This window comes from Myxine glutinosa, chromosome 1 (genome assembly GCF_964187855.1).
Source record: "Myxine glutinosa chromosome 1, kmMyxGlut1.1, whole genome shotgun sequence".
Taxonomy (NCBI): domain Eukaryota; kingdom Metazoa; phylum Chordata; class Myxini; order Myxiniformes; family Myxinidae; genus Myxine; species Myxine glutinosa.
The window spans coordinates 409,159,061-409,303,239 of NC_136261.1; the positions used below are offsets into that span (position 1 = coordinate 409,159,061).

The 144,179-nt window shown below is 44.1% G+C and overlaps 1 protein-coding gene across 1 annotated transcript; it reads right to left on the minus strand.

Moving 5' to 3' along the window:
- Nucleotides 1-69,443: 69,443 nt before the first annotated feature.
- HDHD5 (haloacid dehalogenase like hydrolase domain containing 5) lies at nt 69,444-121,095 on the minus strand. Its single transcript, XM_068103497.2, has 9 exons — nt 120,853-121,095; nt 113,466-113,678; nt 113,196-113,308; nt 101,862-101,955; nt 101,630-101,663; nt 92,154-92,328; nt 89,799-89,987; nt 75,032-75,299; nt 69,444-74,898 (listed from the first exon to the last, which is right to left on the minus strand). The coding sequence occupies exons 1-9, from the start codon at nt 120,970-120,972 to the stop codon at nt 74,740-74,742; spliced, it is 1,365 nt and encodes a 454-aa protein (XP_067959598.2). The 5' UTR covers nt 120,973-121,095; the 3' UTR covers nt 69,444-74,739.
- Nucleotides 121,096-144,179: the final 23,084 nt, after the last annotated feature.

Sequence of the window (144,179 nt, forward strand, 5' to 3'; positions counted from 1 at the left end):
AAACTGGCCCTCCAGGTGCGCGGGAATTCTGGGGGGGGGCGCGTGTGGCGGACACGGAAGCTCACTTGCGTGGTGACATCACTCCGCGCACCAAGTGGGCGGCGGCCACGCCGAGGGGTAGGCATGGCCTCAGGATACACCGGGCGCGCAGCCCGGAGCGCGCCAGTGTTACAGTGAGCTCTTGAATAAAGACTCTTACAAATTACCGCGTTGTCCGCTTCCTCCTTGTTTACAAGCAGCGCGCGTAACACCGCGCTTTAATGGTATCTTTCAGTGTATATGGGCAGACTAAACTAATGCCGTTTATATTTGATTGTATGTTTCAGGGTCTATGGACTGACTAAACTAGTGTAGTTTATGTTTGATGGTATCTTTCAGGGTCTATGGGCAGACTAAACTAATGCAGTTTATATTTGATGGTATCTTTCAGGGTCTATGGGCAGACTAAACTAATGCCATTTATATTTGATTGTATCTTTCAGGGTCTATAGACTGACTAATCTCGTGCGGTTTACAGTCACGTGAAAAAGTAAGTACACCCCATGTAAAGTTTTGACTTTTTCAACATATTTCAACATACAGCTATTTGATCTTCATTTCAACAATATTGAGAGATAAAGGTGATATAATATAACAAATATCATGAAACATTTACATTTTGTAGTCCATTGTATAATTTAAATAAACATAAATGGAAATTTCGCATGAGGAAAAATTAAGTACACCCTTGGCTCTAACAGGTGGTATTGCCCCCTTTGGCAGAAACAACCTCAAGTAGGCGTTTCTTATAACTGTCTACAAGCCTCTGACATCGACTGGGAGAAATATTTGCCCACTCCTCCATGCAGAATTCTTTCAGCTGTGCGATGTTTGAGGGGTTTCTTGCATGCACAGCTCGTTTCAAATCCCCCCACAACATATCGATGGGATTTAGATCCGGGCTTTGACTTGGCCATTCCAGAACCCTACATTTCTTTCTTTTCAGCCATTCCTTGGTGGATTTACTCGTATGTTTAGGGTCATTGTCATGTTGCAAGGTCCACCTTCGGTTGAGCTTAAACTCTCCGACAGATGGCCTCACATTATCCTCAAGCACCCTCTGGTACAATGAAGAATTCATAGTGGATTCTATGATGGTGAGCTTCCCAGGCCCTGATGCAGCAAAGCTGCCCCAAACCATAATATTTCCACCATCATGCTTTACAGTTGGTATCAGGTTCTTGTGGTCAAATGCTGTCTTTGATTTTCGCCAAACATGTCTTCTGGTACTGTGGCCAAATAGCTCTACCTTTGACTCATCTGTCCAGAGCACATTGTTCCAGAAGTGCTGGTCTTTGCCTACGTGTTCATTGGCAAACTTTAGTCTTGCCATGATGTTCTTTCTGGACAGCAAAGGTTTCCTCCTGGCACACCTCCCATTTAGATAAAATTTGTGCAGCCTCTTTCTAATGGTAGACTCGTGCACTTTGACATCAACAGTGGCAAGAGCTACCTGTAGGTCCCGTGATGACATTCTGGGGTTCTTGGAGACTTATTTCAGCATATTGCGGTCTGCTCTCGGGCTGAACTTGCTGGGGCAGCCTGGCCTGAACAAGTTGGCAGTTGTTTGGAATCTTCTCCACTTGTAGATGATCTTCCGGACAGTCGAGTGATTGATTTCAAATTGTTTGGAGATCTTTTTAAATCCCTTCTCAGACTCGTAGGCATCAATAACCTTCTTTCTGAAGGCCTCAGAGAGCTCTTTTGATCAAGACATGGTGACGCTGCACACTTCAACAACAAAGAGCAAACCAAACTAAATGTCTGAGGTTTAAATAAGACAGATTCCTCCAAGATCCTCTCTAACGATGTTCTAATCATTTGCACCTGAGCTGGTGCACCTGATTCTAATTTTACGTATTTGAAGTAGTGATAAATGTCGGGGTGTAATTACTTTTTCCACATGCGAAATTTGCATTTATGTTTATTTAAATTATACAATGGACTACAAAATGTACATGTTTCATGATATTTGTTATATTATATCACCTTTATCTATCAGTATTGTTGAAATGAAGATCAAATAGCTGTATGTTGAAATATGTTGAAAAAGTCAAAATTTTACATGCGGTGTACTTACTTTTTCACGTGACTGTATATTCGATTGTACACTACTTGACCAAAAGTATGTGGACACCGGAACATCGAATATCTCATTCCAAAATCATGGGCATTAATATGGAGTTGGTCCCCCCCTTTGCAGCTATAACAGCCTCCACTCTTCTGGGAAGGCTTTCCACTGGATGTTGGAACATTGCTGCGGGGATTTGCTTCCATTCAGCCACAAGAGCATTAGTGAGGTCGGGCACTGATGTTGGGTGATTAGCCCTGGCTCACAGTCGGCGTTCCAATTCATCCCAAAGGTGTTTGATGGGTTTGAGGTCAGGGCTCTGTGCAGGCCAGGCAAGTTCTTCCACACCGATCTCGATAAACCATTTCTGTATGGACTTCGCTTCGTGCACGGGGGCATTGTCATGCTGAAACAGGAAAGAGCCTTCCCTAAACTGTTGCCACAAAGTTGGAAGCACACAATCATCTAGAATGTCATTGTATGCTGTAGCGTTAAGATTTCCCTTCACTGGAAATAAGCAGCCTAGCCCGAACCATGAAAAACAGCCCCAGACCATTATTCCTCCTCTAACAAACTTTACAGTTGGCACTCAGCATTCTGGCAGGTAGCATTCTCCTGGCATCCGTCAAACCCAGATTTGTCCATCGGACTGCCAGATGAAGCGTGATTCCTCACTCCAAAGAACGCGTTTCCACTGCCCCAGAGTCCAATGGCAGCGAGCTTTACACCACTCCAGCCAACGCTTGGTGATCTTAGGCTTGTGTGCGGTTGCTCGGCCATGGAAACCCATTTCATGAAGCTCCCGACAAACAGTTGTTGTGCTGACGTTGCTTCCAGAGGCAGTTTGGAACTCGGTTGTGAATGTTGCAACCGAGGACAGACGATTTTTACGCACTACTCGCTTCAGCACTCGGTGGTCCGGTTCTGTGAGCTTGTGTGGCCTACCACTTTGCGGCTGAGCTGTTGTTGCTCCGAGACGTTTCCACTTCTCAATAACAGCACTTACAGTTGTCCGGGGCAGCTCGAGCAGGGCAGAAATTTGACAAACTGGCTTGTTGGAAAGGTGGCATCCTATGACGGTGCCACGTTGAAAGTCACTGAGCTCTTCAGTATGGCCCATTCTACTGCCAATGTTTGTCTATGCAGATTGCATGGCTGTGTGCTTGATTATATAAACTTGTCAGCAATGGGTGTGGCTGAAATAGCCGAATCCACTCATTTGAATTGGTGTCTGCATACTTTTGATCATGTAGTGTATCGTTCAGGGTCCATGGACAGACTAAATCAGTGCGTGGAGTTTTTATTGAATTTACTGGAAAATTGAAGTAAGAATGAAGTCCAAATCTAAACGCAAATTTACGATAATAAAACAAATCTTGAATAAAGGGGCCAAAGCATAAATAAACTTTGGATTCCGACTAAATCGTTTTCATTTCGAGAAAGACCAGACAGCCCAAGTGTGTGGCTGGAATGGCATTCTGATGGCGAAAGCGGAAAAACAAACATCTACTTTGATAGCTCAACAAAACACCATTAATTATAATTACCAGAATATTACAAGCAAAACATTGTAAGCTTGTTTAACTTGAAAAGGACTTGGGATGTAGCAGGTCCTTTTCTGACGTCATAGTTTAGTTCCGGTTGCCTTTCCTTGTCAGCAGAGTCCCACTGGTTGAGAACACCTGCGGTTTATTTTCAAATTCAAAGACCGAAGCTAAAGTGAAACTCAGGGCTCCACGGGCCGGCTGTTTACAATTGGATTAGCTTTACCCTCGGTCGTTTAAGCGATTAATTGGGAGATGCTTTGTAAGACCTTTTCTTAACTTCCTTAACCCTGGCGTGCCCTCGTTAAGGTTCATATTTCACTCCCAAAACAATCACGAGATTGGACATGTACCAAGCGTCATCAGCACCACCACCCAGTAATCAAATTAAACCGTCCATCGGTCATCAGCACCACCACCCAGTCGTCAAATTATCATCCCTTGGTCATCAGCACCACCACCCAGTTATCAAATTAAACCATCCCACGGTCATCAGCACCACCACCCAGTCGTCCAATTAAACCATCCCTCGGTCATCAGCACCACCACCCAGGCCTCAAATTAAACCGTCCCTCGGTCATCAGCACCACCACCCAGTCATAAAATTAATCCATCCCTCGGTCATCAGCACCACCACCCATGCCTCAAATTAAACCGTCCCTCGGTCATCAGCACCACCACCCAGTCATAAAATTAATCCATCCCTCGGTCATCAGCACCACCACCCAGGCCTCAAATTAAACCGTCCCTCGGTCATCAGCACCACCACCGAGTTATCAAATTAAACCGTCCCTCGGTCATCAACACCACCACCCAGTCGTCGAAATTAAACCATCCCTCGGTCATCAGCACCACCACCCAGTAATCAAATTAAGCCGTCCCTCGGTCATCAGCACCACCACCCAGTCGTCCAATTAAACCATCCCTCGGTCATCAGCACCACCACCCAGTAATCAAATTAAACCGTCCCTCGGTCATCAGCACCACCACCCAGTCATCAAATGAAACCGTCCCTCGGTCATCAGCACCACCACCCAGTCGTCCAATTAAACCATCCCTTGGTCATCAGCACCACCACCCAGTAATCAAATTAAGCCGTCCCTCGGTCATTAGCACCACCACCCAGTCATCAAATTAAACCGTCCCTCGGTCATCAGCACCACCACCCAGTCGTCCAATTAAATCATCCCTTGGTCATCAGCACCACCACCCAGTCATCAAATTAATCCGTCATTCGGTCATCAGCACCACCACCCAGGTGTCCAATTAAACCATCCCTCGGTCATCAGCACCATCACCCAGTCGTCCAATTAAACCATCCCTTGGTCATCAGCACTACCACCCAGTCATAAAATTAATCCGTCCCTCGGTCATCAGCACCACCACCCAGTCATCAAATGAAACCGTCCCTCGGTCATCAGCACCACCACCGAGTAATCAAATTAAACCGTCCCTCGGGCATCAGCACCACCACCCAGTCGTCAAACTAAACCATCCCTTGGTCATCAGCACCACCACCCAGTCGTCCAATTAAACCATCCCTCGGTCATCAGCACCACCACCCAGTAATCAAATTAAGCCGTCCCTCGGTCATCAGCACCACCACCCAGTCATCAAATTAAACCGTCCCTCGGTCATCAGCACCACCACCCAGTCGTCCAATTAAACCATCCTTCGGTCATCAGCACCATCACCCGGTCGTCCAAATAAACCATCCCTTGGTCATCAGCACCACCACCCTGTCATCAAATTAATCCGTCATTCGGTCATCAGCACCACCACCCAGTTGTCGAATTAAACCGTCCCTCGGTCATCAGCACCACCACCGTCATAAAATTAATCCGTCCCTCGGTCATCAGCACCACCACCCAGTCATCAAATGAAACCGTCCCTCGGTCATCAGCACCACCACCGAGTAATCAAATTAAACCGTCCCTCGGGCATCAGCACCACCACCCAGTCGTCCAACTAAACCATCCCTCGGTCATCAGCACCACCACCCAGTCGTCCAATTAAACCATCTCTCGGTCATCAGCACCACCACCCAGTAATCAAATTAAGCCATCCCTCGGTCATCAGCACCACCACCCAGTCATCAAATTAAACCATCCCTTGGTCATCAGCACCACCACCCAGTCGTCCAATTAAACCATCACTCGGTCATCAGCACCACCACCCAGTAATCAAATTAAGCCGTCCCTCGGTCATCAGCACCACCACCCAGTCATCAAATTAAACCGTCCCTCGGTCATCAGCACCACCACCCAGTCGTCCAATTAAACCATCCTTCGGTCATCAGCACCATCACCCGGTCGTCCAAATAAACCATCCCTTGGTCATCAGTACCACCACCAAGGCATCAAATTAATCCGTCCCTCGGTCATCAGCACCACCACCCAGGCCTCAAATTAAACCGTCCCTCGGTCATCAGCACCACCACCGTCATAAAATTAATCCGTCCCTCGGTCATCAGCACCACCACCCAGTCATCAAATGAAACCGTCCCTCGGTCATCAGCACCACCACCGAGTAATCAAATTAAACCGTCCCTCGGGCATCAGCACCACCACCCAGTCGTCCAACTAAACCATCCCTCGGTCATCAGCACCACCACCCAGTCGTCCAATTAAACCATCTCTCGGTCATCAGCACCACCACCCAGTAATCAAATTAAGCCATCCCTCGGTCATCAGCACCACCACCCAGTCATCAAATTAAACCGTCCCTCGGTCATCAGCACCATCACCCAGTCGTCCAATTAAACCATCCCTTGGTCATCAGCACCACCACCCAGTCATCAAATTAATCCGTCATTTGGTCATCAGCACCACCACCCAGTTGTCCAATTAAACCATCCCTCGGTCATCAGTACCACCACCAAGTCATCAAATTAATCCGTCCCTCGGTCATCAGCACCACCACCCAGTTGTCTAATTAAACCATTCCTCGGTCATCAGCACCACCACCCAGTAATCAAATTAAACTGTCCCTCGGTCATCAGCACCACCACACAGTCATCAAATGAAACCGTCCCTCGGTCATCAGCACCATCACCCAGTTGTCCAATTAAACCATCCCTCGGTTATCAGCACCACCACCCAGTCGTCCAATTAAACCATCCCTTGGTCATCAGCACCACCACCCAGTAATCAAATTAAGCCGTCCCTCGGTCATCAGCACCACCACCCAGTCATCAAATGAAACCGTCCCTCGGTCATCAGCACCATCACCCAGTTGTCCAATTAAACCATCCCTCGGTTATCAGCACCACCACCCAGTCGTTCAATTATCATCCCTCGGTCATCAGCACCATCACCTAGTCGTCCAATTTATCATCCCTCGGTCATCAGCACCATCACCCTGTCATAATCGAAGCCATCCCTTCTAGTCAGTACCACCACACTCAAATGGACCAAGCCATCCGTTAGCAGAACAACCCCCAATTCAGAATGGCGATCCTCAATCAGAAGAGGTACGCATCATTACTTCCCATGTCCTCAGTTATACGGGGACTCTATTAGGATCAGCAATAAATGTACTGATGCCCATCTTTGGTACATGAGCGAGAACCCTGGAAGTGGAGTCTCCATACTACAAGCATCGTCTGAACTCAACATTGATATCCAGGAGGCCAAAGGTATAAAGTTGTCTCGTTCTCACATTTTGGAGAACTTCGCCCAACCATCTTTGTTATATATATGTGCGTATACTGACCATTAGCATGCCAACGTATACTTCGTGATGACGCTGATGACCTGTACCAGCCAACAATGCAGAGCTCCACCACGAAATTCTGGAACACTGCCGCCCCTTCACGACTGAGCCTCCACTTCCACGGAAGGAGGAATGGCGCAAATAACTACACCTCTGGTATCTGACTACATGTGAGTGACAGTGACACCGCACGAGAAATGGAATAAACCTGCAATCATTTTGGCCTTGTCACCGATTTTCCAGCCAAATCAGGCTGAATTGCACATGTATAGCATATATAGTGAAGCATTGGGTGCTGCCTACCAGCGGATTATGGTGGACTTGTTTACCTAATTAAAGGTATGATCCTGTAGTCTGTTTAAGGTTCTCCACTGGAGCTCATGGCGAATCCATGGCGGTTATACACCATGTGCATCTCCAGGATGGCCCCTCAGGATGTAGAGCTCCAGGATGGCTCCTCAAGATGTAGAGCTCCATGATGGCTCCTCAGGATGTAGAGCTCCAGGATGGCTCCTCAGGATGTAGAGCTCCAGGATGGCTCCTCAGGATGTAGAGCTCCAGGATGGCTCCTCAGGATGTAGAGCTCCAGGATGGCTCCTCAGGATGTAGAACTCCAGAATGGCTCCTCAGGATGTAGAGCTCCAGGAGGGCTCCTCAGGATGTAGAGCTCCAGGAGGGCTCCTCAGGATGTAGAGCTCCAGGATGGCTCCTCAGGATGTAGAGCTCCAGGATGGCTCCTCAGGATGTAGAGCTCCCGGATGGCTTCTCAGGATCTAGCGCTCCAGGATGGCTCCTCAGGATGTAGAGCTCCAGGATGGCTCCTCAGGCTGTAGAGCTCCAGGATGGCTCCTCAGGATGTAGAGCTCCAGGATGGCTCCTCAGGATGTAGAGCTCCAGGATGGCTCCTCAGGATGTAGAGCTCCAGGATGGCTCCTCAGGATGTAGAGCTCCAGAATGGCTCCTCAGGATGTAGAGCTCCAGGAGGGCTCCTCAGGATGTAGAGCTCCAGGAGGGCTCCTCAGGATGTAGAGCTCCAGGATGGCTCCTCAGGATGTAGAGCTCCAGGATGGCTCCTCAGGATGTAGAGCTCCCGGATGGCTTCTCAGGATCTAGCGCTCCAGGATGGCTCCTCAGGATGTAGAGCTCCAGGATGGCTCCTCAGGCTGTAGAGCTCCAGGATGGCTCCTCAGGATGTAGAGCTCCAGGATGTAGAGCTCCAGTATGGCTCCTCATGATGTGGAGCTCCAGGATGGCTCCTCAGGATGTATAGCTCCATGATGGCTCCTCAGGATGTAGAATTCCAGGATGGCTCCTCAGGATGTAGAGCTCAAGATGTAGAGCTCCAGGATGGCTCCTCAGGATGTAGAGCTCCACGATGGCTCCTCAGGATGTAGAGCTCCAGGATGGTCAAAATGTCCGCCCAGGGCTTGCTGCGTCATGGGATACCATGTGACTTCTACATAACGTGTATACCGTGTCTACCGTGTCATGCACCGGACGGCACTTTTAGTCGTATGCGTCTCCTCAGGGACTGAACCCATCATCAGGAAGCTTGAGGTACTAATATTTATTTATCCTAGCACTTGTACCAGATCACAAAATCGATTTTCCACGACAGCCGATTGATAGGAAAACAGTGAATCCATTTTGGAAGTGCGCTTGTATCATTTGCTACAATCGCCGGAGCCACGAACTTGGCTCGGTTGAGTGCACGGCGGGTTGTGGGGGATTAAACCCACTGGCCTCCATGAGATCGGACACGAAACGGGACGCTGCTGGAGAAACTCGATCCCCGAGGAATGTGGAAGCGAATTTGCAGCGAAAGAAGTTGTTGTTTGCAAACCGGCAGGTGTTCTGAGTGAGAGTGGCCATGATCCAAGGACTTATCCCCGACAACCGGATGGAGCGATCAGATGGTGTTGCCAACATGGCGACGCTCCTCCTAAAACGCCCTCCTCGCGCCGTCGTGCTCGACCTCCTCTGTGTTTTGTATTAAGGGCACGAGGCAAATTAACTAAGTGTCCTCTTGACCTTTTGAGACATCGATGATGAGGTGCCAAAACAGTCTTGACGTAAACGTTTCCTGTCATTTTGTCCTGTCGTGAAGAGGAGTATGTCGTCATACCACGTCCATTAAATACATCCCCTTTGTCAATGCCCTTCAAAAGGTCCTCCTTCTTTAAAAGGTCAAAAAATATTTTAACTGTAATTAATTAAATGCATCTCCTCCATCGATGATCTTCGATCAGGCTTTTAGTCCTCTTTGCACATCTGTGCTCCTCTTGTTGACTTCTACTCTTCCTTTTTAAGGTTGGAGTCTTCCTCGGAAGCATTTCAGCATCACTCACATAGTTGGTCTCTCCTTCCCTGCCAATGAAGACCGTTACTCTGTAATTACACTATATACCCATTATGTGGTCCCTCATCCATTCCCGTGATGTGGCCCTTTTTATAATCAGTTTGAGGGTTCTCATTCCCAAGATGGTCCTTTATATAATCGGTTTGAGGTCCCTCATTCCCATGATGTGTTCCTTTATATAATCGGTTTGAGGTCCCTCATTCCCATGATGTGTTCCTTTTTATAGTCAGTTTGAGGTACTCATCCATGATGTGGTCGGTTCTTTTTATAGTCAGTTTGAGGTTCTCATCCATGATGTGGTCGGTACTTTTTATAGTCAGTTTGAGGTCCCTCATCCATGATGTGGTCGGTACTTTTTATAGTCAGTTTGAGGTCCCTCATCCATGATGTGGTCGGTCCTTTGTATAGTCAGTTTGAGGTCCCTCATCCATGATGTGACTCCCCTTTTCTATGATGTGGTGGGTCCTTTTTATAGTCAGTTTGAAGGGTCTCATCTATGATGTGACCCCCCATTTCCATGATGTGGTCGGTCCTTTGTATAGTCAGTTTGAGGTCCTTCATCCATGATGTGACCCCCCATTTCCATGATGTGGTCGGTCCTTTTTATAGTCGATTTGAGGAGTCTCATCCATGATGTGATCCCCCATTTCCAGGATGTGGTCTGTCCTTTTTTTAGTCAGTTTGAGGTCCTTCATCCATGATGTGATTCCCCATTTCCATGATGTGGTCCTTTTTATAGTCAGTTTGAGGTCCCTCATTAAAATTATGTCCTTTTTATGGTCAGTTTGAGGTCCCTCATTAAAATTATTTCCTTTTTATGGTCAGTTTTAAGTCCATCATCTATGATGTGGTCCCTCATCCATTCCCGTGATGTGGCCCTTTTTATAATCAGTTTGAGGGTTTTATTCCCAAGATGGTCCTTTATATAATCGGTTTGAGGTCCCGCATTCCCATGATGTGTTACTTTTTAAAATAAGTTTGAGGTCCCTCATTCCCATGATGTGTTCCTTTTTATAGTCAGTTTGAGGTTCTCATCCATGATGTGGTCGGTACTTTTTATAGTCAGTTTGAGGTCCCTCATCCATGATGTGGTCGGTACTTTTTATAGTCAGTTTGAGGTTCTCATCCATGATGTGGTCGGTACTTTTTATAGTCAGTTTGAGGTTCTCATCCATGATGTGGTCGGTACTTTTTATAGTCAGTTTGAGGTCCCTCATCCATGATGTGACTCCCCATTTCCTCATTCTTCTCTGTCTCCTCATTCTTCTCCGTCTCTCTATCCGTCACTTATATGGAAGCAAATCCCAACCATGGTTAACATTCCGGACACAGGGTGTTTCAGCAAGACAACACCCTCGACCACGTACACATTGTTGATCTCCGGAGACCAATTGGCATGCCCTAAATTGACCCGACTCAATCGTCTAAATGGTTTGAGCATCCGCCTTGAGTCTGTGAGGTCAGGATTCGATCCCCATCCGGGTCATACCAAAGACCTTAAAAATGGTACGTGCTTGATAATCAGCATGTGAAAGGATAGAACACGGACAAACAACCATAGGTTGGGTGTTTGTCTTTTGGCTTCACCATCGGCCAAGACCTTCGAAGATGGAAAGCAACTGGTCAAGCCTCCCAACTCCACCAGGTATACAGGTGGATATGAGATCACATCATTCATTCCACGCTTCCTTTCCGCGCAAATACAGTTACCAAAGATATTTAATAATATATACATCGGATTACTTGTGCAGGGAAGTTTCTTGGACCTTCCAGCTTGGATTACATCAGCAGGCTCGAGAGCGATTATAATTTGGAACAAACAGACAAACAAGATGCTGTTTTACGCACCGTCGATGCGGAAGGATACATACACAGAGACGCCTGTGCTATGTACAGTACTAAACAGCTGGGACGGCGGAGAAACAATGAGCCGATTGTCGCCCCATTGCACGTATCGCGAGCCTGGGGTCCGAGTTCCGACGGCCAAGTCCCACTGGCAGCACCACGTGATCGAGGAAAACTTGGCCGCGTGGTACGGAGCAACACCCCGGAGATTAACGCGCGCAGAGCGCAAATCTGGCGAAAACCTGAATATTCCACGACCGTGCCAGGGGGAAGGGGGAAAATAAAGAGCAGAGAAATCAAATAAACCGCATGGGCACGAATTATGGGAACGAATTGAAACGTACGGAGTCATTATAATCAATCGAAGGGATATTTCATCACCGAGCGCTTAATGAACGTTGCATGTTTCCCGCGCATTTGATGCTAAAAGAAACACGTGCGCAGCCGCAAGAAATAGTTCCCAAAAGTTAATCCGAGGGATTACGGACCAAAAGCGCTCCACTCGCCTCTCCCTTTGTTGTATATGGCTCGTACCGAGGCCGGTGGGATTGCAGAATAAAACAACCCGGAAGGCCTAAAAAAAAAAAAGTACAAAAGTTTTTGCACAACCAAAGAGAATATGTCCAAGTGGAGGGAAGCCGCAATGCGAAAGGAACGGTTATTGCTCCAGCTCGTACAACGTGCGCTTCCCCAAAAACAACTCGAAGGAAAGGGCCCAGAGATGGCCCCAAAAAGTTTGGTTTAGCCACGCAGCTGCAATTAATTGCACGGTTTAAATTAAGCTCGTAATTCAGTCACGTGACCTGGAGTTGTTGGACCGAGGTCTCTGTTTCTTGCATCTTTTGACTTGATGCCCTATGCAGAAAATGGAGGTTGTGGACCCAAAATGTTTTCGATGATGGACGGTTCCCAGGTAGCTCAATGTGTGGATGGCCGTTGAATCAGGCATTTCGGTGCAGAGCAAGACCCTCTCGGAGGCACCCTTGCGCGCACATAATCCTCGCGCCATATTCCGCGTGCCATCTGCGATCCCGCAACGTGGCGCTCTAACTGTTTGTGACCGTTGTGTAAAGCTCGTGTACGCTCGTTAATGCGGCACGTTATCCATTTAACCGCCTCCGAGACGCCTCTCGCGGCCTGGGAATCGGAGGATCGGCGCAGGGCGCACATTACGCGGCGCTTCTCCCCGCACGGAGCGTCCCCGAAGGGCCCGGGCGCTTAAACAAAGCAGATACATATGGGATTTTAGGGGAACCGCGAACCCTCGGGCTTCGCTCACAACTCAAGGCATCAGCGCACAGGAATGTGTCGGACTCGGCGGCAGCTGCTGATGCCTGTGCCCTCCATGCTCCCCCCCCCGTGCCCCCCATGCCTTCCCGATGAGCACGGTACTACTGGTAGTGCGTACTATCGCTTTGAGTCCCACATAGTGTACGAGCACAACTTCCAAAACAGTATCGGCGTGCGTTTAACGGCACAACTATCAACAGGATTATCATCAGTCCATTTCAGGAAGGTCGGTCTCCGTAATCTCAGTTTGGGACATTGGCAAACTCACTGTGCCGGCCGAGTCCACGTTGGCGAGACGTTCGAGCAGGAATTTGTTCAGGGTGCTGGAAATGACTCACCTACTCTTCACGAAGGACACCGTGGGGTCTGCAACGTCCACCAACTAATATCAGGAAAAGGGACAGCCAGCTTAAGGTCCATCCGAGGGACGGCACACACATTGGTGAAACACCAGGCTGGGAGTTTATAGCTGGGTCAGGATTCGAACCCAGGCAGCAGGCTAGACAGCGTAGAGGTAGGTGTGCATACCAATGGCGTCTAGACTATCCTGGCAGCCCCATTAGCACGGATATACAAGGATAACTACCCATTAGAAAATCAGCATGAGTACTGGAACTATACCAACAAAGGGACGCCTACTATAAAAAAAAAAGTACCAGTACCTGCAGTCACATGAATACCACCTTGAATGATGGCACCTACAGTCACATGAATACCACCTTGAATGATGGCACCTGCAGTCACATGAATATCACCTTGAATGATGGCACCTGCAGTCACATGAATACCACCTTGAATGATGGCACCTGCAGTCACATGAATACCACCTTGAATGATGGCACCTGCAGTCATATGAATACCACCTTGAATGATGGCACCTGCAGTTACATGAATAACACCTTCAATGATAGCATCTGCAGTCACAGGAAAAACACCTTGAATGATGGCACCTGCAGTCACATGAATACGACTTTGAATGATGGCACCTGCAGTCACAGGAATAACGCCTTCAATGATGGCACCTACAGTCACATGAATAACACCTTGAATGATGGCACCTGCAGTCACATGAATAACACCTTGAATGATGGCACCTGCAGTCACAGGAATAACGCCTTGAATGATGGCACCTACAGTCACAGGAATAACACCATGAATGATATACATGTGACAAGGTGATACATGTGACAATGGCACCTGCAGTCACAGGAATAACCCCTTGAATGATGGCACCTGCAGTCACAGGAATAACACCTTGAATGATGGCACTTGCAGTCACATGAATACCACCTTGAATGATATAGTACCTTGGCGGTGCTCACGCATTGACATGTGTTGGTGGTGTTCACGTATTGAAAGATATTGGCGGTGCTCACGAATTGACATGTATTGGCGGTGCTCACACATTGAAAGATGTTGGCGGTGCTCACATATTGACATGTCTTTGTGGTTCTCACGCATTGAAATATATTGGCGGTTCTCACACATTGACATGGCTTGGCGGTGCTCACGAGTTGACGTGTTTGTGGTGTTCACTATTGAAGGTTCTTGGTGGTGCTCACATATTGACATGTGTAGGTGGTGTTCACGTATTGAAAGATATTGGCGGTGCTCACGAATTGACATGTCTTGCCGGTGCTCACACATTGAAAGATATTGGCGGTGCTCACATATTGACATGTCTTTGCGGTGCTCACACATTTAAATATATTGGCGGTTCTCACACATTGACATGTCTTGGCGGTGCTCACAAATTGACATGTGTTGGTGGTGTTCACGTATTGAAAGGTCTTGGCGGTGCTCACATATTGACATGTGTAGGTGGCGTTCACGAATTGAAAGATATTGGCGGTCTCACACATTGACATGTATTGGCCGCGCTCACGAATTGACATGTCTTTGCGGTGTTCATGCATTGAAAGATATTGGGGTTCTCACACATTGACATGTCTTTGCGGTGCTCACGCATTGAAAGATATTGGCGGTTCTCACACATTGACATGTCTTTGCGGTGCTCACGCATTGAAAGATATTGGCGGTTCTCACGAATTGTCATGTCTTTGCGGTGCTCACGCATTGAAAGATATTGGCGGTTCTCACACATTGACATGTATTGGCGGTGCTCACACATTGACATGTCTTGAGGGTGCTCACGCATTGACATGTGTTGGTGGTGTTCACGTATTGAAAGATATTGGCGGTGCTCACGAATTGGCATGTCTTTGCGGTGCTCACGCATTGAAAGATATTGGCGGTTCTCACACATTGACATGTATAGGCGGTGCTCACGAATTGACATGTATTTGCGGTGCTCACGCATTGAAAGATATTGGCGGTTCTCACATATTGACATGCCTTTGCGGTGCTCACGAATTGACATGTCTTTGCAGTGCTCACGCATTGAAAGATATTGGCGGTTCTCATATATTGACATGTCTTGGCGGTGCTCCCGCATTGAAAGGTATTGGCGGTGGTCACGAATTGACATCTCTTGGCGGTGCTCACACAGTGAAAGATATTGGCGGTGCTCACACATTGAAAGATATTGGCAGTGCTCACGAATCGACATGTCTTGGCGGTGCTCACGAATTGAGATGTCTTGGCGGTGCTAATGCATTGAAAGATATTGGCTGTGCTGACTGCAGACATAATGAAAGGTTTTGGTGCTTTGTGGTGCTGACTTTTTGGAAGGTCTTGGTGGTGCTGACATGTTGAAAGGTCTTGGTGGCGCTGACATATTGAAAGGTCTTGGTGGCGCTGACATTGTGAAAGGTCTTGCTAGTGTTGACATATTGAAAGGTGTTGGTGGTGCTGACATATTGAAATGAAATTGGTGGTGCTGACATTTTGAAACGTCTTGGTGGTACTGACATATTTAAAGGTCTTGGTGGTGCTGACAAATTGAAAGGTCTTGGTGGTGCTGACATATTGAAAGGTTTTGGTGGTGCTGACAAATTGAAAGGTCTTGGTGGTGCTGACATATTGAAAGGTCTTGGTGGCGCTGACATATTGAAAGGCCTTGCTGGTGCTGACATATTGAAAGGTCTTGGTGGTGCTGACATATTGAAAGGTCTTCGTGGTGCTGACATATTGAAAGGTCTTGGTGGCGCTGACATATTGAAAGGTCTAGGTGGCGCTGACATATTGAAAGGTCTTGGTGGTGCTGACATATTGAAAGGTCTTCGTGGTGCTGACATATTGAAAGGTCTTGGTGGAGCTGACATATTGAAAGGTCTTGGTGGCGCTGACATATTGAAAGGTCTCGGTGGCGCTGACATATTGAAAGGTCTTGGTGGTGCTGACATATTGAAAGGTCTTGGTGGTGCTGACATATTGAAAGGTCTTGGTGGCGCTGACATATTTAAAGGTCTTGCTGGTGCAGACATATTGAAAGGTCTTGGTGGCGCTGACATATTGAAAGGTCTAGGTGGTGCTGACATATTGAAATTAAATTGGTGGTGCTGACATATTGAAACGTCTTGGTGGCGCTGACATATTGAAAGGTCTTGGTGGTGCTGCATATTGAAAGGTCTTGGTGCTGACATATTGAAACGTCTTGGTGGCGCTGACATAGTGAAAGGTCTAGGTGGTGCTGACATATTGAAAGGTCTTGGTGGTGCTGACATATTGAAAGGTCTTGGTGGCGCTGACATATTGAAAGGTCTAGGTGGTGCTGACATATTGAAAGGTCTTGGTGGTGCTGACATATTGAAAGGTCTTGGTGGCGCTGACATATTGAAAGGTCTTGGTGGTGCTGCATATTGAAAGGTCTTGGTGCTGACATATTGAAACGTCTTGGTGGTGCTCACAGCCATGACCGCGCCAAGTGATCCCCGTGTCACGCCACATGCCATGAGACGGACGACTCGCAGTTGCGCGGAATTATGCACGAGGAGGAAGCGCCGAGCTCGGGATTGTTTTCGCGCGTAATTGCGGCGCGAGCGTGCTTTGAATCAAACGAACCAATGCAAATTGCTCGAGCACGTGACGTGCGCAGCATGCCGGCGAGTGTCGCACCGAGGTACATCGAAGTACGCCCAGGTTCACTGCATCTGCACAGGTACGAGGTGCTTCTACGTTACAAGTTTAAGGGGTCGCAACCATAAAGGGGTCTTGAACTTGTTGAGCACTCAACCGGCAGGATAGCCTCCTTAATACCTCCGATGGTTCCTGTGTACTTGTCGGTACTCTGCGCAGGGTCTTGGGAGATCTTTTCCAAGTCAAGGTACTCGGGACGTCACGTTTGTCCGAGCAAACCGTGCTATACCGGCACGATTGCGTCGATACCCGGTGCACAACTGTTACTATGACGTAACAATGGCGTCATCGCGCAAACTTACCTGTGTCAATGGATAATAGGATGTTTGGCATAAGTCGTGTAGACTGATGAAGTTGTGACGTAACCATGATGACGCAATCATTAGACGGTGTCGGACTTTGGTCACGTGACTGGCCCTGACACCTTTGATGAGCACTTTACCTGTTTGAAACCGATACGGCCTTGTTCACGGCACGATGCGCGATGCACTGCCAAGCAACCCGTGACCTCTCGATTTGGTTATAGGGGCGAATGTGGTCGGAATTATCCCACAAGTTTCCCCTAAAGAGTGAAGCCGGGAGGATCGCATGATATACAGCAATGCCTTATAGGTTCCTCTAGGTCTAGGAGGACACCTGGACATCTTGATCATGCTCCTGGATCCAATTATTGGATCCAAGGCTGTACCAATTGATAAATAGATTGATGAATTGAACGAATGATATATGAATACATGGATGACAGATTAATTGGCTCATGACTGTCTGGATGGATAGCTACATGAAGGAATTGAGAGTTGGAAGGAAGAATTGATAGAGTGATTGATTGATGGATGGATGAAAGGACCAACTGATGAACAAATCGATGGATAGATGAATTACATAACAGATGGACGGAGAGACTCATGGGTGTTTGGACTCGGTGATGGATGATTAGAGATTAATGAAGCTATAGTGTATATGGAAGGACAAACAGATTGATGATTGATTGATTGATTGATTGATTGATTGATTGATTGATTGATTGATGGATGAATAGCTCGATTGATAGATGACTAACGTTTGGATGGACGGACTGATGGATGTATAGAAGGGTGGGTTGACTTGTGGACTCATGGGTGGATCTCTTTGACGGTGCAGCCACATGCTGTAAACGTCAGGCCCCAAATCGCACTTGCAGCTGTCTGTCTGCCTTTGGAGAAGTCACTATTAGAGGATCACTATTAGAGGAGTCACTATAAGAGGGGTCACTATTAGAGGAGTCACTATTAGAGGATTCACTATAAGAGGGGTCACTATTAGAGGATTCACTATTAGAGGGGTCACTATTAGAGGATTCACTATTAGAGGGGTCACTATTAGAGGATTCACTATTAGAGGATTCACTATTAGAGGAGTCATTATTAGAGGAGTCATTATTAGAGGAGTCGCTATTAGAGGAGTCATTATTAGAGTCGCCATTATTAGAGTCGCCATTATTAGAGTCGCCGCTATTAGAGGAGTCGCTATTAGAGGAGTCGCTATTAGAGGAGTCGCTATTAGAGGAGTCGCTATTAGAGGAGTCGCTATTAGAGGAGTCGCTATTAGAGGAGTCGCTATTAGAGGAGTTGCTGTCGGAGTAGTCGCTGTCGGAGGAGTCACAATTACAGGAGTCATGTTCCTTTTAGAGGAGTCACAATTACAGGAGTCATGGTCGTTTTAGAGGAGTCACAATTGGAGGAGTCATGCTCCTATTAGAGGAGTCACTATTGGAGGTTTCACTATCAGAGGAAGTCATTCTCCCATGAGAGGAGTCACAATTAGAGGAGTCATGCTCCTATTAGAGGAGTCACTATTGGAGGATTCACTATAAGAGGAGTCATGCTCCCATGAGAAGAGTCACTATTAGAGGAGTCATGTTTTCATTAGAGCCACGATTAGAGGAGTCACATTTCCCATTAGAGGAGTCACAGTCCCCATTAGAGGAGTCACAGTCCCCATTAGAGGAGTCACAGTCCCCATTAGAGGAGTCACAGTTCCCATTAGAGGAGTCACAGTTCCCATTAGAGGAGTCACATTTCCCATTGGAGGAGTTACATTTCCCATTAGAGGAGTCACAGTTCCCATTGGAGGAGTCACAGTTCCCATTAGAGGAGTCACAGTTCCCATTAGAGGAGTCACAGTTCCCATTAGAGGAGTCACAGTTCCCATTAGAGGAGTCACAGTTCCCATTAGAGGAGTCACAGTTCCCATTAGAGGAGTCACAGTTCCCATTAGAGGAGTCACAGTTCCCATTAGAGGAGTCACAGTTCCCATTAGAGGAGTCACAGTTCCCATTAGAGGAGTCACAGTTCCCATTAGAGGAGTCACAGATCCCATTAGACGAGTCACAGTTCCCATTAGACGAGTCACAGTTCCCATTAGAGGAGTCACAGTTCCCATTAGAGCAGTTACATTTCCCATTATAGGAGTCACAGTTCCCATTAGAGGAGTCTAAGTTCCCATTAGAGGAGTCTAAGTTCCCATTAGAGGAGTCACATTTCCCATTAGAGGAGTCACATTTCCCATTAGAGGAGTCACATTTCCCATTAGAGGAGTCACAGTTCCCATTAGAGCAGTCACATTTCCCATTAGAGGAGTTACATTTCCCATTAGAGGAGTTACATTTCCCATTAGAGGAGTCACATTTCCCATTAGAGGAGTCACAGATCCCATTAGCGGAGTCAAAGTCCCCATTAGCGGAGTCAAAGTCCCCATTGGAGGAGTCACAGTCCCCATTGGAGGAGTCACAGTCCCCATTGGAGGAGTCACAGTCCCCATTGGAGGAGTCACAGTCCCCATTGGAGGAGTCACAGTCCCCATTGGAGGAGTCACAGTCCCCATTGGAGGAGTCACAGTCCCCATTGGAGGAGTCACAGTCCCCATTGGAGGAGTCACAGTCCCCATTGGAGGAGTCACAGTCCCCATCGGAGGAGTCGCAGTCCCCATCGGAGGAGTCGCAGTCCCCATCGGAGGAGTCGCAGTCCCCATCGGAGGAGTCGCAGTCCCCATCGGAGGAGTCGCAGTCCCCATCGGAGGAGTCGCAGTCCCCATCGGAGGAGTCGCAGCCCCCATCGGAGGAGTCGCAGCCCCCATCGGAGGAGTCGCAGCCCCCATCGGAGGAGTCGCAGCCCCCATCGGAGGAGTCGCAGCCCCCATCGGAGGAGTCGCAGCCCCCATCGGAGGAGTCGCAGCCCCCATCGGAGGAGTCGCAGCCCCCATCGGAGGAGTCGCAGCCCCCATCGGAGGAGTCGCAGCCCCCATCGGAGGAGTCGCAGCCCCCATCGGAGGAGTCGCAGCCCCCATCGGAGGAGTCGCAGCCCCCATCGGAGGAGTCGCAGCCCCCATCGGAGGGGTCGCAGCCCCCATCGGAGGGGTCGCAGCCCCCATCGGAGGGGTCGCAGCCCCCATCGGAGGGGTCGCAGCCCCCATCGGAGGGGTCGCAGTCCCCATCGGAGGGGTCGCAGTCCCCATCGGAGGGGTCGCAGTCCCCATCGGAGGGGTCGCAGTCCCCATCGGAGGGGTCGCAGTCCCCATCGGAGGGGTCGCAGTCCCCATCGGAGGAGTCGCAGTCCCCATCGGAGGAGTCGCAGTCCCCATCGGAGGAGTCGCAGTCCCCATCGGAGGAGTCGCAGTCCCCATCGGAGGAGTCGCAGTCCCCATCGGAGGAGTCGCAGTCCCCATCGGAGGAGTCGCAGTCCCCATCGGAGGAGTCGCAGTCCCCATCGGAGGAGTCGCAGTCCCCATCGGAGGAGTCGCAGTCCCCATCGGAGGAGTCACAGTCCCCATCGGAGGAGTCACAGTCCCCATCGGAGGAGTCACAGTCCCCATCAGAGGAGTCACAGTCCCCATCAGAGGAGTCACAGTCCCCATCAGAGGAGTCACAGTCCCCATCAGAGGAGTCACAGTCCCCATCAGAGGAGTCACAGTCCCCATCAGAGGAGTCACCGTTCCCATCAGAGGAGTCACAGTTCCCATCAGAGGAGTCACAGTTCCCATCAGAGGAGTCACAGTTCCCATTAGAGGAGTCACAGTCCTATTGAATGTGTCACTATTAGAGGAATCACAGTTCCTATTGAATGTGTCACTATTAGAGGAATCACAGGTCCCATTGAATGTGTTACTATTAGAGGAGTCACAGGACCAAATTGAATGTGTCACTATTAGAGGAGTCACAGGTCCCATTGAATGTGTCACTATTGGAGGAGTCACAGGTCCCATTGAATGTGTCACTATTAGAGGAGTCACAGGGCCCATTGAATGTGCCACTATTAGAGGAGTCACAGGTCCCATTAGAGTAATATATTGAAGGAATCACAGTTCCCATTCGATGAGTCACTATTAGCGGCGTCACAGTTCCCATTGGAGTAGACACGATGACAGGAATCATAGTCACCATTGGAGGAGACATTATTAGAGGAGTTACAGTTCCCATTGGAGGAGACAGTTCCCATTTGAGGAGTCATTATTGGAGAAGTCATGGCTTCCATTTGAGGAGACATTATTAGATGAGTTACAGTTCCCATTAGAGGAGTCACAATTGGAGAAATTATGGTTCCCATTTGAGGAGACATTATGAGAGGAATCACAGTCCCCATTTGAGGAGACATTATTAGAGGAATCACGGTTCCCATTTTTGCAGTCACAGTTGGAGAAATCACAGATTCCATTTGAGGAGACATTATTAGAGGCAGCACAGTTCCCATTTGAGGAGACATAATTAGAGGAATCATGGTTCCCATTTCAGGAGACATTATTAGAGGTGTTACATTTCCCATTTGAGGAGACATTATTGGAGGAGTTACAGTTCCCTTTCGAGGAGGCACAATTGGAGAAATCACGGTTCCCATTTAAGGAGACATTATTAGAGGAATCACATTTCCCTTTTGAGGAGACATTATTAGAGGAGTTAGAGTTCCCATTTGAGGAGTCACAATTGGAGAAATCACGATTCCTATTTGAGGAGACATTGTTAGAGGAATCACAGTTCCCATTTGAGGAGACATTATTGGAGGAGTTACAGTTCTCATTTGAGGAGAAATTATGAGAGGAATCATGGTTCCCATTTGAGGAGACATTATTCGAGGAATCACGGTTCCCATTTGAGGAGACATTACTAGAGGGGTTACATTTCCCATTTGTGGAGTCACAATTGGAGAAATACTGGTTCCCATTTGAGGTGACATTATAAGAGGAATCACAGTTCCCATTTGAGGAGACATTATTAGAGGAGCTACAGTTCCCATTAGTGGAGTCACAATTGGAGAAATCACGGTTTCCATTTGTGGAGACATTATTTGAGGCGTCACAGCTCCCATTAGAGGAGTCACAATTGGAGAAATCACGGTTCCCATTTGAGGAGACATTATTTGAGGCGTCACAGCTCCCATTAGAGGAGTCACAATTGGAGAAATCACGGTTCCCATTTGATGAGACATAATTGGAGGAATCATGGTTCCCCTTTGAGGAGACATTACTAGAGAGGTTACATTTCCCATTTGTGGAGTCACAATTGGAGAAATACTGGTTCCCATTTGAGGTGACATTATAAGAGGAATCACAGTTCCCATTTGAGGAGACATTATTAGAGGAGCTACAGTTCCCATTAGTGGAGTCATAATTGGAGAAATCACGGTTTTCATTTGAGGAAACATTATTGGAGGAATCACGGTTCCCATTTGAGGAGTCACAATTGGAGAAATCACGGTTTCCATTTGTGGAGACATTATTTGAGGCGTCACAGCTCCCATTAGAGGAGTCACAATTGGAGAAATCACGGTTCCCATTTGAGGAGACATAATTGGAGGAATCACGGTTCCCCTTTGAGGAGACATAATTGGAGAAATAATGGTTCCAATTTTAGGAGACATTATAAGAGGAATCACAGTTCCCATTTCAGGAGACATTTTTGGAGGAATCACGGTTCCCATTTGAGGAGTCACAATTGGAGAAATCACAGTTCCCATTTGAGGAGTCACCATTGGAGAAATCATGATTGCCATTTGAGGAGACATTATTTGAGGAATCACAGTTCCCATTAGAGGAGACATTATTAGAGGAATCACAGTTCCCATTTGAGGAGTCACAATTGGAGAAATCACGGGAGGAGACATTATTAGAGGAATCACGGTTCCCATTTGAGGAGACATTATTTGAGGAGTTAGAGTTCCCATTTGAGGAGACATTATTAGAGGAGTTACAGTTCCCATTTGAGGAGACATTATTCGAGGAATCATGGTTCCCATTTGAGGAGACATTATTAGAGTAATCATGGTTCCCATTTAATGAGCCACAATTGGAGAAATCACGGTTTCCATTTGTGGAGACATTATTTGAGGCGTCACAGCTTCCATTAGAGGAGTCACAATTGGAGAAATTATGGTTCCCATTTGAGGAGACATTATTAGAGGAATCACGGTTCCCATTTGAGGATACATTGTTGGAGGAATCATGGTTCCCATTTGAGGAGACATTATGAGAGGAATCACAGTTCCCATTTGAGGAGACATTATTAGAGGAATCACAGTTCCCATTTGAGGAGACATTATTCGAGGAATCACAGTTCCCACTTGAGGAGACATTATTAGAGGAGTTAGAGTTCCCATTTGAGGAGTCACCATTGGAGAAATCATGATTGCCATTTGAGGAGACATTATTTGAGGAATCACAGTTCCCATTTGAGGAGACATTATTAGAGGAATTACGGTTCCCATTTGAGGAGTCACAATTTAAGAAATCACGGTTTCCATTTGTGGAGCCGGTATGAGAGGAATCACAGTTCCCATTTGAGGAGACATTATTAGAGGAATTACGGTTCCCATTTGAGGAGTCACAATTTGAGAAATCACGTTTCCCATTTGAGGATAAATTATTAGAGGAATCACAGTTCCCACATTTGAGGAGACATTATTTGAGGATTAGCAGTTCCCATTGGAGGAGTCACTATGAGGGGAGTCACTATGGGAGGAATCACAGTCACTATTGGAGGAGTCATTATTAGAGGAATCACGGTTCCCATTTGAGGAGACATTATTAGAGGATTAGCAGTTCCCATTGGAGGAGTCACTATTAGGGGAGTCACTATGGGAGGAATCACAGTCACTATTGGAGGAGTCATTATTAGAGGAATCACGGTTCCCATTTGAGGAGACATTATTAGAGGATTAGCAGTTCCCATTGGAGGAGTCACTATTAGGGGAGTCACTATGGGAGGAATCACAGTCACTATTAGAGGAGTCATTATTAGAAGTCACATTTCCCATGGAGGTGTCACTACGAGAGGAATCAGTCACTATTAGAGGAGTCCTTATTAGTAGAGTCACATTTCCCATTGGAAGAGCCACAATTAGAGGAAACCGTTCCCATTAGAGGAGTGACTATGAGTGAGCCACCATGAGAGGAATCACAGTCACTCTTAGAGGAGTCATTATTAGAAGAGTCGCAGTTCCCATGGAGGGGCACTGCTCCCATTTGAGGAGTCACTATGAGAGGAATCAGTCACTATTAGAGGAGTCCTTATTAGAAGAGTCACAGTTCCCATTGGAGGAGTCACTGCTCCCATTTGAGGAGTCACTGCGAGAGGAATCATAGTCACCATTAGAGGTGTCATTATCAGAAGAGTCACAGTTCCCATTGGAGGAGTCACTGCTTTATTTGAGAAAATACCATGTGGCTCGAAGTCCTGGGAAGCTGAATCTGCATCCTTTGAGATACCATGAAGTGCATCACCTGTGCATGTAACTCGAAGGTACGTTGCTGCACTCTCCACCCCTGCCCCCCCATACTTTCCCATCAGATCCAATCTTCTGGGTGCGGTTGAGCGCTGCGTACAGCGGGTGTGCCTCGCGTGCTGTTGATTGCAGGAAATGGGTTCCTCGATCCCGACACTGGCCTGAAGGGCTCAGGAGGCTTTGACATGCACCGCACGCTCGGAAACAGCCATTTCAGGGGGAATTCCATATGAAAGAGAAAGAGTGCAGATGTTGAACCGGTACATGGCTGCGGTGCATGGATGAGTATTTAAGGAAATACATAGGTATGTACCTGTGCCATACAAACCCACTGTAAACGGAAAAGACAGGCTGCCATGCTAGCACTTGTTTTTCAGGAAATTGGAAAATGGGGTGCAAAGCTCGGTTACCACCATGCCTTGTGTGGGGAAATCGCTTTCGCTGAGTTACGCCTCTGTATGAGAGGGTTTAAGTTCTCAAAACACTGGTTGTTGTTTGGAGGATCCATGTTCAGAATTGAAGGCAGTGCCAACTGTAAGAAAGGATCAGGTCGACTTTTCGACTACCGAGTGGTCTTCATCCGGGACTGTGCAGGCATTGTGTGCCCAGTGTGAGTACCCTCCAAATTGGGAAGGGCCTCAACGTGACTTTGTGGTTGGTGTCACCTGATGCGAAATGGTGGCCTATATAAGGTGATGATGAAAACGACGTTCGGTCTCACCGTCTGCTGATTACAGTCACGTGAAGTCACATAAAGGCTGCACAGGGGTACAGGGAAGCTACAGTATAACATAGGTAGTGGTGCCTTCAATCTCTCCGTCAACTAGAGAGTCATAGAAAACATTACCCCACGCAGTGTGCGAGTATATATTTCAATCCTACAATCTCTTCTATAAGAAAGATGTCTGTGTGTGTCTGTGTGTGTGTGTGTGTGTGTGTGTGTGTGTGTGTGTGTGTGTGTGTGTGTGTGTGTGTGTGTGTGTGTGTGTGTGTGTGTGTGTGTGTGTGTGTATGTATGTGTTTGTTACCATTTTCTTCAGAAATGGCCAAACCAATCTTCGTCAAACTTTTAGAGGTTCATCAATGAGTTGTTAGAAAAAAGGGTTTTAGGAAAAAAAAATAGTTTTTTTAATTTTTGAAATAAAAAGTTTGGTTATTTTGGATTTTTATTTATATCGCTCCATAGTACCTAAGCATTTATAGCTATGTGAAAGGTGATATTAAATGATCCCCGACTCCATTGTTGGAGGGTGTAGGGAAGTGTTTTAGGCCCCCACAAAAATAGGAATTTTTTTTTGATTTCTTCAAAATTCCAACAGGAATATAACAGCACCGGGTGATGCCGGGTACTCCTGCTAGTATTAAATAAGGCAATTCTCTCTTTGTATGTGTGTATGTATATCTGAAAATCAAAAAAAAACACGGCTGGTCCATACTCCACCAAATTTAGCATGCATTCTCGTAGTTCTTGGGGTCAGAGGTCATGGGCACAAAAACATCCCTGTGGGTTGGAAGTTGGGGAGACGACTTGCTAATGCTCCTAGAGGGAGCAGGTGATTCTTGTTTAAATAGAATAATGATTGTCGTTAAAAAAATTCTGTAAGTTCAGCGCTATTGAAGCAGCCTTATACACCACCCTATTTAACTTGTCCAAATACAGTACTGCTAAATGGAAGGGTTTTGAAATTGTAAAGAAAGAGATTTGTGTTCTGCAGTGTTCAAGTGTATAATTCAATTTAAATAAAATGAAGATCGTAAAAGTCATGTAAATAAAACAATTCTGGAATTTCCCGCCGTTGGCGCAGTGTCTATTGCACCACCATATCTAACACATCGCATTAGTTTATTTGTGCTCCGTTGTTTGTGTCCTTTATGACATCCTTAAAAACAGGGCGTTTCCTGCTTGGAATGATTTTCAATTTCGTTTGACTGTTAGGCAGGTAGACAGAGTTAAAATATTATCTGTCTGCGCATGTGCGATCGGGATGAATTCAGAGACGAATTACTGTTAAACTACAGGTTTGTTTTTCTGATTCATGTTCAAAATGTAACGTTCAATTAAAATAACTTGTTCCTTGATCATAAACTGATATAGCAATTTCAAAAACGGAAGAGTATAAAAATTGCAATTTCAAATAGGTTAACCATAATTATTGTTGTGTTCCTGAATGCAAATCGGACTCATGGAAATATGCACGATATACGAGAAATATCCGTGGATGAGAGGTGTTGGGTTCCTACCATTTCCTGTTGGTACAAGCGAGCAGCGGCAGTGTATATAACACGCACACACGGACAGACGCTTTTCCTTTTAGCAATAGATGCAAAAATCTAATATTTCTCTTATGGCCATGGAACCAAAAGAGAAATATATTTATAATTGCCCTCACCGCTTCTGTAGGTTCCCTTCCCCATCCTAACATGATTTATAGTAATTATCATCATTTTTATCTTACTCTACGCATTAAAAAACCCCAGATACGTCCTTCCTGTCAGTAATCAGAAGCACCTGATCCGGATACGTAGTCCATTCTCGAGTAGTGATCCGTCGGGGGGCTTTGTATAGCACAAGGCCATCCACTCGGGCCTTGCGCAGAACCACATGGTCACGAGTTTGCAGTATGAGCGTGTGCCTGTTCGGCGAGCTGAGAACCTGGTCAAGTTCTCCAAGTCTTTCATTGTGTAGAGGCGCACAGCCCTTTCTCTCGTGTACTTTTCCAAGTATTTTCAGCTTATTCCAGAAGCTTCTTGAGCCTTTCTAGGTAACAATCCTTATCTTGCTCACACAACATACTTCTTGATGACCTGAATGCAAATGTCTCCGGGGGATTCTGCAAATTAAGCATTCCTGGGCGGAATACGTCATTTCACGTATTGAGACAATGGTTATGTGCTTTGTTAATGAGTAATGTACGAGTAATTATCTTCAACCACGCTGCATTGGAGGTTCCGGTTATGGTTTCTCTATCCAACCTTAATGAACCGTGACACAAACACAAACCCCTGATAAGAGAATGACTAGATCCTGGGCAGGAGAGCTGAAGGCACAAATAGATAAACTGATAAAGAAGAGAGGGAATAGGTCTTTGAGGAAGAAACACCAGCTGAATGAATGTTTGACCAATATGACCAAGCAGGGAAGGTCAATCATGCAGACTGTGAATCTGCACTTGTCTTTTTCTTCTCGGCCAGGAAAACGTTGAACCAGTGCTCTGGAAGCAGAGTATGCTCCTAATGGAGGAGGAGGAAGAGGAGGAGTCATCTGGATGGAGGGCAGACTGCAGGCCAGACATGCCTGCCTTGCTGAATGGTCAGACCCAAAAAAACACATCAGTAGGAATGAGGACAGCCAGCAAGACAGGCTTATTTAACTTGACATTATCAGAAGGCCCAGGAGAATGGATGAGAAACAAAACAGGTTGGAGGGTTGTAAGTTTTACAAGACCAAGCAGGGAATGTGATCCATTTGGAGGGATGTGGCTTGGAAAGACCTCTGCTTGAGCAATGCATTTCAGTTTCACAGAATCATTTGGCAAAAATACTAGTAAGCACCAAAAAGAAAGAAAACATCCCTTACTGGTTATGACGTCACCGGTGAGTGATTGGCTACCCGGTTGAAATGCATGCAAAGTAAGGACTTGACACGTCGAACATCCGCAATGTTGGAGTGATCACCGTTTGAAGGGCGGGCAGTCCAAATCGAAAACATGGGATTTACTTGGATGGGGATGTGAAGCCAGTATAGTATCCCATGGGACTGATGGAGATAAAGGTCAGATGTATAAACTATGATTTTGGACCTCTATGGAAGTTTAGATGTAGAAAGCATGATGAATGATGATGGATTTGGAAACCACGTTTGGACTTCCAGTAAAGCCTGGATGATGAGACCCTGGATCCAGATGGTGTTCACTATGTCATCACAGCGTTGTATCGTCAGGATTCGAGTTCTTCGTTTCTTAACTTTCGTTTCTTTCCAAGTACGGGTTGTCGATGAGAATGTGGTCCAGCTGTTTCGGGAATGGCATCGTGCGAGTGACGTCATAATGCATTTCTCATTGGCCGTGATATATAGTCGAGAGAAGGACGTTTGTTGCCGGGGAGAGGACGAAGAGGAATTTGAGTTTGAAAAAACATCTGGTACATTCTAAATCCTCTAAACCGGTGCAAGCAAGCGCGTTCCAAATACAATCCTGGATCCTTCCCTTTCAAGGGAATCAACGTAATTTTTCCACAAAGTACAAGTTATTTACATTTTAAATTAAAATACATTTACTGATTGCGGATATCGTACCCACGCTGGCAGTAAATACAAAAAAAGAAGAAAAACAACTCTTGCTCTGGACTCCGCCAATAATGACGTCATAAGCAAATAAAATAACGCAATAAAAAAGGATTGTCACCGCAGGTGAATATCTCGTAAAATTACGTCCTTAACAGGTGAGAATTCACCCAGAAATACTGAGTGACCCAAAGGTCAATTTTTGATACTGCGATTATTATCAATGTATAATTTGATCAGAATAATTGGATATGAGCAATCCTTTGGTCCTGAAAAAGATACTCAATAAATGCTTGGAAGTAATCATTCGCAGAAAAAAACAAGCCAGAGTATTTAACAATGCGGAGCTTCGCCGGGGGTTTTTTCGATTGTATTTGAAATGTAAAAATGATAAAGGTATTCCGTGTCTGTGCAAATCTGTGATTTTATCTATCTATAATTCCAGTAATCTCTGTGTGTATGTTTGTTTGTATGTTTGTATGTTTGTCTGTGACCGCTGTTTCTCGACAACCACGGGTCCGATATACTTGCAACTTGCCAGGTATATTGCTGGGGACCCGAGGATGTGCCTTTTCAAGGTTTGAAATTAATCGGACAAGTAGTTACCGAGCTATGGCGATTTCTTTACCAAACACCGCAAGCCGTTCGCTTTGGACCAAACCATTGCATGTAAATAGAGGGGGGGGTTCTGTGGTCGTTGCGAATGGACCAAACCATTCATGTAAATAGAGGGGGGGGGGGGGTTCTGTGGTCGTTACTGCCACGTGGTTTCAAAGTTTTTTTTGTTGTTGTTGTTGTTTGCACGCATGTTTTTTTGCACCCACGTACGGGCACGCCCTAGGATGTTTACACACACACACCCCTACACAAATTATTATTATTTTTTTTTTTGGCAAGGAACGGGCACCCACATACGGGCACGTCCTAGCTTATATATAGTACGGGCATGCCCTAGTCTATCTATAATTCCACTAATCTCTGTGTGTATGTTTGTATGTTTGTATGTTTGTATGTCTGTGACCGCTGTTTCTCGACAACCACGGGTCCGATATACTTTAAACTTGCCAGGTATATTGCTGGGGACCCGAGGATGTGCCTTTTCAAGGTTTGAAATTAATCGGACAAGTAGTTACCGAGCTATGGCGATTTAGCCGTTCGCCGTTCGCTTTGGCGTTGCGAATGAACCAAACCATTTCATGTAAATAGAGGGGGGGGTTCTGTGGTCGTTGCGAATGGACCAAACCATTTCATGTAAATAGAGGGGGGGGATTGTCACTGTACTCGCAAGCCGTTCGCCGTTCGCTTTGGCGTTGCGAATGGACCAAAACATTTCATGGACCAAACCATTTCATGTAAATAGAGGGGGGGGGATTGTCACCGTACTCGCACCCACGTACCCACGTACCCACGTACGGGCATTGCACCCACGTACGGGCATGCCCTAGTTTATTAAATACTGTTACGGTTCTGAGAGTGTAAATATAACATCATTAAAGGTTAAAGGTTTGCCCCCATAGTTAGTCCACAAGCAACATGTAGGCCACCTTAGAACATTAGTTATGTCATAGTATGTGTGAGGATAAGGCCATTTCCACTAGTGATACCTGCGTTGTGTAAAAGAAATAAGCTTAGGACCCGTTCATTTTGCGGCCACCCTCCAATCCACCTCGTTTGCCAGCAGCGTTCGCTGCCCTTAGGTTTTCGCTCAAAACCAGCCAAATGCCACGAGGTAGGCCTGTAAAGGGGGAGGAGCGCGAGGAAGAGGTGTGGCCGCATCAAGCAGCATGTCAGAAGGCGGTGACGGTGAGGGCAACGACCAACCAGGGCTCGGTGGGCATGGCTTAAGAGGGCGTGGTAAGGGCGCATCCAGCAAGTGCTGGAAGGTTCGCTGAAAAGGCTATATAAGTGCATACACAAAGCCCTCGAGAGGACTCGTTGGAAGGTTGGCTTTGAAGGGACTGGGCGGAGACGTCTGATTGTACAGTACTCGTGCGAAAGAACTTGTTGGGAGAGCGTGCATGATAAAGGATTCATTGGAAGAGGACTGCAGCGGATACGCGCTTCATAGGAGGACGTATGCTGTTGAACTTGCATTGGGGAGCGCCTATTGAGCCTGTATTGGGAGCGCATATAGCCCGGTTCATCTAATACGTACGCGACCGTGGTCGCCAGTAACCGCCCAGCCAGCCTACCTTTCGCCCCGCATTTAACCCCGTAATTGTCCGCTCCGCGTCAACGACCTGCGGGGAGCTTCTGCCGCCCTGACCATCTCCTTCACGGTACGAGTCGGGGACCGGAGTGAACTCCCTGGACACCAACATCCCTGGACCATCACCCTGCCCATCTGCAATCCCCGTGTGAGTGTCTGAGTGTGAAACGGGCCCGTGTCCTGGGATAAGTTAAGACTATTAAGCTGCACTGTGTGTTCTTCTTCTCCTTCCTGTACAAATTGTAAATAAACCAATCTGTTCTTCCTGTCTTTCCTGATTCGACCGTATCAGTGTTTTCCTCCATTGGGTAAGCGTGGCATGATTCGGAACCGCTCAGATCGGGTTTAGTCCTTGTTAACGGCTCGGATCACGGTTCGCTATCGCTCGGCGTTTCCACCTACAACCGTGATTTGGGCGGGGTTTATTTCCTTGCTTCCTGGGAGGCATTGGTAATTAGGTATTAGTGATTAGTCCTATGACCCTACCCAACGCTGACCGGAAGTGACGTCATAGCCCCGGATCCCGTCGGCTCGTCAAAGACAAGGGGACTAACCCCCTTTGGTAAGGGGAAAGGCCGACGAGGAGAGGTGATGATGGAATTTGTATAAGGTCTGTGCTCACATCGTGATGTGCTTGCTAACCAAATAAAGAGTTTGCAGGTGGCGGAGGAGGAGCGAAGAGGAAGAAGCACCGAGGGGAGTGGCGATAATGTCGGAAATGTACATGGTGTGAGGGGAGGTTCAACGAGCTTGGGAGTTGGTATAGACCCGGGTGTCCGTGAGAGGCCGATGGTAAGGTGTGCGACTGGTCTGGAGTCCGTGGAGAGAGAGTGTGCGCAGGGATATCCGACCATGGGGAGTGTGAGAGGTGTTGGTGTGCCAATGTGTGCGAGTATGGAGTGGGTAGCGGCTTGCGAAGAGGCAACCCAGGCATCGACACCGACAGCGGCAGTATTTAGAGGGACGGGGGACGCACGCGAGCCCCCGAAGAGTAGAGTACTGTGGGAGCCCGAACGGTTTGGCCCCACGTTAATTCTGCAGGGAGCGACGCACGGGGTCCGGCCTTCGGGCAGCCATAAGGTTCCACTCGCGCCATATGACGGCAAGAGTGATTTGAGGGCGTACCTGGCGCAATTCGACCACGTGTGTAGGGGGAACGGTTAGAACCCGGACGAAGGTGGAGTACACCTTGTGGGTGCACTGCGCGGCACGGCGGGGGAGGTTCTGATGGCCTTACCACCGGGTGCTATCACCCTGCCAGACCTCCGTGTGGCCTTAATTAATAAATTTGGCATTGAACAGCAGAGCGAGCTTGTTAAAGCTCAGCCCGCGGTGCGAAAACGGAAGCCCCAGGAGACCATCGGGGAGCTTGCATATGACATTCGCCGCACAGTAGGGATCGCACACGCGGACATGGCAGCAGCCTCCCAGGAAAGCCTGGCACTGGACCATTTCATCCAGGCCTTCCCGGACCCAGAGCTGCGGCAACAGCTTGACATGTGGTGCCCGCGGACCTTGAGCCAGGCGGCCGACGCTGCTGCCCGTTGGGAAGCAACGAGGCCCCTGGCCCAGGGAAGCGAGCACCATGCAGTGGCCGTGTGACAGGTAGGGCCCGTGGCTGGTGGCGGCCCCCTGACAGGGTCCGCCCCGGGCCCGTGGCTGGTGGCGGCCCCCTGACAGGGTCCGCCCCTGAAAGGGGCCCCGACCTGGAAAGCATGGTCCGAAGGCTGGTGGACCAGCGCCTGGCGGGATCTGGACCATGGCGGGCAGCTCTGGAGGTGGTACCCGGTAGGCCACGGACAAATGCCCCAATTAGGACCTTCAGGGGGGGGAATGTGGAATTTCGGAGGCAAGCACCTTACCAGGTGAGGTGCTTTAATTGTAGCCGGCTGGGTCACCGTGCGCGAGAGTGTCGAGCCCCGCTCCGGGACAGACCCCGGCAGCCGGGACCATCAACTCCGCCTGGTACGGGTCGGACGAGCCGACCCCAGACACCCCCCCCCCCCCCCCCCGCCAGGGCCGGGAAACTAGTAAGTGCCGAGCATACAGGGCCGTGTTCGGCAGCAGGGGATGGAGAAGTGCCCTCATTGACGCGACAAGTCATCTATTGTGGCCAAATTGGTACAGGTAGCTTAACAATTTGGTGCAAAATTGCCGGCGTGGGAGTAGATTCCATAGTGATCCTCGATTCGAGTGCAGACGGCTGGGATAAAATCCAGCGTCTGGAAAATCATAGTTTGCAGCTGGCTACCGGGGTAACGGCCCCCATCATAGGGCATGGTTTTGTAACCCTCAAGTTGGGGTCGGTAGAGAGGGAGATAGAAGTTTGGGTGGCAGACGTGTGCGACCAATGCCTAATCGGGCTGGATCTGTTGACTGCCAGTGGTTGTAAAATCCATTTGTGCCGGGGGACCCTGCAAATGGGAATAGATGAGCTGCCATTGGGAGGGGTGAGCACGGCCGAAAGGACGAAGCTGGAGGCTTCTGAGGCCGTAACCATTCCACCGAGGGCCGAGGCAATAGTGGCGGCCCGATGGCTAGCTCCCCCACCATGGCAGGAGTCCTGCGGCCGAGTCGAAACGGTGGCAGCGCAGTCCATCCCGGGTTTAGTCGTGGGCCACACCCTCGTAAAAACGGACGGGCCGGTGGTGGCCGTCCAAGTAATTAATATTAGTACGGAACCACGCACTATAGGATGGGGCACGAAGATAGCCGGCTGCACCCCAGTTAATGAAGTCGCGTCAGTGAGGGGCGAGAACGTCCAGCCGAGCCGGCCCCAGAGGAAGTCTTCAAAAAGTACTAGGAATTGGCCCGATCCCATTTTTGAGATGGTAAATCGAAGTAGTGTAGAATTGGAGAATACCCAGAGGGAGGCCTTACACAAATTGATTGAATCCCATTTGGATATTTTCTCCTTGTCCTCTGAGGATATTGGACGTACGGGCCTGGTGAAACATCAGATCCACACCGGTGAGGCCCGGCCTATTCGTCAGCCCGCCCGACGGCTCCCTTGGAGCAAGAGGGAGGAACCTGATGAGCAGGTAGAAAAAATGCTCGACGCAGGTATCATCGAGCCCTCGGGAAGTCCTTGGATGTCACCTGTTGTGTTGGTTAAAAAGAAAGATGGGACCACGTGTTTCTGCGTGGACTATCGCCAGCTAAACAACGTGACACTCAAAGACTCATATCCTCTGCCAAGAATTGATGATACCTTCGATGCCGTTTCGGGCTCAAATTGGTTCTCAACCTTGGACCTCAAGAGTGGGTATTGGCAGGTGGAGATGGATAGGGCAGGGAAGGAGAAAACGGCATTTTCCACAGGTAAGGGGCTGTATCAGTTCAATGTGATGCCGTTTGGTTTGTGTAACGCCCCCGCCACCTTTGAACGATTGATGGAGCATGTACTGGGCGGCATGCCATGGCAGTCATGCCTGGTGTACCTGGATGACGTCCTGGTGCATGCTAAAACATTCCCCCAAGCAGTAGCTAATTTGGACCAGATGTTTGGGTGCCTCAGACAGGCAGGATTGAAGTTGAGTCCGAGTAAATGCACTTTGTTTGCTAGAGAGGTGGCCTATCTAGGTCACGTCATTGGTCACGAGGGGGTAAAAACAGACCCAGGAAAAATTACAGCAGTAGAGGAGTGGCCCGCACCACGTACCATCAAGGAGGTGCGGGGATTGTTGGGACTCTGCTCCTACTACCGGCGCTTTGTGGCAAAATTTGCAGAGTTCGCCCGGCTCCTTCACCAGCTTACGGGGAAGGGGACGAGATTTAATTGGACAAGGGGGTGCCAAGAGGCCTTCCTGGCATTGAAGGGGTGTTTGACATCCACACCCATTCTAGCGTACCCCACTAGTGACGGGACATTTACCCTGGACACGGATGCAAGCCAGGAAGGATTGTGCGCAGTTTTGTCCCAGACACAGGGGGGCGTGGAGAGAGTGATCGCGTATTATAGTCGGGCCATGAGTAGGCCCGAGCAAAATTATTGCGTCACTCGTAAAGAGTTACTGGCTATGCTGGCTGCCATGAGCCATTGTACGGGTGGAAATTTCTGGTTCGAACTGACCATTCCTCCTTGCAATGGCTCCTCCAGTTCAAGGAACCTGAGGGCCAAATTGCAAGGTGGTTGGAAAAGTTGCAGCAGTACGATTTCAGTGTGACCCATAGGGCCGGGAAGGCCCATGGGAATGCCAACGCACTCTCTCGACGTCCTTGTTTGGGGGAAAACTGTAAATTTTGTGCGAGACACAAGGAGAGGGAGAAATTGGCAGACTCCACCCCTACCCTCATAGTCCGTGCAACCCGGGTGAGAGGGCCAATTTTGCCACTAACCGCAGATGAAGAATTTGGAACTTTGGCTTGGAGCACGGCCCAGCGGGAGGATCCCATACTCGGACCGGTGTACGAATGGGTTCGATTGGGGCAAAGACCTAAAGGGGAAGAGGTCACCCCCCTCGGGGCGCCAACAAAGGCATATTGGGCTCAGGGGCAAACCCTGGAATTGAAAGGTAACATCTTGTATCGCAAATGGGTGAAATTCCCTCTGAGAGAACTTCCTGGCTGGTGATAGTCCCAGACAAATTTAAGAACACAATATTACAGCAGGTGCATGGTACCCACTCTGGTGGCCATTTGGACAGGACAAAGACAAGATCTCGGGTCCGCCGGAGGTTCTATTGGGTAAATATGGGGCGCTATATACAGGACTGGTGTCGGAGATGCGACGCCTGTACTGCTAAAAAGGGACCAGCACGGAGGATGAGGGGCCCCCTTCAATTACACCAGGTGGGGGCCCCCCTTGAGTGGGAGGCTATGGATATTCTAGGATCACTACCCCACACCCGCCAAGGTAACAAGTACATCCTCATTGTAATGGACTATTTCACCAAGTGGCCGGAGGCCAATGCCCCCCCCCCAACCAAGAAGCCGGGGTGGTAGCACAGGCCTTCGTGGAAGGATTTGTATGTCGGCATGGGAATTCCGGAGGAGCTGCACACCGACCAAGGTCGAAATTTTGAAAGCCAATTGTTAAAAGATGTGTGCAGACTCCTGTCAATTCGGAAAACAAGGACAACGCCCTTAAGACCTTAATCTGACGGGATGGTGGAAAGATTTAACAGAACCCTGGTTCAACAATTGGCATTGTTCACCACCACCCATCAGGACGACTGGGACGAACATCTCCCGTATTTGTTAATGGCCTACCGAACTAGCCAGCATGGAGCCACCGCATGCAGTCCCGCGTTGCTGATGTATGGGCTGGAGTTGCGGGCTCCCGCCGACCTGCTGTGCGGTCCCTTGCCAGAGTCCACTAATAGACCGCCGGGGGAGGGCTATGCACGTCACCTGGAGGAAGGCATGGAGAGGGTCCATGCCTTCGCACGCCGCCAGCTTCAGCTGGCGGGTGCCAAGATGAAGCGCAGGTACGACCACTGGAGCCAGGGGAGTCAGTACGCTCCGGGGATGAAGATTTGGTTCTTCAAACCCCGGAGGCGGAAGGGCAGGTGCGCAAACTCACCTCTCCCTGGCAAGGCCTGGGGGTCGTCCTGTCGCAAATCTGTGACGTGGTCATTAAGATCAAAATGGGGCCACGAGCCCTCCCTCGGATCGTCCATGCCGACCGGGTAAGATCCTACACCGGCGAGCAGGCGCCCTCATGGATCGCCTCGGCCTTAGAGGCCGAGGCAGGACCCAGTACCTCCAATGACGGGGGCTCATAGTGCAAGAGGACTGGGGGGTGATAGTGGGAAGTAGTGCCCGGTGTGGAGGGATGGTCGCCTGACCATTCCTCACATTCGCTGTTGGGGCACATGAGATTTGATTATGGGGATGGCAGTGAAAGCTAGCCGAGGGCGGGCTAGGATATTGTTAGGGATTTAGAGATGACCATAGGAGACCAAGACTTAAGTAGACACATTGATACAAGTAGAGGGGACGTAGTCAGATTAGGTGGATGATAATGACGAGGGAAGTGCTAAGTGTGAGGGAAGACGGAAAGCACGAGTGTTAGGGGAAATAGTTAGTTAGATGATGCTGTGTGTGTGAGTATGAGGATGAGCTTTCGGCACAAATGAGGAATTGAGTGAAATTGTTTGTGGATGAATTTGGTGAAATGAGGCATTGGTCGTGAATGATTGTGTGTGTGAGAATCTGGTTATTGGTGAACTTGGTGAAATGAGGCATTGGTCGGGGATGACCCGAGGTGATGTATGAATGGAGTATTGAGGATAAATGGCATATTGTGTTGAGTGAATGACTTGCATGGGGTGCAAGTGAAGCACAGGTGTCTGGAATAAATGGTGTGTGGAGTGAGTGGTGTGTGGAATGAGCGGTGTGGAGTGCATGGTGCGAAGGAGTGGATGGGGGAAGATGGACCCCTTCACGAATACCCGGGGAGAGTAGTTTAAAGTTAGGTAGAGGGAGTAGGTAAATTGTTTGGATGTTGACATCTGTGGTGCAGGTAGTAACAAGTTGTTGCTTTGAGGGGTGCATGAGTGAGTGGAATGGCTGGGCGTGTGGGCTTAATTGGTGAGTATGGTTAAATGGGCACTCCGCCACTGGTAGTCTGTCGGCCAGGTGAGGCCGCAGGTAGGCTCAGGGAGCCAGGTAGAGTTCAGTGTAGTGTTCAGTGGGGCCCGAGGATCCTAAGAGAGGACCCGGGTAGCCCATTGTCAGAGAGGGCATTAGAGGGGTGAGAGAGCCAGGAGGGGCCTTCCCCGAGTTAGGGTAGTCGCGGGAGCTAGGCAAGCTCAGGTGGCGACTTCAGTGGTGGAGGTGCGCAGGTAGGTAGACCTGCTGGTAGAGCCACACGACCTAGCCCCGAAATTGTGCGAAGGCATAGTATTGAAAAAATGGGGGAGTGAGACCCCAAATTTGGGAGGCACCACAGGATTGTCAATGGGAATTGGTTTTTAGAACCACATAGTTTAAAGAGGCTAATTGATTGGCAGGGCAAGACCCCGGGTAGTGTAACAGAGTTAATGTTATTAGAGGATAGTTCGGATAAGAAGTCTCTTCGCACCATACACATCCACTCACCAAGGTGACAGGACTCCACACCAAGTTTTTGCAAATGTTTGGAATCAAAGACGCATCATGACGTGGGTGAGACATTGTGTGTAATTCCATTCCTTCCTTCTTGGGAGGGATTGGACGATGAATTTGGCATAGAGGGGGGTATATAGAAAAGACAAGATGGTAGAGACGGAATTTGTAAAGTGTAAATACGGGCAAGGGCAAGGGTAGAGTAGGCTGACATGGGGGGTGACGAACTGCTAGGGACGAGCTTTCTCCGCTCGCTCTCCCGCGCCCCTCATGTTGCATTGCCTTGCATTGTGTGTACCCTTGTGCCCTTGCCTCCGCTAACCTCTGCTTTGTCTTTCCTCCCGACCCATGGAGCCATATCTTTTGTTGAGGGGAGTGTGCAGGAACCCTGAGCTGTGCGGCTGCACTTTTGCGCTGCACCCTGCTGCCTATTGCCTGCACCGGTACACCTATGGACCACACGTTCTGTGGCCTGGCCCCTTTGCTGGGGCAGACAATTGCTGCCAACATGATCTTGCCCTGCGGACCACTGTTTTTAAGTGGCCTCGATGCCATGCAGTCGGACCACCTAAGTTGGCCCTGCTGGCCGAAATAAAAACGGACACAGTTTGTGCCTTTTTATTAATTCCATTGGTATGTCAGGAAAGAAGACTTTAAGTTTTGATGATGGCACACTGAAGACGAAGATGCAAGACGCAACCAAGACGCAGCAGCCCAGCAGCCAAGCACAAGACATCATGGATTTTTGACTTATGAATGTGCATTTATTGAAGATTGTGCATGACTGTGCATTTTTATTTTTGTGCATTTTGGTGATGGTGCATTTTTGAGCATATTGGTATATCGTGTGTTGGTGCAGTGCATTGCATTTGCGTTCCTCTTCAAATTTATCTTCTCTACCACAAAAAGAACAGGTCCTGGGTTGTAGTGTTGTAAATTATTAGGGTTAGTCTTGTAAATAACATGCTCCCCACCGGCTTGATGTTTAGTTTGCGAATTCTTTTCGTAATTCGGTTAATTGTGGGCGTGAGTCTGTTAGTTAGTACACAACGCAGTAGGTGGGACATATCTCGTGTTAAAAACTGTCACAGACAGGGTGTTAGAGTAAATATAGAAGGAAACCACACCGACATGTCACACTAAGTTAAAAAGTAGTCCTGACCCTTGCATCAGAACCGGTCATACTCACTTGTGTGGGTTCGGCTCGGGGACGAGCCTGGCGAAGGAGGGGTACAGTGTTACGGTTCTGAGAATGTAAATATAACATCATTTCAAGTTAAAGGTTTGTCCCCATAGTTAGTCCACAAGCAACACGTAGGGCACCTTAGAACATTAGTTATGTCATAGTTTGTGTGAGGATAAGGCCATTTCCACTAGTGATACCTGCGTTGTGTAAAAGAAATAAGCTTAGGTCCCGTTCATTTTGCGGCCACCCTCCAATCCACCTCGTTTGCCAGCAGCGTTCGCTGCCCTTAGGTTTTCGCTCGAAACCAGCCAAATGCCACGAGGTAGGCCTGTAAAGGGGGAGGAGCGCGAGGAAGAGGTGTGGCCGCATCAATCAGCACGTCAGAAGGTGGTGACGGTGAGGGCAACGACCAACCAGGGCTCGGTGGGCATGGCTTAAGAGGGCGTGGTAAGGGCGCATCCAGCAAGTGCTGGAAGGTTTGCTGAAAAGGCTATATAAGCGCATGCACAAAGCCCTCGAGAGGACTCGTTGGAAGGTTGGCTTTGAAGGGACTGGGCGGAGACATCTGATTGTACAGGACTCGTGCGAAAGAACTTGTTTGGAGAGCACGCATGATAAAGGATTCATTGGAAGAGGACTGCAGCGGATACGCCCTTCATATGAGGACGTATGCCATTGAACTTGCATTGGGGAGCGCCTATTGAGCCTGTATTGGGAGCGCATATAGCCCGGTTCATCTAATACGTACGCGACCGTGGTCGCCAGTAACCGCCCAGCCAGCCTACCTTTCGCCCCGCATTTAACCCTGTAATTGTCCGCTCCACGTCAACGACCCGCGGGGAGCTTCTGCCGCCCTGACCATCTCCTTCGCGGTACGAGTCGGGGACCGGAGTGAACTGCCTGGACGCCATCATCCCTGGACCATCACCCTGGCCATCTGCAATCCCCGTGTGAGTGTCTGAGTGTGAAACGGGCCCGTGTCCTGGGATAAGTTAAGACTGTATTAAGCTGCACTGTGTTCTTCTTCTCCTTCCTGTACAAATTGTAAATAAACCAATGTGTTCTTCCTGTCTTTCCTGATTCGACCGTATCAGTGTTTTCCTCCATTGGGTAAGCATGGCACGATTCGGAACTGCTCAGATCGGGTTTAGTCCTTGTTAACGGCTTGTATCACGGTTCACTATCGCTCGGCGTTTCCACCTACAACCGTGATTTGGGCGGGGTTTATTTCCTTGCTTCCTGGGAGGCGTTGTTAATTAGGTATTAGTGATTAGTCATGTGACCCTACCCAACGCTGACTGGAAGTGACGTCCTAGCCCCGGATCCCGTCGGCTAGTCAAAGACAAGGGGACTAACCCCCCTTGGTAAGGGGAAAGGCCGACGAGGATATCCGCAACAATACGTTAGAATGGAAGAGATAGATTACAGTCCATCTATGTGGGGATATAACCACGTGGTGAACTAATTGGACACGATCAACTTATGGTTAAACACGAAAGAGCAATCAGAGATTGCATAACCTCGCCATGATGTGTTTGTGTGGTGCTTATTAGCTGCGGTGTCTGTATGGTTTATTGACGACTGCCGAACCACGTGACCGATGACCTCATCAATTTAATTCGTCCATGCAATTTTTGTGCAGATCACGCTCAAGAAATTTAAAACTGATCACATCAGGCGTTCTACCTGTCTAATTAGCACGTCACAATGAAGGCACCGATGACGTCATAATGAATATATGTTGTCCCCATGGGGATTACTTGACAATGAGCCATTCAATTTTTTCCATGGCGCAGTTTCGGAGATATAGAGGTGTAAAGATTTTTGGTGTTCCCAAGATGGCGCCTGTACCACGTGACCTATGACATCATAAATATAATTAAAATTTTCGACAAGAATAGTCGTTCCTATGGTGAAAATTTTGGCAGTGAGACCAACGGTTGCAGAGAAAAGCATACTCATGTTCTGTGCGGACAAAGAAATATGTTATTTTCAACACGGCACTGATGACATATTGGTGATGATCATCAACACCATCATCATCATCATCATCATCATCATCACCACCACCCTCATCATCATCATCATCATCAGCATCATCACTACCATCATAATCATCACCATCACCATCACCATCATTATCATCACCATCATCATCATCATCATCATCATCATCATCACCACAGGTGAGCCTGAGATAACTTCAGTAACCTTAGATCAATGTGTCTAGCTTGATGACATCATAACAGGTGGTTGATTATCGGGTATGCGATTGAATCCGCTTGATTTGTGAAGTACATTGTAGATGTTTAATTAGTGTGAAGTCCACTGTTCTTCGGTTCATATGTCTGTCTGACTGTTCTTCAGTACATTTGACAGGCAGTCTGTCCGTCCTTCGCTTCATTGGTCCTTCTGTCAGGCAGTCTGTTTGTCCTTTGCTTCATCCACCTGTAAATCTTGTCCGACCGTCCCTCCTTTGGTTCAACTGTTGGTCCTGTTCAGCTACCTGTCCGTCCTTTATAGCTTGTCCGACCGTCTCTCCGTCCTTTGGTTAATCCATCCATCCGTCTGCCTGTCCGTACTTCCTTCTGTTCATCCGTCCGTCTTTTTCCAATCGTCCGTCCGTTTGTCCGTACGTCTGTCCGAGTCGGACCATTTGTCCATCAGTCCATCCGTCGTTCCGACACACCTGGTGCGCTCAGTCGGTTCCCAGCCCTCCAAGACTGCAGACGTCCATTTGTGGAATGCGTCTCTTCCTTGCTGGGATTTAGCCCTTGGCAAGTGTTCAGCAGGCATTGTTTCGGGTAATTAGCGCAGGGGTTTCCACTGGCGTCTCGCGTTTCAAACACTAAACGATCACCAACACCCCTCGACCTCCCACCCTCCCCCCAGCCCAAGTCTCCGCCCCCTCCTCACCCTTCACCCTCCCCACGTAAACCTCTCGGCCCCGCCTCCGCCTCGTGTCATACGCAGGACACACTGTTTTGACAGCTCAAAGATTTACGATGCGGACGTGTCTCCATTGAGGTCGGCCACAAACACGCAGATGAATGGCTACCCGAGCCTTTAATGGTGTGAACAGCTGCCCTCAATGCGGGAAAGAATGGGATGCAAAACGCACAGGGTCAAAGCTTTTAGTCGTTTAAAACCCGAGCCTTAATCTTCAAAATAATCATTCTTAATAACTATAACTAAATGATCATGAAAATAATCATTTATAATGACTATAAATGATCATGAAAATAATCATTGATAATGACTACAACTAAATGATCATGAAAATAATCATTCTTAATAACTATAACTAAATGATCATGAAAATAATCATTTATAATGACCATAAATGATCATAAAAATAATCATTGATAATGACTATAACTAAATGATCATGAAAATAATCATTTATAATGACCATAAATGATCATAAAAATAATCATTGACAATGACGATAACTAAATGATCATGAAAATAATCATTTATAATGAAGATAAATGATCATAAAATTAATCATTCATAATGACGATAACTAAATGATCACGAAAATAATCATTTATAATGACCATAAATGATCATGAAAATAATCATTGACAATGACGATAACTAAATGATCATGAAAATAATCATTTATAATGACGATAAATGATCATGAAAATAATCATTGACAATGACGATAACTAAATGATCATGAAAATAATCATTGACAATGACGATAACGAAATGATCATGAAAATAATCATTGACAATGACGATAACTAAATGATCATGAAAATAATCATTTATAATGACGATAAATGATCATAAAAATAATCATTGACAATGACGAGAACTAAATGATCATGAAAAAAAACATTCTTAATGATTATAACTAAATGATCATGAAAATAATTAATCATTTAGTTATGGTAATTCCGAATGATTATTTTCATAAAAATTTGGTTCGACTCATTATGAATGATTATTTTCATAATAATTCAGTTGTAGTCTTCATGAATAATTATTTTCATGATCGTTTCGATATAGTAATTATAAATGATTATTTTTATAATAATTTAGTTATAATCATTATGAATGATTATTTTCATAATAACTCAGTTGTAGTCTTTATGAATGATTATTTTCATGATCATTTAGTTATAGTCATTATAAATGATTATTTTCATGATAATTTAGTTATAATCATTATGAATGATTATTTTCATGATCATTTAGTTATAATCGTTATGAGTTATTATTTTCATGATAATTTAGTAAGTCATTATGAATGATTAATTTTATGATCGATTGGATATAGTAATTATAAATGATTTTTCTCATGATCATTTAGTTATAATCGTTATGAATGACTAGTTTCATGATAATTTAGTTCTAATCGTTATGAGTTATTATTTTCATGATAATTTAGTAAGTCATTATGAATGATTAATTTTATGATCGATTGGATATCGTAATTATAAATGATTATTTTCATGATACTTTAGTTATAATCGTTATAAATGATTATTTTCATGATCATTTTGTTATTTTCATTATGAACGATTATTTTCATGATAATTTAGATACAGTCAGTATGAATGACAAATTTATGATCGTTTAGATATAGTCATTATCAATGATTATTTTCATGATCATTTAGTTATAATCATTATGAATGATTAATTTACGATCATTTAGTGATAATGGTTTTGAATGATTATTTTCATGATAATTTAGTTACAATCAGTATGAATGATTAATTTTATGATCGTTTAGATATAGTTATTATAAATGATTATTTTCATGATAATTTAGTTATAATCGTTATGAATGATTATTTTCAAGATAATTTAGTAAGTCATTATGAATGATTAATTTTATGATCGTTTGGATATAGTAATTATAAATGATTATTTTCATGATCATTTAGTTATAGTCATTATGAATGATTAATTTCGTGATCCTTTGGATATAGTAATTATAAATGATTATTTTCATGATCATTTAGTAAGTCATTATGAATGATTAATTTTATGATCGTTTGGACACAGCAATTTTAAATGATTATTTTCATGATCATTTTGTTATAGTCATTATAAATGATTATTTTCATGATCATTTAGTTATAGTCATTATGAATGATTATTTTCATGATCATTTAGTTATAATCATTATAAATGATTATTTTCATGATCATTTAGTTAAAGTCACTATCAATGATTATTTTCATGACCATTTATCGTCATTATAAATGATTATTTTCATGATCATTTAGTTATAGTTATAAATAATGATTATTTTCATAATCATTTAGTTATAGTCATTTTCAATGATTATTTTCATGATCATTTATAGTCATTATAAATGATTATTTTCATGATCATTTAGTTATAGTCATTATCAATGATTATTTTCATGATCATTTATAGTCATTATAAATGATTATTTTCATGATCATTTAGTTATAGTCATTATCAATGATTATTTTCATGATCATTTAATTATAGTCATTATAAATGATTATTTTCATGATCATTTAGTTATAGTCATTATCAATGATTATTTTCATGATCATTTAATTATAGTCATTATCAATGATTATTTTCATGATCATTTAGTTACAGTCATTATCAATGATTATTTTCATGATCATTTTGTTATAGTCATTATCAATGATTATTTTCATGATCATTTAGTTATAATCATTATGTTATAGTCATTATAAATGATTATTTTCATGATCATTTATTGTCATTATAAATGATTATTTTCATGATCATTTAGTTATCGTCATTATCAATGATTTATGAAAATGATCGTTTTTAATGACTATAACTAAATGATCATGAAAATAATCATTTACAATAACTACAACTAAATTATGAAAATAATCATTCATAACGATTGTAACTAAATGATCATGAAACTAATCATTCATATTGATTATAACTAAATTATCATGAAAATAATCATTTATTATAACTATAACAAAATGATCATGAAAATAATCATTTATAATTACAATATCCAAACGATCATAAAATTAATCATTCATAATGACTTACTAAATTATCTTGAAAATAATCATTCATAACGATTATCACTAAATGATCATGAAACTAATCATTCATAATGATTATAACTAAATTATCATGAAAATAATCATTTATAACGACTATATCTAAACGATCATAAAATTAATCATTCAACTGACTAAATTATCATGAAAATAATCATTCATAATGATTATAACTAAATTATCATGAAAATAATCATTTATAATGACTATATCTAAACGATCATAAAATTTATCATTCAAACTGACTGTATCTAAATTATCATGAAAATAATCGTTCATAATGAAAATAACAAAATGATCATTAAAATAATCATTTATAACGATTATAACTAAAGTATCATGAAAATAATCATTTATAATTACTATATCCAATCGATCATAAAATTAATCATTCATAATGACTTACTAAATTATCATGAAATTAATAACTCATAACGATTATAACTAAATGATCATGAAACTAATCATTCATAATAATTATAACTAAATTATCATGAAAATGATCATTCATAACGATTATAACTAAAGGATCATGAGAATAATCATTTATAATTACTATATCCAATCGATCATAAAATTAATCATTCATAATGACTTACTAAATTATCATGAAAATAATAACTCATAACGATTATAACTAAATGATCATGAAAATAATCATTCATAATGATTATAACTAAATTATCATGAAAATAATCATTTATAATGATTATATCTAAATGATCATAAAATTTATCATTCATACTGACTGTAACTAAATTATCATGAAAATAATCATTCATAACGATTATAACTAAATGATCATGAAAATAATCATTCATAACGATTATAACTAAATGATCATGAAAATAATCATTTATAACGATTATAACTAGATGATCCTGAAAATAATCATTTATAATGATTATAACTAAATGATCCTGAAAATAATCATTTATAACGATTATAACTAAATGATCCTGAAAATAATCATTTATAATGATTATAACTAAATGATCATGAAAAGAATCATTTATAACGATTATAACTAGATGATCCTGAAAATAATCATTCATAATGATTATAACTAAATGATCCTGAAAATAATCATTTATAACGATTATAACTAGATGATCCGAAAATAATCATTTATAATGACTATAACTAAATGATCCAGAAAATAATCATTTATAATGACTATAACAAAATGATCATGAATATAAACATTGATAATAACTAACTAAATGATCATGAAACTAATCATTCATAATGATTATAACTAAATTATCATGAAAATAATCATTTATAATGACTATATCTAAACGATCATAAAATTAATCATTCAACTGACTAAATGATCATGAAAACAATCATTCATTATGATTATAACTAAATTATCATGAAAATAATCATTTATAATGACTATATCTAAACGATCATAAAATTTATCATTCAAACTGACTGTATCTAAATTATCATGAAAATAATCGTTCATAATGAAAATAACAAAATGATCATTAAAATAATCATTTATAACGATTATAACTAAAGTATCATGAAAATAATCATTTATAATTACTATATCCAATCGATCATAAAATTAATCATTCATAATGACTTACTAAATTATCATGAAAATAATAACTCATAACGATTTTAACTAAATGATCATGAAACTAATCATTCATAATAATTATAACTAAATTATCATGAAAATGATCATTCATAACGATTATAACTAAAGGATCATGAGAATAATCATTTATAATTACTATATCCAATCGATCATAAAATTAATCATTCATAATGACTTACTAAATTATCATGAAAATAATAACTCATAACGATTATAACTAAATGATCATGAAAATAATCATTCATAATGATTATAACTAAATTATCATGAAAATGATCATTCATAACGATTATAACGAAAGGATCATGAGAATAATCATTTATAATTACTATATCCAATCGATCATAAAATTAATCATTCATAATGACTTACTAAATTATCATGAAAATAATAACTCATAACGATTATAACTAAATGATCATGAAAATAATCATTCATAATGATTATAACTAAATTATCATGAAAATAATCATTTATAATGACTGTAACTAAATTATCATGAAAATAATCATTCATAACGATTATAACTAAATTATCATGAAAATAATCATTCATAACGATTATAACGAGATGATCCTGAAAATAATCATTTATAATGATTATAACTAAATGATCCTGAAAATAATCATTTATAACGATTATAACTAAATGATCCTGAAAATAATCATTTATAACGATTATAACTAGATGATCATGAAAATAATCATTCATAATAATTATAACTAAATTATCATGAAAATGATCATTCATAACGATTATAACTAAAGGATCATGAGAATAATCATTTATAATTACTATATCCAATCGATCATAAAATTAATCATTCATAATGACTTACTAAATTATCATGAAAATAATAACTCATAACGATTATAACTAAATGATCATGAAAATAATCATTCATAATGATTATAACTAAATTATCATGAAAATAATCATTTATAATGACTGTAACTAAATTATCATGAAAATAATCATTCATAACGATTATAACTAAATTATCATGAAAATAATCATTCATAACGATTATAACGAGATGATCCTGAAAATAATCATTTATAATGATTATAACTAAATGATCCTGAAAATAATCATTTATAACGATTATAACTAAATGATCCTGAAAATAATCATTTATAACGATTATAACTAGATGATCCTGAAAATAATCATTTATAATGATTATAACTAAATGATCATGAAAATAATCATTTATAACGATTATAACTAGATGATCCTGAAAATAATCATTCATAATGATTATAACTAAATGATCCTGAAAATAATCATTTATAACGATTATAACTAGATGATCCTGAAAATAATCATTTATAATGACTATAACTAAATGATCATGAAAATAATCATTTATAACGATTATAACGAGATGATCATGAATATAAACATTGATAATAACTAACTAAATGATCATGAAAATAATCATTCATAATGATTATAACTAAATTATCATTAAAATAATCATTTATAATGACTATATCTAAACGATCATGAAAATAATCATTCATAATGACTCATTATAACTACATGATCATGAATATAATCATGGATAATAACTGTAACTAAATGATCATTAAATAATCATTCATAATGATTAAAACTAAATGATCATGAATATAATCATTGATAATAACTGTAACTAAATGATCATGAAAATAATCATTCATAATGATTAAAACTAAATGATCATGAATATAATCATTGATAATAACTGTAACTAAATGATCATGAAAATAATCATTCATAATGATTAAAACTAAATGATCATGAATATAATCATTGATAATAACTGTAACTAAATGATCATGAAAATAATCCTTCGTAATGATTAAAATTAAATGATCATGAATATAATCATTGATAATAACTGTAACTAAATGATCATGAAAATAATCATTCATAATGATTAAAACTAAATGATCATGAATATAATCATTGATAATAACTGTAACTAAATGATCATGAATATAATCATTGATAACTGTAACTAAATGATCATGAAAATAATCATTCATAATGATTAAAACTAAATGATCATTAAAATAATCATTCATAATGACTATAACTAAATGATCATTAAAATAATCATTCAAAATGACTATAACTAAATGATCATGAATATAATCATTGATAATGACTACAACTAAATGATCATGAATATAATCATTGATAATAACTGTAACTAAATGATCATGAATATAATCATTGATAATAACTGTAACTAAATGATCATGAAAATAATCATTCATAATGATTAAAACTAAATGATCATGAAAATAATCATTCATAATGATTAAAACTAAATGATCATTAAAATAATCATTCAAAATGACTATAACTAAATGATCATGAATATAATCATTGATAATGACTACAACTAAATGATCATGAAAATAATCATTTATAATGACTATAAATGATCATGAAAATAATCATTTATAATGATTATATCTAAATGATCATGAAAATAATCATTGATAATAACTAACTAAATGATCATGAAAATAATCATTTATAATGACTATAACTAAATCATGAAAATAATCATTGATAATGACGATAACTAAATTATCATGAAAATAATCATTGATAATGACTATAACTAAATGATCATGAATATAATCATTGATAATAACTGCAACTAAATGATCATGAAAATAATCATTCATAATGACTATAACTAAATGATCATGAAAATAATCATTGATAATAACTAACGAAATGATCATGAAAATAATCATTGATAATAACTAACTAAATGATCATGAAAATAATCATTCATAATGACTATAACTAAATGATCATGAAAATAATCATTTATAATGACGATAACTAAATGATCATGAATATAATCATTCATAATGATTAAAACTAAATGATCATTAAAATAATCACTCATAGTGACTATAACTAAATGATCATGAATATAATCATTGATAATAACTGCAACTAAATGATCATGAAAATAATCATTTATAACGATTATAACTAGATGATCCTGAAAATATCATTTATAACGATTATAACTGGATGATCATGAAAATAATCATTTATAACGATTATAACTAGATGATCCTGAAAATAATCATTTATAATGACTAGAACTAAATGATCCTGAAAATAATCATTTATAACGATTATAACTAGATGATCCTGAAAATAATCATTTATAATGATTATAACTAAATGATCATGAAAATAATCATTTATAACGATTATAACTAGATGATCCTGAAAATCATTTATAATGATTATAACTAAATGATCATGAAAATAATCATTTATAACGATTATAACTAGATGATCCTGAAAATAATCATTTATAATGACTAACTAAATGATCATGAAAATAATCATTCATAATGATTACAGCTAAATGATCATGAAAATAATCAATTATAACGATTATAACTAGATGATCATGAATATAATCATTGATAATAACTGCAACTAAATGATCATGAAAATAACCATTCATAATGATTAAAACTAAATTATCATTAAAATAATCATTTATAATGACGATATCTAAATGATCATGAAAATAATCATTCATAATGATTAAAACTAAATGATCATTAAAATAATCATTCACAATGACTATATCTAAATGATCATTAAAATAATCATTCATAATGACTATAACTAAATGATCATTAAAATAATCATTCACAAGGACTATATCTAAATGATCATGAATATAATCATGGATAATAACTGTAACTAAATGATCATTAAATAATCATTCATAATGATTAAAACTAAATGATCATGAATATAATCATTGATAATAACTAACTAAATGATCATGAAAATAATCATTCATAATGATTAAAACGAAATGATCATGAATATAATCATTGATAATAACTGCAACTAAATGATCATGAAAATAATCATTCATAATGATTAAAACTAAATGATCATGAATATAATCATTGATAATAACTGTAACTAAATGATCATGAATATAATCATTGATAACTGTAACTAAATGATCATGAAAATAATCATTCATAATGATTAAAACTAAATGATCATTAAAATAATCATTCATAATGACTATAACTAAATGATCATGAATATAATCATTGATAATGACTACAACTAAATGATCATGAATATAATCATTGATAATAACTGTAACTAAATGATCATGAATATAATCATTGATAATAACTGTAACTAAATGATCATGAAAATAATCATTCATAATGATTAAAACTAAATGATCATGAAAATAATCATTCATAATGATTAAAACTAAATGATCATTAAAATAATCATTCAAAATGACTATAACTAAATGATCATGAATATAATCATTGATAATGACTACAACTAAATGATCATGAAAATAATCATTTATAATGACTATAAATGATCATGAAAATAATCATTTATAATGATTATATCTAAATGATCATGAAAATAATCATTGATAATAACTAACTAAATGATCATGAAAATAATCATTTATAATGACTATAACTAAATCATGAAAATAATCATTGATAATGACGATAACTAAATTATCATGAAAATAATCATTGATAATGACTATAACTAAATGATCATGAATATAATCATTGATAATAACTGCAACTAAATGATCATGAAAATAATCATTCATAATGACTATAACTAAATGATCATGAAAATAATCATTGATAATAACTAACGAAATGATCATGAAAATAATCATTGATAATAACTAACTAAATGATCATGAAAATAATCATTCATAATGACTATAACTAAATGATCATGAAAATAATCATTTATAATTACGATAACTAAATGATCATGAATATAATCATTCATAATGATTAAAACTAAATGATCATTAAAATAATCACTCAAAGTGACTATAACTAAATGATCATGAATATAATCATTGATAATAACTGCAACTAAATGATCATGAAAATAATCATTTATAACGATTATAACTAGATGATCCTGAAAATATCATTTATAACGATTATAACTGGATGATCATGAAAATAATCATTTATAACGATTATAACTAGATGATCCTGAAAATAATCATTTATAATGACTAGAACTAAATGATCCTGAAAATAATCATTTATAACGATTATAACTAGATGATCCTGAAAATAATCATTTATAATGATTATAACTAAATGATCATGAAAATAATCATTTATAACGATTATAACTAGATGATCCTGAAAATCATTTATAATGATTATAACTAAATGATCATGAAAATAATCATTTATAACGATTATAACTAGATGATCCTGAAAATAATCATTTATAATGACTAACTAAATGATCATGAAAATAATCATTCATAATGATTACAGCTAAATGATCATGAAAATAATCAATTATAACGATTATAACTAGATGATCATGAATATAATCATTGATAATAACTGCAACTAAATGATCATGAAAATAACCATTCATAATGATTAAAACTAAATTATCATTAAAATAATCATTTATAATGACGATATCTAAATGATCATGAAAATAATCATTCATAATGATTAAAACTAAATGATCATTAAAATAATCATTCACAATGACTATATCTAAATGATCATTAAAATAATCATTCATAATGACTATAACTAAATGATCATTAAAATAATCATTCACAATGACTATATCTAAATGATCATGAATATAATCATGGATAATAACTGTAACTAAATGATCATTAAATAATCATTCATAATGATTAAAACTAAATTATCATTAAAATAATCATTTATAATGACGATATCTAAATGATCATGAAAATAATCATTCATAATGATTAAAACTAAATGATCATTAAAATAATTATTCACAATGACTATATCTAAATGATCATTAAAATAATCATTCATAATGACTATAACTAAATGATCATTAAAATAATCATTCACAATGACTATATCTAAATGATCATGAATATAATCATGGATAATAACTGTAACTAAATGATCATTAAAATAATCATTCATAATGACTATAACTAAATGATCATTAAAATAATCATTCACAATGACTATATCTAAATGATCATGAATATAATCATGGATAATAACTGTAACTAAATGATCATTAAATAATCATTCATAATGATTAAAACTAAATGATCATGAATATAATCATTGATAATAACTAACTAAATGATCATGAAAATAATCATTCATAATGATTAAAACGAAATGATCATGAATATAATCATTGATTAATAACTAACGAAATGATCATGAAAATAATCCTTCGTAATGATTAAAATTAAATGATCATGAATATAATCATTGATAAATAACTGTAAATAAATGATCATGAAAATAATCATTCATAATGATTAAAACTAAATGATCATGAATATAATCATTGATAATAACTAACTAAATGATCATGAATATAATCATTGATAATGATTAAAACTAAATGATCATTAAAATAATCTTTCATAATGACTATAACTAAATGATCATGAATATAATCATTGATAATGACTACAACTAAATGATCATGAAAATAATCATTTATAATGACTATAAATGATCATGAAAATAATCATTTATAATGATTATATCTAAATGATCATGAAAATAATCATTTATAATGATTATAACAAATGATCATGAAAATAATCATTGATAATAACTAACTAAATGATCATGAAAATAATCATTTATAATGACTATAACTAAATTATCATGAAAATAATCATTGATAATGACTATAACTAAATGATCATGAATATAATCATTGATAATAACTGCAACTAAATGATCATGAAAATAATCATTCATAATGATAATAACTAAATGATCATGAAAATAATCATTGATAATAACTGTAACTAAATGATCATGAAAATAATCATTGATAATAACTAACTAAATGATCATGAAAATAATCATTCATAATGACTATAACTAAATGATCGTGAAAATAATCATTTATAATGACGATAACTAAATGATCATGAATATAATCATTCATAATGATTAAAACTAAATGATCATTAAAATAATCACTCATAATGACTGTAACTAAATGATCATGAATATAATCATTGATAATAACTAACTAAATGATCATGAAAATGATCATTTATAACGATTATAACTAGATGATCCTGAAAATAATCATTTATAATGATTATATCTAAATGATCATGAAAATAATCATTTATAATGATTATAACTAAATGATCATGAAAATAATCATTTATAACGATTTTCACTAGATGATCCTGAAAATCATTTTTAATGATTATAACTAGATGATCCTGAAAATAATCATTTATAATGACTATAACTAAATGATCCTGAAAATAATCATTTATAATGACTATAACTAAATGATCATGAAAATAATCATTCATAATGATTACAGCTAAATGATCATGAAAATAATCAATTATAACGATTATAACTAGATGATCATGAATATAATCATTGATAATAACTGTAAGTAAATGATCATGAAAATAACCATTCATAATGATTAAAACTAAATGATCATTAAAATAATCATTCACAATGACTATATCTAAATGATCATGAATATAATCATGGATAATAACTGTAACTAAATGATCATTAAATAATCATTCATAATGATTATAACTAAATGATCATTAAAATAATCATTCACAATGACTATATCTAAATGATCATTAAAATAATAATTCATAATGACTATAACTAAATGATCATGAAAATAATCATTCATAATGACAATAACTAAATGATCATGAAAATAATCTATATATATAAAACAGTTTGTGTGTGTGTGTGTGTGTGTGTGTGTGTGTGTGTGTGTGTGTGTGTGTGTGTGTGTGTGTGTGTGTAATGTTACCGATTGACTCCTAAACGGAGAGGCTTACGTGCTTAATATTTGACATAGACATGGCCATTGAGCGTGGGACAAACATGGCCGAACTCAAAATATTTGACGATCCATATTTTTTATTCATATTTACCTCAGCGCATTTCAGCGAAGTACCCGCTAATCTCAGCCGGTTCCAGAGCAGCTCGCTGATTCGCTCAGAGCGATCACGTGATGTTCCATCCCGTCACACGTCACTTCACCTTTTATGCGATCGTGTTTTGTATCGATTTTGTGCGATATGAATTAAAGACGTCTTTGAAACAGCTGTGAAACGTCCTTCCACAACCCTTCCGTAACCGATTGGTTACGTCTTCTTCACTTCACTTCACTGCACTTCACCTTTTATGCGATCATGTTTTGTATCGATTTTGTGCGATATGAATTAAAGACGTCTTTGAAACAGCTGTGAAACGTCTTTCCACAACCCTTCCGTAACCGATTGGAGCAGTTTCTTGCCGCACAAAACGAGATCCGCGGAGCGAGTTGGTCGAGTCGTGCTGACCAAGATGGCGACACGGCGGCTTCACCTTTCACGGAGTATGAGCATTCTATATATTTTCAATTCAGTGCGCCCGTGATTTGTGGCATAGACATGGCCATTGGGCCTTCACGGTGTAATTTGTGTGAGGCTTTTGTCCGAGTGAGCTTGAGTTGAGAGGGCGAATGTACGGGTTGGGAATGTACGGGTCTCCCTTCCCCCGCCCGGCAACGCCGGTACTGGAGGACGTCACAGGATCGGTGAGTCTCCAAAATCCGCTTCGTGCTGTTGCGAATATGCAGGACTATGTCCGATTGTTGTGCTGCTCTCCGACCATGAGAACTGCAACGTCGTTGTTGACTGGCCATCCCCTTCCCTCCCCCTTCCGTCCCCCCTTCCCTTCCCCCTCCACCCTACCCCTCCCCTTCTCCCCTTCTCCCCTCCCCCTCCATTTTCCCCCGGCCTCCTCCCTTTTCCCCCTCCCCCTCCCTTTCCCCCCTCCCCCTCCCTTTCCCCTCCCCCTCCCCCTCCCTCTTCCCCTCCCCCCTCCCCTCCCCCTTCCCCCTCCTCCCTCCCCTCCCTTCCCCCTCCACCCTACCCCCTCCACCCTACCCCCTCCCCTTCTCCTCCCTTTTCCCCCTCCCCTCCCCCACCCTTCTCCCCTTCTCATGAATATAATCATTGATAATAACTAACTAAATGATCATGAAAATAATCATTCATAATGATTAAAACTAAATGATCCTTAAAATAATCACTCATAATGACTATAACTAAATGATCATGAATATAATCATTGATAATAACTGTAACGAAATGATCATGAAAATAATCACTCATAATGACGACAACTAAATGATCATGAATATAATCATTGATAATAACTCACTAAATGATCATGAAAATAATCATTCATAATGATTATAACTAAATGATCATGAATATAATCATTGATAATAACTATCCAAATGATCATGAAAATAATCATTCATAATGATTATAACTAAATGATCATGAATATAATCATTGATAATAACTGCAACTAAATGATCATGAAAATAATCATTCATAATGATTATAACTAAATGATCATGAAAATAATCATTCATAATGATTATAACTAAATGATCATGAAAATAATCATTCATAATGATTAAAACTAAATGATCATGAAAATAATCATTCATAATGATTATAACTAAATGATCATGAAAATAATCATTCATAATGATTAAAACTAAATGATCATGAAAATATTCATTGATAATAACTGTAACTAAATAATCATGAAAATAATCATTGATAATAACTAACTAAATGATCATGAAAATAATCATTCAGAATGATTGTAACTAAATTATCATGAAAATAATCATTCATAATGACTATAACTAAATGATCATTAAAATAATCATTTATAACGATTATAACTAGATGTTCCTGAAAATAATCATTCATAATGATTATAACTAAATGATCATGAAAATATTCATTGATAATAACTAACTAAATGATCATGAAAATAATCATTTATAATGACTATAACTAAATTATCATTAAAATAATCATTTATAATGACGATAGCTAAACGATCATGAAAATAATCATTCATAATGATTAAAACTAAATGATCATTAAAATAATCATTCATAATGATTATAACTAAATGATCATGAAAATAATCATTCATAATGATTATAACTAAATGATCATTAAAATAATCATTTATAACGATTATAACTAGATGTTCCTGAAAATAATCATTCATAATGATTATAACTAAATGATCATGAAAATATTCATTGATAATAACTGTAACTAAATAATCATGAAAATAATCATTGATAATAACTAACTAAATGTTCCTGAAAATAATCATTCAGAATGATTGTAACTAAATTATCATGAAAATAATAATTCATATTGTCTGCAACTAAATGATGATAAAATAATAATTGATTATAGCTACAATGAAATTATCATGAAAATAATCATTCATAATAACCGGCATACATTGGCCTACTCTTTTTGAAAGATACAGTGGGATCTTGAACGTCCAAAACCTGTCACACAGTTATAAAATGATTGCGTCGCGACGTTGTTATAAATTGCAAAAACCGAAGATTTTTCAAGTATATTGGTTGGTTGCTTGTGTTATTCTGTCTGTTTGTCTATCTGTTCGTTTGTCTGTATGTCCATCGCCTATAGGTCACAATTTTAAAACGATCTTCATGAAACTTCATGGTAGAGTTGGTCAAAAGCAAGAAGCCTATTGTTTTTTTTTTGTTTTTTTTTGTTTTTTTTGTATACAAGATCGAGGCTCGTGAAAGAGCGAACATTAATCACACAGAAAGACAAACAGACACATAAAACATAAAACATCGGGAGCGGTAGCCAAGATGGGGAGAGAGGGGGAAGGACACAAACACAACATTTGAGAGCAGGGACCGAGAGACATGGAGACATCGAGAGATCTGAGAGAGGGCGAGGGCTTTGGGGGGGGGGGGGGCATGGGAAGGGGGCGGTGGGAGAGGTATAAAACATATGGACACTGCCAGGACTTCCAGGAAAGAAGTTGGAATTTCAAACAAGGTGGATCTGGGGTGAATTAGCGGGGGTAGAAAAGATCAAGGTTTTGGATGGGGGAAGATAAGAGATGGTGGTGAACAGCTGTTTTAAAGACCTGGAGGGAGGAGTGGGATTGAAGGGAGTGAGGGAGTTTGTTCCAGAGGCGGGAGAAAAGAGGAATGAAAGAGTGATGGTGAGCAGAGAGCCGAGATTTCGGCAGTTTAACCATCAGAGGGTTGCTGGCAGATCTTGTGCGACCTGTAGGAATATTTGGGGGACGGAGCACAGAGAGAGCTGGGGGTGCAAGGCCGGAGAGGAGTCGGTAGAAGACAAAAAGACCACCTACCTGCCTGCGGTGAGTGAGTCAAAGGCCCTCAGAGATAGCTTCATCGCGGGAGATTCCAATAATTCTGAAAGCTTTGGTTTCAACAGCGTGAAGCCGAGCTAGGTGTGAGGCAGGAGCACCGGCCCATAGGGGAGAACAGTATTCCATTGAGCTGCGGATGAAAGCCTTGTATGTGGTGAGGAGCTCAGGTGTGCCGAGGAAGGACTTCGCACAACGGAGGATGCCCAGTCGGCGACTGGCTTTGGAGGCCAGCTTGGAAATGTGGTTTTCCCAAGAAAGATCATGGCAGATAGTGAGACCCAAAAGCTTGAGCTACAGAACTTCTTGGAGAGGATTGTTGAGAAAGTAGATGGGAGGGTTGTCCAGTCGATCTTTTCGGAGAGACGTAGTAAGAGTGTGAGATTTGTCAGGATTGAAAGACATGTTCCACTTGTTTGACCAGTCTGTGATTTTGTCCAAGTCTTCAGAGAGTGAGGAGGCTGCAGACTGCCGATCTGAGGGAAGAGGAATGGAGCGGCAGAGAGTGGAGTCATCAGCAAAGAGATAGAGAGGATTTTCAAGAGAGTCAGAGAGATCATTGATGAAGACCAGAAAAGCACGGGGCCCAAAACACTGCCTTGGGGAACTCCAGCCTGAACAGGAAGAGGAGATGAGAGAAACCCATTCAGGGCCACACGTTGACGACGACTAGAGAGGAAGTCCGCCAGCCATGCGTGGAGATTTCCATGGATACCAAAGGAGGAGAGTTTGGTGAGCAGAGCGAGGTGCCAGACCGTGTCGAAGGCACGTGATATGTCGAGGGAGACAGCTCTAATTTCCTGTTTGGCATTGAGGACCTCCATCCATTGTTGAGACAGCAGAAGCAGCATGTCCAGAGTAGAGTGACCTGGTCTGAAACCAAATTGATGATCAGAGATCAAGCCATTGGAGAAGAGGAAAGATTTCATATCCGAAGCAATGATGGATTCCATGACTTTGCTGATAATTGGGAGAAGGCTGATTGGTCTGTAGTTGCTAGGATCTGTTTTTGCAACTTTTTTGTGCAAAGCGGTGATGTTGGCTGATTTCCAAGCAGATGCCAGTTGACCTTGAGCAAAAGAGAGGGTGAAGAGAACAGAGAGAGGGTGAGATAGAGCGGCAGAGCAGGATTTTAGGACCCGTGGGCTGATGCCGTCGGGTCCAGTTGCAGAATCAGAGTCGAGGGTTGACAGAAACTTTTCCACCTTGTCAGGAGGAACGGACACGGAGTCCAGGAGCAGCAGGGTACGACTGGGTATGGTGGGTACAGAGAGGGATGGGTTTGGGACACAAGATTTAGAGGCAAACACAGAGTTGAGGCATTCAGCTTTTTCACGTGCGGAGTCAGCTGTGTAGCCGTTTGAGGTAAGGGAGGGGATGGAGGGGGAACAAACACCAGAAACGGATTTGACCTGACGCCACCAGGATTTGGAAGAGGGAGACAGATAAGAGAGTTCGGTCTTGAGAACGGAGAGATATTGTTTCCTGGCTCTCCTGAGGGTGGACACACACTTGTTTCGGGCTTTGTGAAAGGAAATGAGATTTCCTTCCGTTGGATTTGCTTTCCAGGAGACGAAGGCAAGTTGTTTCTGGGCAACAGCCTCACCACAAGATTCCGTGTACCATGGACGGGAGGAAGGGTATGACAACTGAAGACAAGATGGGATAAATCTGTGCATGAGAGAGAGCAATTTACTTTGGAAGAATTCCCTGGATGAGTTGATGTCAGAGGTGGTAGAGATGGGAGACCAGTCCAGATGATTGATGGCTGCTTGAAGACCATGCCAGTTGGCCTGAGTGAAATGCCAGACTCGTCGACGCTGAGCAGGCTCCCTGAGGATGGTCAGAGAGATGTCCACTTTAACAAGGACATGATCAGATGATCCGATTGGAGCAGAAGAAGAGCAGCAGACATTTTCAGGGAAGTTAGTCATAACCAAGTCCAGAAGAGGAGATGTTCCGTTGACTGAGATCCAGGTCGGGAAATTGACAGATTGTGTCAGTCCCAGTGAGTCGCAGAAGTCCTTTGCTGAGGAGCCATGGCTGGTGAGAGAGGTACCCACACCCAGCCAACTGGCATGATGACAGTTGAAATCACCACATATGAGGAAGAGAGAGTTGGGATGAGTAGATAGAAGTTGGTCCATATTATCAGACAGCGAGATGTAGATGGAGTCATCACTGTTTGGTGGACGGTACAACACACATATGAATAAGAGGTGGGAGCGAAGGGGAAGCCGTAGCCAGAGGTATTCCTGGGGGTGAGGTGGAGAGAGTGCAGTGCAGGGCGAGTGAGGAAGAGAGTTTTTGATAAAGATAGCAACCCCGCCTCCAGGACGAGGCTCAGGTCTATCATACCGGAGGAGGGAGTAGCCCGGGAGAGATACTAAGGAATCAGAGACATCATAAAGGAGGAAAGTTTCTGTTAAGCAGATCACGTCTGGTTTGACAGAAGCAACCTGTATGGAGAGATCAGTTAAGTTTGAACGAAGGCCCCGGATGTTTGAGGTCCATACCGTTAATGAAGAGGAAGGGGGAGCATCAGATACAGAACAGGGGGGAGGAGGGGTAGGGTAAGATGTGGAAGAGGTGGAAGAGGTAGGGAGAGCTGTTGAAGGTGTGTCAGAGATTTCAGAATAGCTCGGAGAAAGGGAAGGATGGGGCGGACAAAAGGTTTGATGGTGATTGGTTGAGGCACAATGAGGTGTTATTTGAGGAGGGGGAAGAGCGAGGCAGAAGGTTGGGGGAGATGGAGGTGAGAGTTGGAAGGGGGAAGAAGCGGGGAGGACGCTTTGAGGAGGGGGAGTGAGAGGGGGGAAATTGAGAAGCAATGAGGGTGGGGAGATTTGAAGGGGAGGGGTGAGGGGTGAGGGGGGAGTTTGGGAGGGAAGGGACAAGGGGAGGGATTTGAAAGGGATGGGATATGGGGGAGATTTGGAGGGGAGGGGTGAGGGAGGAGTCTAGGAGGGGAGGGGTGAGGGGGCGTCTTGGCGGGGAGGGGTGAGGGGGTAGTTTAGGAGGGAGGGGGCAAGGGGGGAGGTTTGAAAGGGATGGGTGATGGGGAAGATTTGGAGGGGAGGGGTGATGGGGAAGATTTGGAGGGGAGGGGTTATGGGGAAGATTTGGAGGGGAGGGGTGAGATTGGATTTTAGAAAGTGTACGATTTATGGGAAACGAACATTTATTGCAAAATGAGTTTCTTGTGACCTTCGAGTTAAAAATACGTTTAAGGACGCTGGATGGAGGAAGGAGTGCAGGAGAGTTTTGGGAATGTAGAAAAAAGGCACTATAGGAGATGGATATTTTTTTTGGGATGAATTGATTTGGTGAGCAAGTCGAAAGCAGCCTTTTAAAGAAGAAGAAGAAAAAGGTGTTATAAAATATGACGGAATACATAACTTGAGGGGAAAGTGTAAACATTGAAGGTTAATAACAGTGAAAACTATCTGGGGAAATGGGGGAGAAACACGTGGTCGAAGAATGAACGAACGAACGAATAAGAATGAATAAACGAATGAGAACAGAGAAGGGAATTTTTTTTTTTTTTTTTTTTTTTTTTTTTTTAGTTGAGATTTACACATTGAAGTAGGCTATGGGTGAAAAGACTGGGAATACAGAGAACGAAAGTTATTGGATCACAAACGACGGACCGCTGAGAGAAAAACAAAGCCTCAAGGTTGTACAGTGCACACTGTACAAGGCCTCAAGACACGACACGAATTAACACGATTTTCAATACAGGTATGAAAGATTTGCACCGAAAAATCTTCGTCGGGACACAATATACGTACAACACCATAAATAAATACAGTTTTAACGAAAATACAAATGGGAACAATCACTTAACTTCGATTTCAAATCGTTCGCGACGCGGCAAAGGCCTTGCTCGCGACACGGCAAACAGACGATCAATTTATGAAAGATAAACACCGAGAAACAACCAAAGTTGCACACAATAACTTCACACACCGAAAGATAAATACAGTTTCGACAAAATACAATTGTGAACAGATTTAACTTCGAAAAACGTGGAGACCGTGTGGAGCTTCGAAAATCCCTCCCACCGTCTCCGAGATCTCGCGAGACTTTTGAGGTCAAAACATAAACATAGGCCAAAGGCCAATAACTTAGGTCGAATTTCTAAAATCCTCCATTTTCATCCAATTGACTTGAAATTTGAATAGGACTTGCAAATTTGGTCATTAAATTCAACCACCAGTTATTTGTGAGGTCAGCATAGGTCAAAACATCAACATAGGCCAAAGGTCAATAACTTAGGTCAAATTTCTAAAATGCTCAATTTTCATCTGATTGACTTGAAATTTGAATAGGATTTGCAAATTTGGTCATTGAATTCAACCACCAGTTATTTCTGAGGTCAGCATAGGTCAAAACATCAACATAGGCCAAATGTCAATAACTTAGGTCGAATTTCTAAAATCCTCAATTTTCATCCAATTGACTTGAAATTTGAATAGGATTTGCAAATTTGGTCATTGAATTCAACCACCAGTTATTTGTGAGGTCAGCATAGGTCAAAACATAGGCCAAAGGTCAATAACTTAGGTCAAATTTCTAAAATGCTCAATTTTCATCTGATTGACTTGAAATTTGAATAGGATTTGCAAATTTGGTCATTGAATTCAACCACCAGTTATTTTTTAGGTCAGCATCGGTCAAAACATCAACATAGGCCAAATGTCAATAACCTAGGTTAAATTTCTAAAATCCTCAATTTTCATTCAATTGACTTGAAATTTGAATAGGACTTGCAAATTTGGTCATTGAATTCAACCACCAGTTATTTTTGAGGTCAGCATCGGTCAAAACATCAACATAGGCCAAATGTCAATAACTTCGGTCGAATTTCTTAAATCCTCAATTTTCATCCGATTGACTTGTAATTTGAAGAGAATTTACATATCAGGTCAATGAATTGAAATACCAATTATTTTTGAAGTATAAAGGTGAAAAGGTCAACCAATAGTCCTAATTTCTAAAATAGTCAATTTTCATCCAATTGACTTGAAATTTGAAGAGGATTTGCATATTTGGCCATTGCATTCAATCAACAATTATTTTTAGGTCAAATTTGTTTTACGGGTCTTGCAAGTATCGACGACATCCTTCTTGTTTTTATGTTGTTTTGTTCAATGTTTCTGCAACATTCCTCATACATTCCGAGAATGTTATGTTCTCCATAAATGGATGACTCTTAAATCAACGTTGCAGTGTTTATTGGTTAAGATGGCCAACCCAACACCAACTAACCAACCCAATTCGTTCGGTGAAGGAAGCAACGGTTCAATCCTTCATCCTTCAAGAGTCTGGAGGGTCTGAGGCTCAATCATGGCTCTTGGATTATATTCAGGCAATTTTGTGCTTGAGATGCTCGAGCGGTTCTCAGTGGGGTTGAGATTTGGGTTGTTTCCAGACCAGGACAGGAGGCGAATGGCGGCATCATGCAGATGTGGTCTTTCATCTTTAATTGGGACGAGGTGCCCCAATCAAGTTGAGTAAGAGGTGGATTTGCAATCGAAATGAAATGATATGACGTCAGACTTTTTAAACTTGTCGAAATCGAGTTCACAGTGCTCACCAGTCCGGCCTTGGCATGCTAATGAACGGAATGAGTTTGTAGAATGCAGTTTGGGCCTCCACCCAAGTGATCCCGGATGGTAGGCCTTAACTGTTCTTCCAGGATTTGAATGGAGGCCCAAGCTTCCACGGTGCCAGAATAAAGTTGCAGGCGACCCACACCATCTGAGCCTACTGATGTCGGATCACACACCTCGTTCAGTGAGGGTGGAATTCCTCTCAAGGTCATTGCTCAATGAACCGCTGCACACTTGGGATGGCAATACCAAACTGAGTGCCACTTCGTGTCCAATCACATGCTCTGGAGACCATCAGAGGGACACCATTCTCATTCCTTGGGCAGAAATCAATGAGTTTTCTTTTTGAGACATACTGCATTTTAAGGCCATTTCCGTGCTAGAGCGGGGGTTAGCCTTGCGGTCCCCATGACAATCTTCTCCATTTTGCCCTATTTTCTGCATCTCTCCATGTTAACCCCCTTGCCCGCATTTCTTCTTCTACCATCTTTAGCCAAGTCTTTCTCGGTCTTCCCCGTCCTCTACTTCCTTCTACATTCATTTCCATCACTCTTCTCAACCAGTCACTTTCACCCTTCCTCAACACATGACCAAACCATCTCAACCTGTTCCTCTATACATCTACGGTATTCATACACACACACACACACACACACACACACACACATATATATATATATATATATATATATATATATATATATATATATAGATATACATACATATACAGATATATATATATATACATATACATATACATATACATAAATATATATACATACATATGTATATGTGTATGTGTATATAAATATATATACATACATATGTATATGTGTATGTGTATATATATATATATATATATATATATATATATATATATATATATATATATATATGTACATATACATCTTGTTATATACTATTTTTGCTCTGGCCCTCATTCTTCCCCACCGCACCTTATTTGTCCAACTGAATTTTGTCCCTCAACCCTGCCGTTGGTGTTTCCACCTCTTTCTACTGTTCGTTTTTATTCTGTTACCTGCTGATCAGTCCTTTGTTCTAGCTCCTCCATGAGCCTCGGCATTCTTCTCCGCGACGAGGCGCCCACCCCTCCCTGCTAGCATCTGCCAGGACGGTAGTTTTCAGTATTCCGACTCCACCGGGACTTGTCGCAGCTCGATGGCGAGCTCACTTCCCATGCAATATGCACTTAAATGAGAATTCCTCAAGGAGCTACGAATACGTCATAATGAAGTTGTGACACAACGCTGCCATTGGGACGTCGCATTGTATTTGCAATGAGAAAGTAGTCCTCCTGTGTGCACGTGAAAAGCCCCTCTCTCGACGTCACCTCGAATGCATCCTGATGAGGGTATAAATGCGCAACAGGTGTTCTCGGGACGCGCGCTCCGGAGGAGGAACGCGCGTTAGCGAAGGCGATGAAAAATGCGCAATTTGTTTTTCCGAGACCCCCGAGCCAGCGGACGGGACCCCTTGCCCAATTCCGTTCACTTATCCACGTTCACGAGCAGTGAACAAATATATTTGACACGTTGGCTCCTTGGAGATGCTTTCTGCAAACCCGTCGAATGTACTTGTGCGGTTTGAACCCAACGTGGTGCGAACCCAATGCGTTCTCACGCTTTCGGAGCTTTTACAAGGTGGCCATATATTTATTACGTACCTTGGGGCAAAGTAAATAGTTAAATGAAAAACTGGAACGCTCCAAGGTGGAAAGGATACCTCCGCCAGGTTGAACAGTTTACGTTTTGTATTCCACTGATAGGTCGGATCTGGATTCGGACCTGAACCAAAATCGAATCGGCTTGTTGTCACCAAACCAACTCATCCACCAAGTTTTGTCTGAATCCGTCCATAACTTATTGAAATATCATGATATGTATCGATTTTGGCCCTTTCAATCAATGGTGAAGAATCAGTTTAGAAATGTTTTTAATATTCTAGTATCCGGATCGGTATTCGGATCTTCACCAAACTCGAATCGATTTGTCCTTGACAAACACCGAACCTGTGGACAAAATTTTGTCTCAATCCGTCCATAACTTTTTGAAATATCATGATATGTATCGATTTTGGCCCTATCAATCGATGGTGAAGAATCAGTTTAGATTTTTTTTTTTAAATTCTAGGATCCAGATCGGTATTCGGATCTTCACCAAACTCGAATCGATGTCCTTGTCCAACACCCAACCTGTCCACAAAGCGTTGTCTGAATCCGTCCATAACCTTTTGAAATATCATGATATGTATAGATTTTGGCCCTGTCGATCAATGGAGAATCAGCTTTCAAAATTTTTAAAAGTCTATTATCCGGATCGGTATTCGGATCTTCACCAATCCGAATCGCGTTGTCCTTGTCAAACACCCAAATTGTCCAATTTTTTTTTGTCTGAATCCGTCCATAACGTTTTGAAATATCATATGTATCCATTTTGGCTCGATCAATCGATGGTGAAGAATCAGTTTAGAATTTATTTTTTAATTCTAGGATCCGGATCGGTGTTCGGATCTACGCCAAACTCGAATCGATATGTCCTTGTCCAACACCCAACCTGTCCACAAAGCGTTGTCTGAATCCGTCCATAACCTTTTGAAATATCATGATATGTATCGATTTTGGCCCTATCAATCGATGAAGATTCGGATCTTCAGCAAACTCGAATCGAGTTGTCCTTGTCAAACACCCAACCTGTCCACAAAATTTTGTCTGAATCCGTCCATAACTTTTTGAAATATCATATGTATCGATTTTGGCCCTATCGATCGATGGTGAAGAATCAGTTTAGAATTTCTTTTTACTTCTTGGATCCAGATCGGTATTCGGATCTTCACCAAACTCGAATCGATTTGTCCTTGTCAAACACCCAACCTGTCCACAAAATGTTGTCTGAATCCTTCCCTAACTTTTTTAAATATCATATGTATCGATTTTGGCTCTATCAATCAATGGTGAAGAATCAGTTTCGAATTTTTTTTAATTCTAGGATCCGGATCGGTATTATTATTATTTTTTTGTATACAGGATCGAGGCTCGTGAAAGAGCTGAAGGTTATGGACGGATTCAGACAAAATTTTGTGCACGGGTTGGGTGTTTGACACAGGTGGTTGGCTATTCGGATCTTCACCAAACTCGAATCGATTTGTCCTTGTCAAACACCCAACCTGTGCACAAAATTTTGTTTGAATCCGTCCATAACTTTTTGAAATATCATGACATGTTTGGATTTTGGCCCTGTCAATCGATGGTGAAGAATCAGTTCAGATTTTTAAATTATTATTCTGGGATCCAGAGCGGTATTCGGATCTTCACCAAACTCGAATCGATTTGTCCTTGTCAAACACCCAACCTGTCCACAAAATGTTGTCTGAATCCGTCCATAATGTTTTGAAATATCATATGTATCGATTTTGGCCCTGTCGGTCAATGGAGAATCAGGTTTCAATTTTTTTTGAAGTCTAGTATCCGGATCGGTATTCGGATCTTCACCAAATTCGAATCGCGTTGTCCTTGTCAAACACCCAAATTGTCCAATTTTTTTTGTCTGAATCCATCCATAACTTTTTGAAATATCATATGTATCGATTTTGGCCCTATCAATCGATGAAGATTCGGATCTTCAGCAAACTAGAATCGATTTGTCCTTGTCAAACACCCAACCTGTCCACAAATTTTTTTGTGAATCCGTCCATAACTTTTTGAAATATCATGATATGTATCGATTTTGGCCCTATCGATCGACGGTGAAGAATCGGTTTTGAATTTTTTTTTCATTCTTGGACCCGGATTGGTATTCGGATCTTCACCAAAATCGAATCGATTTGTCCTTGTCAAACACCCAACCTGTGCAGTGACTTTGTCTGAATCGGTCCATAACTTTTTGAAATATCATGATATGTATCGATTGTGGCCCCATCAATAAATGGTGGAGAATCAGCTTTTGAAGTTTTTTTAAAAGTCTAGTATCCGGATCTGTATTCGGATCTTCGGAGGTCTGAAGAGGAGGGAGGATGATGAGAGAGAGAGGGAGACAGAGACAGACAGTTGGGATGTGTGGGAGGAAGGAGCATGTTGGATGGGGTTTTGTGGGTGTCAATGTCACTCACTATATATGCGTACGTAATAAATGGATACCACCAAACATCTCCTTGAATGATTTTTGTAATGCAAAATGTCAGAAATTCCGGAATGGATGTTATTTTAAATATGAATCATTTCTTTGCTCATTTACATCTCTTGTGTACTCTGCTCAATTCGGGGGCAGTAAACCCCATTGCTTGCCCCCCACATCCTCTCCAAAATCCCATTTTGGGGCAGTCTCATTTAAATTTGGAGAACAATCCTGGCAATGTATGTAGAAAATCAATCCCAGAAATGGACGTGGAACTCACAAAGTCATCATGGCGTTCAAAGAGAAACGTTTCCCTCTGCTGGCGATTTAGACTGATCGGAGAACATCGGCCAAATTATCCGGGCAGGGGGTTTGAACCTTGGCAAACACCCTCAGTGTTGGGTTTAAACCCCTTAAACATCCTCATCGTACTGTTTGACCACCCCCCATGGGGCTGCATTTAAACCCCATGAACACGCTCATGGTGCTCTGTTTAAACCCCATAAATACACCATCATGCTGGATTTTAATCCTCATTGGGCTGTGTTTAAAACCCATAAACACCCTCATTGGGCTGTGTTTAAACCCCATAAACATCCTCATGGGGCTGTGATTAACCCTATAAACACCCTCATGGGGCTGCGTTGAAACCCCATAAACATCCTCATGGGGTTGTGATTAACCCTATAAACACCCTCATGGGGCTGTGATTAACCCTATAAACACCCTCATGGGGCTGCGTTGAAACCCCATAAACATCCTTATGGGCTGGAATGGATCCGTCATGGGGCCCCATAAACACATGTGGCTGCGTTTTAACCCCATAAAACAACTTGATGGTACTGGATTTGATCCCCATAAACACCTTGATGTTGGATTTGAACCCTCTTGCGGCTGGATTTGAACTTTGAGGAAAGAAAAAAAAAACACCCTCAATAGCATGGGGGGTTAGGGGTTTAGGGTTTTTTTTTTTTTTTTTTTTTTTTTTTTTTTTTGTATACAATATCGAGGCTCGTGAAAGAGCGAACATTAATCACATGAACACACAGAAAGACAAACCGACACATAAAACATATAACATAGGGAGCGGTAGACAAGATGGGGAGAGAGGGGGAAGGACACAAACACAACATTTGAGAGCAGGGACCGAGAGACATGGAGACATCGAGAGATCTGAGAGAGGGCGAGGGCTTTGGGGGGGGGGGGGGGGGCGTGGGAAGGGGGCAGTGGGAGAGGTATAAAACATATGGACACTGCCAGGACTTCCAGGAAAGAAGTTGGAATTTCAAACAAGGTGGATCTGGGGTGATTTGGGTAATCCCCCAAAACAACAAATACGATAACACATTGCATACATTGCATTTATTTGCATCAATTTGGAACCACATACAATCATTGTGTCAAAATGTTTAATTACCTTGAATATTAGAAAGAGAAGAAGGATAAATAAAGTTTAAACGAAGGTTAGGATGAGCTACATGGTCTTTAAACATGGTACATGCAGGATCTTCTAGCAGCATGGACACATTCAAGATACGCCACTTACACTTACTGCTCACAGGTAGAGGTGTCGGTATGCCATGTATTGCTCACAGATGGGTGTTGGTATGCCATGTAATGCTTACAGGTACAGGTATTGGTGCGCCACGTACTGCTCAAAGGTACAGGTGTTTCAAGTCTCAAGGTCTTGAGGAAAACGAGAAAAGGTCCCTTGCACAGCGGGATGGGGAAACACTCCGTGGCTTTCAACAAAAGCACATTTGTAGAGATTTCAAGCATTGCTGGTGGAGAAACCGATGCAAACTATGACGTCATGGAGGGAATCGTGTCCTTTACAACATCTTACCAAGAAGAAGGATTTTGAAAAAGAAGCGCGAGGTTGAGCTAACAACCACAAAACATAGAAGGAACAAAGTACGATTCCAAATGGAGCTCGTCACCAACCAGCAACGTCAAAGTATCTCTCAAAGGAGGAAATAAATATCAATAAACAGACATTTCATGACCAAATAATAATATAAAACACCTTAAAAAGAAGAACAAAGTTACATTGAGGTCACACAAGAAAAAGAAAGGTTTTAGTGATAAGTGTTAACCGAGGAACCTTCACTATCTGAACCGAATCGGCCGATTCAAACGTTGGAGAACCTTGTATCAAGAAAGAAAAGAACCATCCTGGAATGTACAAGTTTTCAGGACAAGATGGCCCAGCAACTGGAGCTTTGTACTTTAGGAGACGATGAAATGTGGGGAAAGAATGAAACTTTCCACCGTAAATGTGAATCAAATGTCCAGACCGAACCCGACCATGGTTTTGAATCCCGACCCAGCTATAAACTGCCATCCTGGTGTTTCACAGGCAGTATGATTCAACAATATGTGTGCCGTCCCTCGGATGGACCCACGGTGTCCTTCTTTAAGAGTAAGCGAGCTATCTCCAGCACCTTGAACACATTACAAATTCCTGCCCAAATCACCTTCAGTCAAACATCAGGCCTGGCCAGCTGATTGCTGAAGGACTGGACTCAAATTTTTTTAAACTAGATAACCCCAAAAGGAGGTGGGAATAACTGAGGCCATTAAATAGGTAGCGTTATAATAATAACTAGATGGTATTCATAGAATACTTACCCTGCACAGTCAACTTGGTGTGAGCCAACTCTTCTGTTTTTGAACGTATCTTTTTTTAAAATCCAATATGGCTGCCAGACCACGTGAGCGATGACATCATAAATTTATAATCTCTAAATAATTGTTGCATAGATCATGCTCAATAAATTTCAAACTGATCAGACTAAGTGTTGTCCCTGTCGAATTATGACGTCATAATTATGGCACCAGTGATGTCATCGTTAACAACACCTATTCCCCATATGGAGTTATTTACAACGAGCCACATTTAAATTTTTTCCATATAGCGGTTTTGGAGATATAGAGGTGCAAGGTTTTTCGGTTTTTCCAAGATGGCGCCTGTAACACATGACTTATGACGTCATGATTATCATTGAAATATTCTAAAGGAGGAGGCGCTCCTATGGTGAAAATTTCGTGTCCATCAGACAAACAGTTGCTGAATTTTTTTTAATAATGATCGGATGGATAAATGTTGTATTTGTCGAATTATGATGTCATAAGGAAGGCACCAATGACATCATCATTAACGTATCTTATTCCCCATGGGGAGTAGTTGACAATGAGCCAGGTCTCAATTTTTTTCCATGGAGTGGTTTCAGAGATATAGAGGTGCAAAGTTTTTCCAAGATGCCGCCTGTACCACGTGACCTATGACGTCATAATAATCATTAAAATATTCTCTAGGAGGAAGCCCTCCCATGGTGAAAATTTCGTGTCCATCGGACCAATAATTGCAGAGAAAAAATTTCGTACTGATCGAATGAAGCATTGTACTTGTCGAATTATGACGTCATAATTAAGGTGTCGATGAAATCATCATTAACATATCTTATTCCCCAAGTGGAGTACTTGACAATGAGCCATGTTTAAATTTTTTCCATGGAGCGGTTTCGGAGATATAGAGGTGCAACATTTTTCGATTTTTCCAAGATGGCGCCTGTACCACGTGACCTATGACGTCATAATAATAATTACAATATTCCAAAGGAGGAGCTCCTCCTATGGTGAAAATTTCATGTCAATCGGACCAACGGTTGGCGAGAAAATGTATTTTTAAAATGCAGACAGCACACGGCACACGTACAGCACACGGCATACGTACGCACATGAATGCTTAACCCAGCTTTTCACTTCGTGATCGCAGGGTAATAAACCCAGATGGTATTCATAGAATACTTACCCTGCGCAGTCAACTTGGTGTGAGCCAACTCTTCTGTTTTTGAACATTTTTTTTTCTTTGATTTATGACGTCATGATTATTATCATTAAAATATTCTCCAGGAGGAGGCCCTCCTCTGGTAAAATTTCGTGTCGACCAACGGTTACTGAGAAAATGAATAAAAAAATGCAGACACGGCACACGTACAGCACACGGCACACATACGATTGCTTAACCCGGCTTTTCGCTTCGCGAGCGCAGCGTAATAAGTGGAGATACATTCAAAGTGCACTGCCCCCATGCCACATAAATAAATAACATATCCTTCAGACTGCGACATTGCTGGGGTGCCTTCGGCACCCAGCGATGCTTCCTTGCAGCACATGGAGATGGAATCGGGAGGGAGCAGTGCACCATAATTGATTGATTAATTGCGTAATAAAAAAAACAAAAAACTAAAACTCGTAAAATAATTAATTTCTAAATCAATTGGCTAATAGTATACCTGAACCACCACTGCTTCATCCAAATCTACCTTTTGGAAAATAATTAAACAATTAATAGGGAAATTAAATAATTAATTGATTAATCAATAAATCAAAAATACCCTTTATAGCCAAATCGCTTGTTCACCGCCATGTCCAAATTTCAGCTTCCTAGTTCAAAGGATGGCTGAGATATCGCCCAGACGAACGAGAAAACAAACAAACAAACAAACAAACAAGAAAGGAAACAAACAAACGGAGTGCAAACAGAGTTGTCTCTTTGGGCGCGCGTCATGTAGCACCAGGAGATGGAATAGGAAAGGAGCGGTGCACAATAATATTGATGAAAGACAAACTCCTCCATACTCTTTCAAGAGCCTTGAGGTTCAATAAACTTGTCTTTTAAATAAGAAGCTAAACCAAAATTGATTAAAGCGAACGTTTACAACAGCGATAACTTACTCAGAGCATCAGCGTGCGCTGGACATGCAATTTGGGCGCGTTTTGTTTTGTGGTTTTAACAGTTTATGACAAATTATATTAATTAAACTAAAACTCCAGGCTCACTGCTCACCTTCACACAATTACTCCCTTTTTTTATATCTCACCTGTGGAACCAACTTCCTTCAACTGTTCAACCCTATTCGTCCCTCCAGGGTTTTCAAGTTCAGATCAGGATCAGGACTCCAGGGTTTTTTTTTTTTTTTTTTTTTTTTTTTTTAGCTCTTACACGAGCCTCGATCTTTTATACAAAAAAAATATATATATATGGCTGTTCACCACCAGGTCTGCCCTGTTTTACCCCTCCAACTTTCCCCAAGCCCATTCTTCCTCTCTGGGTGATGGCGTTCTTCCCCTCTCCCTCTTTTTCGTTAGAACTTCCGTTTCTGTTTCATCCTCAGTTTTTACTTCCTCTTCTTGCTGTATTTGAGATCGTATCCAGCTTGTTCACCCCCACCCAAGTTTGCGTTCCCCCGGAGACCTTGCTGTATGTAGGTGTGTCACCCCCTTTTTCCACTGTGTTCTTTACCTGCGCCACCAAAGGTGGATGTAGGTTATGTTTTCACCCCTGTCTGTCTGTTTGTGAACAAAATATTTCAAAAATTTGTGGACTGATTCGGACGAAATTTGGCAGAGATGTAGCGTATGTGACAAGGACGAAATGATTAGATTTTGGTGAAGATCCGGATCCGGCTACTAGAATTTTAAAGCGATTCTTCACCATTGGGAGATAGGGACAAAATCGATACATAGCAGGATATCTCAAAAAGTTATGGACAGATTTGGACGAAACTTGGTGAACCGGTTGGGTGTCTGACAAGGAATAATCGATTCGATTTTGGTGAAGATCTGAATATGGATTCGGATATGAGAATTATTTAATTTTTTAAGTGATTCTTCAGCATTGGGAGACAGGGCCAAAAACGATACATAGCGGGATATCTCAAAAAGTTATGGATGGATTTGGACGAAACCTGTCGGACAGGTTGTGTGTGTGACAAGGAAGAATCGATTCGATTTTGGTGAAGCTCTGAATATGGATTCGGATATGAGAATTATTTAATTTTTAAGTGATTCTTCACCATTGGGAGATCGGGCCAAAAACGATACTTAGCAGGATATCTCAAAAAGTTATGGATGGATTTTTTAACTAAACTTGTTGGACTGGTTGTGTGTGCGACAAGGAAGAATCGATTCAATTTTGGTGAAGATCCGGATCCAGCTAATATAATTTTTAAGGCATTCTTCACCATTGAGTGATATGGCCAACCAGGTGGAGGTGTGCTCTCTACCGAGTGCCGCTCTAGTCTTCTTATGTTATGTTCTGGTCCATTCTGTGTGCTTGCTCTTCCATGAGCCTCGACTTTATGCACAATTCTTTTTTGTTATTCATATCCAAATGTAAAACTTCCAAAATCTAGACTACTTAGAATCTTAGATGAATGAATGAGCTCACGTTTGATGCCCCTAATTAGGAGGTACAAGTGACTGCAACAGGAAGTTCGGGTATCTCGGCAGGGGATTCACAAATGCTAACTTTCGTCAAGGTATATAGAGGTCACCTTTACTTGGTGGACGTTTACCTTTTTGTATCGAATCAGCATCCAAAAGGACTATTGGTCACCAACTCGAGTGTTTAGGAGGGTAGTTAGTCGTGACGTCATACTAGCTTCTCAGCTTCCAATTAGAACAGAGAACAAGAGGCATTAAAAGTAGGGAAAGGGATTAAGTAGGAAACAAAAGTAGGAAAAAAGTAGGGAATTTCACAAAGAAATGAAAGTGAAGAACAACACGACGACATGAAGGACTCAGCGTCATGGGTTTGTGTGTTGCTCTCTTTGTGGGCAGATACACATCGTTTCATTCAACACTGCCGGTAATTCTGCTCCTTGAAGATGACGTCAACAGCAGCGTTGACGTCAGACGTGGTGTGCTGTGGAAGAACCAGTTCTGGCTCGAACTTGAAATCTCGGTGGCCGTGGAATACCATCTCAGAGATGCTTTCTTTCAGGTCGGCCGGCACCTGTCCAATGAGAAGCAGGATCCGAGAGTTTGTGAAGCAACCACGTGACGACGTAGAGCAAAAAGCAACGGGAACAAGTGCGAACGACGACGTGACAAACACGACAAAGACAGAGCATCCATTTAAAACGTACCATTGCGTGAGGACCGTAGACTCCGGTGCAAACCAGGATGGAGCGACAGGTATCTGCCATGATTCCTCCCACCTCTCTGCTCGATTCATTTGGATTGCCATTCTCAAAACTCGAATCCATGAGGACCAGGTGAGTGGCCCGGGAGTTTCCACCGCCTCCAGCAGCCTGGGCTTGGAGCTGTGAGGACTTTACGCTCTTTCGCTGGCTGCGTGAGGCGAGGAAGCGGTTGTACAAATTCGCTCCATAGATGTCCGCCATTGGATTGTCTCTGTGGAAAGAAAACAAGAACAATGATCTACCTGAACACAAAGGTGTAGCTAATATCAGTTCATAAAAGTATTCAACACATTTTGGTCTCTAAATTCATTGTTATTGCTCGTTTCAGAGAAGGGCCAACACTAAACTAACGCTGACCCTGACCCAGACTGTATCCCAAACCCAGACCCAGACCCAGAGTGTACCCCAAACCCAGACCGTATCCCAAACCCAGACCCAGACTGTATCCCAAACCTAGACCCAGACCCAGAGTGAATCCCAAACCCAGACCGAGACCGTATCGCAAACACAGACCCAGACAGTATCCCAAACCCAGACCCAAACCATATATAAAACACAGACCCAGACCCAAACTGTATCCCAAACCCAAACCCAGACCCAGACTGTATCCCAAACCCAGACCTAGACCATATCCCAAAACCAGAGCCAAACCATATCTCAAACCCAGACAGTATCCCAAACCCAGACCCAAACCGTATATAAAACCCAGACCCAGACTGTATCCCAAACCCAAACCCAGACTGTATCCCAAACCCAGACCCAGACTGTATCCCAAACCCAGACCCACAGCATATCTCCACAGACCCACACCATATCTCCCCAGACCCAGACCATATCCCAAACCCAGACCCAGACCCAGACCGTATCCCAAACCCAGACCCAGACCATATCCCAAATCCAGACCCAGACTGTATCCCAAACCCAGACCCAGACTGTATCCCAAACCCAGACCCACACCATATCTCCCCAGACCCAGACCCAGACCGTATCCCAAACCCAAACCCAGACCCAGACTGTATCCCAAACCCAGACCGAGACCGTATCGCAAACCCAGACCCAGACCGTATCCCAAACACAGACCCAGACTGTATACCAAACCCAGACCCAGACTGTATCCCAAACCCAAACCCAGACCCAGACTGTATCCCAAACCCAGACCTAGACCATATCCCAAAACCAGACCCAAACCATATCTCAAACCCAGACAGTATCCCAAACCCAGACCCAGACCGTATCCCAAACTCAGACCCAGACCATATCCCAAATCCAGATCCAGACTGTATCCCAAACCCAGACCCAGACTGTATCCCAAACCCAGACCCACACCATATCTCCCCAGACCCAGACCCAGACCGTATCCCAAACCCAAACCCAGACCCAGACTGTATCCCAAACCCAGACTCAGACTGTATCCCAAACCCAGACCGAGACCGTATCCCAAACCCAAACCCAGACCGTATGCCAAACCCAGACTCAGACCGTATCCCAAACACAGACCCAGACAGTATCCCAAACACAGACCCAGACTGTATCCCAAACCCAGACCCAGACTGTATCCCAAACCCAAACCCAGACCGTATCCCAAACCCAGACCCAGACCATATCCCAAATCCAGACCCAGACTGTATCCCAAACCCAGACCCAGACTGTATCCTAAACCCAGACCCACACCATATCTCCCCAGACCGTATCCCAAACCCAAACCCAGACTGTATCCTAAACCCAGACTCAGACTGTATCCCAAACCCAAACCCAGACCGTATCCCAAACCCAGACCCAGACCATATTCCAAATCCAGACCCAGACTGTATCCCAAACCCAGACCCACACCATATCTCCCCAGACCCAGACCCAGACCGTATCCCAAACCCAGACCCAGACTGTATCCCAAACCCAGACCCACACCATATCTCCCCAGACCCAGACACAGACCGTATCCCAAACCCAAACCCAGACTGTATCCCAAACCATGACCCAGACCGTATCCCAAACCCAGACCCAGACCATATCCCAAATCCAGACCCAGACTGTATCCCAAACCCAGACCCAGACTGTATCCCAAACCCAGACCCACACCATATCTCCCCAGACCCAGACCCAGACCGTATCCCAAACCCAAACCCAGATCCAAACTGTATCCCAAACCCAGACCTAGACCATATCCCAAAACCAGAGCCAAACCATATCTCAAACCCAGACTCGGACTGTATCCCAAACCCAGACCGAGACTGTATCCCAAATCCAGACCCAGACCGTATGCCAAACCCAGACTCAGACCGTATCCCAAACACAGACCCAGACAGTATCCCAAACCCAGACCCAAACCGTATATAAAACCCAGACCCAGACGCAGACTGTATCCCAAACCCAAACCCAGACCCAGACTGTATCCCAAACCCAGACCATATCCCAAAACCAGAGCCAAACCATATCTCAAACCCAGACAGTATCCCAAACCCAGACCCAAACCGTATATAAAACCCAGACCCAGACTGTATCCCAAACCCAAACCCAGACCCAGACTGTATCCCAAACCCAGACCCAGACTGTATTCCAAACCCAGACCAACACCATATCTCCCCAGACCCAGACCCAGACCATATCCCGAACCCAAACCCAGACCCAGACTGTATCCCAAACCCAGACCCACATCATATCTCCCCAGACCCAGACCGTATCCCAAACCCAAACCCAGACCCAGACTGTATCCCAAACCCAGACCGTATCCCAAACCCAGACCCAGACCCAGACCATATCCCAAATCCAGACCCAGACTGTATCCCAAACCCAGACCCAGACTGTATCCCAAACCCAGACCCAGACTGTATCCCAAACCCAGACTGTATCCCAAACCCAGACCCACACCATATCTCCCCAGACCCAGACCCAGACCATATCCCAAACCCAAACCCAGACCCAGACTGTATCCCAAACCCAGACTCAGACCGTATCCCAAACCCAGACCGTATGCCAAACCCAGACTCAGACCGTATCCCAAACACAGACCCAGACAGTATCCCAAACACAGACACAGACTATCCCAAACCCAGACTGTATCCCAAACCCAAACCCAGACCCAGACTGTATCCCAAACCCAGACCCACACCATATCTCCCCAGACCCACACCATATCTCCCCAGACCCAGACCCAGACCGTATCCCAAACCCAAACCCAGACCCAGACTGTATCCCAAACCCAGACCCAGACCGTATCCCAAACCCAGACCATATCCCAAATCCAGACCCAGACTGTATCCCAAACCCAGACCCACACCATATCTCCCCAGACCCAGACCCAGACCATATCCCAAACCCAAACCCAGACCGTATCCCAAATCCAGACCCAGACCGTATGCCAAACCCAGACCCAAACCGTATATAAAACCCAGACCCTAACCCAAACGCAAACCCCGACCCTATCCCACACCCTAACGAGGAGGGTGTGTCGGTGTGTGTCTGTACCACATGCAATTGACCAAATATGTTGCGTTGAAAGTTGAAGCAAACATGGACACTGCTGGTTGTGTGAGGCTGTTTTGGCTGCTCTTGGATTTCGCAAATAAAGTCAATAAAATAAGGAAATATACATTGGAAGCAGAATCTGCAACATTTTAGGCCTGCGGTCTGAGGCAGCCAAACGAGGGCTTTCACTCCGGTGCAGGCCTTTTGCATCAGGATTCATGCCTGCAAAACGTGGCAGCCCAGAAGGCCCTGAAGTCCATCAAGCCGTGTGTGTTTGCATATTTGGACTGAGAAACCGGATGCTTTGACATTTCCCATGAATCAGTGCACCGATTAAGGAAGCGGTGTAGATTTGTGGACCTATCAAAGGGAAGGGTGAGACTGCAAGCCGCGGCGTGGCCTACCCCACTCCCCTAGGCCTCCGGCGTTCGACGCAGAATTATTTGTATCTTCAATGTGACGAGTTAAACCTAGTTGCGGTTCACGAGAACCTCGTCCATCACAAGGCAATCCTCGAGGACATCAGACAACAACGGGGGCCCCGGGTGTGCGCAACCTCGGCCTAGTGGGACGTGTCTGAGAATTTGATTTTCTCGGCAATTACAAAACAAGACAAACTAGTCATTCATCAAGACTTTTGATAAACATTCTTACAAGGGAAAATAACCTTGAATTATTATATACGATAGACATCAATCAGAATGTTAACGTAGGCCCCACCGTGTACGGCAGGTGATGTGTGGTTGTGCACCTGCACCCATGACCTAACCACCAGGTGCTCTCACGTGCAGATACAACGTGCGGTTCCGCACTTGCACTCGTACGTGTAACACCATGTACTGTACACTCCCATATCCTCTTTGGGACAGGCTGGCAGACATTTCCCCATCTCATATCTGGGGATTGGTGCCCATTCAGGTGGAAATAATAAAATATAAACCTATTCTGATTATTTATGATTCATTATTAGAAATTCCTGCAGGCACAGACTCAAGTTTGTAAAACACAAACTGCCTCGGAATATATATATATTTATTTATAACTGTTGTACACAAATGAAAGTCATGTGACCTGCCCTCAATATATTTGGCGATTTATTATTATTTTTTAGTATATATATATACATACATACATATACATATACATTAATTTATTTATTTATTGTACATCACCCCTTTCATATTCCATCTCCAGGCACTGCATGACGCCATCGCTGGGCACCGAAGGGGGCTCGGCAATGACGCACGCTGAAAGGGAGTGCTCAGTTTTCACTCTGGTTGTTTGTTTGTTTGTTGTACATCGCCCCTTTCATATTCCATCTCCAGGTATTGCAAAACGTCATTGCAGGGCACCGAAGGGGGCTCAGCAATGACGCACGCTGAAAGGGAGTGCTCAGTTTTCACTCTGGTTGTTTGTTTGTTTGTTGTACATCGCCCCTTTCATATTCCATCTCCAGGTATTGCAAAACGTCATTGCCGGGCACCAAAGGGGGCTCGGCAATGACGCACGCTGAAAGGGAGTGCTCAGTTTTCACTCTGGTTGTTTTCTTTTTTGTTTGTCCGGGTGATATCTCAGCCATCCTTTCAGCTGGGAAGCTGAAATTTCTGCACAATCGTGAGCACGTGCTTTGGCAAAAACGGTATTTCTTTGTTTTTTGATTAATTACTTAATTTTTTATTGAGTAATTAACAACTTATTTATTTTCTTTCTCATCTGGGCAATATCTCAGGCACCTTTTGAGTTAGGAAGCTGATATTTGGACACAACAGTGACCAAGTGATGTGGCTATAAAGCATATTTTATTTTTGATTTATTGATTAATCTTTTAATCGATTAATTATTTATTGATTAATCAATTAATTTTTTTTACTTTTTGACTAATGACTCATTTAATTAATTTTCAAAAGGTTACAGCTTCGGATGATGCACTGGTGGCTTAGTTATGCTATTAGCCAATTGATTAAGAAAATATTTTAAGATCATTATTTATTGATTTTAATTATGCAATTAATCAATCAATTATTGTGCACCTCTCCCTCCAAGTCCCTGGTGTTGGCTAGCGGCTAGGGTGCCAGCTTAGGATCCAAGAATCCTGGGTTCGAATCCCGGTCGATCGCTGAATTAACACCAGGGGGGTTGACTCAGCCTGTCATCCTTCCGAGGTCGGCAAATTGAGTACCAGTACACTGGTAATTCCCTGTTTATCGTAAAAAGGCGACAAACAGGGTTGGCGGCAGGAAGGGCATCCGGCCGTAAAACATTGCTTCAAAAAGGGGACCAAAAAAACAACAACAACCACGGTCCCCGAAAAGGCCAACCCCCGCTTTGCGGGGAAAAATGGCCTCTAAACGGTGGTTGGTTTTTCTCCCTCCAAATACAGTCTCTATGAGCTGCACGGTGGTATTGCCAGGTGCCAGAGGCGCCCCGGCAATCCCGCGCTGGAGGATATTTAATTATTTGGCATGGGGGTGGTGTACTTTGAATGTATCTGTACTTGTTTTCTTGTTTGTTTGTCCGGGCGATATCTCAGCCATCATTTGAGCTCGGAAGCTGTAATTTTGGCACACTCGCGAGCAAGAGCTTTGGCAAAATGGTATTTTTTGTTTTTGATTAATCAATTAATTGATTAGTTATTTAATTATTAGCGATTAATTAAGTACTTACACATTTCCTTTCTCTTCTGGGCATTATCTCAGGCACCTTTTGAGTTACGAAGCTGATATTTGGACATGCCAATGACCAAGTGATTTGGCTGTAAAGGCTATTTTTGATTTATTGATTAATCAATTAATTATTTGATTAATTACTTGAGAAATTACATTTTTTTAAAGTTACAGATTTGGATAAAACGGTGGTGGTTTCGGTGTTCTATTAGCCAATTGATTAATTATTTTATGATTATTATTTATTTATTTTCATTATTATTCATTTATTTATTCTCTTCCTCATCTGGCTAATATCTCAGGCACCTTTTCAGCGAGGAAGCTGATATTGGGACATGACAATGACCAAGTGATGTGGTTATAAAGGACATTTTGGATGTATTCATTAATCAATTAATAGATTCATTATTTATTGACTAGTCAATTAATCGATTGATTTATTTAAGTTTTGATGAAATAATTATTTAATTAGTTTTCAAAAAGTTACAGATTCGGATGAAACACTGGTGGTTTAGGTATGCTATTAGCCAATTGATTAAGAAATTAATTGTTTTATGATGATAATATATTTATTTTAATTTCACAATTAATCAATCAATAATTATTGTACACCTCTCCCTCCCAATACCATCTCTTTGCGCTGAATGGCAGTATTGCCGGGCGCCTAAGGCGCCCCGGCAATGCCGCACTGGAGGATGTTCTTTATTTGGCATGGGGGGGCGGTGTACTTTGAATGTATCTGTACTTGTTTGTTTTTACGGGTGATATCTCAGCTATCCTTTGAACTAGGAAGCTGAAATTTGGGCACAATAGTGAGCAGGTGCTTTGGCAAAAACAGTATTTTTTGTTTTTTGATTAATCAATTAATTGATGAGTAACTTTATTATTATCGATTTATTAAGTACTTATTTATTTCCTTTCTCATCTGGGCATTATCTCAGGCACCTTTTGAGCTAGGAAGCTGATATTTGGCATGAAAATGACCAAATTATTTGGGTGTAAAGGCTATTTTTGATTTATTGCTTAATCTCTCCCATTTATAAATCGGATTAATCTGATTTATTGCTTAATCTGTATCTCTCCCAGGTTACTCCCTCCTCCGGTATGATAGACCTGAGCCTCGTCCTGGAGGTGGGGATGCTATCTTTATAAAAAAAACTCTCTTCTTCACTCGCCCTGCACTGCCCTCTCTCCACCTCACCCCCAGGAATACCATTGGCTATGGCTTCCCCTTCGCTCCCACCTTTTGTTCACATGTGTGTTGTACCGTCCACCAAACAGTGATGACTCCATCTACATCTCGCTGTCTGATAATATGGACCAACTTATATCTACCCATCCTAACTCTCTCTTCCTCATATGTGGTGATTTCAATTGTCACCATACCAGTTGGCTGGGTGTGGGTACCTCTCTCACCAGACATGGCTCTTCAGCAAAGGACTTCTGCGACTCACTGGGACTGACACAATCTGTCAATTTCCCGACCAGGATCTCAGTCAACGGAGCCACTTCTCTTCTGGACTTGGTTATGACTAACTTCCCTGAAAATGTCTGCTGCTATTCTTCTGCTCCAATCGGCTCATCTGATCATGTGCTTGTTAAAGTGGACATCTCTCTGACCATTCTCAGAGAGCCTCCTCAGCGTCGACGAGTCTGGCATTTCACTCAGGCCAACTGGCACGGTCTTCAAGCAGCCATCAATCATCTGGACTGGTCTCCCATCTCTACCGCCTCTGACATCAACTCATCCTGAGAATTCTTCCAAAGTAAATTGCTCTCTCTCATGCGCAGATTTATCCCATCTCGTCTTCAGTTGTCATACCCTTCCTCCCGTCCATGGTACACGGAATCTTGTGGTGAGGCTGTTGCCCAGAAACAACTTGCTTTCGTCTCCTGGAAAGCAAATCCAACGGAAGGAAATCTTATTTCCTTTCACAAAGCCCGAAACAAGTGTGTGTCCACCCTCAGGAGAGCCAGGAAACAATATCTCTCCGTTCTCAAGACCGAACTCTCTTATCTGTCTCCCTCTTCCAAATCCTGGTGGCGTCTGGTCAAATCCGTTTCTGGTGTTTGTTCCCCCTCCATCCCCTCCCTCACCTCAAATGGCTACACGGCTGACTCCGCACGTGAAAAAGCTGAATGCCTCAACTCTGTGTTTGCCTCTAAATCTTGTGTCCCAAACCCATCCCTCTCTGTACCCACTGTACCCAGCTGCTCCTGGACTCTGTGTCCTTTCCTCCTGACAAGGTGGAAAAGTTTATGTCAACCCTCGACTCTGATTCTGCAACTGGACCTGACGGCATCAGCCCACGGGTCCTAAAATCCTGTTCTTCCGCTCTTTCACTCCCTCTCTCTGTTCTCCTCACCCTCTCTTTTGCTCAAGGTCACCTGCCATCTGCTTGGAAATCAGCCAACATCACCGCTTTGCACAAAAAAGGTGCAAAATCAGATCCTAGCAACTACAGACCAATCAGCCTTCTCCCAATTATCAGCAAAGTCATGGAATCCATCATTGCTTCAGATATGAAATCTTTCCTCTTCTCCAATGGTTTGATCTCTGATCATCAATTTGGTTTCAGACCAGGTCACTCTACTCTGGACATGCTGCTTCTACTGTCTCAACAATGGATGGAGGTCCTCAATGCCAAACAGGAAATTAGAGCCGTCTCCCTTGACATATCACGTGCCTTCGATACGGTCTGGCACCCCGCTCTGCTCACCAAACTCTTTGTCTTTGGTATCCATGGAAATCTCCACGCATGGCTGGCGGACTTCCTCTCTACTCATAGTCAACATGTGGCCCTGAATGGGTTCCTCTCATCTCCTCTTCCTGTTCAGGCTGGAGTTCCCCAAGGCAGTGTTCAGGGCCCTGTGCTTTTCTGGTCTTCATCAATGATCTCTCTTCATGGCCGGATGCCCAGGAAGGGCATCCGGCCATAAAAAAAAAAAAACATTGCCTCAAAAAGAGCACCATGACAATTACAACTACATGTGGGCAGGGTACAGCCCGAAGTGGAGATCGGTTTCTGAGGTTTGGGACATGGAATGTAGGGACAATGACAGGGAGATCAGGAGAAGTGGTGGAAGTATTGGTCAGAAGAAGAGTGGACATATGTTGTGTGCAAGAGACAAGATGGAAGGGAAGTGGTGTGAGAATGGTGAAGGGTAGGCAGGGACAGAAATACAAGTTTGTGTGGCAAGGGTGCCTGGAGGGCGTGAATGGTGTTGGTGTCCTGTTTTCTGAGGAGTTTGTAGACAGTGTAGTGAGTGTGACTAGAGTGAGTGATAGGTTGATGATGGTGAAAATGATGATTGGAAAGCTCTTGGTGAACGTCATCTCGGGATATGCTCCGCAGGTTGGTCGAAGCGATGAAGAGAAGGCCAAGTTCTGGTGTGCGATAGAGAAGCTGATGGAAAACGTGAAAGATGAGGAAGTTGTTGTGGTAGGAGGAGACCTAAATGGACATGTGGGAAGGAGTATGGATGGTTTTGACGGAGTTCATGGGGGTTACGGATATGGTGTGAGAAATGGAGAAGGTGAAAGGGTTTTGGAGTTTGCTGATGGAGCTGATTTGTTGATTTGTAATACTCAGTTCCAGAAAGAGGATAATAAGCTTGTTACATACAGGTCAGGTGGGTCGACGACAACCGTTGACTACCTGATGGTGCGTAGGCGAGATAGGGGGCACCTCCGTGACACAAAGGTGATCCCGAGGGAGGAGGCTGTTTCACAGCACCACTTGGTTGTCTGCGACGTAAGGGTGAAAGGTGCGAGGAGAGCTCGGCGGGTGAAGTACCAACCGAGAATGAAGGTGTGGAGGTTGAAATAGGTGACAGTAAGGGAGGCATTAAAAGAGAGGCTGAGTAGGGTCGAGGATGATGTGGTTGAGCTTGAAAGTGGTTGGATGTCAATGAAAGTTAGTCTGTTGGGAGCCGTTGGTGAGGTATGTGGATGGACAAAAGGACCACCGAGGCACTCGGAAACATGGTGGTGGGATGATGAAGTTGGAAAGAGGATTGACGAGAAGAGGAAGAAGTTCAAGGAGTGGCAGAAGGCGAAGGGTACGGGAGCAAAAACAGCAGAGCATGAAAGTTATAAGGCAGCCAGGAAGGCTGCAAATAAAGAGGTAGCAAAGGCGCAGGAGGCATGAAGGAAAATGTTCGGAGAACGCTTGGATTCGGAAGAGGGTCAGAAAGCAGTATTCAGGATTGCAAAGCAGATAGCGAAAGAGAGGTGTGATGTGATGGGGGTGAGCTGCTTAAAGGATGAAGTGGGACAAATCGTTGTCGACCCAGATGGAATTAAAGGAAGATGGAAAAGATATATGGAAATGCTGTTGAATACAAAGAATGAATGGGATGGCAACATAGAGAGTAACCCAGTTTTAGGACCGGCAGAGAAGATAACTGAGAAGGAAGTTGAGGAAGCGATAAAAGCAATGAAGGGTAGAAAAGCGGGAGGGCCGACGGGAGTTGTGGGAGATATGTTGAAGGCAGCAGGAAGTTGGGGTGTGAAGAGAATGACAGAGATCTGTAATCTGGTGGTGAAAGAAGGCCGCATTCCAGTGGATTGGGAACTGAGTACTCTCGTCCCCCTATACAAGGGGAAAGGTGACCCTCTGGAGTGTGGCTCGTACTGAGCGATAAAGTTATTGGAGCATGGAATGAAGGTATTGGAAAGGGTGTTGGAGAGGAGGATAAGGAAGAAAGTGAAGATCGACGAAATGCAGTTTGGATTTATGCCAGGAAAAGGAACGACAGACACGCTTTTCATTGTGAGGCAGTTGCAGGAGAAGTACATGGAGAAGAGGAAGAAGTTGTTTCTTGGGTTTGTTGATCTGGAGAAAGCATTCGATCGGGTTCCACGCAAAGTATTGACATGGCCATTGAGGAAGTTAGGAGTGGAGGAATGGTTGATCAGAGTAGTGATGGCAATGTACAAAAGAGCGCGCACAGCTGTAAGGACGAAGGACGGGAACAGTGGTGAGTTTGAGGTGAAGGTGGGAGTGCATCAGGGGTCGATACTAAGTCCACTACTATTTGTAGCTGTGATGGAGGTGCTGGTTCAGAACGTAAAGGAGGGTTTACCGTGGGGGTTGTTGTATGCAGATGATCTGGTGTTGATTGCGGAAAGTATGGATGGACTGAAGGAAAAGATGAACACGTGGAAGGAATGTATGGAGACAAAAGGTCTGAAGGTGAATATCGGAAAGACGAAGGTGATGGCAAGTGGTAAAGCATGTGGTGAGGTGGAAAGAACTGGGAAGTGGCCCTGTGCTGTGTGTAGGAAGGGTGTCGGAGTGAACTCCATTCAGTGTACAATGTGCGCTGAGTGGGTTCATTAAAAATGTAGTGGTCTGAGAGGGTCATTAACCAGTGTGGCAGCTACATTCAAATGTAAGGTGTGCACTGAGGGAGCTGCAGATGGAGGAAATGTTGAGTTGGATCTTGGAGACGGCGTGAACCTGGAAGGTGTGAAAACATTTTGCTACCTCGGAGACATGCTGAATGGAGAAGGTGGATCAGACTCGGCAACGGTTGCTCGAGTGAGATGTGCATGGAAGAAGTTTCGGGAATTGAGTGGCGTGCTGATGATGAGGGGAGTGTCGTTGAAGCTGAAAGGAAAGGTGTATGCTGCATGTGTGAGAAGTGTTATGATTTATGGGAGCGAGACATGGGTAATGAACGTAGAGCAGCAACGAAGGTTGGAAAGGGTGGAAATGCGAATGGTTCGACGGATGTGCGGAGTATCGTTGAGAGAGAGGACGACAAATGATGAATGGCGAAAGATGATGGGAATAGAGCCTGTGATTGATGCTGTGAAGAGGAACAGGTTGAGATGGTTTGGTCATGTGTTGAGGAAGGATGAAAGTGACTGGTTGAGAAGAGTGATGGAAATGAATGTAGAAGGAAGTAGAAGATGGGGAAGACCGAGAAAGACTTGGCTAAAGATGGTGGAAGAAGAAATGCGGGCAAGGGGGTTAACAAGGAGAGATGCAGAAAATAGGGCAAAATGGAGAAGATTGTCATGGGGACCGCAAGGCTAACCCCCGCTCTAGCAGGGAAAATGGCCTTTAAAATGCATGTTGTTGTTGTTGTTGTATCAATGATCTCTCTTGAAAATCCTCTCTATCTCTTTGCTGATGACTCTCCTCTCTGTCGCTCCATTCCTCATCCCTCAGATCGGCAGTCTGCAGCCTCCTCACTCTCTGCAGACCTGGACAAAATCACAGACTGGGCAAACAATTGGAACATGTCTTTCAGTCCTGACAAGTCTCACACTCTTACGATGTCTCTCCGAAAAGACCGACTGGGCAACCCTCCCATCCACTTTCTGAATAATCCTCTCCAAGAAGTTCTGTCACTCAAGCTTTTGGGTCTCACTTATCTGCCATGATCTTTCCTGAGAAAACCACATTTCAAATCTGGCCTCCAAAGCCAGTCGCCGACAGGGCATCCTCCGTCGTGCGAAGTCCTTCCTTGGCACACCTGAGCTCCTCACCACATACAAGGCTTTCATTCACAGCTCAATGGAATACTGCTCTCCCCTCTGGGCTGGTGCTCCTGCCTCACACCTAGCTCGTCTTCACGCTGTTGAAACCAAAGCGTTCAGAATCATTGGAATCTCCCGCGATGAAGCTAACTCCAAGGGCCTTTCACTCACTCACCGCAGGCAGGTTGGTGGTCTTTCCGTCTTCTACCGACTCCTCTCTGGCCTTGCCCCCCCAGCTCTCTCTGGGCTCTGTCCCCCAAATATTCCTACAGGTCACACAAGATCTGCCTGCAACCCTCTCATGGTTAAACTGCCAAAATCAAGACTCTCTGCTCACCTTCACTCCTTCATGCCTCTTTTCTCCCACCTCTGGAACAAACTCCCTCACTCTCTTCAATCCCACTCCACCCTCAAGGTCTTTAAAACAGCTGTTCACCACCATCTCTTATCTTCCCCCATCCAAAACCTTGATCTTTTCTATCCCCGCTAATTTCACCCCAAATCCACTTTTTTGAAATACTAACTTCTGTCCTGGAAGTCCTTGGTGTCCTTGTGTTTTATACTTCTCCCACCCCACCCCCTTTCCCACGCCTCCTCCCCCAAAGCCCTCTCCCTCCCACACATCTCCCTGCTCTCAAATGTTGTGTTTGTGTGCTTCCCCTTCTCTCCCCATCTTGTCTTCCACTCCCTCTTTTTATATATTTTGTTTGTCTGGTTGTTTTGCTTGTGAAATAAATGTTAGCTCTTTCATGAGCCGCGATTCAGTATAAAAAAAATTAAAAAAATCAATTAATTGATTTTTTATTTAATAATTCCATTAATGACTTGATTGTTTAATTAATTTCTTTTAAAGCCACAGATTCGGATGAAACGGTGGTGGTTTAGGTATTCTTTTAGCCAATTGATTAATAATTTAATTATTTTACGATTATTATTCATTTCTTTTCGTTATTAATCACTTATTTATTTTCTCTCATCTGGGCAATATCTCAGGCACCTTTTGAGATAGGAAGCTGATATTCGGACACAACAGTGACCAAGTGATGTGGCTAAAACGATATTTTTGATTTGATTAATCAAGTAATCGATTAATTATTTATTGATGAGTCAATTAATCAATTACTTATTTAACTTTTTTAATTAATGACTTATTTAATTATATTTTCAAAAAGTTACAGCTTCAGATGAATGTATGCTATGCTATTAGGTGGTAGATGGTTGATATGATGAAGGTTGTTGATATGATGAAGGTAGGTGGTTGAGGTATGCTATTAGCTAATTAATTAAGAAATTATTTCACGATTTTTATTTATTGATTTTAATTACACAATTAATCAATCAATTATTGCACACCTGTCCTCCCAATACCGTCTCTATGCGCTGAATGGCGGTATTTCCGGGCGCCTGAGGCTCCCCGGCAATGCCGCACTGGAGGATATTTATTTATTTGGCATGGGGGCGGTGTACTTTGAATGTATCTGTACATGTTTGTTTATTTATTTATATTTTTAGGTGTTTTTTTTACTTTTGCGATTTATTTTAGTAAAAGCAAGGTGATTTTAACATCCAGAAATAGTCGTTTGGATCGCCAGCTTAACATCGCACAAGGAAACTCAGTCATTGGAGTTGGTTATTGTTCTTCTGAAGAGTTCAGAACACCAGAGCAGAACCAGGATAAACTGAAAGCACATGGAATCAGCTTTCTGGAATACAATTCCATTATTTAGGAATTAGAACAAATCCCGCAGTCCAACAGGATGGCCTAGATGTACACTCATTCGCCTTTAAGCTGTCTAGCCTGTGATTCATCAATGTGTGTGCCGTCCCTTGGATGGACGTTAAACTGGGCGGCTCATCTGCTGTGGCATTAAAGATGCCACGGTGTCCTTCGCAACGAGCGGGCGAATTATCACCGGCACCCGGAACAAATTACAAATTCCCACCCTAACTACTGCTGGGAAGGCAATGGCAAACCACCCAGTATAACCCTTGCCAAAAACCTGCTTCGGCAGCACGACACCAACTGCAACAAAGTATGGCACATCAGAATCAGAACACATCACGGGTGTAATCCTTGTAGAATGGCACTCACCCAATGGCATATATTGTGCGGACAGGGGCAGTCCAGCCCAGTAACTCGGCCTGCTTGCGCAGAAGGTACTCTGCATGATGGTACGTGATCTCACTTGGCTTGCCCATCAACACCTCATAAACGAGCTCCTTCCCAGTCACCTTCTTGTAGATGCTCTCCAAGCACACCATGAACGTTCCATGTCCAAACCTATCAGGGATGGGGTTAAACAAGGCTGTTCTATCAGGGCTCTGTGCTTAAAAGGTATGGTTATATACAGGGCCTTCAGAAAGTATTCACACCCTTTGACGTTTTTCACATTTTGTTGTTACAGCCTGAATTTAAAATTGATTCAATTGGGTTTATTTTCCCTAATCTACACAAAATGTCAAAACCCCATAATGTCAAAGTGGGATTTGCTACCTTCTACCTTGGACTTCATGGTAGAGTTGCTTCATGGCATCCACTGTCAACTGTGGGACTTTGTAGAGAAAGGTGTGTTTCTTTCTAAATCATGTCCAATCAATTGAATTGGCCTCAGGTGGACTCCAGTCAAGTTGTAGAGACATCTCAAGAATGATCATAGGACATTGGACGCACCTGAGCTCAATTTGGAGTGTCATAGCAAAGGGATTGAATACTTATTGACTCAAGACATTTCAGCTTTTCATTTGTAATTGATTTGTAAAAATTTCTGAAAACAAAATTCCACTTTGACATTATGGGGTATTATTTGTAGATTAGTGACAAAAATATATAAATTTAATCAATTTTAAAATCAGGATATAACAAAAAAATGTGAAAAAGTCACGGGGTGTGAATACTTTTCAAGGCGCTGCAGGTGCACAGTCAATGAAAAGTTCATCTTTCTGTCTGAACAATTAAAACCCATCTTCAAGCAGGGCCAGGCCTTGTCTCATGGACTATATTTGTGAGTAGAAGGTGAGTGAAGGTGGAATGATACCGATCAGAAATACTTGGTTATCATCTTACAGAATGTGGACAAGACTGCTTTAAACGGAGCGTTTGAGGACCAAACTCACGATCACTTGAGGACATCAAGTTAACCATGAAGAGTGGACTGGAGTCACCTGACAGATATGGCAGGAAGACCATTTCCTTCCCAAAGATCATTGGTGAGCCAGCTGAGCTGTGATTGACTTTAGTGACGTGTTAGTTCTCCTGGAACTATTTCAGGTTCCAGAAGTTTTGAATGCAAGTTCTGAATTCTGAAACCTTCAGCTGGATTGAGGCACACAAACTTTTCGGATCTAGGTCGAGGTCCTTCTGCGACATGACAATTGAACGTACATACAAATCAGCAGATCAAAACTCAAACATCAAGAGTCAACTCACACTCTCACTTTGTCTCTCCAAAAAGACCGTCTGGAATACCCTCCCATCTACTTTCTGAACAATGCTCTTGAAGAAGTTCGGTCATTCAAGCTTTTGGGTCTCACTATCTGCCATGATCTTTCCTGGGAAAACCACATTTCCAAGCTGGCCTCCAAAGTCAGTCGTAGACTGGGCATCCTCTGTCGTGCAAAGTCCTTTCTGGGCACTCTGAGCTCCTCGCCACATACAAAGCTTTCATCCGCAGCTCAATGGAATATTGCTCTCCCCTCTGGGCTGGTGCTCCTGCCTCACACCTCGCTCGGCTTCACGCAGTTGAAACCAAAAGCATTCAGAATCATTGGAATCTCCCGCGATGAAGCCAATTCTGAGGGCCTTTCTCTCTCTCACCACTGGCAGGTTGGTGGTCTTTCTGTCTTCTACCGAATTCTCTCCGGCCTTGCTCCCCCAGCTCTGTCTGTGCTCTGCCCCCCAAATATTCCTACAGGATGCACAAGATCTGCCAGCAACCCTCTTCTGGTGAAACTGCCAAAATCAAGAATCTCTGCTCACCTTCACTCTTTCATTCCTCTTTTCTTCCGCCTCTGGGACAAACTCCCTCACTCTCTTCAATCCCTCTCCTCCCTCCAGGTCTTTAAAACAGCTATTCACCACCATCTCTTATCTTCCCCTATCCAAAACCTTGATCTTTTCTACCCTGGTTAAAACACCCCAAATCAGCCTCTTTCAATCCCCAACTTCTTTCCTGAAATTCCGAGCATTGTTCATTTGCTTTATACCGTGTAGCTCTCCCTCCTCCCCCTTCCACAGATCTACCGACGTCCCAACAGTTCTCTACTGTTGTTGTGCTTGTGTGCTTCCCTCTCTCTGCCTGTGTTGTCTCCCATTCCATTAATTGCATGTTTTATGTGTCTGTGCATGTTTTAATGTTCAATGTGTTAGCTCTTCCACGAGCCTCGATTCTGTATACAAAAATAAATTAAAAATACTAATTATTTATTTAAACCATATTAGTGAAGGTACCTTGGCGTCCTGGCTTCAGCCATCCACATCAGGTCCATGTTACAGGCGAGGATGGGCAGATGAGGGTATGGTGCTGGACCTGAAGGATTTCCCAGACAACCGTTGGTCATCAGTACATCAATGACTATCTGCAGGTTTGTTTCCCATCGGATGGGCTCACCGAACAAGATGACAGCTGAGGAGGACAGTAAAGAGGTTTGGATTTAGATTAGTGGAGACTACTCCACCATTGCAAGGGCATCGTCGATTTGTGTTTGGAGTGGGTGAGGGTGGTGGGTGTGGAGAAAGGGTCTCCTCCAAGGGTCACAGCATGTACGTTCTGCAACAATGGCAATGAAAAGTGCAATCACTACATATACAGCCTACTTAGTACAAGAAATAAAATATGGAATATTAAGTCTTCAAACGGGTGCATTCAGACAATATGGCCCAATTAAAATTTCCTCTGAAAGGTAGCAGACTCCATTCCAGACATTACAAACATGGGATTTGCACATGTGGATACAAACATGGGATTCACACACACTATCTTACCAAACATGAGACTCACAGACACACACTATCTTACCAAACATGGGACTGATACACAATATCTTACCAAACATGGGACTGACACACATTATCTTACCAAACATGGGAATCACATACATTCACTATCTTACCAAACATGGGACTCACATACAGTATCTTACCAAACATGGGAATCACAAACACAATCTTACCAAACATGGGACTCACACGCACTATCTTTTTCTTTTTTTTTTGTATACAAGATCGAGGCTCGTGAAAGAGCTAACATTAATCACACAAAAAGACAAACCGACACACAAAACACAAAAAACAAGGGGAGCGGCAGACAAGATGGGGAGAGAGGGGGAAGGACACAAACACAACATTTGAGAGCAGGGACATCAGGAGGACTTGGGGGGAGGTGGGAGAGGAATAAAACATATGAACACTGCAAGGACTCTGGGGTGAATTACCGGGGGTAGAAAAGATCAAGGTTTTCGATGGGGGAAGACAAGAGATGGTGGTGAACAGCTGTTTTAAAGACCTGGAGGGAGGAGTGGGATTGAAGGGAGTGGGGGAGTTTGTTCCAGAGGCGGGAGAAAAGGGGAATGAAAGAGTGAAGGTGAGCAGAGAGCCTAGACTTTGGCAGTTTAACCATAAGAGGGTTGCAGGCAGATCTTGTGCGACCTGAAGGAATATTGGGGGGACAGAGCACAGAGAGAGCTGGGGGAGCAAGACCGGAGAGGAGTCGGTAGCAGACAGAAAGACCACCAACCTGCCTGCGGTGAGTGAGTGAAAGACCCTCGGAGTTGACTACATCGCAGGAGATTCCAATGATTCTGAAAGCTTTGGCCTCAACAGCGTGAAGCCGAGCAAGGTGTGAGGCAGGAGCACCAGCCCAGAGGGGGGAACAGTATTCCATTGAGCTGCGGATGAAAGCCTTGTATGTGGTGAGGAGCTCAGGTGTGCCAAGGAAGGACTTCGCACGACGGAGGATGCCCAGTCGGCGACTGGCTTTGGAGGCCAGCTTGGAAATGTGGTTTTCCCAAGAAAGATCATGGCAGATAGTGAGACCCAAAAGCTTGAGCGACAGAACTTCTTGGAGAGGATTGTTGAGAAAGTAGATGGGAGGGTTGTCCAGTCGGTCCTTTCGGAGAGACATTGTAAGAGTGTGAGATTTGTCAGGATTGAAAGACATGTTCCACTTGTTTGACCAGTCTGTGATTTTTTCCAGGTCTGCAGAGAGTGAGGAGGCTGCAGACTGCCGATCTGAGGGATGAGGAATGGAGCGGCAGATAGTGGAGTCATCAGCAAAGAGATAGAGACGATTTTCCAGAGAGTCGGAGAGGTCATTGATGAAGACCAGAAATAGCACAGGGCCCAGAACACTACCTTGGGGAACTCCAGCCAGAACAGGCGGGAAGATGAGAGAAATCCATTCAGGGCCACACGTTGCCTACGACCAGAGAGGAAATCCGCAAGCCATGAGTGTAGATTTCCCTGAATACCATAGGAGGTGAGTTTGGTGAGCAGAGCTGGGTGCCAGACCATATCTAAGGCACGTGATATGTCAAGTGAGACAGCTCTGATTTACTGTTTGGCATTGAGGACCTCCATCCATTGTTGAGACAGCAGAAGCAACATGTCCAGAGTAGAATGACCTGGTCTGAATCCAAATTGATGATCAGAGATCAAGCCATTGGAGAAGAGGAAGGATTTGATATCTGAAGCAATGATGGATTCCATGACTTTGCTGATAATTGGGAGCAGGCTGATTGGTCTGTAGTTGCAAGGATCTGTTTTTGCACCTTTTTTGTGTAAAGCGGTAATGTTTGCTGATTTCCAAGATGCTGGCAGATGACCTTGAGCAAAAGAGAGGGTGAAAAGAACAGAGAGAGGGTGAGATAGAGCGGCAGAGCAGGATTTTAGGACCCGAGGGCTGATGCCATCTGGTCCAGTTGCAGAATCAGAGTCGAGGTTTGATAAAAACTTCTCCACCTTGTCAGGAGAGAAGGACACAGAGTCCAGGAGCAGTTGGGTTCGACTGGGAAAGGTGGGAACAGAGAGAGATGGGTTTGGGACACAAGATTTTGAGGCAAACACAGAGTTGAGGCATTCGGCTTTGTCACGTGCAGTGTCAACTGTGTAGCCATTTGAGGTAAGGGAGGGGATGGAGGGGGAACAAACACCAGAAACGGATTTGACCAGACGCCACCAGGATTTGGAGGAAGGAGACAGGTTTGAGAGTTCAATCTTGAGTGTGGAGATATAGTGCTTCCTGGCACTCCTGAGGGTAGAAACACACTTGTTTCGAGCTTGGTGGAAGGAACTGAGATTGCCTTCAGTTGGATTTGCCTTCCAAGATGCAAAGGCAAGTTGTTTCAGGGCAACTGCCTCACCACAAGATTCAGTGTACCATGGATGGGAGGAAGGGTAAGACAACTGAAGACGAGATGGGATAAATCTGTGCATGAGAGAGAGCAGTTTGCTTTGGAAGAATTCCCAGGAAGAATTGATGTCAGAGGCATTAGAGATGGGAGACCAGTCCAGTTGATTGATGGCTGCTTGCAGACCGTGCCAGTCGGCCTGAGTGAAATGCCAGACTCGTCGGCGCTGAGGAGGCTCTCTGAGAATGGCCAGTGAGATGTCCACTTTAACAAGCACATGATCAGAAGAACCGATTGGAGCAGAAGAAGAGCAGCAGACATTTGCAGGGAAGTTAGTCATAACCAAGTCCAGAAGAGAAGATACTCCATTGACTGAGATCCGGGTCGGGAAATTGACAGATTGTGTCAGTCCCAATGAGTCACAGAAGTCCTTTGCTGAGGTGCCATGGCTGGTGAGAGATGAACCCACACCCAGCCAGCTGGCATGATGACAGTTGAAGTCGCCACATATGAGGAAGAGAGTGTTTGGATGAGTTGATAGAAGTTGGTCCATGTTGTCCGACAGAGAAATGTAAATGGAGTCATCACTGTTTGGAGGACGGTACAGAACACATATGAACAAAAGGTGGGAGCGGAGAGGAAGCCGTAGCCAGAGGTACTCCTGTGGGTGGGGTGGAGAGAGGGCAGTGCAGGGAGAGTGAGGAAGAGAGTTTTTGATAAAGATAGCCACCCCACCACCAGGACGAGGATCAGGTCTATCGTACCGGAGGAGGGAGTAACCAGGAAGAGATATTAAGGAATCAGAGACATCTTGAAGGAGGAAAGTTTCTGTTAAGCAGATCAAGTCTGGATTTTCAGAAGCAACCTGAATGGAGAGATCAATCAGGTTTGAGTGAAGGCCCCGGATGTTTGAGGTCCATACCGTTAGTGAGGAGAGAGGGGGAGCATCGGGTGCAGGACAGGGGAGGGGAGGGGTAGGGTCAGATGAAGGGTGAGAGGGGGATGTAGGAAGAGCAGTTGATAGTGTGTCAGAGATTACAGAAGAGTTACAAGAAAGGGAAGGATGAGGAAGACGAAAGGTTTGATGGTGATGGAATGAGGCACAGTGAGAGTTTGTTTGAGGGGGGGGAAGAGGAAAGTAGAAGGTTGGGGGAGGTGGAGGTATGACATAGGAGGGAGAGGAAGTGGGGAGGAGGCAGCTTTGAGAAGGAGGTGGGAGGAGGGAGAATTTGGGAGGGATGGTTGGGGGGGAGATTTGAAGGGGAGGGGCAAGGTGGGAGTTTAGAAAGTGGATGATTAATGAAAGATGAACATATATAACAAATTGGGTTTGTTGTGATTTTCACGTTAGCGATTCGTTTAAGAACGATGGAAGAGGGATGGAATGAATGAGAATTTAGAGCATGGAGTGATTTGGAATCATAAGAGATTGAATATTTTTTTGAAATGGAATGAGTTGAAGAGGAAATTGAAAGGAGCCTTTTAAATAAGAAGAAAAACAGCGTGTTGTAATAAACCACTGAATAAAACACTGAAGGGGATAGTTGAAACATATTTAAACAGAACTGTGAAGAACAATCTTATATTCACAAAAATACCAATGGGGAGAGGAAGCCTAGAGCGACGGCCACGAGTCACTTGAACAGGGCAAAAGGTGGAAGGCAAGGGGAAAATTGGGGCGGGGCGAGACAGCGCACGTGGGCAGAGGCAAAAGCACACGAGAAAGGGAAATAAAAGTTTTTTTTGTTTGTTTTTTTGTTTGTTTTAGGGGGGGTGTGGGGGTTACAACGTTAGACAAATAGTAGATGTTTGGTGAAGCTTGGTGGAGAAGGGGAAATCAAAAAAGCTAGCAAAACAGCGAAGGAAGGAACAACCTTCGACGGGGGAAGCCTGAGGCTGCAAGGCCTTGCTCACGACGCGGCAAACAAACGATTAATTTATGAAAGATAAACACCGAGAAACTTCCAAGGGGGACACTATAAGTTCACACACCGAACGATAAATACAGTTTCGACAAAATACAATTGTGAACAGACTTAACTTTGAAAAACGTGGAGACCGTGTGGACCGTCGAAAACCCCTGCCACCGTCTCCAAGATCTCGCGAGATCTTACCAAAGATGGGACTCACATACACTATCTTATCAAACATGGGACTCAAATACACTATATTATCAAACATGGGACTCACATACACTATACTATCAAATATGGGACTCAAATAGCCAGAGGTGGGCGGTCCGCTTCGAAAGTCCGCTTATCCGCTTATCCGCTGCAGCGGACTAACGTTTTCGAAGCGGATAAGCGAATCGGAACAACCCCCGGAAACCGAAGCGGATAAGCGTAAGCGGACTACCGAAAAATTAAAGCGCATCGCGATTCGCCAAATCAGCTGTTAGCCTGAGCCGTTACTCTAGAATTGTGAATATTTATTTAAGTGAATAATAAGTGAAACCCTAACAACTCGGCTCTTGCGACATAACGCATTATATCATAACGTTATGTTCACGTCATGGTTTACGACATGGTTGTAACATAACGCATTACATCATGACGTTATGTTCACGTCATGGTTTACGGCATGTTCACGACACCATGACGAATAAACGGCAGTCCGTTGGCCCGCCATCTTGTTGACTTGTTTGTGTCTGAATAACCAAACGTTACAGCTCTCGCCCAATCTCTTCCCGCTCGAGTTCCGTGATGCTTGGGTAACTCTGTTTCTCAGGCATAACACGCCGCTCCCGAGCTCTGCCTCGGTCGAGCGCGTGTTCAGCTACGGGTCGGACATCCTCAGGCCTAAGAGGTCGGCCCTGGCTGCACCGAACTTCGAGGCCCTCGTCTTCATGAAGGGCAACCTCCAAATCCTCAAGAAGGCCCACGAGGTGGAGGAGGAAGACGAGGACTAGTCAACAGACTGCTAGTGCTAGTCTGTTGACTAGTAGACTCTCTTGTCAAAGAAAGGACGGGCAAATTGATTTTTCTTTAATGTAACTTGCATATATTAAAATTATATTTAAATTAACTGTAGAGTAGAGTAGAGTCGAGTGGAAAACTTTATTTCAATACATTTTGAATAAATTTTATTTAAATAAAAATGTATATTTTTGATCTTAAAAGCTTTGTTTGTCTTTGTAGTAGTTAGAAATGGCTATTTTAGGCTTAAAAAGCATTAAATTCCCTTTAGAAACGTCAAAAATCGCTTTAAAAACGTCGAAGCGCTTTTAAAAAATCGAATCGAAGCGGATAAGCGGATAAGCGGTAAGCGGACTAAGATTTTCGGCCGCTGAAGCGGATAAGCGAATCGGACTACACGGGCTGGCGGAGCGGATAAGCGGTAAGCGGACTTAAAATTTTCCGAATCGCGCCCACCTATGTCAAATACACTATATTATCAAACATGGGACTCAAATACATTATCTTACCAAACATGGGACTCACACACACTATCTTACCAAAGATGCGACTCACATACACTATATTATCAAACATGGGACTCAAATACACTATCTTACCAAACATGGGACTCACATACACTATCTTACCAAACATGGGACTCACACACACTATCTTACCAAACATGGGACTCACACACACTATCTTACCAAACATGGGACAGACATGCACTATATTATCAAACATGGGACTCACATACACTACCTTACCAAGCATGGGACTCACATACACTTGTTACGTTTGTGCAGGTAGGTGATGAAATACCACAGTGGAGATAGAGCTGTGTCGGGTAGCATGGACCGCATGCGATTAGGAAGCCAATCTCCATGTATTCAAGTGGGGAAAAACTGAGCTTAAAATATTGTTTGGATGTCTTCACACGGGCGGTGGAGCTTGTGTTATCGAGATAGGGGTTAAAATTTGTTTCCCCGGTATGTGATTGCCTCCTGTGGTTTTTCCCCTACGTTTTTTTTTTTTACATCTACAAGGCCCGCCATGCAACCACCTGCATGGGACAACCAACCTCCAACAACAACAACGACAATAACCGATGTAACCGCCAACAGGACCCGAACATTCCCGAGCAGACTAACCCCCGCTTCCAATAAATTGTAATCAGCAACTAAACCCCGCCTCTAGAAAGAGCAGGGCCGTGAGGCCATGCCCTGAGGCTCGGGCGATTGGTCGGGTGACGTCAGGGCGATAAGGTTTGAGCAGGAGGGAAGAGGAAGAGCGCGTCTGACTCTGGGTCTCTTTGTCCTTGGCTCTCTGCTGGTTCTAGCTTGAACAAGAAGCTCGCCATTGTTGGGGCGAATGGTGGGCTAGTGATTTTGGTGCACTTTTGAGGAGAGTGAGGAGCTCATGGCTGCGTGGACAGCATTGTGAGGGAGGGAAGAAGAAGAGCGCATCTCTTGGCTCTTTCTCAGTCTTTTGTTTCTCTCTCGTTCTGGCTTGTTCTTGGCTCTTTCTCAGTCTTTTGTTTCTCTCTCGTTCTGGCTCTCATCTCGAGCGGTCACTGTTGTCCCAGGTGCGCTGGTGAGGAGACGTGTCGGAGCTTTGTGAACTTTTGCAACGTTGGAGGAAGAGGGGTTGGTTGCAGTTTGTGGGGCTCTTGGTGCTTCGGACGGAGTTGGGACTGAAGGAGGACCGGCCACATGAATACCTCACGTATGTGACGCTGTGGAGGGAGACTCGGCGCCATTGTTGGGCATTTCCTGCACGAGCGGCTCGGGCCACTTTGTTCTGCCGACTTTATTCAACGATCTCGTTGAGCAAGCTGAGTGGCGGCCGGCTTAAAACCATTTATTTTCTTTTATTATTCCCCTTGTTTGTATTTGTGTCTGTGTGGAGACATCTCAAAATTAGGATTTAGTTTTACCTCACCTTTCATTTCACCATTTTTGTGTTGCATTATTTTTTTATTAAACCATTATTGTGTTGCATTTCATTTGTTGCATCGTGTTTCTTTGTTGTGGGTTTCGGGAATCAACCCGTGTCCTTCGTCCAGGTAAACACCTCATTCCTTCACCCGTGCACAACGGACCAATTGCCAGTTTCGGCTATGCGCTTCGGAGGTAAAACCATTATGGCCATTCGTCACCTTGCGGTGGGTGTTAACTGTCGGGGCTGACACGGCACACTATCTAACCAAACATGGGACTTACATACACTATCTTACCAAGCATGGGACTGACACACACCATCTTACAAAAGATGGGACTCACATACACTATTTTACCAAAGATGTGACTCACATACACTATTTTACCAAACATGGGACTCGCTTACACTATTTTACCAAACATGGGACTCACATACACTATCGTACAAAATATGGGACTCACATACTACACATCTACACATAACTCGAACTCCTACCTCTGGGACACATTGTTCTGTAACCGAGTCATGAGACTATTCTCCATGATGTACTCTACATTCTTAAACAATGAGGTGAATTCTCTCAAAATATAAAAATCTTGCTGCTCTCCTCTCTGGGCTGATTCCCCTGCCTCACATCTTCCTCAGATTGACTCCGTGGAAAATAAGGCCTTCAAGATCATTGGAATCTCTCGCGATGAAACTTTGTCTACCAGCCTATCCCTTCACCATCACCGACAGGTCAGTGGTCTCTGTCTTCTTTCGCCTCATTTCTGGTCTTGTATTCTCTGCCCTATCTGTGCCCTGCCCCCCTCTCCCCCACCCCCAAAGTATCTGCAGGACGCACGTGGTCCACCAGCAACCCCTTCCAAGTGAAACGGCCTAAATCCAGAACCACTACTCACCTCCACTCATCTATTCCGCTCTTTTTCCGCCTTTGGAACCGCCTTCCCTCCGGATCTTCAAGACACCATCTCAGGTTATCCCCCATCCAATGTCATGATTTTTTCTACACCTGTTAAAACACCCCCACCCCTCCCAAAATTTTGTTTACAAGTCCATCTTGTCTACCCCTTGTGTTTGCCGCTACCCTTCATTGTTACCTGCATCCCTTGTTTGTCGGTCTCTGTCAACCTTCTCCCTCCACCCTGCTGTTGGCGTTTCCTTCTCCTGCTGTTCCCTTTGTTGTGTCGTGTCCTGATTTGTTCTGTGTCCAAGCTCTTCCATGAGCCTTGACCCTGTGTATATCGAAAAAAGGTTTGGGACAAAAAACCAAACATGTCAAGGTGTGCATAGCACAATTCGGGTAAGCTGTACCTCTGCTCTTCCACACAAGTTTTCTTATAATCGAACATAAAAGACGAAATTTGGCCTCGGTATCATAAGGTTCCACAAAACGACAATCGGCAGACGAGTGAAATTACCAATCACGGAGCAGCGACAAAGGTCGATTGTGGCTTTGCACCAACTCGATGATCTTTTCAACATCGCTGCGATTACCGCCAACACGTCACACTAGGATACGAATAGATTATTCAGCTGGAGACAAACTAGCAAACATTGCACATCTCAATTATCCCAGTTACAGTCATCGGTGGAGGAACTACAGCGGCCATTTTGATTTGCAGGTCTACCTGCCCACGATCACACCGAGCCTACATCTGACATAACAATCACATACACAAGTTTCATGACAAATGACCTTTTTAAAAATAGAAAAACAACAACATGTGAAAAATTATACCTTCGATTTTTGGAAAATCCACTGTAGGTTTAACCTAAAGAGACAAAGAACAAAGCGCAGGATTAATGACGATTCAAAAACATGTGATGATGTCATAACAGAAAACAAAGAGGATGTGACATAACTTCAGTTAAAGTGTAGGATGCATGATCAGATAGAACTGCGCAACTAAATGACGTGACATAGAGAGAGACCGACCTGGTCGGATCGACCGACCAGAGTAAAGGGTCACCGTTAGTTTGGGTCGTCGATTGTGATCCACCATGTCGAGCAGAGGAAACGCTTCCCGCACCATGTCCATCGTGATGATGTGGGAGAAGCCGAGGCTGAAGAGGCATCGAGTTCAGGAAAGCAAGAGGATGCGGAAAATCCTGCATTGTCCAACTGGCTGTTTACATGATTCCAAAGATGACGTCACAATCACTCAATTACCTTGATTTTCCACGATGATCTACGACTTGTGGAGGAACAGCTTGTACATAGACCACGTCTCTGACATGATATTTATACCAATTTCAAAGACATTGGGAGACTATGGGCGAATACCCACAATGTGTGGGATTCGAAGCTGATTTCCCGGAATTATGATGCAAGAGTTTAATTAATTGGGAACAGCAAAATGGACAGTTTATGAGATTTGTTTAAATGTTCAAAACTCAGTCACAATTTTCATTATATTCGGACAAGGACATGGAACCACATAATACACTCACTGTACAACATCCTTCAAAAACAAGGAATAATTGTACCTACTTTATAGACATACTCACATTATACTTGTACATACTTTATAGACGTACTCACATTATACTTGTACATACTTTATAGACGTACTCACATTCTAAATGTACATACTTTATCGATGTACTCACATTCTAATTGTACATACTTTATAGACGTACTCACATTCTAATTGTACATACTTTATCAATGTACTCACATTCTAATTGTACATACTTTATAGACGTACTCACATTCTAATAGTACATACTTTATAGACGTACTCACATTCTAATTGTACATACTATATAGACGTACTCACATTCTAATTGCACATACTTGAAACACGTACTCACATTCTTATTGTACATACTTTATAGACGTACTCACATTCTAATTGTACATACTTTATAGACGTACTCACCTTCTAAAGTACATACTTTATAGACGTACTCACCTTCTAAAGTACATACTTTATAGACGTACTCACATTCTAATAGTACATACTTTATAGACGTACTCACATTCTAATAGTACATACTTTATAGACGTACTCACCTTCTAAAGTACATACTTTATAGACGTACTCACATTCTAATTGTACATACTTTATAGACGTACTCACATTCTAATAGTACATACTTTATAGACGTACTCACCTTCTAAAGTACATACTTTATAGACGTACTCACATTCTAATAGTACCTACTTTATAGACGTACACACATTCTAATAGTACCTACTTTATAGACGTACTCACATTCTAATTGTACATACTTTATAGACGTACTCACATTCTAATTGTACATACTTTATAGACGTACTCACATTCTAATTGTACATACTTTATAGACGTACTCACATTTTAATAGTACATACTTTATAGACGTACTCACATTCTAATTGTACATACTTTATAGACGTACTCACATTCTAATTGCACATACTTGAAAGACGTACTCACATTCTAATTGGACATACTTTATAGACGTACTCACATTCTAATTGTACATACTTTATAGACGTACTCACATTCTAATTGTACATACTTTATAGACATACTCACATTCTAATTGGACATACTTTATAGACGTACTCACATTCTAATTGTACTTACTTTAAAGACGTTCTCACATTCTAATTGTACATACTTTATAGACGTACTCAGATAACGTGTAAGACTGGCTACCACCAGGTGGTGTTTGTGGCCTATGTTCGCACATTATGTGTCAGTCAGACAAACACAAACAAAGAAAACCCAATTTCTTCTCTCCTGGCGAGGGTTATTAAGGCCAATTCCACACTTTGCGATTTGAGTTACTGGTAGCTAAGCAGTTCAAATGGTAGTCCAAGTACGCATACAAAATTATTTTTCTCCAAAGGGCTGTGCACCTTTTCGGTTCATAGAGAAACTAGAACAATGCAACTGTGTCACCAATATGCCTCCGCATAGTCCCACAACGGGTAGATGCCATCACTCTGCATATGTATGGGTAGTGGATCACGTTTGTGAAGTTTTGTGTTGATCGGATAAGGTTCGTTTTTCTATCCAAGATGGCTGCCAAACCATGTGACCTATGAAATCATCATTTTCAAACTATATGCAACACCATGATATATGCAACACCAACACCACCATGTTAGATGATATTTGTAAAATTTTGCATTGATAGGGTGAGCGGTTTCAGAGATATAATTATTTAATATTTTCCTTCAATCCAATATGGCTGCCAAACCACGTGATCTATGATGTCATAAATTTAATATTGCACTACAAATGGGTCATAGATCATATGCATACAATTTCAGATTTTTAGGATAAGGAATTCGATTAAAACATTTTGGTCTGGTATACCACTTCACTGATGATGTCATCATTATCATGCTTTTGTTCCCCACTGGGAGTACTTGACAATGTGGCAAGTTTCAAATTTTTCCATTCAGTGGTTTCCGAGAATTTAAAAAAAAAAATTTGCTTTTAATCCAAGATAGCTGCCATACCACGTGACATATGACGTCACAATTATCATAGAAACATTCTGCATGGGCGTCACTCATACCCTGAAAGTTTTGTTTCAATTTGACTTGTGGTTGCTCAGAAAATGAGGTTTAGCCCGTACGGATATGGACGGACAACGCGAAAACAATGCCTCCGGCGACTTTGTCGGCGGAGGCATAAAAAAACATCTTTGTTTCTAAACGAGGTGTCTGACATAACGATGGGTTTAGTTTTGGAATCGAACTCTTACTGTACACACACACACATATATATATATACACACATGATCCAAACTGTACGGAGTCGCATGCGGATCAATGTAAAGTGTGATCCCCACAATTCCTGGCCAATCCTAAATCATTGTAAGGTATAACTAATCGGTGAATAAATTCACATTCTTCTTACTTTAGTGATTTGTTCAGTGCTTCATGTTATTGTTAAACAACGACCGAGAAGCCCAATCATCATGACACAACTCATTCATTCATTCATTCATTCGTGCGCAGCACTTGGCTGCTGGCTGCCCCACTGATGCGGTGCCCACCTTGCAGGTTATGGCAGGAATTTCTAATTTGTTCAGTGCTGTTGATAACTCACCTACTCTTCTTCGAAAGACAGTGGGATGTTTTAACGAATGCTAGCATATGGGACACCCGGCTTAAAGTCCATCAGATAGCCCAGGGCCATGTGACTACCTGTGCACCACGCCGCTAGGTATACCTAAACCTAAATCCAGCCGAGTTATCTTTATCTGACAGTTCCCCAAAGACCCCAAACCATCGGGTCGTGCCGAGAACTCAATACGAGTAGCAACGTCATACATGATCCTACGCACGTCAGAAGTGAGACGCAGGCATGCCTGAGCTCGAATTGCACGGAGTTTCATGCAGCGCAGCCATTGCAGGAATAGCTGTGGGAGTAATGGGAATCCGCCAATTCAATCACTGGCATGCCAATGCAAATCCACGTGTTGCAACTTCCCAGTCTTTGGTTCCGATTTTACTAAGATTCCGTTTTTCTCTGTCTCGGTCTCTGTGTGTCTTTCTCTCTAACTCTGTCTTGGGCCTCACTTCGTGAAGGCGGGTGGACATCATCCTGGATGTGGGGGGGGGGGGGGGGGGGGGGGCAGGTGGAGGATCTCTGGGTCGCGAGATCGGTCAAGAAAACTGTCTGGGGCTATACAACAACAACAACAGCACTCAGTAGAGAGCAACCTCCGCCCGGTTGGCCATATCACTCAATGGTGAAGAATCACTTAAAATATTCTACTAGATGGATCCGGATCCTGATCTTCACCAAAATTGAATCGATTGTTTCTTGTCACACACACAACCTGTCCAACATGCTTCGTCCAAATCCATCCATAACTTATTGATATATCCCGCTATGTATCGTTTTTGGCCCTATCTCTCAATGATGAAGAATCACTTTGGAAATTAAATAATTCTCATATCCAAATCCATATTCAGATCTTCACCAAAATCGAATCGATTTGTCCTTGTCAGACACCCAACCTGTCCACAAAGGTTTCGTCCAAATCCGTCCACAACTTTTTGAGATATCCTGCTACGTATCGTTTTTGGCCCGATCTCCCAATGGTGAAGAATCACCTTAAATGTTCTACTAGTCGGATCCGAATCCGGATCTTTACAAAAATCTAATCATTAAGTGCTTGTCACATGCACTACATCTCTGATAAATTTCATCTGAATCCGTCCACAACTTTTTGAGATATCTTATTCACAAACAAACGGACCAACAGGGGTGGAAACGTAACCTCCATCCACCTTTGGTGGCGGAGGTAACAACAACAACAGGTATTCACAGAACTGGCAGCTTTGGTGCAAAATTCTAGATGCAGAGTCAATAGAACAAAGGAAGTTATAAAAACAGCCCCTTGGAGTCGACAACACTCAGCTGATCCCAGAGTGTGGCCCCGCCCCCCGAGTTACTGAGGAAGTTAAAGGGCAGAAACACTTATCCGAGGGGCAGTTTCCATCTAAACATTTCCTGCTGCCTTTTCTCCAAGTGAGCTTCCTTTTCCTACGTGTTGTGACACCATTTCAAATTTGGAAGTACAAATGTGCAAGCACCCGATTCATAAAATAGGGAAAAGAGAACGGAGAATTATTATTATTATTACTTTTTTGTATACAAGATCGAGGCTCCTGTAAGAGCTGAAATCAAAAATAAATAAATAAATAAATGGACACACAAGACATACAATAACGGGAGTGGGAGACAAGATGGGGAGAGAGAGGGAAGCACACAAGTACAACAGCAGAGAACAGGGACATCGGGAGATCCGTGGGCTTGGGGGGAGGAGGAATCTGATAAATTGAATCTGATAAATTTCATCTGAATCCGTCCACAACTTTTTGAGATATCTTGTTCACAAACAAACGGACCAACAGGGGTGAAAACATTACCTCCATCCACCTGTGGTGGCGAAGGTAACAAGCACACCTGACATCCGAGGGGCAGTTTCCATCTAAACATTTCCTGCTGCCTAGGCCGAGGCTTCGGACTTTAGCATGCTCACAAGGCTGCACCATCGAATAAACTTCCAACCCGTCATTTTGATGGGCTTTTATACTACAGACTTTGCATTAAATATGTAATTTTTTTTTTTTCTTGACTTGGGTTTACTTTCTTAACTCAGTATATCAATCTGGTGAGTTTCTTTTACACTTTGGTGATTTATTTGTTAAAAGAACCACGTCACTGATTGTCTGTCGCAGCAAGAAGTCAACAACAGGATTATATCACAGGTGGCGTGGCAAAATGTATGGACAGGTGCATTTGATGATTGGCTTCACAGTCGGGTATACAAGGGTTGTTGCGTTCTGTATTAGTGGAAAACAACTGCTGCACGTCTCCAAAAGTTATTGCCGTTTCCTGTGGAGATGGTCCGTCAACTCGACAATGCTGTTTGTCATGGAGTGGTGGCTTTACGAAATTACGGCATGAAAGAGCGTGCTATTGCTCGGCAGTCTGGCATCACTCAAGGTCAGGTGTCAAAGATCCTGAAACGAAATGCTCAGAGGGGTGTCCCTATTCCAATACCGAGGCCAGGACGTCCCCGCAGAACCACAAGGAGGGATGATCGCCAGCTGCACCGGTTAGTCCGCAATGGCCGTACCAAGTCAGCTAATCGGCTTAGGGCTGAGTGGCAGCAACTGACAAATGTGCCTGTATCCAGAAGGCTAGTCAACCAACGACTGGTTCAAGCAGGCTATCGTGCCAGGCGTCCCCTGAGAAAGCCACGCCTGACCAGACAACACCGCCAGCGCCGATTGCAGTGGGCCAGAGAGCACCATCAATGGCAGCCAGGACACTGGAATCACGTGATCTTCAGTGACGAGTCTAGATTTCTGGTCTATCGTCAAGATGGCCGCGTCCGAGTGCACAGAGAAGTGCATGAAGCCTACAACAAAGATTGTATAGTGCCAAGAGTCCAAGCTGGAGGTGGTGGGGTGACCGTTTGGGCTGCTTTTCATGCAGGGGGCAAAACTGGCCTGGTCGTTCTGAATGGAAACCTGAACCAGTTCAAGTACAGGGCCATTCTGGAAGAAACATTGCTTCCATTTGCTCGTGCAGCCTTTCGAGGAAACTTTGTCTTCCAAGATGACAATGCACGGCCTCATCGTGCTCGCATGATCCAACACTTTCTTGCTGACCGTGGTGTAGAGCATATGGAGTGGCCTGCCATGTCCCCGGATATGAATCCGATAGAGAACTTTTGGGCAGAATAACGCGTCAAATCGACCACTTGGACCAGCAGCCGACCTCTGTGCGTGAATTGCAGCAGGCCATTGTCACTGCATGGCAAGCGATTCCTGTCCAAACCTTGGCAAATCTCGTAAACAGCATGCCTCAACGTGTACGTGCTCTCCTGAATGCTCGTGGGGGTTACACGAAGTACTGAACTGTAATTTTACTGTCCGTAATCACAGTCGTAATTTAACTTTTGTTTTTGTTAAAAAAAAATTGGCTAATGTGCAAAATAAAGAGATACTTCTGGAAAACGTACAGAAGTTTAACACAGTACTGTCCATGAATTGAGTTTGATATCAGTTTACATCACGTTCAAGGATCAATTTATTTGTTTCGAAATGTCAAATGTGGTTTTTGTTTCTTTTGAAGGTCACATTAACAAAATCTAGAATAATTTCAGCATAATTCCAATGAACTTTTGGTTCTAAGACATCTTGAAAAGTAAGTTCACCCCCACAAAAAAAATATTCCACATTAAATTGCAAGTCTGTAGTACTAAATAAATTACTAAGTAAATGATGTAGGCTAGCAACACAAATAATTAAATTAAAATAATCAGCATCGGCTAGTATTTACACAACTTCTCCAATACGTTTAGCAGACAGTGTATAGCGGAACACCGAGTGACCATTGCTAGAACACCAAGGAAGTTAATAAATGAATTAGAAGAGCGAGGAATGACCTTTGAAAACAGCATTGACAGACCAAAGTCAAAACAACACATATAGAACTTGGCTCTAGACTTAAAATTCCGGAAGATAAAGAAGATTTCCACTGCAGAATCCGACTTAGCTCAGATCAATTTCCACCAATCAAAAGGCAGGAATGCAAATTCCAAAAAGCCACAGGTCGAATCCTGATTGATTCCTGTATGAGAGAACACTTTCGGCCTGCCCAGTGAGCTCAGTGAGCCCCATGAGCCCCTGAAATGGTTCGAGCAATCCAATATCACCTTGATACGTTTGATAACATCGACGTGTTATCAAAAAAGCCGCACGTGATGCTCGATCATTCTACCGGGAAACAACAACAACAGCTGTGCAGCAGTGGTGACAACTATTTTTCAAAATCTATGCTAATTATCTCTGAGGCAAGCATTCTGACGTCATTGCATTATTTACAACCTATGAGGTGACATAACATGGTGGTACGCCACCTGCTTGAAGTCCGAGAGGGAAGAGTGGGGTAAAAGTTGAGTGATGTGGAAAGCCTGGATTCTGCAAGTTTGACCGAGGTGGGGGTTGGGTAGTGAAAAGGCAGGTTACCGGAAGAACAGATGCACATCATGGTGTATGCAGGGAGGGTTGGGGGGCATGACCCGGATGAGATGTTATAAAAAATAAATAAATAAATAATTTTTTGACAAACATTGGACCTTCATTGGAGCAAACATTGGACCTTCCTGTGAAAAGACGTCCGAGGAGTTCGGAGTCATTTTATTAAAAACAACAACCGACAACCTGCTCGTCTGCTCATCTCTCCTCCAGTTCCACCCGGTACCGGAAATCCCTCGATCAACCAGAGCCACTACACGTTTAGGGGACATGTATCACACCCGGAGGTGACATGTAACGTAAAAAAAATTCTCACTGTTGTTCTATCCATAATAATTATATAACATCTAATACATCGTACATTTATTATATCATACTGTCCTCCAGTCTGTCTGTCCGTCCATCCGTTGAGGGTGGGGCTTCCCCCTTTGAGGGAGATGCTTCAAAAACGAATCACAAAAACATTTTGTTTACTCCGCATCGCTCTGGGGGCCTCATAAGCCTCTTTTGTAAGGCCCACGCTGACTCTCTCACGGCCTTATCTCAACTCTAATTCACCATCTGATTTCATTGTTCATAGTCACTACGATGGTTTAAGACTCGGTTACAAAACACGGGAAGGAAATTGGACAAAAATTTGCGTGTTTAGCCAAAAATGCATTTTGATGAAATTAAGGTCTCTAATCTAAAGTCCATTCAAAGTCACACACAGCTTTATCTCGACTCTAATTCACAATCCGATTTCATTTTTCATAGTCGCTAAGATGGTTTAAGACTCCGTTGCAGCAAAAGGTGAGAAAATTGGGTAAATATTGGCGAAAATACATTCTAATAGCTGTTCTGAATGTATCTAGTCAGATGCAATGCGGGGATTGGGACAGAGGATGAAGAGGGGGTGATGAGGAAGAGGGAAGAGCAGAAAGGAGGGAGGAGGGGAGAGGAGTGAGGAGGGAGAGGAAAGTAAGGGATGGGGAAGTGAGGTGGGAGAGGAGGGAGAGGAGGAGAGGAGTGAGGGGTGGAGAGGAGTGAGGGGTGGAGAGGAATGAGGAGAGGAGAGGAGTGAGGAGAGGAGTGAGGAGAGGAGAGGAGTGAGCGGTGGAGGGGAGAGGAATGAGGGGTGGAGACGAGTGGAGGGGGAGAGGAGGGAGAGTGGAGTGAGGAGATGAGGAGTAAGGGGAGAGGACAGCAGTGAGGGGAAGGGAAAGGAGAGACGGGGTGGACAGGAGAGGAGGGGGGGGGGTGAGAGTGAGTGAGAGTGAGAAGAGGAGTGAGAAGAGGAGTGAGGGGTGGGGAAAGGAAAGAAGGGGTGGAGAGGAGAGTGAGGGGAGATGAGAGTGAGGGGAGAGGAGAGGAGGGGGGATTGAGGTAGAGTGAGAAGAGAAGAGGGGGTGGAGAGGAGAGTGAGATTTAGGGGAGACGAGAGTGAGGAGGAAATGAGAGTGAGGGGAGATGAGAGTGAGGCGGAGATGAGAGTGAGGGGAAGGCAAGAGTGAGGGGAGACGAGAGTGAGGAGGGACGACAGTGAGTGGAGAAGACAGTGAGTGGAGACGAGAGTGAGGGGAGACGAGAGTGAGGGGAAGAGGAGAGGGGTGAGGAGGTGCAGAGGAGCGAGGAGAGGAGAGGAATGAGGAGTAGAGAGGAGTGAAGGGGTAAAGGAGTGAAGGGGAAGAGGAGGGAGGAGAGTGAGGAGAGAGGAGAGGAATGAGGAGTGGAGAGGAGTGGAGAGGAGTGAAGGGTGAGAGGTGTGAAGGGGGAAGAGGAGGGAGGAGAGTGATGGGTAGAGAGAGATGGGTTCCCCACGAGGGAATGAGTTATTTATTATCACTTAGTAAAAGTGCAGCGACTGAAAACAACTTACGGATCAAACCGCAGTGCAATTATATTTTTTCATATTCTCACAGTATATACAAAGTTTATTTCAGGTGAGTTAATTATTTTCCAATGATGTAATTAAACATTACTTTGAATTGTTTTGTACGTAATAAATTGTATATGTGGACCAACTATAGAATACAATATTTATTAAATAATAACGTTTGATCTTAATAATAACGTTATTAAATAATAACGTTACTCATTAGTCATTAGTGTCATTACCAGTACATCCCTTTTATTACTCATTACCAGTATATCCCTTTTATTACTCATTACCAGTATATCCCTTTTATTACTCATTACCAGAAAATCCCTTTTATTACTCATTACCAGTATATCCCTTTTATTACTCATTACCAGTATATCCCTTTTATTACTCATTACCAGTATATCCCTTTTATTACTCATTACCAGAAAATCCCTTTTATTACTCATTACCAGTATATCCCTTTTATTACTCATTACCGGTAAATCCCTTTTATTACGCATTACCAGTATATCCATTTTATGACAAATCATATCCCTTTTATTACTCATTACCAGTACATCCCATTTTATGACTAATCATATCCCTTTTATTACTCATTACCAGTATGTCCCTTTTATTACTCATTACCAGTATATCCCTTTTATTACTCATTACCAGTATGTCCCTTTTATTACTCATTACCAGTATATCCCTTTTATTACTCATTACCAGTATATCCCTTTTATTACTCATTACCAGTTTATCCCTTTTATTACTCATTACCAGTTTATCCCTTTTATGACTAATCATATCCCTTTTATTACTCATTACCAGTACATCCCATTTTATGACTAATCATATCCCTTTTATTACTCATTACCGGTATATCCCTTTTATTACTCATCATATCCCTTTTATTACTCATTACCGGTATATCCCATTTTATGACTAATCATATCCCCTTTATTACTCATTACCGGTATATCCCTTTTATTACTCATAATATCCCTTTTATTACTCATTACTGGTATATCCCTTTTATTACTCATCATATCCCTTTTATTACTCATTACCGGTATATCCCATTTTATTACTCATCATATCCCTTTTATTACTCATTACCGGTATATCCCATTTTATGACTAATCATATCCCCTTTATTACTCATTACCGGTATATCCCTTTTATTACTCATCATATCCCTTTTATTACTCATTACCGGTATATCCCTTTTATTACTCATCATATCCCTTTTATTACTCATTACCGGTATATCCCTTTTATTACTCATTGTAGTGAAAATATACCAAAGTTGAACCCGGGAGTGATGCTCGCTTAAACCACTGAGGGGCGCCTATAAGACCTGGGACATCCGCGACGCTGAGCCACTCCTGTGACATTTACTATGACATGTAGTCTTGTAGTCTTGAATGGTACGTACCCGCACATATATGCTAGACTCGCTTGCTTTGACTATTATTATCGATCCTTTCTATATGATGCCAAGATCCTGATATCTATTGCATGATTGTATTTTTACAGGATGATGCCAAAGATATAATTGTGATTAAACCTACCTATGGGACAAAGTTGTGGACCTGATTGATTTCCACGACACTCATCATATCCCTTTCATGACTACCGGTAATCATATCCCTTTTATTACTCATTACCAGTATATCCCATTTTATGACGAATCATATCCCTTTCATGACGAATCATATCCCTTTTATTACTCATTACCAGTATATCCCTTTCATGACTAATCATTTTTGTCCTTTTATCATTATCAACATTATACTCTTCATACATTTACTGCTTACAAAGGTGAACCTTCCAGCAGCCATTGACTTGTGACTAACTTTAACATGTTTTGGACTCGTTTGTTTGACATTTTGGGCCGAAAGGCCACGCAGCCTGTCCGAGGTACCATGGCTTGAGTACAAAGGATACTTTGTCGCGATGTCCTCGACGGGGCCCTGTCCCGAGACGAGTACGTGCTTGTCGTGGAATTGTCGAAACATTCTCAAGGGGGAGTGCGACATCAACACCTGGTCTTGGGAGATCTGAGAGGAATCAAATTATTTTTACAACCTCTGCACCTTTAAAAATATACCATTTAATATCAGGTGTATCAATCAGGCCCTCCCAAAGACAAGTTGCATTAAGATGCAGTGCCCCCTGCTGTCCCCACACAGCCCGACAATGCTCGGCCCATCTCACCGGCACTTCGAGCATTTCAGACAACTGATCCGCCTTGGTTTGACGCAAGCAATTCCCGGCATTGGTGACGAATACGACGGGAATGCGGAACTCCCCCTTGGAGTCGATCAGCTTCGTGAAGGCCTCTCGGGCGGCAGGAATGGGGGTCTTCCCCCGGATCAACACCCCATCAATATCAAACAGAAGTCCGAAGGTGGGGCTGGAGCCCATACGCTGTGGGTACCATGGGTGTCATGGGAGAAGAAACACCATATAAATTTTTACAAACAGGCACCAGAACGAAAGAAAATGACGTCACATTGAACGTGAAAGTGTGTAATTCAAATGATACAGCTGTTGACGTCATCGTGAAGGTAAAAGTGTGTCTAATTAAAATGATCCAGCAGTTGACATCATAGTAAAGGTGAAAGTGTGTCTAATTCAAATGATCCAGCTGTTGACGTCACAGTAAAGGTGAAAGTGTGTCTAATTCAAATGATCCAGCTGTTGACGTCATAGTAAAGGTGAAAGTGTCTAATTCAAATGATCCAGCTGTTGACGTCATAGTAAAGGTGAAAGTGTGTCTAATTCAAATGATCCAGCTGTTGACGTCATCGTAAAGGTGAAAGTGTGTATAATTGAAATGATCAGGCTGTTGACGTCAGAGTAAAGGTGAAAGTGTGTCTAATTCAAATGATCCAGCTGTTGTCGTCATTGTAAAGGTGAAAGTGTCTAATTCAAATGAGCCAGCTGTTGACGTCATAGTAAAGGTGAAAGTTCCGTATTCAAGACCGAACTCTCTTATCTGTCTCCCTCTTCCAAGTCCTGGTGGTGTCTGGTCAAATCTGTTTCTGGTGTTTGTTCCCCCTCCATCCCCTCCCTCACCTCAAACGGCTACACAGCTGACTCCGCACGTGAAAAAGCTGAATGCCTCGACACTGTGTTTGCCTCTAAATCTTGTGTCCCAAACTCATCCCTCTCTGTACCCACCGTACCCAGTCATACCCAGCTGCTCCTGGACTCTGTGTCCTATCCTCCTGACAAGGTGGAAAAGTTTCTGTCAACCCTCGACTCTGATTCTGCAACTGGACCTGACGGCATCAGCCCACGGGTCCTAAAATCCTGTTCTTCCCCTCTTTCACTCCCTCTCTTTGTTCTCTTCACCCTCTCGTTTGCTCAAGGTCATCTGCCATCTGCTTGGAAATCAGCCAACATCACCGCTTTGCACAAAAAAGGTGCAAAAACAGATCCTAGCAACTACAGACCAATCAGCCTTCTCCCAATTATCAGCAAAGTCATGGAATCCATCATTGCTTTGGATATGAAATCTTTCCTCTTCTCCAATGGCTTGATCTCTGATCATCAATTTGGTTTCAGACCAGGTCATTCTACTCTGGACATGCGGCTTCTGCTTTCTCAACAATGGATGGAGGTCCTCAATGCCAAACAGGAAATTAGAGCTGTCTCCCTTGACATATCACGTGCCTTCGATACGGTCTGGCACCCCGCTTTGCTCACAAACTCTCCTCCTTTGGTATCCATGGAAATCTCCATGCATGGCTGGCGGACTTCCTCTCTAGTCGTAGTCAACGTGTGGCCCTGAATGGGTTTCTCTCATCTCCTCTTCCTGTTCAGGCTGGAGTTCCCCAAGGCAGTGTTCTGGGCCCTGTGCTTTTTCTGGTCTTCATCAATGATCTCTCTAACTCTCTTGAAAATCCTCTCTATCTCTTTGCTGACGACTCCTCTCTGCCGATCCATTCCTCATCCCTCAGATCGGCAGTCTGCAGCCTCCTCACTCTCTGCAGACCTGGATAAAATCAAAGACTGGGCAAACAAGTGGAACACGTCTTTCAATCCTGACAAATCTCACTCTCTTACGATGTCTCTCCGAAAAGACCGACTGGACAACCCTCCCATCCACGTTCTGAATAATCCTCTCCAAGAGGTTCTGTCACTCAAGCTTTTGGGTCTCACTATCTGCCATGACCTTTCCTGGGAAAAGCACATTTCAAATCTGGCCTCCAAAGCCAGTCGCCGACTGGGCATCCTCCGTCGTGCGAAGTCCTTCTTTGGCACACCTGAGCTCCTCACCATATACAAGGCTTTCATCCGCAGCTCAATGGAATACTGCTCTCCCCTCTGGGCTGGTGCTCCTGCCTCACACCTAGCTCGTCTTCACGCTGTTGAAACCAAAGCGTTCAGAATCATTGGAATCTCCCGCGATGAAGCTAACTCCGAGGGCCTTTCACTCACTCACCGCAGGCAGGTTGGTGGTCTTTCCGTCTTCGACCGACTCCTCTCCGGCCTTGCCCCCCCCCCCCCCAGCTCTCTCTCTGGGCTCTGTCCCCCAAATATTCCTACAGGTCGCACAAGATCTGCCTGCATCCCTCTTATGGTTAAACTGCCAAAATCAAGACTCTCTGCTCACCTACACTCCTTCATTGCTCTTTTCTCCCACCTCTGGAACAAACTCCCTGACTCTCTTCGATCCCACTCCTCCCTCCAGGTCTTTAAAACAGCTGTTCACCACCATCTCTTATCTTCCCACATCCAAAACCTTGATCTTTTCTACCCCCGCTAATTTCACCCCAAATCCACTTTTTTAAAATACTAACTTCTTTCCTGGAAGTCCTTGGTGTCCTTGTGTTTTATACTTCTCCTTCTCTCACCCCCCCCCCCCCTTTCCCACGCCTCCTCCCCCCAAGCCCTCTCCCTCCCACACATCTACCGATGTCCCTGCTCTCAAATGTTGTGTTTGTGTGCTTCCCCTTCTCTCCCCATCTTGTTTTCCGCTCCCTCTTTTTATATATTTTGTTTGTCTGTTTGATTTGTTTGTGTGACAAATGTTAGCTCTTTCACGAGCCTCGATTCTGTATACAAAATAAAAAAATAAAAGAAAAAAGGAGTGTCCAATTCAAATGATCCAGCTGTTTACGTCACGGTAAAGGTGAAGGTGTGTCTAATTCAAATGATCCAGCTGTTGACGTCATAGTGAAGGTGAAAGTGTGTATAATTCAAATGATACAGCTGTTGACGTCATAGTGAAGGTGAAAGTGTGTCTAATTCAAATGAGCCAGCTGTTGACGTCATATTAAAGGTGAAAGTGTGTCTAATTCAAATGATCCAGCTGTTGACGTCATAGCACAGGTGATAGTGTGGCTAATTCAAATGATCCAGCTGTTGACGTCATCGTGAAGGTGAAAGTGTGTAATTCAAATGATCCAGCTGTTGACGTCATAGTGAAGGTGAAAGTGTGTCTAATTCAAATGATCCAGCTGTTGACGTCATAGTGAAGGTGAAAGTGTGTCTAATTCAAATGATCCAGCTGTTGACGTCATAGTGAAGGTGAAAGTGTGTCTAATTCAAATGATCCAGCTGTTGACATCATAGTGAAGGTGAAAGTGTGTCTAATTCAAATGAGCCAGCTGTTGACGTCATAGTGAAGGTGAAAGTGTGTAATTCAAATGATCCAGCTGTTGACGTCACGGTTAATTTGTTTTGTAAAATCAGCGCAATGGATAATAAACAGTTTAACCTTGATACCTGCAGAGTCTTGGCAAAGAAGCTCCAAATGTGTGTACTTGGTATGACGTCACACGGAAATGCGCACCTTTTCAGGGAAAATGGATGGGTTTGGTTTACGTGTGTGGAGTGCTGTGTAAAGATCGTTGGTAAAAGTGTAAACGTCACCAAACCTTTACTACTAATGGTTCGGAAATTAATTTTATTATTTGATTCCTGTAATTTAATTCATTAGTCATTTGGAGATTTAAAAGCTTGGAGTAAACGGCGGATGCCGTCATGCCATAGGTGAGAATAGGCCAGAAACAAGTAACTTACAGAACGAAGGGGAGGCAGAGGGGAAGCTTTAGGGGAAAGGTGAGGAGGAGGAGGGAAGCTACAGGGGAAAGGTGAGGGGTGAGGGAAGCTTCAGGGGAAAGGTGAGGAGGAGGACGGAAGCTACAGGGGAAAGGTGAGGAGGAGGATCGAAGCTACAGGGGACAGGTGAGGAGGGAGGAGGGAAGCTACAGGGGACAGGTGAGGAGGGAGAAGCTACAGGTGAGGGGGGAGAAGCTACAGGGGAGAGGTGAGAAGGAAGAAGCTACAGGGGAGAGGTGAGAAGGAAGAAGCTACAGGGGAGAGGTGAGAAGGAAGAAGCTACAGGGGAGAGGTGAGGAGGGAGAAGCTACAGGTGAGGGGGGAGAAGCTACAGGGGAGAGTTGAGGAGGGAGAAGCTACAGGGGAGAGGTGAGGAGGAAGAAGCTACAGGGGAGAGGTGAGAAGGGAGAAGCTACAGGGGACAGGTGAGGGGGGAGAAGCTACAGGGGAGAGGTGAGGAGGATGAAGCTACAGGGGAGAGGTGAGGAGGGAGAAGCTACAGGGGAGAGGTGATGTGGGCAGGAGGGAACAACCTAATGGTTTATCGTCACGCAGGGAATTAGAGGGTCTAACCAGAGGTTGTTCTGTTGCCACATATCTTGGAGAGATCTATATTGTATTACAAACTGTTGATAAGGAATGGTTGCCTTGGTAACATGAGTAGGCTACTTCCACACCATCCAATCAGGACTGCGATGTGGAGTCACGTGTCTAGAGGAAAAAGCATTTCCATCATTTACACTTTGATTAAACATATTGTTAATCCTGTTAAATTCCACATAGTAAGCGCGCACACACACACACACACACACACACACACACACACACACACACACACACACACACACACACACACACACACACACACACACACACACACACACACACACACACACACACACACACACACACACACACACACACACACACACTGCATTCAGAAAGTATTCAGACCCCTTCACTTTTTTCACATTTTGTTATGTTGCAGCCTTATGCTGAAATAGTTTAAATTCATTTTTTCCCTCATCAATCTACACTCAATACCCCATAATGACAAAGAGAAAACAGGATTTTAGAAAGTTTTGCAAATTTATTAAAAAGGAAAAAACTGAAATATCACATTGACATAAGTATTCAGACCCTTAACTCAGTACTTAGTTGAAGCACCTTTGGCAGCGATTACAGCCTCGAGTCTTCTTGGGTATGACGCGACAAGCTTTGCACACCTGGATTTGGCGATTTTTTGCCATTCTTCTCTGCAGATCCTCTCAAGCTCTGTCAGGTTGGATGGGGACCGTCGGTGGACAGCCATTTTCAGGTCTCTCCAGAGATGTTCGATTGGGTTCAAGTCAGGGCTCTGGCTGGGCCACTCAAGGACCTTCCCAGAGTTGTCCCGAAGCCACTCCTGCGTTGTCTTGGCTGTGTGCTTCGGGTCATTGTCCTGTTGGAAGGTGAACCTTCGGCCCAGTCTGAGATCCTGAGCGCTCTGTTTCAGGTTTTCATTGAGGATATCTCTGTACTTTGCTCCATTCATTGTTCCCTCAACCCTGACCAGTCCCCCAGTCCCTGCTGCTGAAAAACACCCCCACAGTATGATGCTGCTACCACTATGCTTCACCGTTGGGATGGTATTGGGCAGGTGATGAGCAGTGCCTGGTTTCCTCCAGACATGACGCTTAGAATTGAGGCCAAACAGTTCAATCTTGGTTTCATCAGACCACAGAATCTTGTTTCTCACAGTCAGAGTCCTTTAGGTGCTTTTTTACAAACTCCAAGCGGGCTTTCATGTGTCTTTCACTGAGGAGAGGCTTCCGTCTGGCCACTCTGCCATAAAGCCCAGATCGGTGGAGTGTTGCAGTGATGGTTGTCCTTCTGGAAGTTTCTCCCATCTCCACACAGGATCTCTGGAGCTCAGCCAGAGTGACCATCGGGTTCTTGGTCACCTCTCTTACCAAGGCCCTTCTCCCCCGATTGCTCAGTTTGGCCGGGCAGCCAGCTCTAGGAAGAGTCCTGGTTATGCCAAACTTCTTCCATTTAAGAATTATGGAGGCCACTGTGCTCTTGGGAAGCTTCAATGCAGCAGAAAGTTTTTTTGTCGGCTTCCCCAGATCTGTGCCTCGACACAATCCTGTCTCTGAGCTCTGCAGGCAGTTCCTTCGACCTCATGGCTTGGGGTTTTTGCTCTGATATGCATTGTCAGCTGTGAGACCTTATATAGACAGGTGTGTGCCTTTCCAAATCATGTCCAATCAATTGAATTTACCACAGGTGCACTCCAATCAAGGTGTAGAAACATCTCAAAGATGATCAAGAGAAATGGGAGGCACCTGAGCTAAATTTCAAGTGTCATAGCAAAGGGTATGAATACTTATGTCAATGGGATATTTCAGGTTTTTCTTTTCAATAAATTTGCAAAACTTTCTAAAATCCTGTTTTCTCTTTGTCATTATGTGGTATTGAGTGTAGATTGATGAGGGAAAAAATGAATTTAAACTATTTCAGCACAAGGCTGCAACATAACAAAATGTGAAAAAAGTGAAGGGGTCTGAATACTTTCTGAATGCACTGTATATATGTATATACATATACATACATAAAGAGATTGAACCCCCTAACTTGACTAGGAAGCAAGGCACAGATTGAGTCTCACCCCAGCAACTGCTGCACAACCTGTTAGCAACAAGTATAGCCTGCCACGCAGACACATCGTTGCTCAGCAGGGCAGAAACACACACACACACACACACACACACACACACACACACACACACACACACACACACACACACACACACACACACACACACACACACACACACACACACACACATATACAAACATACATAAACATACATCCACACACATATACAAACATACATAAACATACATCCACACACATACATACAAAAACATACACACATAGATATACAAACATGGACAGTTGGACACACATACACAAACATACATATACAAACATTGTGTGCTTCCCCTTCTCTCCCCATCTTGTCTTCCGCTCCCTCTTTTTATATATTTTGTTTGTCTGGTTGATTTGTTTGTGAAATAAATGTTAGCTCTTTCACGAGCCTCGATTCAGTAAAAAAAAAAAAAAAAAATACAAATACACACACACACACACACACACACACACACACACACACACACACACACACACACACACACACACACACACACACACACACACACACACACACACACACACACACACACACACACACACACACATACATATATATATATATATATACAAACAAACACACATACATACATGTGTATATATATATATATATATATATATCCGCTGTAATTCCAATTAATGTAAACGTGGGCCTACATAACACGTGATCTAGATTCGTGTTTTCTCTCTCTCAATCAGATTCCTCGACCAGGAACATCCAAACTCTGATGATCGAATGTGGGATTCTGGATTCAAACCTGGGACGACAACCTCGCGTAGGGGACATGGGGGTGGGGGTCGAGGAACACACGGGATTGGAATCGGGATGCTCACCCGGACTGGACCCCATGAATGCCGGCGGAACGACCCCGACTCCATTCGCCCCAATCTGGTGATGACCGGTCGCGCCATAACCCGAGCAAGGTACCCAAGGTGCATCGCCAGGACGTCCATTCCGCTGGGCCGGTCCGCAGGTTCACCTCCGAGGGATCGAACCTGCTATCTGGTCCAACTACTAATGGCGAACGACCGAAACAGCGGATCCGGCGAAGAGGAAATTCCAGCCCCTATTTCATCGACGTCATCAAATTCAACCGGTTTGTCTGACGTCATCCACTCGCTTTCTATTGGCTCGTGGCACCGGTAGCCGTCCTCTATTGGTCCACGTTGGGGACTCCCACCGCGCCTTCGCTACTGGACGCTGATTGGCTGTTGTCCGTTACACACCTCCTGAGTGGTATTCGGGCCACTCGGTGCCTGTTAATAATTAGCTGTTTCGCGCATGCGCACGACCCACGAGCCTATTTTAAATGAGTTGTTCATTCGTTCTCTCCATTTGGGATCGAAGAACCCAGGAACCATATAAAGCCTGAACTTACACGGACCGCACTGGAGCAATATGACGTCACAAAGCCCCGGCACGAGGACATGTTTGTCCGCACGGAACGATCGCCCCAGGGATTTCGTGCGTGAGGACACGAAGCCGCCTGGCGTGCGGGGAGCAACATGACGTCATGGGGGCGTGAACGACACGTGGAGGATGGATTTATGGCGATTGTGCTTAATCTGCCATATAAAACACTGTGTGTGTGTGTGTGTGTGCGTGTGTGTGTGTGTGTGTGTGTGTGTGTGTGTGTGTGTGTGTGTGTGTGTGTGTGTGTGTGTGTGTGTGTGTGTGTGTGTTCCACTTCATAAGGCTAGGTTTTAAAGGCTTTCAGTAGTGCTTTCGGAGGGATTTGGTGAGGGGGGGGGGTGGTCAAGGAGCAATGTTTGAACAGGACTGTGTGTCAACCGGTTAAAAGACCTAAAAGACTCTGCGGACCCAAAATACCCCAAGGACCCAGAAGACCCAATGGACCCCAAACACCCAAAATACCCTGTAGACAGACTGTTAAAGACACAAAATACCATGAAGACCCAAAATACCCCAGAGACCCACATATCCCAAAATATCCCACAGATCTCCCGATGTCCCTGCTCTCAAATGTTGTGTTTGTGTGCTTCCCCTTCTCTCCCCATCTTGTCCACCGCTCCCTTTATTATATAGCTCCCCTTATTATATACTTTGTGTGTCTGTTTAGATATATTTTTTTTGTGATAAATGTTAGCTCTTTCACGAGCCTCGATTCTTTATACAAAAAAAAAACAAAACAAAAAATTACCCAAAAAACTGAAAAGAAAGAAAGAAAAGACCCCGGTGATCCAAAATACCAAAACCTCCCCAAGGAACCAAATGGCAGAGCACCCAAAAGACCCCAAGGACTCAGAAGACACCCAAGGACTCTAAAGATTCAAAATACCCCAAATACCCAAAAAACCCTGAAGACCCAATGGACCCCAAACACCCAAAATACCCCAAAGACCCAAAACACCCTGAAGACTGTTAAAGACCCCAAATACCCTGAGGACCCCAAAGACCCAAAAGACTGAAAAGACCCTGAAGACCCAATGGACCCCAAACACCCAGAAGACCCAAAAGACCCCGAGGATCCAAAAAGACCCAAACAATCCTGAGGACTCAAATGACCCAGACGACCCAAAATACCCCAAAGACCCAGAAGACCCCAAGGACTCCAAAGACTCAAATACCCCAAAGACCCTGAAGATCCAATGGACCCCAAACACCCAAAATACCCTGAAGATCCCAAAGACACTGAAGACTGTTAACGACCCAAAATACTACAAAGACCCCAAAACCCCCAAAATGCCCCAATATCCTTAAAGACCCAAAATACCCCGAAGGCCCAAAATGCCCCAAAGACCTTTAAATACCCCAAAGACCCTTAAAGACCCTGAAGACCACAAAAACACAAAAGACCCCGTAGACCCAAAAAATCCCACATGGGGAACCCTGTTTTTAGCTCACCTGGATCGAAGTTCAAGAAAGCTTATGTGATGGCGCGTTGTCAGCCAGTCCAGTCCGTCAGTAAAAAAAAAAAGCGTTTTCCAGTCCGTCAGTCAGTCAGTCAGTCCGTCCGTAAACACTTGTAACTTATTCTCCGAAACCGCTGATGGGATTGCGACCAAATTTGGCACAAATGATAGTTGCTGTGTTGTGACTAAAGTTTGTTCACGGCATTTAAAACAATCGGGGTCGAAGGGGGTCTATCGGGGGTCAAAGTGGATCCCGGTTTGACCCCCCAAAATAGGTATTTGCTTTTTCCTCGGAAACGACACACACAATGTCGATGCAACTTGACCACAACCTTCATCATCCGTGATGTACTAAAGCGCAGCGGCGTTACGCGCGCTGCTTGTGAGCAAGGAGGAAGCGGACAAGCGGTAACATATAAACGTCTTTATTGTAAGACTGCACTGTAACACTGTACTGTTCCGGGCTGGGCGCCCGGTGTATATCATGAGGCCACGCCTACCCCTGGTGCGTGGCCACCGCCCACTTGGTGCGTGGAATGATGTCACCACGCCAGTGGGCTTTTGTGTCCGCCACACGCGCCCCCCCAGAATTCCCACGCACCTGGAGGGCCAGTTTGCGGGGCAGACGAATGACCCGGCCGAAGCGCCCCCTGGCGATCGGCGGCGTCCGGGGTGCAGGGATACCAGGTGGGATGCCCCTGGCTGCCCCTGGGATGGGTGCAGGACCGGGGGGCGCCGTGGCGGCGGGGCTGGGCGGTGCCGGGGGTCCGCCCGCAGGAGGGCGGCCCCGACGTGGGGGTCGGGCCACTGGCGGTGGATGGTCCACATCGAGGTGGGCCGGCTTGAGGCGGTCTACCGAAACGCGGTCAGGAGTACCGCCGATGTCCAGGGTGAAGTGCTTCGCCCCGGTCTCCAGCACGCGGAAAGGCCCGTCGTACGGGGGCCGCAGTGGTGTCCGATGGGCATCGTGGCGGACGAAGACGTACTCCGCCGTGCGAAGCTCCGGGGCGATGTGCGTCGGTGGGTGCCCGTGGCATGCCGTTGGCACCGGGGCGAACCTCTGGGCGGTCTCTTGCAGAGCGGAGCGCTGCTGTGCTGCGGACCATGGTGCCGTGGAGTCGGGGAGGAACTCGCCCGGCACCCGCAACGGTTGCCCGAAGACCAACTCCGCCGCGGATGCGCGCAGGTCCTCCTTGGGCGCCGTCCGGAGGCCCAGCAGGACCCAGGGGAGCCTGTCGACCCAGCCGCCGTCGCGGAGGGTGGCCCGGAGCGCGGCCTTCAATGAGCGGTGAAATCGCTCACACAGGCCGTTAGCCTGGGGGTGGTAGGCCGTGGTTCGGTGCAGCCGGACCCCGAGCCCCTGCGCAACCGCCCCCCAGAGCTCCGAGGTGAACTGGGGGCCGCGGTCGGATGAGATGTCTGAGGGGGCGCCGAACCGGGCGACCCAGGTAGCGATGAAAGCCTGCGCGACATCGGCCGCCATTGTCGACGCCAAGGGCACGGCCTCCGGCCACCGGGTGGTGCGGTCCACCATGGTGAGGACGTAGGTGAAACCCCGCGAGGGGGGCAGAGGTCCCACCAGGTCCACGTGGACGTGGTCAAACCGGCGTTCCGGCACCGTGAACGGGGCCAACGGGGCCTGGGTGTGCCGGTGCACCTTGGCGCGCTGGCACGCGAGGCACGTCCTGGCCCAGCCGCGGATGGCCTTCCGGAGGCCATGCCAGACGAACTTGTCGGCGATCAGCCTTTGGGAGGCCCTCGCGCCCGGGTGGGACAGGCCGTGGATGGCGTCAAACACCTGGCGCTGCCAGCCCGCGGGTACAATGGGGCGAGGACGCCCGAGGGAGACGTCGCACAAGAGGGCCGCCCCCGCGCCGTCGAACGGCACCTCGGTGACGCGGAGGCCCGTGACGGCGGTCCGCAAGGCCTGGACGTCGGGGTCAGCGGCCTGGTCCGCTGCCATCCGGGCATAGTCGATGCCGAGGTGGACTGCGTGGGCGATGGCCCGGGAAAGGCAATCCGCCACCGGGTTGTCCTTCCCCGCGACGTGCTGGATGTCCGTCGTGTACTCGGACACGGCCGAGAGGTGACGCTGCTGCCGGGCCGACCACGGCTCGGTGACCTTGCCCATCGCGAAGATCAGCGGCTTGTGGTCGACGAAGGCAGTGAACGCCCGGCCCTCGAGCAGATGGCGGAAGTGCCTGACCGCCAAGTGAAGTCCGAGCAACTCGCGGTTGAAGGTACTGTAACGGCGTTCGGGCGGGCGAAGCTGCCGGCTAAAGAACGCCAGCGGTTGCCAAGCTCCACGCACCCATTGCTCGTGCACCGCGCCCACCGCGTAGTCTGAGGCATCGGTGGTGAGGGCGATCGGTGCATCGGGCGCCGGGTGCGCGAGCATGGTGGCGTTAGCCAAGGCGAGCTTCGCGCCCGTGAACGCCGTGTCCATCTGCTCGGTCCAGGTAACGTCGCCTTTGCCCGGCTTACCTCGGAGAGCTTCGTGCAGGGGGCGCAGGAGCTGGGCGATACGGGGCAGGAACCGATGGTAAAAGTTCACCATGCCCAGGAACTCCTGCAGCCCTCTGATCGTGCGGGGGCGCGGAAACCCCTTCACCGCCTCCACCTTGGCCGGCAGGGGGACGGCGCCGTGCCTGGTGACACGGTGCCCCAGAAAATCGATTGTGGCGGCGCCGAACCGGCACTTTGCGGGGTTCACAATCAGGCCATGCTGGCCCAGGCGTTCGAAGAGCGTGCGGAGGTGGCGTAGGTGCTCTTCGCGGGACGCGCTGGCGACGAGGATATCGTCCAGGTAGACGTAGACAAAATCCAAGTCGCGCAGGACGCTGTCCATCAGTCGCTGGAACGCCTGAGCCGCATTCTTCAGACCGAAGGGCATGCGCAGGAACTCGAAGAGTCCGAATGGCGTGATGACCGCCATCTTCGGGACGTCCTCCGGCCTGACGGGGACCTGATGGTAGCCGCGTATGAGGTCCACCTTCGAGAAGAAGGACCTGCCCGCCAAACGGGTGGAAAAGTCCTGAATGTGGGGGACGGGGTAGCGGTCGGGAGTCGTGGCGTCATTGAGACGGCGATAGTCCCCGCACGGTCGCCATCCCCCGCCGGGCTTCGGCACGATGTGCAGCGGCGACGCCCAAGCGCTCTCTGAGCGCCGAACGATGCCGAGTCGCTCCAGGGTAGCGAACGCCGCTTTTGCCACCGCCAGCTTCGTCGGCTCGAGGCGGCGTGCCCGGGCGTAGACCGGTGGCCCGACGGTGGGGATGTGATGGGCCACCCCGTGCTTGACGGCCCCCGCCGAGAAGGTGGGCCGCGTGAGGGCCGGGAAGCCGGCGAGGAGGCGGGTGAATGCGTCCGCTGCCGGAAGCGTACAGACCAACGTGGCCGGAACCGAATCGTTCGGCAAGCCGCTTGGCAAGCCGCTCGTTGAGCTGGGCAATGCACATGCGAGCGAGCTGAACGTCTCGGCCTGGACAAGCCGTCTGCGCTTGACGTCGACCAGGAGCCCATTAGCGCACAGGAAGTCCGCGCCAAGCAGTGCCATGGGCACGTCGGCGGTGACGAACGTCCATCGGAAAACCTGCCCTCCAAACCGCAGAGAGAGGCAGCGTTTTCCGTACGTACGGATGGGCGTCCCGTTCGCGGCAAGCAGCGCGGGGCCCCCACCCGCGGCGTGCTTGTCTGACGTGCCGGCGGGAATGACACTCACCTGTGCTCCCGTGTCGCACAGGTAACGGCGCCCGGAGAAGGTGTCCGTTATGAACAGCAGGCTGCTCGAACGGCCGGCGCTCATCGCCACAATTGAGCGCCGGCCCGGGCATTTCCCGACCCGTTGAAGGAGCACGGCAGATGACACCGCCGAGCTTCGTGGCCGAACTTGGCGTGGAACCGGCACCAGGTGGTGGAGCTGGAGGAGCGCGGCTGGCTCCGCCAGGCCGGTGGAGTCGACGGGTTTCCCCGCGGTGGCGGTTTTCGCCGCGGCGGTGGGCGGGGCGTGGCGGCGTTCACGAGGTGCGTATCAGCATGCTGCTGAACCACAGCGTGCTGTAGAAGATGATGCTGTGGAACATCAGCGTGCTGTAGAAGATGATGCTGTGGAACATCAGCGTGCTGTAGAAGATGATGCTGTGGAACATCAGCGTGCTGTAGAAGATGATGCTGTGGAACATCAGCGTCGAAGGCCGTGACGGCCACGCCAACGCTCGCCCGCATGTCCGAAGCGGCGAAGTACTTGTCCGCCTCGGCCGCCAATGCTCGGGGTTCCGTTAGCCCGGTCCCGGCCAACGCGAGGCGAACCTGCGCTGGAAGTTGGCGACGGAAAAGCGCCCGGAATAGCGAACCGGGGGCCTCGTCGCCCAACAGGGACAGCATATGGTCCATTCGGACCGACGGGCGTGTCTCACCGAGCTCGGGGAGATCCAGGAGGCGGTCGGCACGTGCGTCGTCCGTGAGGCCGAACGTGGCTAGGAGTAGCCGCTTGAGTGTCTCGTACTTGTGGCCGTCCGGTGGGTGGCGAAGGACGGACACAACTCGAGCGGCCGTGCCGGGCCCGAGGGAGGCGACAACATGGCAGTAGCGCAGGTCGTCGTTGGTGAGGCGCCGAAGCTGAAACTGGGCTTCGGCTTGAACGAACCAGACCTCGGCCTGGGCCTCCCAAAATTCGGGAAGTTTAATCGCCATTGCCATGGCGTCGTGTTCGGAAGGATCGCTACGGCAGATCCAACGTCGAGGGTCACCAGTAAAGCGCGGCGTTACGCGCGCTGCTTGTGAGCAAGGAGGAAGCGGACAAGCGGTAACATATAAACGTCTTTATTGTAAGACTGCACTGTAACACTGTACTGTTCCGGGCTGGGCGCCCGGTGTATATCATGAGGCCACGCCTACCCCTGGTGCGTGGCCACCGCCCACTTGGTGCGTGGAATGATGTCACCACGCCAGTGGGTTTTTGTGTCCGCCACAGTACCAATGTTTGGCATTGGAAAAATTGGGGTCTGAGGAGGTACACGGGGAGAGAGGGAAGAGGGTGGGGAGAGGGGGTGTTGCCCCCCCAAAATAGGTATTTTTTTGTTTGTTTAAAGTCATGATTATGTTAGTATGATTTTAGTTGCTGCCCTGTCTTCTAGCAACCATTGACATTGGTTTGAAATACCTCTAGGCAGTGCAGTATACTGTTTATTCTTCCAGGCGAGCACCAGGGGCATTGCCCCGATGTTTTTATTAGGTCAATTAAAGTTAATGACCTGTTACAAAACTGTAAATAATGCGTTTTCCAGGTTCAGATGATAATAATTCACAAATACTCTTATTTATGGTATAAAACGTTGTGAATACTTTCTGATAAACATAGAATAATTAACTAAATAACTGTTACTCGTTACTGGAACATATTTCTTTTTAAAATGTAATTATTTAATTTAAAATACGAGACTATTATAAAATGAAGGGGTGAAGTTAGTATTGGTAAAAAAGCAGGTAAAGTGGAAAAATGAATAACTCATTGAATGTATACAAATGCAACAATAATCACAATAAAATTCAATAATTGTGAATACATATCGATATTGTTTATCAAATGCACATTATATTATACGTGAGATACCCGTGTTACGCACAGGTGGGAGGCCAGAAGCAAACAGGCAATGCAGATACGGCGAATGCTAGAGCATGAAACCAATAAATTCCACATTCCTGTTGCACCTTTCAGTCGCACGTCAGACATGGACAGCAAGTTCGTGAAGGACTTCCAAGAAAAACGTACCTGTTCGCAAACAAACGGGTACGTTCACATATAGAAACATCGATTGTGGGTCTGTGGCGAATCTGCATATGGCGATCCACGAAGCTCACGTTTAGAAAGTAGAAACCATCACGGCATGTCATTTACTTGAACTCGATGTCTCTTTTTTCTTTCCAAACAACACAACTCCAATCACAAATTGATCACAAAATAAACTTTTAACAACATTGTTAATGTTTCCTTCATTGTAAAAACTACCAAGTCAACAGTTAAAAGGATTTTGAGCTGATAGGTATTATGGCCTTGGCAAGATCGATGGAGACAGCGATCTGTTAGCGTATACACCACCCAAATAGCTATGTGGAATTCTCTCATGTAGACATTAAACTCACGTCATTTGAACTTTGGCCGAGGTCATTATTTACTTTCAATGATGTTTATATACGAATCAAAAAGAAGATAATTGGTTTTGGGTCGTCCTTTCCGCATATCTCGTGGGATTGTGAGTTGGAGAGATGACCGTGATGGCGGGGAGGGGGTTGGCATTCTCTCAAGCAGGGATTCAACCCATGTCCTTATAAAAGGTCTTTGTCCGAGGTCACCCAGTCCGATTGGTGCAGCCAATCGGTGCAGCCATGCAGCGATTGGTGCAGCCGTTTATGCGGCACCCTGGAAAATAACGTTATGCGGGAGTCCAAACTGAAAATGCTGGAGGCCAAAGCTGAAATTGGAAAAGCAATATAGCCTATTTTACTCCTGGAGATCCCAGGATTACCCACCCAAAATATCGTTGCGATCGGTTCAGCCATTTTTGCGGTACCTTCGAACGGACGGACAGACAGACAGACTGATGGACATTTGGTGAATTATAGTAAGATGCAAAATTTTATCTATATATATTTTTATCATAGCCTTTGAGTACATCACCAAGTCAGTACATGACATATATATAAAATAATAAATATAAAATATAAATAAATATATTTATATGTATATATATATATATATATATATATATATATGTGAAGAAGCAGCTCTTCGTTTGGAAAAGAAGTCCACAAATAGCCTGAAAAATGACGCAGCTTTTATTAAAACCAACTTATACAGATCCGGAGGAGACAGACATCTACAGCAAGAACCAGCTTCATGCCAAGTCAAGCCTTCCTGGAAACACATTGATTCTCATTCACTTATATATGAATACGATTATCAGAAAATCTCCGAGAGAACAAAGCGACTGGCGAGAGTCCCTCTCACCGTTTATCCCCAGCCCCCACCGTCATCCGCTGTAATTCGGGGGAGTCAGCCCTTCCTTATCATTCGGACCAAATGTTTCTCTGGGCTCCGAGAAAACAGAAATGTAACTCACAAAGAGAAGAGTGCATGCTTGGCCAAACAAACCCATATATTTTATGGGTTTGTTTACATGAGTAATTCAAAGCATGTTTATACAGAGTCATGCGTCGCTGTGATTAATACAAAATATATATGGTTAACGATAGGTTTATGTCTGCAATCTAAACATTCTACTAGCGTTACGCAAAATCACGCGCATGTGGGCGTGGTTTTACGACCGGCCTTATCTAGCCTCGAAAAAGCACACGTATACAATTTGTCCAGCACGACCGAAGCGAGCCTTTCCTCATCCAAAACTAAAACGAAGCAAAAACCCTTTATTAACTTTATGAAAATAGCATTTTAAAACAACATTTAAATCATAACACATTAGCAACCAACGTCTATAACTGAACTTTAGGCAATAACAAATCTACAACTTGACATTCCTTCCTCTTGTCTCGTCGAGACAAAGTATCTTAAGAGACAACGTGCCACATCGGGCTTTATTGAAAAATAATTGTGTAATGCGGGTATCTCCCAAGGGCATATCGTGCGCCCAAAGCGCCTCGCCCGTGCATTTGGCGAGCGTGTCGTGTGGTGCGTGCTCGGAGCCTGAGGGCTCAGAACATGAAAGTCCATTAACGTTTCGGATCCACAACGAAGGTGTCTGGTCCAGATGAGGTTCTGCTCCGCCAGAGGGCCACCACCTCCCCTGCGGAACTTGCTCCCCCCACCCTTTGCAGACCCAGTCCTTGCAGATCTTCGAAGTTAATCAACGATCATGCCCATGAGGTCCCTCACGTGCTGCTGTTCTGGGGAATACATAGTATTGTCAGTATCTTGTGTCTCAATTTCCTGGTCAGGGTACAGAGCGTAAAAATCCGATTCACTTGAAGCATTTGAACTTAATACATATGAAGAAAAGAGAGGGACTTCCTTTATGTCAAAGTCTCCCATGGGCGCCTGGTCGGCTTGCGGGTCTAGGACATCCGCGTCGGGTCCCTCGACCGCCAGACCCAGTGTCGCAATCAGATCCATAGTTGGGTCGGAAGGGGGCGTGCAGCTGTCAGCTTGTAATACATAAGCAGCGTTAGCCAGTACACGCAAGGGGTTTATAGCACAAGTATCACAGTCATCACATACACCGTTACAGGCAGCAGCCAGTTCCCACATGGGATCCGCACAAGTATCACAGTCATTACAAAATTCAATGCAATTTTCTGGAGCGCCGGTCGCAACTGCCTTGTTGAAGGACCCGTTCAGGTCGACGGCCTCTGTGGTCAGAGCCATAGTCGTTGTCGGCGGCTTCTTCACTTTCCATCCTGTAAAATACTTTCTCATACAGAGGAGGACTAGAGATTTCATTAGTGCCCCCCAAATTACTACCCCGATTATCACAGCCAGTGCGGTCAATAACCACTTCACTATGGTGCCCGTCCATCCCTGGAACCAGTCAGTGAGCCAGCTAAATGTATAAGAATTTTCGCGCGCGATCCGATCGATCGTCAGGGCGTGGCTAGTTTCCCTTAGTCTCACTATTGCGGCTGACACTCCTTCAGATGGATCGGGTATGTAAGTGCAACATTTTCCCTCTATAATTCCGCATACCCCTCCTTTCTCTGCCAGGAGCATGTCCAAAGCCACCCGATTCTGCATCACCATTGTACGCATGTGAATTACCGTGTCCAATAGTATGTCATGAGCCGTAGCGGTGTCGTTTGCCACCTTTTCTAGGGTCAAAGCCAATTTGTCTATTCGGAAACTATCCATGACTGTGCCCGCTCCTGGGAAGAAGAAACCAAACACCTTTTCCCATAGACTCCCGTGTAGTTTAGTGGTTCCATCTTCGTTCATGACTGACCTCTTATAACGCCTGTCCAAGGACTTTGGGTCTAGCTCATCCAGTATCTCAACGTCAGGAAGGACTGAACCCAGATAACATGTGCCCCCCCAATTATTTGGTAAATAGGGGTAAGCCTTGTCGCCGCATATAAACATTGTCCCATGGGGTGGGACCAGGTGGGTGGATAAGCACTGGAGTCCCTTTACCACCCCATTAATCCTACTAACCCCCCTAGAGAATGTTATAGCCGTTATGTTGTGGTTGCGTTTATCTTGCAGTACTATTCGTAATGTAATCCCTGAGCTCCCTTGTTAGTCTGGGATCCGAGGCCTGGAAATGTGTAAAAAAGTGATTTTGAAGTGACACCCCTGCTATAAAATGTTTGACCCCTAGATCATGTCTGTGGGGGTGTTAGCCACCAGAAAAGTGACTTTAGCAAGGGAGTTTGGATTGCGCGAATTCTGTAGGGACGTTTTTTAACTTGGGGCGTCAACTGTAAAAAAGCAAGAAATTTAGGGGTAGGGGAAATTAAATTGCCCATATATCCCATAATACAGGGGTGAGTGCAACAAATTACCACTCATTCTTTTTGTTATAAAGTTGGCTTTTATATGAAACATGATTCAACGTGATTGGACCATCCATGAGGTCAGCAGAGGTCAAAAGGTCACGGAAAGTGGGTTAAGCTGAAAATTTAGCTCCGTTATCAAATAATTCACATATGTATATGTCACAATATGTTCTTTGCATCCCTCTACTGTTTCTGACCTATATTGATCGTAATCGTGATGGTTTACTGCGGTGGTTGATGCTTTTCATCTTTTGTGTGGTGCTAGGGATTATTATGCTACATTTGTTTCAGCAACTTGCTTCACTCTTGCTGATCTTTATGGTTACCATCGATCTTCAGCCTTAAACTTCCATTCAGAGACACAAGATGGTGGTAGTTTTGATGCTACAACAAATATAATTTATCAGTACACATTTGAGGGAGAAGGAAGTGGGGAGGTAGTGGGGGCAGTGCCCCTTAAGAAAACCAGGAAACTGACTATCAGTGAACCAGACAAATTCGTTCCAGTAAGTAGTAAACTGACACTGAAGGACAGAAGACAGGCTAGGTCATTACGTGATATTGAACTTCCTCATGATGACAAGGGGGAAGCCTGCTTTCTAGCTGACAAGAACATCGTTTGGTTCCTACTGAGGATGTATCCAACACAGTTGATGACGGGTGAAAACGACAAGGACACTGGTAGCCTGACATGGAGCAGCTTCTTTGAATACAGTTCTGGGCAACATGCAGAGAAAACAAAGATTGGTTGTGGACCATTGCTTCCACAAAACCCAACCAACGCAGATGTAGTCCAGACCTCATTGGACTACTTTGTCTCCTTGAGTCTTAAGATGGGTCAGGCTAAGACGGAGGTGACTTGTGACCAGGCGATATATGACATAGTAAAGGGGTTGTTTAGGAAGGAATCGGAAAAGTACAAAGATGTTATTGTTCGACTTTGAGGATTCCATATTGCCCAGAACTTCTTGGGATCTATTGGATTTTTCATAATGGAGAGTGGCATAGAGGACATTCTGGTTTCTAGTGATATCTGTGGTCGAGGTAGAGCCAATAAAGTCATGGCAGGAAAAGATTATTATAAGATGGTCCGTTATCATTCATGGTTGAGTGAGGCATTGTTCATGCTGAAGTGGGAGGCATTTGAGAAATGGCTGTTGTTCGAGAAGAATGAGGAGACACTTTCTTTGCTTTCGTCTCTGCTTGAAAGTCTTAGAAATGCCTTTGACAGGAAAGAGAAGGACGAATTTGCTGCACTCATGAAGGAAGTCATGAAATGCCTAGAGTCACTGGAGTCGCTCTGGGGAGATTTTGAGAAGGGATTAGGAGTGACAGCCCATCTTTGGAGCATGTACATAGACATGCTGCTTATCCTAAGGCGTTACATCCATGCTGAGAGAGCTGGGCTGTGGCAACAGCACTTACAAGAGGTACAGAATATGCTACCCTATACCATTGCTTCCGGCCATAGTAAGTACATGTCCTGCCTTCCGATCTATCTCAGTGAGATGCAAAAGCTTCCAGAAACGGCACCAGAAGTGCACGAGGAGTTTGCAGCTGGCAAATTCACAGTTCACCAGACTGCAGGAGACTTTAATGGTGTGTGGACAGACGTTGCCCTTGAACAGACCTACAATAGGGAAGGCAAAACAAGCCTCTTTAAGGGTATAACACAGTCTGAATCAGCACGAGAAAAGTACATCAAGGCTCTACCGTTCATGACCTCTGTCTCTGAAAGTGTAAAACAGATGGCACACATGGCCTCGCCGCAATCTGACCACCACGAGAAGCTGAGGAAAGACGACATGGAAGCCGTGTTGCAGATCAAATGGACCGTGGAAGAGAAGATGCAAAACCCATTCGATCCTTCACTTGCGACAGATAAACTAATGAACATATCCACAGGTCAGATTCTTGCAGCAACTACCCTGGTAAATGCCAAACGTCTAGGCTTGGAGGCAATGGATGCTGCCACGACGACGAATGCAGACAAGATTGTCCAACCGAAGATAGAAACATTCGCCACGCATCTGAAGAAAAGTAAGAAAAAGATGGACACTGTGAAAGAAGTCATCAGAGAGGAGAGTGCAGTGACAAGGGCACTTTGTTTCGCACAGGACCTGAGTGATGAGGCACGGACTGAGGCATTTAGTTACGAATGGCTTGAGTACCCTCCCTCGTTGTTTGAGCCAGAGAAGGATGGATTTTGCATGCGCAAAGGTTGCAAATCCAACTATCTATCCACTCTACAGGCAGAGGTTGCCGAGTCATGGGAACCGTTAAAAGAGTTGCCTCCTTCTGCATCTGATGCAGTTTATGTAGTCGATGCAATGGCATTCATCCAGCGGTTCAACACACTTGGTTCGAGTACATTTGACCAACTTCAGGAAAGGTACAGGAACAAACTCTTGAACATGAAACCCAGACATTGCACTGAAGTGCATTTCGTGGGCGATCAATATGATTTTGGGTTAAAGAGTCTAAAAGGGGATGAACGCCAGAGACGGGAGTCAAATACCAACTTGCCAGAGTTTGTTCCAGTGGACATCATGAAAATCCCTGATTGGAACACATTCCCGTCAAACCCTTGTAACAAGACCAATCTGCTGTCGTATCTTGCTTCACGTTGGTCCCAGGAGTCATCCTGGCCTGATGGCTTCTGCCTGGTCCTTGGGGTCAACGCCCAGGCAACTCGTGTGACGCAGACGGAACATACCAATGTTGATGAGCTGTACTGCCCTAACCACGAGGAGGCGGACACCAGAATCTTTGCTCACATTGCTAGCTGTGACAACAGCATAGTTGTCATTCAGGCTACAGATACAGATATCATCGTCTTGTCAATGTATCATTTCCCTCGGTTGACAAACGTTGTTGAGTTATGGGTGGAAAAGGATGATCTGTTCCTCCCCATCCATGACTTGGTGAATGAGTTGGCCAAAGCAGTTGGAAAGGACGTATTGGCACTCACAGACACACTGCTCATCTCCTACATTCTGTCAGGTTGTGATTCGGTGAGCTATCCTTTCAAACGGGGTAAAAAGAGAGCAGTGAAAGTCGCACTCCAGCATGTTCACAAACAGCCAGCGTTGTCCAATTTCATCCGACATGAATCCGGACCTTCTGCACATGATCAGGTGATAACTGAAGCACGAAGCTTCTTTTGTGATCTCTACGGCAAGCCAGGGTATTCATCCCTGGATAAGCTCCGCGCCCACTTGTTTGCATCTAGCAAACTAGATCTGCGCTCCCTTCCTCCAACAGAAGATGCTTTGCACTTCCACGTTCTCAGGAGCCTTTGTCAGATCAGCTTATACAAGCAAGCTTCACTCAGCAATCCAGTGCTTCTTCCACCTGAAGAGTATGGCAGGAGTGTGGACGGTGACAGGTTAATTCCTGTCATGAAGAGCAAGCCATCAAAGCCTTTGCTGCGAAGTTGAAGTACTGCAAATGTAAGCAGAAACCGAACTGCCTGAGGAATTGCCCTTGTGCGAAAGCTGGAGTACCATGCATCATTGCATGTGCCTACAATGGCGACAGAGAAAAATGTGGACGGCTTCTGACTGATGATGGTGATGATGATGAGTAAATAGAGGTAATGACACTTTTCCAGACAGTATGTGGTATGACTTGTCGTTTTAAAATATGTTGAAGAGTATCGTGCAAATAGATAGTGTGAATGCCCGATTTTGGTGATTTTTTTAAAGTTATGCAAATCTAAAGTGACATACATGCCAGTAAGTTAAGTTCAGTCGGGGCATTTCTTTCCCAAAAACATCAGAGGGGTACAAACAACATATTTTGGGTGTAAAAGTTTGGCTATATTGAGCTTGAAGTCGGAAAAATGTGATTTTATTTACTGAAGGAGCTAAACTTTTAGCTTAACCCACTTTCCGTGACCTTTTGACCTTTGCTGACCTCATGGATGGTCCAATCACGTTGAATCATGTTTCATATAAAAGCCAACTTTATAACAAAAAGAATGAGTGGTAATTTGTTGCACTCACCCCTGTATTATGGGATATATGGTCAATTGAATTTCCCCTACCCCTAAATTTCTTGCTTTTTTACAGTTGACGCCCCAAGTTAAAAAATGTCCCTACAGAATTCGCGCAATCCAAACTCCCTTGCTAAAGTCACTTTTCTGGTGGCTAACACCCCCACAGACATGATCTAGGGGTCAAACATTTTATAGCAGGGGTGTCACTTCAAAATCAAATTTTGAGGTCTCGGATCCCAGACTATGTCCCAGCTTCCCGGGGAGAGTGTAGGCGCATTCTGATTCTCCCATACGCAAGTGGCCGGAACCCTGGAGGCAGACCCTCCCTTTCTGTGGTTTGACCCAGACGGGGGCAGGCCTCTCGGCCACATGGGCAATCATTGACGGGCGATAATTAAATTGTCGATTGCAACTCTTGCCGTTGTCAACCCCTTCTCTTTCCAGCGTGGTGACTAAACATGGGGAATCGATAGGTTGTGAGCAGAGGTCATTGAGGGACAGAGGTAGCACTATCATGTGTATTCCTGTGGTGCCTGCTTGGGGGAAGTGCATGCACGACCAGCAGTGTGTCCTATTTTGAATTGTTGCCACCTCCCTGGCCACTTTCCAATATGTGTTTTCACCCTTCTTTGGGGCCTTATTCTGGGGTTGTGGCGTGAGTATGTATTCGATGCATGGTATGTAGTTCTTTTCGCCACCGGCCGCGCCAGGGGTCCAGACGCTGCACCGGACCTGCATAGTCATGCCTTTCTCTAGGCGCGTGCGTGTTTGTAGCTTAAAATCAGGGGTTCCCCATTTGTATCCTGGTTGGGCCAAGGTCTTAATGCTAGCTTGCCCGTCTTCCCGGAACTCTCGTTGCTTTTGTAGTACCATGCCAACGCGTCCAGGCCCTGCCGACAGTGCTAGCCAATTTATGTTCACCCAATTTGTGTGCAGGGCTTTCTGTTCGAAACATGGTAGTGATACTCTTTGTCCCCATGTTACGGTGAGGTGTCGGGTTTCGTTTTCGCATCTATTGGAATCGGAGTTTCCCCTAGCTGCTGTCGCTATCAATAGTATTGTACCTATGATTAGGCCCATCCTTACTGTGGTTGCTGTGGTGTAGTGTCTGGTGCTTGTATGGCCAACTTACAGTGCGTGGCGTGGATCCACGAAGTCTTGCCCTCGCAAAAGACTGCCGTTGGTGTAGTCAGCAACACCTGGACTGGTCCCTTCCACCTTGGTTCCAAGGCGTTCTTGCGGGTGAAGTGTTTTACGAGCACCTGGTCTTTTTCCTCTGGTGGAACACCTGGTCCACAAGTCTCCTGGGAACGCCTGGTCTACAGGTCTCCAATTCATAGATTAAATTCATTCAATTCATAGTTTCATAGAACACCTTTTCTCCAATTTCCTAATCCACTTTTTTTCAAGTGGATCCAATTTTATCCAATATTCAATTTTTAAATTCAATCCCATTTAATCCAGTCCAATTCAAATTAAATTCAATCCTTCTCTCAGCATCCCATTACCTGTTTCCAACATCAATAAAAATAAAATTATAAAATTAATAAAAATCAATCATCTCAAGTCTCAAATCAAATCAAAAAATCAATAAAATAATAAAAATAAACGAAAATTACTTCAGCTAGAGTTTCAACTAGAATTAACACAAACAAACCACCATTAACCTCCATTAACACAAACAAACCACCATTAACCTCCATTAACCTCCCCCTATTATTTATTTATTTTCACGAATAAACAAATAATAGAAATAACCTGGTCTACTTCCAATTTCAATTCTGGTCAGTTCTGGTGTCTGGTCACACACAATGTTTTCCTCACCCACTGTGATTCGCTCAAAATAGATTCTCACTGTTATGTCTGAAATTCGTCTCATGAAAACCCATTCAAGAGTCCGGTGTAACGGACAGCCAAACACATAGACACGCCGAAGACCCCAGGGTACCCATCAAACTAGCTTGTCCGCAGATCCACAACACAGCGAAACATGTAACTTTACTAAAATAATCACTTACTCATAACTAATACTCATAATAACTCATAATTACTTATGTAATTACTCATACCAATACTTACTTAAAATAATGTAATATCCCAATCTTCACCCCCTATGCAAATCGAAGCACCCCGGACGATCCACAACCAATATCAACCACTGTAGCCGTCTTCCCGACTCCAGGCAGCCACACGCAGCCACATACATCTCCATCCACGTCACACAAGACAACAGCCAACGAGTGTGTCCACCACACAGAAACCTTTGGCAATGCAACAACCGAACTCCCAGACAACCAACAACAAAACCCAATCCATCTCCATGGCTCATCAAGCAGTTCCAACTTAATCCAGCTTCACATACCGATTTCCCCAAAAACTCGTGAAACTTCACCCCCATTCTGGAAAAACCCTGGACTAAACCCTGACACCCTAAATAACTTCAGACCCATCTCCAACCTACCCTTTCTGTCAAAAGTTTTGGAACGTGCTGTGGCCACTCAACTCAAACATCACCACTCTGCCAATAACCTGTATGAAACATCCCAATCCGGATTCTGCTCCAGCCACAGTACTGAAACTGCTCTCCTCAAAATCACCAGCGACCTTTTCTCTCCTCTGATGCCGGCAACCTCAACATTTTCATCCTCCTCACCTCAACGCCTCCTTTAACATCATCAATCACACCATCCTCCTCACCCTGTTTAGACCAGCTTGTGCCTATTAAACCCAAATCAGTTCACTCCCAAGCCCACAAGGACCACCTACTACTCTCAAATTATCCACTCTGGCTCCGGAATCCCAAAAGCACTCTTCTCTACAATAAACAAACTAAATAAACAAACTTTACAACGTGAACAAACTCCTCAGCGCCCTGGATACCGCCACCTGTCATTCAGAGTAGACAACAGCATCTCCTTTCTGGCTTTCAGCATCTCCTTTCTCCTTTCTGGCATCCAAATAAAATTCTGGCTTCAAATCAACTTCCTCGAACTTAGCTATGATAAATCTAAATTAATTTTCGTTTGCCCAAAACCACTCATAACTTTGCCCCCAACATCGATGGTTTCCCAGTATCCACCTTTTATGAATTTTATGAATCTTCTCATTATTCGAAAGTTTACAAAATGTCCCAAATCTGTATATTATTTTCTACTGTGGTTATATTAAACCATTATTTTACATTCGTTACACTCCCTCCAAAATTGTTACACTTCTCAAAAACCGTTACACTTCTCAAATTCGTTACACACTTCTCAAAACCGTTACAATATATATATATATATATATATATATATATATATATATATATAAATCCAACTTTCAATAAACTGAAAAATGCTTCGCCATGGAATAGTCCACCACTCATATAAATAATCATAAGAGTTCTGCAAAACATCTCCATCTTTAAAACTTAGCCAACCAATTTTAAACCATATGTTTTCCCCCCCAAAAAACAAGTCACATTCTTGGTATATTGCCAACATTGTTCATCGTTTAAGTATCATCCAGAACTAAATTTTTATAAACCATCAACTTGTAGATGCATTTATTTATATCCCATTAACCCAAGAACTCTCAATTGCTTGGTTATATTTTAGTAATGTCATATATCCATATTTCTTTTCCAAAATGTTCCTGATATACACATTAATCCCATCTGTCTTTGTTTCCAGATGAACTCAAATCAGGAAATCAACACAAATCCTTATTACCTCCAATCAATCACACTGCACATCATTCCCCGTCCTTGATGGATAATTTTACATCCAGATGGGCACAGCATCCCGTTTTTGGCGACCCAGCCCTGAAACAAGCCCCTGGACTCCTTGCAGGCTGGACCAAAACCCCTGGACGAGGTTGCATCCCAGTACTGACTCTGCTGCCTTCTTGCAAACCACTTCAACTCCATGAATTTTACATGTTTCGTGAACAGAACAAAGCCCTCTGTAATCGTCAGATTGAACCTGCCCCAAACCCGTCCATATAAACTCCATTGTTGTCCTGTCCATCTCTCTGTTTGTGGATCCGGTGCAAAGTTACACAAAGTTCCCGTTTACATTTTGTGACTCACAGCTCCTGCCTCCATGGAACAATGACGCCTAAGCACTCAATTAGCCCTCCCAGTACCAAAGACTTACAATCAGACCGACAGACAGACAAATAACAGAGGCATGTCGCCAGCCCCAGCACAGGACATCACCTTTCCGGGCAGGCACAATATAATCCACAGTATCGAAATGCCAATTTCTATCCGGAGCCTCGCGAAGCCAAAATCGGACATGTTCACTGCATTTCAACCTCCATTTCACTGACCCTGACTATCCCCATTGCTCGATCACGCACGTCACTGTGCTCGGCCCGGTTAAATTAAACTCAAGCGTACTGTACCTGACGCTTCCGGTCGGCACCGGAAGTCTGTTTATTTCTTGAGACCCCTGAATCGGGACCTCAACGACAATTACAACGACAAACAGAACTCGATATTCTCTGTTCATTAATTACGTACATGATTTCAGTTTTATCCAACAATATATGTCCCGATATTCTCTCCAGATTTAAGTTCTATATCCTGTCGTTAAAGCAACACCCTGTAGACTGACTCCGCCTGTCGTTCTTCCAAGGTTAGTGAATTGCCTCTGACCTCTTACCCTTACATATCTCGAACAAAGGTCAAATAAACTTCGAAAGGTCAAACTTCAAATTGGGGTAACCAGCGCTTTATTATCCCACAAGTAATGCAAGTCCGGCGACAATGGACAAATGACCATTAATGTGGCTCTACATAGCATAATGCTAACTTCTACGAATCCAACAACCGTCACAATCCGCCCAGGAACGTCCGTACGAGGCGTGCTTTACAATGCAGCACCTCTCTACCTGGTGCACACCTTTCGCACATCCCTCCTCGTTCGAACAACGCTTCATCAACACCTCCTCGCGCCCACACAACTGCAACCCCCGTGTCCACCCAGAGTGCCCAATCTGCGACCCACAATCTTCTCGGGGCACACACTTCCTCCTTGAAATCCATGCCTCAGAAATATAACTCCACAGAACAGACAGCAATGAAACCACAACCTCCGACAACCATTCGACGTACCTTATTCGCACATCTAGGTGTCTCCTTGCCCCCCGTCATTGCAAGAGCATCTTGTCTTGTACCTGGAACAATATCCTCCCAAGTACACTCATTCCGCTCCCATCCCACTCCTGACACTGGACAAATGGCTTCGTTACACACCTGACCACCGCACACCTTGGCACCAGCCACACCACATACCGACAGTTGAAACCTCGATATTCCTCTTTCCTCGGATAAGCGTTCTGTTGAAAACGTGACATTTCTGCTCAAATTATTGAATTTTAATAACTTAACCTTACCAGCATCGCTCGCCAGCAAACCCTTTGTCCGGCGCATCGATCAACACAAATCCTTCGATGCATCTTCCAGCCGCCACTCCGCACTGTACCTCACTTACTGTTACTGTATGAACAAGACTTCCTGTTGGAACTTGTCACCAGAAATTAATTACTCTGTCTTGAAATCGTTTATTTTAGCGTTTAGAAAATCATTCTAGAAATCGAATTTAGTTTGGAAATCGTTTCTTCCCCTTATATAAATCCATTTTAAATAACGTATTCCTTTTGTGACATTGCATGGCATGTATGTCGCAGGTGCCCACTATTCTGACATGGCTCATGACTCATGTCTAATTCTGACATGAAGATGAAGGACAAGAAGATGAAGGATGAAGGACATGACATGAAGAAGAAGATTCTGACAAGATACTGACATGAACGTCCGACATCCAGCAAAGTCGAAATGACCCACAATGCATTTGGGCACACATCCTCCTCTGAGAGTGGGCGAGTTATCGCCGGCACTCTGAGCAAATCTCATACAGCACACCCGTGACTCGCGGCTCGCTCGGCTCCTGCCCGAACGCACAATATCCCTCTACCCAAACTTCCACGGAGCCGCACGGCGGAAACACAGGTTTGTACCACACTTTAATTAAACGAACATCGCCAGGATTCTCGGATAGACGTTAATTTCACAACACACATGACAAAAATCCGATTTAAATTCAGAGATCGCCGATCGACCTGGCACAACCATCTCAATGCGACGACGCCACGCCGCCCCCCGTCTTGGCGCGCACCCTCGTGCCTCCACACGAATCCCAACACTCCCGCCTCGCGGTTTCCTGCGAGGCTCGTAGCCATGGCAACCAAAACTGCGCGCCGCTCTCGAATGAGGGCCGTCATAACAGTGAGCTGTCAGAACTCATCCCTAGCTCGTAAGCATCGCAAAAAAACAGGATCTCCGACGCTCCACCTCCCCGACCCCAAAATGCACTATATGACACCAATTCCAAAGGTGAGCTGCCTCAGCGATACATCCCACACATACAATCCACAATATCTGCCATTGAATGAACTCTTCGATTCCAGTCAAACACACATATTGATTCGAATTCTGAATTTAGTTCAACAAATTCCAAATTTCTTGCCCGACTGCCACTCGAAAGAAAAAAACAGCCCATCCTGCAACCATCTCCAAGAAACCGCTTCATATCAACAGTAGATCGACAAGGGCACTCCGAGTGCTTTCCTGACCCGATTTATATCAATTCGCTTCCCAAACAACTCCCAAACAGATGACAGACAAATACCTTGGCCAGATACACACGTCAATTAACATCCCAATATACATTCATTCCTCATTCATATACTCATATAAGTCTCCCAGACTTTGCGCGAAACTCAGATCGACTCAAATCATGCCTTTCTCCAGCCACTCTCATGTACAATCTTTGCTCATTCATGTTACGTCTCTCATTCAAGGAAAAGGATTTTTTTGGGACGGGTTGGACGGGGGTGGGTTGAGGTGAAAAAGGGAAGGCAGGGCGGGGTGTTGGGGTGTTGCCTAGAGCCCCGGGACTGAGCTCAGGTCTTGGGGGGTTGGGGGGTCTTGGTCTGGTATCTGGTCCAGCGGCATCACTCGCTGTTTTACTTGTTTAACTGCTTACTTACTTGTCCTCTGGCCAGGGATTATTTAAATCTTTAGTTAACACAGCCCAGTCCTTTAATGGTCTTACCGCGGCAAAATGATGCCTCTTAAACATGAAAGATGCCGGGGTTCCCTTAAGGGGTTCCCTTTCTTTCATTAGCTTGCTTCCCATCTTATTGCTCTGGGCTGATCCTTCCTGGAAAGTTCTCGGCCTGGCTCAACCTTTACGGCTGTCCGACCTCACTTTTCCCCCTTCCCTTGTACCGAACGTTATCTTCACCGATATCCTGCGCAAATCCTTTTACTGGCCATGTTTTTTTTTTTTTTTTGGCCCTCCTAAGTTAGCCACAGCCCTTCGTTCCCTGGCATGCAATGGCATACCCCATCTTGTCTCTGGGCTGTTCCTTCCTGGAAAAATCTTGGCCACCTGGCTCCAGCCTATATGGCTGTCCGACCTCATTTTCCCCTCCTGGTGCTAACTGTAACTTTAAGCTTACTGTTAAGTCCTTACTGGTATCCTTACTTGTTTATCCTGGCTTTAACAAAGCCACGTCATTCTGAGGCCTAAAATGAGCCTTTACTTACAATTTCTGTTCGAGTGCAGGCAGCGCGGAAGACAAGGAGACTGAAGCCGCTCGAGGGAGGAAGGTACGAATTTGGAATAATAGCCCTCTGATATAAAACAACTCCCACCTTTAATCAAATCCGCGTGCCGGCGCCGGCCTCAGGCAGCCTTCCTCCTGTCCCTCGGGCTCCGTTTCCCATCGTCCG

Coding starts and splice junctions, on each gene's coding strand:
- HDHD5 (XM_068103497.2), bottom strand. CDS start 120,972: ATGGACGTCCTGGCGATGCACCTTGGGTACCTTGCTCGGGTTATGGCG. Junction 113,679..120,852: donor ATTCATGGGGTCCAGTCCGG/GTGAGCATCCCG, acceptor TGGTACCCACAG/CGTATGGGCTCCAGCCCCAC. Junction 75,300..89,798: donor CGCACAATATATGCCATTGG/GTGAGTGCCATT, acceptor TTCTTTCCACAG/AGACAATCCAATGGCGGACA.